At 36.3% G+C, this 141,588-nt stretch overlaps 2 protein-coding genes across 2 annotated transcripts in view; both read right to left on the reverse strand.

Moving 5' to 3' along the window:
• Positions 1-1,266, reverse strand: part of LOC149794230 (uncharacterized) — a 7,233-nt gene extending 5,967 nt beyond the window's left edge. The window contains exon 1 of the mRNA XM_089966548.1: positions 1,174-1,266. The gene's annotated coding sequence lies outside the window, so the exon portion shown is untranslated. The remainder of the gene's footprint in view (positions 1-1,173) is intronic.
• A 9,525-nt stretch (positions 1,267-10,791) lies between these two features.
• On the reverse strand, positions 10,792-94,809 carry LOC149794231 (transmembrane protein 145-like). The gene is made up of 13 exons (XM_089968350.1): positions 94,671-94,809; positions 92,932-93,006; positions 63,485-63,559; positions 58,707-58,910; positions 48,507-48,597; positions 44,687-44,758; positions 42,209-42,364; positions 41,264-41,436; positions 37,725-37,897; positions 29,359-29,479; positions 24,173-24,232; positions 19,018-19,272; positions 10,792-15,650 (listed from the first exon to the last, which is right to left on the reverse strand). Exons 1-13 carry the CDS (start codon positions 94,767-94,769, stop codon positions 15,594-15,596), a joined length of 1,611 nt encoding a protein of 536 aa, XP_089824476.1. The 5' UTR covers positions 94,770-94,809; the 3' UTR covers positions 10,792-15,593.
• Positions 94,810-141,588: the final 46,779 nt, after the last annotated feature.

A 141,588-nucleotide genomic window follows, 5' to 3' on the forward strand; every position in this document is an offset into this window, starting at 1 on the left:
TAAGAATGTAGGATATGAGAAATTGTTAAATAATACAAAAAGGAATGATATTAAAACCATGCGCTGTCATTAACATAAACAAAATTTGTTATTTGTTTCTATAAAATGTTTTATCCAAATACAGAATTTTACATTTTGTAATAAGGGTATCCTGTTGGAAGAATATTTAATCGAATTCCGTGAAAAAAGTGTACTTACCCGTCTTAAATTTTAGGATGTCAAACAATAAATTTACTGTTGAAACTTTTCAGAGTAATAAAATTCCATATGAAGAAAGAAAATGGATAAAATGTGAAAATGATGTTTTTGGAGATGAACTTTCTGTCTCGGCGTTTTCCCGTTTCTCACTTTGGTTTATAACAAGACGGCCTCTCATAAATATACCCAAGATTGTACTTGACTCGTATACCTTACCAGTACGAGTATTTTTTCTCAATAATGTCCTGTTCTGTTCTCTGCCGTTCTTCAGCTTTAAAAATTTTAAACTAGTTTAATCAGATTAGTGCTTAGCTATTAGTGAACCGAAGAAATATAACAAACCTGCAAAATCCACCTAAATTCAATTAAACTGTATTGCTTTCTCTGATTTCAGTCCTTTCAGCAACTTTTGAAAATGAGCTGTTTACTGTCACATTATCTGAACAGCGTATACACGATGATGTCAATATAACTTATTCACTTGTATTGCTTTGGTCTTTGCAAAATGGCTGATTATCATAATAAAGGATGCTGACCAAGAATTATTTAAAGGGGTTTCGATATCAAAGGAAATTTGTGGGGACAATATGTTTTTTTATTATGCAATCTCTTTTGTAAACATGAAAGAAAATAAATCTAAGACCAGCCATGCCTTTTTACATATTAATAACAAATGATATCCACTGATATACAGAACTAAAACAGTAAATGTCCAAAGTTCAACGTGTTGGGCTAATTTTAATTTAGGTTTTTCAGGTTATACATCAAGTTACTATAACAATGCGACTGGTTGCGAATAATTGTTGGTGGATGTAAGCTTGTAGAATAAAGAGTTCAAATTCAAGGGGAGTAACCTCGTTTCGGAAAAGGCAAGCAGCTTTTCACTCGTCATCGACTTTAAAAATGGCCGGCTTTACGGGTATTCAGAAAGGAAGAAAATATAATCATTTCAGTCATCAATTCATAATTTCTAACCTGACTGAGGCCATTTGGGCCTCTAACATTGTCTCCTCCACCATGTTTCAATCCAAACGAGAGATTCATCACTAAGATGGCCGCCATATTGGTATGGGCTTACAACTTGTGTCATGTACATATAGAATATATATGATTGGTAAATTGTAAGCAACGATACCAGCCCATGTGGTTGGCCAGGATTGGTTAATAATGAAAATAAGATTTTAGTAAAGAGAATATTTTAAGAGCTTAAACTAGTTGTAACTGAAGAAGAAAAAAAAACGTGGTTTTATTGATGGAATTTGAATTTCGGTCCCATTACAGACTTGACTCGAGTTCAATAGACTCGTTACTGAAGTCAGCAACTATTTGGTACAGCAATGAAAGCACATTTTAAAAACACGCAGAGCCAGAAAATGCTGTATCTAATATGGTTTTCACTACAGAGAAGCTAGCTGTCATCGAGGATGTGTCTTAGTCCGAGTTTCATCAGACCCTCCCAACCCCATGATGTTTGATATTTGTACACCCCAACATAAATGTCCAAATATCAAAAATGGGGTGGCAAGAGTCAGAGTAAGCTCGGACTAGGATGTGTCTATACTGATAACTATATATTGATCATGAGCATTCAGAAATTTAAAATTATTTATAAGGTTTACTATAGCAACCGAATTACTACCCTACTAATGCTTGCTCCCACCTCCACGATAGGCCAACATGCTAAGCAAACTTGCTGAAGTATTCACTAACAACGGGTGAGAGCATTCAAAATAAACCATTGCATAACAGATTCCAGCTGAACAATTCAGTCACAAGCTGTTAACCATTACGTCATTGGGGGAATAGATCAGAGCTTATCCAGCCAAGTTTGAAACTTGTGTCAGGCCTTCTGGTTTTTGTTACTTTTTTTTCAAAATATAATAGCAATTTCATACTTATTTCTTTTTATAATAAGGACAATTGCACAGCATTTATAGACTGCTGCCACTAAGCAAACTTGTAGTAAGTATATATTTTAGAGAAAGACAGCCTTTTATTAGCATTTCCTGAACAGAAGATCAGCAGATGCATAGAACTATCCCATGGATTTTGACCATGAAACTGCATGGAACTGCCCTCAGGATTCTGATCATAAAAATACATCAAAAACTACCCCCCCCCCCCCGATTTTGAAATCAGAATAACATCTAACTGCCCCCATGAATTTTGATCATAAAAATACATCATACTGCCCCCATCGATCTTGATCGTAAAAATACATCAAACTGCCCCATGGATTTTGATCATAAAATTGCATCAAACTTCCCCATGGACTTTGATCATAAAAATACATCAAACTGCCCCCTTGCATTTTGATCATAAAATTGCATCAATCCGCCCCATGGATTTTGATCATAAAAATACATCAAACTGCCCCATGGACTTTGATCATAAAAATACATCAAACTGCCCCCTTGCATTTTGATCATAAAAATACATCAAATTGCCCCCATGAATTTTGATCATAAAAATAAATCAAAGTGCTCCCATGGATTTTGATCATAAAATACATCAAACTGACCCATGGATTTTGATAATAAAATTGCAGCAACCCCACCCCCCTGGATTTTGCCTATTGCATTGCATGGAAACACCCCCATGGATTTTGATCATAAAATTGCATCAAACTGCCGCATGGACTTTGATCATAAAATTCCATCAAACTGCCCCATGGACTTTGATCATAAAAATACATCAAACTGCCCCCTTGCATTTTGATCATAAAATTGCGTCAATCTGCCCCCTGGATTTTGATCATAAAAATACATCAAACTGCCCCATGGATTTTGATCATAAAATTGCATCAAACTGCCGCATGGACTTTGATCATAAAAATACATCAAACTGCCCACTTGCATTTTGATCATAAAAATACGTCAAATTGCTCCCTTGCATTTTGATCATAAAAATACATCAAATTGCCCCCATGAATTTTGATCATAAAAATAAATCAAACTGCCCCATGGATTTTGATCATAAAAATACATCAAACTGCCCCATGGATTTTGATCATAAAATTGCAGCACCACCACCCCTGGATTTAGCCTATAACATTGCATGGAACTGCCCCCATGGATTTTGACCATAAAATTTCATCAAACTGCCCAATGGATTTTGACCATAAAATTATATCAAACTGCCCCATGGATTTTGACCATAAAGATACATCAAAGTGCCCTATGGATTTTGACAATAAAAATACATCAAACTACCCCATGGATTTTGATAATAAAAATACATCAAACTGCCCCTTTGGATTTTGACCATAAAAATACATCAAACCCACCCCCTCCCCATTTTGATCATAAAAATGCATCAAACTGCCCCCATGGATTTTGATCATAATCTTGCATGGAACTGCCCCCATGAATTTTGATAATAAAAATGCATGGAACTGCCCCATGGACTTTGACCATAAACATACATCAGACTGCCCCATGGATTTTGATCATAAAAATGCATTGAACTGGCCCCATGGATTTTGATCATAAAAATGCATGGAAGTGCCCCTATGGATTTTGATCACAAAAATGCATGGAACTGCCCCATGGATTGTGACCATTAACATGCATGGAACTGCCCCATGGATTTTGATCATAAAAATGCATGGAGCTGCCACATGGATTTTGACCATAAAAATGCATGGAACTGACCCAAGGATTTTGATCATAAAAATGCATGGAACTGCCCCATGGATTTTGACCATAAAAATACATCAACAGAAGAAAGTATCTCTAAGATACTTTTGAACCACTGAACCAAAGACACAGCTGTAGGCGCAAACTACTGTGACAATGAATTACAATGCATGTGTGTGAATGTGTCAGTGTGCTGGTTAAAATATAGAAAAATTTGCAGATTTAATACAATTTCAGTAATATTATCAACCATTATTCCTTCAAGTGCTTTTGCATCATCATCATGGATGCTCTTCTGCTCTTCGTGTGGATACCATCTGGAACATCAGCATCTCTTTCCAATGTGAATCAAATAACCTTGACTTTCTGAAAGAAACTGAGTTGTAATGATGCTTCCCAAATTGGTGTATTTTTGGTGGATGAACATCTTAATATTCTTAAAACAGGATAAGTCTTGAAAAAAACACTCGATGATGTTCCAATAGTCAATGAAATACCTGTACATTTAATTTTTAATGTTATTCCTGCAACTTTATGATGACAAAATTAAGAAAGTTCTTCAGTTTCTATTGTCTACAACTACTGCTTGTGCTGCTGTTGGTGATGACACATCATATATTCACTGAGTCATTATGAAGTTATTATGATGCACTAACAACCAAGGGCTTGAGTGCAGTTCAAAATGGTCATTATTTACATCCCTGGTTGTTTTTAGCTTATGATGGGAAAAGCTGAGGAGGTTCTGATTATGGTAGCTAAATTTAAAAGTAGTTTCGTAAATAAACAATCTGACATCATTGTTATGTCAATTACATAATTGTTTATAGAGTGAGATATAAACATGTTTACATCTATAAAAAGCACTTGTAAACCAAAAAATAATTATAAGAGTATTAAACTCCCTTGAATTTCACAGTCCATGGATAGGTAAACAAAGATATATATAGAGAGAAGGACACAGACAAACAGACAGACAAATGCATTTGATATAGACCCTGTACAAGAAGTTATCAAATGGCATGAAGGTATTGATACAATACATAAAGTAATCCATACAAATTAAAAATAACCAGTGTAGGTTTTCTATGGTTGTGTTCTGAAAATGAATCAGTGCATTGATACAATGCACAAAAACATCTGTTCTAATTTTTCATGAATCTCAAATAGAACTATTACAGTCTGCTTAAAGACTGCATACGATTTATGTAAGTTGTATGTATGATCTATGATCTATGTAAACTGTATGTATGATCTATGATCTATGTAAGCTGTATGCAGGGGTGGATTAAGGCTCACTGGTGCCCTAAGCACTGACAAATCTTGGTGCCCCCCTCCTTTCCACGTACACCTGGGAAGATAACCCTAGGGTGCCCCATGATCAAGAAACAGAACATTATCATCAATTTGCACTAGTTTTATCAAATTTTTTACAAATCTTCATTCGTTTTTTTCTTTTCACCCTTTTCTCAACTTTGTGGTGCCCCCTTTGGCCCTGGTGCCCTAAGCACATGATTAGTCTGCTTAATGGTTAATACGCCCCTGGCTGTATGTATGATATATGATTTATATAAACTGTATGGATGATATATGATTTATGTAAACTATATGTATGATCTATGATCTTTGTAAACTATATGTATCATCTATGATCTGTGTAAACTGGATGATCTATGATCTATGTAATCTGTATGGATGATCTATGATCTACATAAACTGTATGAATGATCTGTGATCTGTGTAAACTGTATGGATGATCTATGATCTATGTTAACTGTATGGGTGATCAATGATCTATGTAACCTGTATGGATGATCTATGATCTATGTAACCTGTATGGATGATCTATGATGTATGTAAACTGTATGGATGATATATGATCTATGTAAACTGTATGGATGATATATGATTTATGTAAACTGTATGTATGATCTATGACCTATGTAAACTGTATGTATATCTATGATCTATGTAAACTGTATGTATGATCTATGTGAACTGTATGTATGATCTATGTAAACTATATGGATGATCTATGACCTATGTAATCTGTATGGATGGTCTATGACCTGTGTAATCTGTATGGATGATCTACATGAACTGTATGGATGATCTATGTAAACTGTATGGATAATATATCATCTATGTAAACTATATGGATGATCTATGATCTATGTAACCTGTATGGATGATCTATGATCTATGTAATCTGTATGGATGATCTATGATCTACATGAACTGTATGGATGATCTACGATCTACCTAAACTGTATGGATGATCTGTGTAACCTGTATGTATGATCTATGATTTGTGTAACCTGTATGGATGATCTATGATCTAGGTAACCTGTATGGATGATCTATGATCTACATGAACTGTATGGATGATCTATGATCTATGTAAACTGTATGTATGATCAATGATCTATGTAAACTGTATGGATGATATATGATTTATGTAAACTATATGTATGATCTATGATCTATGTAAACTGTATGTATGATCTATGTAAACTGTATGTATGATCTATGATCTATGTAAACTGTATGGATAATCTATGTAAACTGTATGGATAATCTAAGATCTATGTAAACTGTATGTATGATCTATGATCTATGTAAACTGTATGGATGATCTATGATCTATGTAAAGTGTATGGATGAACTATGATCTATGTAAACTGTATGGATGATCTATGATCTATGTAAACTGTATGTATGATCTATGATCTATGTAAGCTGTATGGATCATCTATGTAAACTGTATGGATAATCTAAGATCTGTGTAAACTGTATGTATGATCTATGATCTATGTAACCTGTATGGATGATCTATGATCTATGTAAAGTGTATGGATGAACTATGATCTATGTAAACTGTATGGATGATCTATGATCTATGTAAACTGTATGTATGATCTATCATCTATATAAGCTGTATGGATGATCTATGATCTATGTAAACTGTATGGATAATCTATGTAAATTGTATGGATAATCTAAGATCTATGTAAACTGTATGTGTGATCTATGATCTATGTAAACTGTATGTATAATCTATGATCTATGTAAACTGTATGGATTATCTATGATCTATGTAATCTGTATGGATGATCTATGATCTACATGAACTGTATGGATGATCTATAGTCTACCTAAACTGTATGTATGATCTATGATCTATGTAACCTGTATGGATGATCTATGATTTATGTAACCTGTATGGATGATCTATGATCTAAATGAACTGTTTGGATGATCTATGATCTATGTAAATTGTATGGATGATATATGATTTATGTAAACTATATGTATGATCTATGATCTATGTAAACTGTATGTATGATCTATGATCTATGTAAACTGTAGGGATTATCTATGTAAACTGTATGGATAATCTAAGATCTATGTAAACTGTATGTATGATCTATGATCTGTGTAAACTGTATGGATGATCTATGATCTATGTAAAGTGTATGGATGAACTATGATCTATGATCTATGTAAACAGTATGTATGATCTATGTAAACTATGTATGATCTATGATCTACGTAAGCTGTATGCATGATCTATGATCTATGTAAACTGTATGGATAATCTGTGTAAACTGTATGGATAATCTAAGATCTATGTAAACTGTACGTGTGATCTATGATCTATGTAAACTGTATGGATGATATATGATCTATGTAAACTGTATGTATAATCTATGATCTATGTAAACTGTATGGATGATCTATGATCTGTGTAAACTGTATGGATAATCTATGTAAACTGTATGTATGATCTATGTAAACTGTATGTATGATCTATGATCTATGTAAACTGTATGGATGATCTATAATCTATGTAAACTGTATGGATGATCTATGATCTACATGAACTGTATGGATAATCTATGTAAACTGTATGGATAATCTAAGATCTATGTAAACTGTATGTATGATCTATGATCTGTGTAAACTGTATGGATGATCAATGATCTATGTAAACTGTATGGATGATCTATGCAAACTGTATGTATGATCTATGATCTATGTAAACTGTATGGATGATCTGTATCTATGTAAACTGTATAGATGATCTATGATCTATGTAAACTGTATGGATGATCTATGATCTATGCAACCTGTATGGATGATCTATGATCAATGTCAACTATGGATGATCTATGATCTATGTAAACTGTATGGATGATCTATGATCTATATAAACTGTAGGGATGATCTATGATCTATGTAAACTGTATGGATAATCTATGTAAACTGTATGTATGATCTGTGATCTGTGTAAACTGTATGTATGATCTATGATCTACGTAAACTGTATGGATGATCTATGATCTATGTAAACTGTATAGATGATCTATGATCTATGTAAACTGTATGGATGATCTATGATCTATGCAACCTGTATGGATGATCTATGATCAATGTAAACTGTATGGATGATCTATGATCTATGTAAACTGTATGGATGATCTATGATCTATGTAAACTATGGATGATCTATGATCTATGTAAAATGTATGTATGATCTATGATCTACATAAACTGTATGGATGATCTATACAAACTGTATAGATGATCTATGATCTATGTAAATTGTATCAATGATCTATGTAAACTGTATGGATGATCTATGATCTATGTAAACTGCATGGATGATCTATGATCTATGTGATCTTCACATTTAATTCAGATCAATAAATTATTCACAATTTTTGAACTGCAATCCATATCCTGTTTAAATTTAAATATCTTATCAAGAAACTAAGATGTTAGTGAATATCACAGCTGTACACCACAGTGGTATACCACTGTTGAATACCACAGTTGTATACCATAGAGGTATACCAGCTGAATATCACAGTTGTACATCTCAGTTGTATACCACAGTGGTATACCATTGATGAATATCAATGTTGTATACACAGTCAAATACCACAGTTTTATACCAGTGGCATTATACCACTGTTGAATACCATGGTTGTATACAGTGTTGAATACCACAGTTGTATACAATGTTGAATACTTGTTTTATACTAAAGATGTACATCTAGTATTCTACTCAGTATTCAGAATCAACATTATGAATGTTGAGTTTCTTTTAATTCAACAACAGAAAGTAAATGCAATACACATGTAAAAATATTTTAAAATTTTATAAATGAAACAAACAGGTTATGTCTAGCATAAGTGAAAATATTCAAATTAAAATGAAAACTAATATATCTGATTGGCTTTCTTGTTTTTTTAAATAACTAATGGCAGTGTACAAGCAAGTTCATTAAATTGTTGTTTGTAAAATACTTGTATTTGCCATGAAAATTAAACTTTTGAAAGTTTCCTTTTAATAATGTATTTCCAATTTTGTCTCACCTGTGCAAGCATAGTGATAATAGTCTTGTTTCTGTTGGCGCTGGAATCATCAACAATATTCAAGTTTTATGTAACAGGCTTTGAGAGTCATAACCTGCTACACCAAATTAAAACTTGGGATAGTATCACAACAGGTTTAAACTTTATGACATGATAGTCTAATAGTAACTGTCTTGTTACTCTTTCCTGCTTTAACAGAAAACTTGCAGCATCATGGTGAACAATTTTAAATGTTCGGCGTTAAAGATTTTTAAAGCCATCAGTGACTGTAAATAACTTTAACTTAGGATAACATTAATATGCAAAGACCTTTTGCCTGTCTTGCCTACTTAAGCATCACTGTCATCAGTGTTATGTTTTGTGTGAAAGGTCATCTTGGTCTGATAGCAGGGTAAAATTGACAACTATACAGACACAGGTGAGAGTCAGAATTCCATGTGACACTGGTTTGAATCTTTACTTATCAAGCAATAAATATCTATTGTACTTTCTGCTTTGGTGCAAACCTCAGCCTAGATGATGACAGATTATTATCAACCATACATACTTTCTTATGTGTCCAACTGCACTGGCAGATATGGGTATGTGCAGATTGTTGGGTCAGTAATCAATAGAACAAACAAGATTGATTCTGATCTGCCATCACATTATGTGACAGTAGATCAGGGTCTGTGCTGTTTGCAGTTTGAATTGACTTATAAGCATGCATATACAGTCGTTATGTGATCATAGAATTGTGTGTGCATCTGTGTGATTTGGATTTTTAACGTAGCTTTAACAATTTTTCAGTCATATCGCTACAACGTCTTAAGTGTGGCAGTTTATAGTGATGTCTAGTACTGGGACATCATGCCGCAGACATGTAGCATGATGTCCCACCCAGTCACATTATCCTGACACCAGGTCAACCAGTCTTAACACTAACCTCTTAATGCTGAGTACCAAGCAAGGCAGCTGTTAGTACCATTTTTATTAGTCTTTGGTATAACTCAGCTGGGGATTGAACCCATGACCTCCAGCATCCGAGGTGGATGCTCTAACCACTAAGCCACCAGAGTGGTCATAGAAATGAATTTCTTTGATAACTAGTGAAACGGGGGAAATTATGTAAAATATGCATAAGTTACCAATGGCACATTATTTATTGTGTTTACAGTTGTTGGAGATGCTTTACAACCAAGCAACATTTCTTTTGTCATATATTCATTTATTTATTATCTAAAATGGAAACAAATTCAATGGCTATATACTGTATACAAGAAACGTTTTTTTCATGGACAAAGTCGTGCAAAGTTAAATTAATTTGATACAGTGTAAAGTAATAATACGCTATTTAATGAAAAACTCGCATAAGAAAGTTAAAATTGAAACTTACTTGATTTTTAGTGTTTTTGATTACAACTTAAACACAGAATATCAACGAGCCTTTTACAAGATTTACATTATTATATCAATAATAACCTTGAAATAGTATAGGTGGTACACCAGTAGCCACACACAACCAGTTTCCACACAATCATTACTTATCGTTGACTTTGTGTCATATTTTTTGATAAATAAAGTACAAATTTAATACTAAAGATGAGGAACATTTTATTTTTATATGTGCAACATAAAAAGAAAACAATTGTGCAGAGAACAAAGAGTAAGTAATAACTGTGCATTATGCAGATCCATGCAGCCAATGGTGCACATTCTTTCAATGTTAGAATAACCATAGAAACTGCTACAATAAAACTTTGAACAATAAGTAGATGGCACTATTAAGAAGTCTTGCTCCGAGCAATTTTTTACAAAGCATATTAACAGATGTATAAATGTACAGGTCAAAAAATAATAAATACATGATTGTAAGTGTAAAGATGTATTGGACAGATTAACTAATAAACATGGTACATGCACAATATTCACAGGCAAGAAATAAAAAATTACCAAAACCCAAGTGAAGAGTACATTTAATGGTACATTATACACCTGCAACATGTTCAACAGTTCTCTATGGAGGATGACTCTTCAAACTATTAACCAACATATCTTAATGACCTTGACCTTTGACTCCAAGTCAACATATCGTGGCTTGACTATATCTTATAAAAAGATTGCCATCTCTCAATATATGGATGGGTTATAAATTACATTGATATAAACTGAGAATTGAAGACTTCTAATGTCATTTTTATTTCTATCTGAAATACGTATAATTTTACTAGAAATATGAATAATTCTGTTAGACAAGTATTTAACCTTACAATAATGATGTAACAATAAAAGGTAAGATCCCTACTTTTTTGGCACCAGACCAATTCACTTTTGTCACTTTTTGCATTATTACACTGTAATTGTTGTGAATCATAATTAAACAATAATTACAATGTTTTCAGCCTCAAAAATGTAAATACCTAACTCATTAAAATGTGTTAGTGATAGAGCAATTAAAATAACTTTGGGACCTTTGTGTACATCATGGCATTGTCATATTTACATAAAAATGATGAAGTCATGCTGAATGAAGTAAACCTCATATGCAACACTACAGTGAGCTGAAGATAAGTAAAAACTGCACATTGAAGAAAAAGAAGTTATTACTCTATGATGTCTTGAATGATAATGTTTAAACCATATTTATTAAAGATTACTGGTTAATTCATGATCAACAGCGACATTTCTTTGAAGTCAGACTTCATGGTACTGTAGCTGGAATAGTGTGGAAGTGTGATTCATTTTTCAAGGCAAAATGTTGAAATAGAACTGCAATTAAGATAAGGAAAAGTAATCAGTGAAGCAAACAAAGCCCAACAAAAGTATATTTTAGAGCTCGTGGTTGATAGAGTTTGACTTGATGAAAGGCACCACCAATGGGGAGCATAGTATTCTTTGCACATACTGCAAACACCATACTGAGATCAGTCATTCTGGAGCGTGTGACATCCATCAATATAGTAACACCACATCAGGACAATTCTCAGTCCCAAAAGTAACGAACATATTTAAACCATTACACGTTTGACACTTCCTCATAGCAATGCAGCTGCAAAAAAGATCATTTTCTATGTCAAGAAATATTTAACAAGATCTTTGCACATGCTTGAACAACATATTGTCTTTTATTTAAATTGAACTTCAAGTCATGTTCTAAAGATTCATAAAGTAGATAACTTGTTTTCAATTATATGATGCAGATTTTGTAGGCTGCATGCATTGACCCTCCCCTCTCCAGACCTCAAAATACACTTTCTGAATCTCAAAACCCCCAACATTGTCTTGAAGATTTTCAAGTAAGTCTTTAATGGTTTATGCACCTATTTATTTCTAGGTGCACAATTATAGATCATTCATAACTTTTGTTATTTGAAAGTACATATAATCTCACAAGCTCTCTGCATTAAAGATGTAAAGAAAAACCATTAACTGACCATATAGAAAATATTCTAGAGTGTATGGAAAGTTATAAAGAATGGGTAAAACTAATACTAAAAAAGTAACACACACACACACACACATACATTTTTCCACTTTTGTGGAATCAAGATTTTAATAAACCTAAGCAAAAAAGTGGAATATTTTCTTCTTATTGTACCAAAATGATGGGCAAATATGAGGAAAATTTACCTCACCTGCAAAATTGTTAACTTTTCCATGGTTGCTGCGCAGCATATTTTCCTATCACTGTTAACTTTAAAAGCTATTTAAATGTCCAACAAATTGTACAATGTGATGAACTGTGTGGCCAATGTAATGAGGGCAGGGTCCAGCAAATTCCTGCATACAGTTCACAATACTGGTTCAGGGCTTTCATATTCTGATTTCATGCAGCCTTAGGGCTACCAAAATGCTAGGTCATAGTTGCCATATATACTGAATTCAGGCAGCACATGGACAACCAAAATGCTTAGATGGGGTTACCATAGTTTGAATTCAGGTAGCCCAGTGTACTACTACATGATAACATGACATGTTTGATATATATAAAAACTGTACAAACATAATAAATAGATGAATATTTATTTAATGACTCATAACAAGGAAAGAGAAATGCCAAAAAGCCAAATTTTAAAATAGCAGTACCTTCCAAGGACTACTCAGATTCAAAATGGATCACCTGGATGATTAGCTACCAAGGTATTTTTAAAATGTGTTGAACCATGCTAGGAATGCAAGACCTTTAATGACTCAGATTAGCAAGTATATATATATATATATATATATATATATATATATATATATATATATATATATATATATATATATATATATATATATTACTTTAATTTAAAGACAAATATGAATAATATGTATGCTTCTGAGTCCAACTACAAACAGCACAGACACAGATCTGCTGGCAGATAATGCACTAGCAGATCTGGCTCTGTGCACTTTGTTAGGAGTAATCAGTAGAATAAATAAAATGCAAGTATATATGGTATGCACAGAGTCATTATAATACTGCTATTTTGAAGATTAAATTCACCTAATTAAACACTGTACTAGCATGCCATACATATGCATTGGATCCAACTTAAAACAACATAGACCCAGATTTGCCAGCATATTGTATGTCTGTTATTTGTTCTACTGATCAGTCTTAAGAAATTGCATAGTGCTAGATCTACCAGCTCATAATGTGATGGCAGATCTAAGTCTATGCTGTTTGTAGATTGACATGACTTGTATGCAAGTATATATGGTATCTGGGCCTATGCTGTTGACAGCTAGTTAAATATTATAAAAGCAAATATGGCTTTATATATTTAAAAAAATCTTCCATATTGCAAATACAAATTACAGCAACAAAATTGGATAAACAAGAAAAGTACCACTGATTCGTATAATTGTGTAAAATATATTATGTAAAATTTTATCACAGATTACAATGAGATGAAAAGATTATCAGAAATTCAAGGACTGTGACAAATAGCAATAATACAGAAGCATGACAATGGTGGGTCAAGTTAATGAGTCTACCTTTATAAATGATGCAATCTCTTAATAAGCAATATCATAATAGTAAAGCATACAAATAAAAAAGGTAAAAACAAATATATACAAAAAGTCAATTTCTTTATAAAGCTATGTGAAGTTTTATAAAATGAGCAGCATTCCTCTTCCCAATATGTAAGCTGAAACCTCAAGTACAGAAAGCACAAATATAACAAACATGAACAGCAGGAATCATTGAGTATGGAAACCCATGAGTACAAATTTCAACTTCACTCAAAGCAGGAAATCCTGAGTACAGAAACCACTAGTACAGACTGCAAGACTGGAAACCATTGGTATGGAAATACTGAGTACATATTGCATGGCAGGAAACCATTAGTACAGAAATCCTGAGTACACATTGCAAAGCAGGAAATGCAGAGTACTGCAATCCTGAGTATAAACTGCAAGGCAGGAAATGTAGAGTACTAAAATCCTAAGTACACATAACTAGGCAGCTTAGATATGCGATGAAAAAATGGATAGAGAGGTTATCAGTAACAATTATTGGCTTACTATTTTAATTATTTACCATTTTGATATTGGATCTGTTTTAGACCCATCTTGTTTTTTTGTTTTTGCAGACACTTCATTCATAATTACATATGAATAAAAACTCATTGGATGTGTATTTCTGTCTGTCTGTAGTGAAATGACATGTGTCTTATAATATAACTATACTGTTATTTTCTTTAAAAGTAAACTTCTATTTCTTACATTTTCTTAAATTGTTACATTATGTCCTTGCAGAATGTTATAAAAGTGGCAAAGTTACCTGCAGTAGATAATATTTAGTGTATAATCCTGCACATGCTGTCTTGCTTTGAAATGCAACCAGATTCCACACTTGTGGTATCCTGCCTTGTGATGTATAGTTGGGGTTTCTGTACTCCTTGATTTTATACTCAAGAATTCATGCCTTGCCTTGTGTGCTCAGTATTTATGTACTTGTATATTCCTTACTTGCCATAAGTTTCAATTTGTACTGGGGCATGGGTGGGGGGTACTTGTGGTTTCAATCAACCCTTTATTTTTCATGCCAGCTAGCTTAAAATTGACCTCTTGGCTGGACATGGCACATGTCAATCAACTATTAAAAACACAAGATTTCACTTGCCAACCGACCAATCCAATCACCATGGTAGGAATAAAACATTTAACCTTTTTTAAGGATTCAAAATTCACTTGCCTAATTCAAAACTGAATTGTGCTTTGTCAACTAATCTGATTTATTGTGGGATGAGAAATGCTGAGTTTAAATAAAAAGCTATGCTAACTGGTGGGTGGAGTATTCTCCTCAGATCCAAGAAGTCGATGTCAACAAACTTGTTTATGTAGGAATGGGAAGCATCACAACCTGAAAGAAACTTATTGCAGCAGTAGTTATGTCCATTTTTTTAATTACTCATCAGCAACTGTAAACAGGGCTTCATATCTAGGTGGTGCTGATGGCATAATCTGCAATAAAAACAAAGAAAATCTAATGGAAAAAAACTGAACAAATTAACACTAAATGAGCAATAAATTTTGACAATACAATACATCTGCTCTTCCCAATCATAAAACATTCATAATCAAGAATTTCACAGTTCTGATATTTCATCTATTAGCCCAACCCATGCTCAACAGCTCAAGAAAATATTTACCAATGAGTCAGACTTTAAAAAAATTATAGTTTTATAGCTTAAACTGACAGAAAGAAAATTAAAGTAAAGCCTATCAGGACATTTTTTAGTTATCACAACCTAAAATCACTACTAAACTTAATTATTTTATTTTATATTTTATTTTAGACCAGTCTGTCTCACAAGCTGACTTACATTTTGTCCCACATACTGACCTATAACATTTTGTCCCACAAACTGACCTACATTTTGTCCAAGACAGTGACCTATAAATCCCAGACATCCACATACAGCTCTGTCACTGATGACTATATTCAGGGAGATGGGATATGCAAGGGAGATGGGATATGCTAGGGAGATGGGATATGCTAGGGAGATGGGATATGCTAGGGAGATGGGATATGCAAGGGAGATGGGATATGCAAGGGAGATGGGATATGCAAGGGAGATGGGATATGCTAGGGAGACAGGATCAGATCAACTGATGTGTTGAAACTACAGTCAAACTCAAAATCAACTACTTTTTTTCTAGGATGTACAATAAAATCACACCAATATCTCTTTAAGAAATACAACAAAAAAAATCAACCAATTGCATACAAAAATCATTCAAAAGGCCAATCTCACAATACCTGAATATAATGCTCTCAGGTTATCTTGCAAGATCTCAAAATTTCAAAATGAGGCAGTAACTGCTGGAAGATTTAAAAACACACAGAATGTCAGAAGATGGGAAGTATATTGATTTCAGCCTAGAGGATTTACAGTGTTTAACTGTCAAACAGTTGAAAAAATCTTAAATCTGAGCAATGATAGTGTCAGGGACAAATGACCATGCTAGCATCATGTACCTACAACCTAATTTCCAGAAAAAAGGATGCCTAACATTTAAAATAATAGGTGTGATGTTGGCATCTAAACATTTTACAATCTGTTATAGCTCTCTGAAAGTCGTGAATGGACTGGAGATTTTAAAAATATTATCAGAAATTAATTCCATCTGATTTATGACTATTTAGTAGAGAAAACAAAAATGGTGATGAAAGGAAAATTTTTGAAACCAAGAAATCACATTTGCATTTTTCAATGAAAAGCATGTCATAGAGATTAAAGTTTCAAGGAACAGAGACCTCAATTGTGTAGAGAATGTTATTTTAATTAAAATATCTAACTAAAGAATCATCTTTTTTTAATTCAAATACCAAAACTATTAAATAATGTTATTTTAACTGAACTACAGAATCATGTTACTTTTTAATTAAAATACTGAAACAAAAGAGTAATATTAATTTTAATTAAAATTGTGTGGATAATTGTGAGATTTAGATCCAGGATTCTGAAAATGAGTTTATGTAGACATTTTCAGGGTTTGAAACTAAAATTAGTCCATTAGTCGGAGATTATTAGATTTCACTACAGACTGAAATCTGTACATTGGTATTAGACTAATGATACTAAGTGAATTTTATTTTAAATTTATGTTCAACAGCATATGTGGGAATGGGTTGCTGCCTTCTGAATCTGCAAGGATAGTGATTGTTTTTCCAATGATTGTAGTTACTGTTCATTTAAATTACATACCCCTAAATATGTTTGGATATACAAACTGTATGTACCTCTAAATATAATTTGACAAATATTATTAAAACTTAAAAAGTACTCACTTAAATTGGTCTAATGCAAAATAAGATAAAATACATTCTAAAACAAACTTTTAGTATAAACCAATTTCTAGGAGATAGTTTTTATTTGCTTGGCTGTGTGTATGCTATTTAATTTTGTATAAACATACTGGGGAATAGGTTTATTATTATTATTCTAAATCCTGATATTTGTTTACAAAACTATAAGTACAAGCAAATGATGTCAGGATATTATTCAGACTCTGCAATGCTGAAGTTCACTTTCAAGTCAATATAAAGAATATTCACCCAGCCGTGATAGCCTCATTTTGATTATTAGCAATCAATATCAGGAACTGCAACTCATTCAAAACACATATTGTGAAAGTGATCCATTGCTGTGAGTCTCTGTCCCACCATAAAGTCTCTTCTTGCCAAAAACTTTAACAATGTAAATGTCAAACAAGAAATGTTCAGTTTGCAGCATTTAAAAATCAGTAAGCTTTATAAAGTAGACTTTATTGTGATAAATGAAATGTAGAAAGAAGGTCTGTGCATATTATCACATATACTCACTTATAAGTCAAATCCGATTGCATATTATCACATATACTCACTTGTAAGTCAAATCCAATTGCATATTATCACATATACTCACTTGTAAGTCAAATCCGATTGCATATTATCACATATACTCACTTGTAAGTCAAATCCGATTGCATATTATCACATATACTCACTTATAAGTCAAATCCAATTGCATATTATCACATATACTCACTTATAAGTCAAATCCGATTGCATATTATCAAATATACTCACTTATAAGTCAAATACGATTGCATATTACACAGACCCAGGGCTGTCATCCCATAATGCACTACTACATCCGCGTCAATGCAACATGCTAAGAGCAATCAATAGAACAAATAACACTGACCCTGATTTTCCAGTGAATTATGCAATTGCAGATCAGGGTCTATGTTGTTTGAAGTTGAATTCGACTTATAAGTGAGCACAGTCAAAACCTATCCATATGGTTTCCTTGACTCAGCAGTCACCTGTGTGTGTGTGTGTGTGTGTAAGTTTTGGATTTTTAACCGAGCTTTAAATAAATTTCAGTCATATCACTATGATGTCTGCAGTGTGGCAGTTATGGTGGTGTCTAGCACTGGGGCATCATGCCGCAACTGAATTCTTCAACAGAAATGTTTAATGGCATTGATCATGATCTGCTGGCACATTATGTTACTTTAAAGTTTGGTGCATGGACACACATATGAATGCATACACACACACACATACACACACACCCAGTGCAAAGGTAGCCAAGTAGAATGTGTACCTACCAACAAAATGGTGTATACACAAAGCTACTATTGCATAATCTACTAGCATATCATTGTCAATGCTTTCTTTTTTTACGTTTGATTTCAATCAAATAGCATTGTCCACAGGATTTGTCACAGCATTTTTCAAGGGCAGCTGTGGGTATACATCCCCCCTCCACATTAGGATGAGCACTACACACAGCTATACACAGATAGATTAAACAGCAACATCTTAATAATAAAATACCTGGGCTGAAGAGTAGCTGGGAAGTTGACTCGTCTCATCCTCAGGCCTGCTCTTGTTGTTATTTAGTGACATTTCATGCTCATTTTGTGGGAATTTTGATCTTTCTTTGGAAGTCACAAAAAGTCCTGTAAAATCTGGGCCACGTTCATCTGGACTTGTACTTACAGAATAGATATGGTTTTCAAAACTGTTCAGTTCAGCACTGGTTCCAAGCAGTGTTCCCATCTGATGTGGGGCATTCACCATAATACCAATCTGAAGAAAAAAAACAAAAAACAAGAAGAACAAGAAGAAACCAGTCATGTTATACAGCATTCAATTGAGTTTTGAAAAACAAGAAGAAACCAGTCAAGGCCAAGTTGTACAGTATTCATATGAATTTTGAACTGCTTGCATTAGCCAATGGTGAGACTGCATCTGATTCAACTCTTTTTTGGTGACTACCATGACGACAATGGTGGAATCAGCATTTTTAAAATGTGTTAAGGTAGAGGGAGGTTACCATTATATCATTCAGAATATTCAAAGTTTAAGGACAAGACATAACATTTTGAATTTTGATTTATATTTAAATGGACTTTTTTACAATTTGCATTTCCAATTACATCTATGAAGTCTTATATTAAGGCCAAGCTGCTGACCTGCTGTAGCCTTGACATTTGATGTAAGCAAACTAATATAGCAAATATAATCAAAATCTCTTAATACTTACACATGTGTAGCACATCTCCAAAAGGTGTATTTAGAGAAAAACAAGAGTCCCTTGATGGGAAAGAATTTACAGGAATTCAACATAAAAACATATCTTCTTTTTTACTATTGCTTACTGAAACCAACAAACCTGAACTAAAGGATGGACAGATGATGGACAACAGATCTATGACCAGAAGAGCTGACAAGTTACAAAATGGAAATGATGATGGCTACAACAGATACATTTTGGCAAAGACCTTGAATGGAGTGTAGTACCTTGACCTGGCATGTGGCCTTTTTCCTAAAAACACTTTTTAGATGAATAATGATGGATAAAAAATCTTTCGACATTAAAAAACTTGTAAAGCTGAACATCAAAAAATTGTTTTATTATAGATTTCAAGCTCCAGACTTTGGAAAATACTAAGGTGTGGAATGCAGATATTAACTCAATCTCTATCTCCTAATCCTGAGTCTATATTAACTCAATCTCTATCTGTTAATCCGGAGTCTAGCCATCAAAATATCTCTGAATAAGAATAAAATCATTGCATATATTATTACGACTCTATGGTCTTAAACCAAGTAACAGAAAAGAGCAAAAAGCAACAAGGTTTGAAAAATTCAACAAATAACTTCTTTCCCTAGAACACAAAGTGATTTTTTTAATTTTATTGACGGTATAGTGAATTAAATCCCAAATAATCCTACAAATTTCTAACACAAGTCCTAACGATTAAAATAGTGGTATTTCAAATTAACCCATTGAAGTGTTGATGTACTTGTGATGGTCTGCATCATAGTGATGTGCCAACCCAAGAGATTTTTGTTGAATCACAATAATACAATATATCCTTATTTGAATTTCACTCTAATTCCAAGTCTCTATTTTCAAGAACGTTGTTTTTGAGCACTTTGTATTTCCAGAGAAGATAATGTTGAATTACAAAATTTTAATAAATAAATTCCAGCCCAAATGAAATAATGGACACAAAAATAATACAACTGATCCTACTCAGATCTTAAAGCATGAATGAATAATTTATAGATAAGCACGATCATATAGTCCTCTACTTAACCTCATGTCAAAACTAGCATTTTCTGGAGAGAAAAAACTATGACCTATTGGAAAATTTCATTCTCAAAGGTTCCCAATGTTTACAAGATAAACTCTTAGTCATAATTAGGTCTGTTACTAAAATTATAATATAAATTTGGTAAACATGTAGACCTGGCATTTAATGGGGAATTTCCAATGTTCTAGACTCAGACTGAGATAAACATGTTGTTAACAAAATCAAAATCAGTGATTCAGGTCTTGTAGAAAATGAACTTGATTCAGAACAAGGTCAAGTCCAAAATACAATTATCCATAGCATATCACGAATAAACAAATCTAACAAATAATGCAAATATACATAACAACATGTTATATCTCCAGAATTGTACACATTGTAACAAATGATATTACAAGATACAATATTTTGGACAGAAATGATAATTTGCTAAATCTTGGACTTATTAGACTTGTTATCAGAAACATTTCCTCTTATGTCCTGTCACACAGTGAGTAGCGGTGGTTGAGTACTGGTTTAATATAAGGGTTGTGGGTCCAATACCCATCCAGGCTATGGATAGCTGCTCCTGTTTGTTTCACTAAGCTCCCATTTCCTTGACATGATACAGCCAATAATATGTATTGGATAAGCCTATCTGATAAATTGCTGCATTTCAATTGGCCAATTAAAAGATCATCTTCATAAAGTACCATCAGAAAGTGAGGTAAGAATATGTAGCCCTGTCACACCTACTGAATATTGAAAGATATCACTTAATCCACTTAAAGTTGTCACACAAGTTCTGACATCTGCACATATTGCTTGTAATATTTTCAGCATCTTTTTTACTCAAGTTACACATATACAGCTTATACCATAAAGCTTTCTTCTCAATTCTATCAAAGGCCTTCTCAAATTCTAAATGCACAATAAAATCAGCTTTTTTCTTCCACATATCTTCACAAATAAGTGTGTTCAAAATATATATGTTATTTACAGTACTCTAACCTCTTCTAAATCCCCCTTGTTCTTCACATTAGTATATGGTTTTCTCCTATTGAACCATATATATATATATATATATATATATATATATATATATATATATATATATATATATATATATATATATATATATATATATATATATAGTAACTCTGAAATTCCATTATTTGTCAAATTTCACTGGTGAAATCACCAAAAGTTTTGTAAAATCTCACCAAAATTTTATTTCAATTTTCGAGAGATCTTGCCTAAATTTCAGCGAAAGTTTTGGTCAAAATTTTTAGTGAACTTCATTAATATTTTGACCAAAACTTTCAGTTAAATTTCAAGAAAGTTTTCACTGAAATTTCAGTCACATTTTCTCTAAGGTTGATATATTTTTCTGAAGTAGAAAAAGTTTTGGTTCACACAGCTTTAAAACTCTTAGTGAAAGGTGCTGTTTTTCCAGCTGTAAATGAAAGACATCATTTCATTTCAAAATATAATGGTAAGTTTTGTCCATCATTAACTTAAAGCATGTGAACATCAAGTTTGTCAAATATGAACAGATTAAGCAAGAGACTTTCTCTTTTGTTTTGGAGCTGATTCAAAAGATTTCTTCACCTCTGTGGACTTGAACGATGCTTATTTTAGTTTTCCCATTTATGAAACAAGTAAAAAATATTTAGTTTGTTTGGAATGTCACACTGCAGTATAAGTTCAACTGCTTTCCATTTGGTCTGTCTAATACACCATGGGTTTTCACATAGATTATGAAACCAATTATTGCCTTTTTCAGAGAGCTGGGTATCAGATGTTCATCTTATTTTTATTAGTCATTAAATAGGAATTCAGACAGACTGGTGTGTTAATAGAATGTGTACTTAGTGTTGCAGAGGTTGGAGACAGTGAGCTTTACTATCGATGATGACAAATCATGTCTGATCCCTGCTCAGTGGGCAACCTTTATAGGTCACCTGACCGATTCTGTTCTCTTTAATCTGTTTCTTCCAAGTGAGAAAGTAGAAAATAAGACATACCTATCTTTTACATCAGAGAGTTCAAATCAGGGAATTAGCCTCTTTCATTGGTCTTCTAGTCAAGGCATTCCAGCTGTGTTAGAAGCACCTTTACACCACAGAAGTTTAGAAACGGATAAAGTGGAAGGTTTCCATCTTGAAGTTCATGGTATTTGTGATGAATCAGTTTGCTTATCAGAGACCAGTAATGCTGATTTAAATTGGTGGTACAATAATCTTGATACAAACAATGGTAAGATAATCAGACAAGATCCCATTGCTATTTGGGAGTTAACTGATGTATCTAATATTGGATAGGGAGCATTTGTCATTACCTGGAGTAAGTCTACTGGGGACGATGGTGAGGAGACAGGATACCACATTAATATTTAGAGCTTCTGTCAATTTTCTTTTCTTTGAAGTCCTAGTTCTCATCAAACAGGGATTTACATATCGACATACAATCGGATGATGCCACTGCACTAGCACATGTTAATAATATGGAGTGGTGTGACTTCCTTTGTGTTGGATAAAAGTGCAAAGTAAATGTGGGAATGGTGTTTAAATAGAAATACCTATATTACCGCCTTTCATAATTTGGCAGCAGATTATCGGTCTAGACTTTTCAGATTATACAGAGTGGATGTGAAAAATCTCAAAATTTATCGCTTATCCAGACAATGGGACTACAACATAATATTGATCCCTTTGCCTCCATAATGAAAGCTCACACTGACTTATGTTTCTTGGATAACAGATCCAGGGGATTGTCAAACAAATGCTTTTTCAATGCACTGGTATTAAAGATCATTTCCATACATGTTTCCACCATTTAAGATTATTGGGAATGTGTTACACAAGGTTATTCAAGAGCAGGGAAGGCATTAATAGTGGTCCCCCACTAGACCAGTCAAACATGGTTCCTCTTATTACTACTATATTTGATTTCTTTCATACCGAATTAAATATACTCTTTATTATTATTATTATTATTATTAGTCACCATTTATGACATGCAAGAGTATACATCTGATTCAATTTACCCGAAACTGCAGAGAAGACCTATTTATAGTAGTGTGACCATAAAGCTTGACACAATTGGCAACATCAAAAACCGCAGCACAAGCTACTATCCAAAAATATTTAAAGATATTTACTGGCCATTTCAAAAATTAATTTCATAACCTTCGATATCTTAAGTATCTAATGTGTCTAGCTTTTTTTAAAAATGCACATTAAAACTTTTAAGATCAATTATGCAAGGTATAAAGGTGAAAATAAACAAGAAATGAACACATTTTTGTCCTAACATCTCTTAAACACCCCCCCCCCACTTCTAATGCAATTCTGCAAAAGAATTTACTTGACTTCACACTACAGGAAACCATCTGGCTAACAAACCTGTGATGTCCGAACATGGTATGGAAAGTTCTTGTTGGCAGCAGATGGTCTTGTTAATATCTGCAAGAGAAATACCGTATATATTCACTTATAAGTCATGTCCAACCTTTATCTGGTATTGCATAATGTGTCAGCAGATCAGGGTCTATATCGTTTGTTCTACTGATTGCTCACTAACACAATGCAAACAGCATGTGTGTGGTAAATAACTTTAAATGAACTCATTTATCTTCATTACTGGCATGGCAGCAGGGATCACATTTTATGACAATGGCACTATGTAATATAGCAGCAAAGATCACATTTTATGACAACATCTTTGTGATATGGCAGCAGGGATCACATTTTATGACAACATCACTGTCATATGGCAGCAAGGATCACATCTGATGACAATGGCACTATGTAATATAGCAGCAGAGATCACATTGTATGACAACAGCACAGTCATGTGGCAGCAGGGGTCACATTTTATAACAATTGCACTATGTAATATGGCAGCAGGGATTGCAGTGATCACATTTTAAGATAACAGCAACATGTATAATGACAATGGTGATTGCAGTGATAATAATTTATAACAATGGCACCATGTCCTATGATGGCAGTGATAACATTTTATGACAATGGCACTGTCATATGATGGCAGTGATTGCAGTGATCACATCTCATGACAATGACACTTCCTATGATGGCAGTGATAACATTTTATGACAGTGGCACTGTCATATGATGGCAGTGATTGCAGTGATCACATCTCATGACAATGACACTATGTTCATATGGCAGCAGTGAATGAAGTGATCAAATTTTATGACACTGGCACTATATCATATGATGGCAGTGATTGTAGTGATTACATTTTATGACAATGACACTATGTCATATGATGGCAGTGATTGTAATTTCATTTTATGACAATGGCACTATGTCATATGATGGCAGTAATTGTAGTGATTACATTTTATGACAATGACACTATGTCATAATGCAGCAGTGATTGAAGTGATCACATTTTATGACAATGGCACTATGTTGTATGATGGCAGTGATTGAAGTGACTACATTTGATGACAATGGCACCATGTCACATGCATCAGAACTGCATGTACCTTGAGAGATATTACCAATATAAATTGCATGTCTGCCATTGCACAACCTCACCAACTGCAGCTGATAAAACACATTTAACACCTTGATAATCCATGAAAGTGTCTTGATGCCAAATTACAAAAAGCAGTGTGGCAAGTGCTTGATTATAGCAGTTGATCTAGAAGTCAAGTATGTTACATAATCAGATCAGGTTTTGTTAATATTAATGAATGCTACAGGTTTTGTTATGTTCACTGCAAAATGAATGTGTGTGACTTATGTACATGTATGCACATTCATTGTTAAGGTGAGAGGAATTAAATAATTTGAGGGAGGGGGGATTTGTACAACTAAATTGCAATATATAACATTTAGCATTATATTATTATTATTATTATGGGATCCATGGCTGTAATTGCCTTATAAAAATGGGTTGTGTTATACAGAGTTACCTTATACTATATGAAGGACCACTGTGTTCACCCTTTGTATAATGCACATCTAAATGTGAACAGCACAGATCCATTTCTCTATGTATGATTGATGTTCTGCCAGATCAAAGTTTACAGTGAACAACTGAAATCATAAGAATAACATACAGCACTGACCCTAATGGTACCTCAGCACCTACAACAATTCATAGGTAGATTGTAATGTCCAATCATAGGCAGTAAATTCAGCACAGTTCAAAATGGTGCATCTAGGTCTATTCAACTGAAACCACCAGTAAACATACAGCACAGACCAGATTATGGTTTGTCTAACTGAAATCTAGGTTCATAAGTACAACAAAACATCTGTGGCATATGAACTAATCCTCTATACATGCACCAGATGGTACTGTAGGTCTCAATGACCTTTGGTAAAGTTATGCCATCTTATCCTGAACTTCATGTACTGACACCATTATTTCCTTAAACCTTTACCTCATAGAGCATAGTTACCCAGTGCAGTGTGCTATAAATAGAACACCTGTTACCTATTCGACTCCATACGCATAAGCCTGCCTGTTAACTGTCAAGCAATGTAGTGTATGTTACGTTTAACAGCAATTTTAACTATTTTACATTTTTGGTACACATCCATTATGTGTGGAAAAATTTAAGAGTAAAGTCTGATTGTTATAGCTGTTTCATTATTTTTCACAGAAGAATTTTTTATGTGCTTTAAAGTCTTGAGAGAACTCATTCACCGTCAAGTCAGTGAGACCACGTGACCAACTGTAGTTATTTGTCATGCTCAAAATTTACAATTTTTTTGTCTGCGTCTGCATCACTAAGTCATCTGAATTTGATAATTTATAAAAACTAATTGCTGCCTACATCAATATCACAGCCTTTACCTAAGTTATTGAATCTTTCATAATTCTAATCGTGAAAACATCATAAGTACTGATTGAAATCCATGACCTCTATTTTGGGGAGTGGAGATTACGAACCAGTTACTTTAAATAGCTGATATCGACCAGAGCATAAACAGTGACCACGTGATCTGACGTAATTGTCATTCGCAGAAATGAATGTAGTATTTAATAGGGGGTTTTCCCCAAAGGTGGCACTACAAAAACCGGCTTAAAATGGCTGATGTTTACAGCAAACATCAAAAGGCACTTACATGCGAATAGAGTAGAGACATCAAAAGGCGCTTCCATGCAAATGGAGTAGAGGTGTCCAAAGGTGCTTGTATGAGGTAAAGGGTTAACATTGGTTTCAGGGTCTTCTCCTGCCCTCTTGAGACTAGCCCCTGGTTTGTAACTTTGAACTGTTCTTAGCCCCACTCATAAAGTATATACACAATTACTTATCACTACAAGGGGAATTAATTAATGTAGTCACTATGAAATCCTGTTTCTATTCTTATCCATTACTCTCAAGCTACTAAGATCTCCACTCAGTCGTAGCCATGTTGGCCCAGTGGTTAAGGCATCTGGTACATGACCAGATGGGTATGGCTTCATCTCCCACCACTGGATCAACCCAGGTTGGCTAGCAAATATCTCATGATTTTTTGAAGAATATGGGTTTCTCCAATTTTTCTACTTAAATCTTGAAGTGTTTCAGGAAAAAGCATAGCAGTTAAATATTCTATGTAAAGCAAAGAATACAAAATTTAAATTTTAAATCATGTACTACGTATTGCATTGAAAACAGGAAACATAAAATCAACAAATATTTCTGGCATTTTAAAATGGCAATACCATTTTATTAGGGCTTTAGGAACTTGGATTAATTTATGTTTGGCAAATGAGAGTAAATAATTATTATCAATGTGTATCAGAACTATTCAACATTTTCAATTGCTTTGGTAAGCCTGATTTAAAGTATTTATCCAAGTGTCTATGGAATCGGGTCAAAATGAGTACTTCCAGTTCACGAATTTAGTTCTAGCCTTTTTTTAGAACATATTTTTCTCTCATTTTGGTGGTGGTAGAAGAGTTATATTTATACAAGTTTGGAAGGGATTTAAAGGTAATTGTTTATTCTTGATACATGTAATATGAGCTCAGGGTATGGTGTTCTGTGTGTATTTTGGCAACAGTGCACAGTGAGTAATAAGGCCTTGGTGGTGATCTGGAAGTGAAATCTGTGTTCTGTTTACATGCTGCAGGAACTTCGCCATGAAGTCATCTTTGAAGGTATTTTAAATTAACATATGATTTGTATTGATTTTCACACAGTGGAAAGGTCAGTATTGAGAAACAAACGTAGAGAACATATAGTAAAATTGTGTTCTATGTCCTTAGTCTTTGAATTTTGTCTAGTGTCTATAGTTAGTTTCTCTGTTTTGCCTAATGGCTATAATTAGTTTCCACATTCTACCTAGTGGCTATAAATAGTTTTGTGTTTGCCTTTTGGTTATAGTTAGTTTCTGCATTTTGCCTCATGTATATATTTATTTTCTGTGTTTTGCCAAGTGCCTTTAGTTAATTTCTCTGTTTGCCTTGGGGCTACAGGTAGTTTACGTGTTTTGCCTAGTGGCTATAGTATATTTCTGCATTTGCTTAGTGGTTTAATTGTTTTGTCTAGTGTCTCTAGTTAGTTTCTGCATTTGCCAAGTGTCTGTAGTTAGTTTCTGGGGATTTTTGTCCACTGGCTAAGAGAAGTTTCTGCATTTTGCTTAGTGGCAACAATTTCTGTATAGTTGCTATAATTAGTTTCTGTGTTTTGCTTAGTGGCAACAATTTCTGTATAGTTGCTATAATTAGTTTCTGTGTTTTGCCTAGTGGATTAGCTTCTGGGTTTTGCCTATTGACTTTGTTCTGTTTATGTGTTTTGCCTATTGACTTTGTTCTGTTTATGTGTTTTGCCTAGTGACTTTGTTCTGTTTATGTGTTTTGCCTACTGGCTGTAGTTAATTTTTGTTGGGCAAAGAGAGTAAACTGTCCATTTTATTAGGAACATCATGAATTTAGTTGTGTCCAGATTGTATGAGGAAGTCAGAAGGTTCGTATGATGACAAGAAAGAGTAAATGTTTTTAGTTTTGATCAAAGACACAAAGACACCACCTTGTTTGATTAAGCATAGCCTGATTTAAGTTCTGGTTTTCTTTTTAAAAAAACATTAAATGTGTAACAGGAAAGGATAAGGCACTGATTTCATCAAGGATTAGACCCAGCAGATTCCAGTTTCTAGAAAATTCTCCCCAAAATGAGATTTCAAAATATCTTGCTTATAATTATTTCAGAAAATATCAATATTGTTCTACAAAGAGGAGATTGTGGAAATGATGCAACATGACTTTTATGGTTTAAAATTCAACATATGGAAACATTTTTATACTTGATAAAAGAGTTGAGGAATTCCTCAAACCTGAGACATACTCAAAATTTCCTCTGAGATGAAGAAAAGTTCATGAGTTTATGACTGTATTTTATTCCTGGTGCCTGCTGAATTATCTGTGAAAAATAAAATAACATTACCAACTAAAGAACAAAAGAGATATTCAAAATCTCAATTTGAGGATAAAATTTTAAGATCTTTAATAAAACTTGGGTCAAGTCTGCAACAAAACACAAGTCCAAACTGAATTCATATCCAATGCATGTTTTAAACAAAACATGCAGCTTAAATTCCTGTAAATACACAAAACTCACCAAAAAGAACATATGTCCACAGAGGGCCACAAAATTTTCCACCCCTACAACAGTTTTTTCTCTTGTCCACTGTGCCATGGCCAGCATTGCTACAAGAATTACAACAGGACCTGCCCAAAACCTGCAGAAAAAATGGTTAAAACAGGAATCATTTATGAAACATTCTTCTGTTGATATCTGTAATGAAAACCTACATAATCAAGGGTTGTTGTAGTTGTTGTTGGATTTAATGCCATTTTTCAGCACACGATAGACCATGCATGGCGGCCAGTATTCATGGTGGAGGTTGAACCTAGGAAAACCCCAGGAAGAACCACCAACCCACGAGAGCTACTGGCAAGCTTTCTCACATAACCACATTGGCCAAGTCCTAGACTCGAACCCTTGCAGACAGAGGTGAGATGGCAGTGATCCATAACGGAGAGCGCTTTAGACCACTCGGCCACTCAGGGCCCCAACATAATCAGGTAAGTAATAAAAAATCTACATTAAATTAAAGACTATTACATGAGTGATATTTTGTGTTATAAAATAATAATATAATAATAATAACAGTAATAATATTATAATAATAATTAAAGAGGGCAACTCAGTTAAATACAACTAATCTCCCTTGAGGCCCTAAGGGAAAAAAATATGCATATTTTTCTCTCTCATGAAATTAACTATTTACAGGTAAGCAAATGAGATCATTTGTGAATATCTTCATGCAAATGATTACAATTATCCATTGGTTATAACATATTCGTACACGAACATAACATGAATGTCAGATTAATTTTCATGAGACAATCCAGATTAATGTTTGTAAGACAATCCAGATTAATGTTTGGAAGACAATCCAGATTAATTTTCATAAGACAATCCAGATTAATGTTTGTAAGACAATCCAGATTAATGTTTGGAAGACAATCCAGATTAATTTTCATAAGACAATCCAGATTAATGTTTGTAAGACAATCCAGATTAATTTTCATAAGACAATCCAGATTAATGTTTGTAAGACAATCCAGATTAATGTTTGGAAGACAATCCAGATTAACGTTTGTAAGACAATCCAGATTAATGTTTGTAAGACAATCCAGATTAATGTTTGTAAGACAATCCAGATTAATGTTTGTAAGACAATCCAGATTAATGTTTGTATGACAATCCAGATTAATGTTTGTAAGACAATCCAGATTAATGTTTCTAAAAACACATATGACCATGCTGATGAGCAAAAAGTTAAAAAGTTGAAACATGTAGACTAATTTTGAAAAACTGCTATAATGACATGAAAGTCTGTCATTTACATATGTATATAAACATGCATATATCAACATTTATCAACAAATATCCAATTACATTTATCTGCCTTATCTGTCTTTTGCCCATTCATACTCAGGTTTATGTAAACAAACAAAAAAGTCCAAATCCCAAAATGTTTTTTAAAGTGTGAAATTTGTTTTTAAACATTGCTGCAATGGCCTATCAATCTAAAAACTGATCATGAATGCAAATGTGTCCACTTAATTTCATCTCTTTATTAATTCATGGATTTCGCTTAATTATGAAAATAGGAATTTGTCAAAAACATCCAAGTCCACAGAGCAATTCAAGTACTAAGAATATACACATAACTTGCATGCTTCTAGAAATACTACAACAAACTGGATCAATATCAAACTGGATCAAAGAGATAAACATGAATACTGACAACCATTTTTATTTTTCTGTAAATAAGCAATTACTAGTATTCCTCTGTAATCTATTATTATAAATTTTTAAAAAGTCTTTTCTTCTCTCCATCTGTAAGAAGAAAATGATTTTAAAAAATCAATACTTGAAGAAACTATTCAGCATTTACTTTTCATAAGTATTTTTTTAAATTAAATGCTTCTGTATTATTTGTTTAAAGTGCTACAAGGAAACTGTCATTGATATCAAGGGAGGCAACTACTCTGACAAATCATTTCCTCTCAAGAAAAGAATTTGAGTTACGTATATATCTTGACGCAATCAAAATGTGAATAAAACTAAATATAGAAAGTGAATTGTTATAAAAACACAAACTATTCTTAGTTACAGGGAGTAAATAGCATCTGTAATGGCCCAAGAATCTAATCAGGCCAAATAAAGTGTGTAAAATTTAATGGCTACAAGCTAAATAGTTTTGTAATTCTGTAGTGCTACAACAAATTTGGGACAGAGCTGTAGATATACAGTAGCACAACAATATCTCCATCCCTTGTGATTTCAAAATGGGGGCTTAAAAGCTAGTTTTTATATCATTAATTAGTCAATAAAATGGGTTCATAAGTTTCTGTTGGATTCGGAACCCTATGGCACTGTCTTTGCTTTATGCAACTGTTACAGTATTAAATCAATTCTGCTGTTATAATGTGATTTTATCAAATGGGTTTTATGGTAAATTAAATGGGATGAACCAGTATCTGATTTCTTTAAACTTTTGCAATTTAATGAGCAAAAGGTTTAATGAACTCTTTTTTGCAAAATATATTTGCCATATATATACAACCATTATTAAATATTTTGTAAATGTTATATCCATGTAATTAGAGGGCCTGCATCTAGACAATAATGAGGGGTTTTAATTTTCATACGGGGGTGATGATGTTCAGAAGGAGTAGCTAACTGCATGAAGTTTGGGTCAATGAAAATTTACACTAAAAATAAAATTTCAGTTAATTAAGTTAATTGGTCCTCCAGTAATAGACTAGTAATTATTTTACAGCATTTTAAATTGTAAGGAAAAATTAATAATTTTACAACAAACAAGTATCTCACTCTATCAATGCCACCATACTTTCTATTTCTATTTTATTTAATCTAATTCAATTTATTTTATTTCATGTTTCAAGATGATCCCCAAATGAACAATAATTTATTTCAAAAGATAACCTTTCCTGATACTTTCTGTGATTTTCACTCTCTGGGTCAGTGTTCCAAAGTGCTCTTTGCCATAATCAATGAGTTCCGTTGTGAGTACTCTTGTTTTCCTGGTTTGCCATGAGATTGTTATTTAAATGGTGGCCATAAGTTGCAATATAAATCCTCTTTATCATTAATTTAAACCTGAATGCATTAATAATGTCTTAAAACTTACCCAAATCAGGATATTCCTTTTTGAATGCAAGAACTACAGACGTGTCTAAAAATACACCCCATATATTATTGATGCAGTTTTTGGGAACTCCTGTTTATCTCAAACATAAATTGTATAAGAAGATTTGATAGATCAAAGTCATGTTTTCCACATGAACTAACTTGACTTGGCAGGTGTGGGATTCTTTAGACTAGACTAGACTTCAACGATTTAATTATAAGTACTAAAACAATATATGACCGGTGTATTTTCTTAAGTGGATAAAAAACTTGGTATTTTGACAAGTGGCAAAGCTGAGTGAAAATGCCTGTAAGATCTTCATTCCTTATTCTGTTTATTTGTACATTCAAATGGGAATTTTTTGTGGGGTCTTGGCAAGCCTGCAGTCTAGTTTGGAAGCAGGTGGCGAGTCCAAGTTTTGATTGTCACTTAATTTCAGTTTGCAATCAACACTAATCAATGCCCAATTTATCCATCATTTTCAAGCATGATTGTGATGCAAATTCAAATTTCTACTGTATTACTATATTTAATCATGATTTTTTTCTTCTTAAAAATTAGTACTGCTTGTTCTGGAGTATTACAGGTGTACAATACTGTATGGGAAACACAGCAATAAGTCACTTAAGTCTACTTACTAAAGTCTCCATGATTCATGTAGAAAACTAATTATAAAAAGACAATTTGTAGTTTGGAGTTTGTTTTTAGGCATTTCATGATGGTACGTCATTGACTGCATAAATGTACTTCATCTTAATATGAATGGAGAAAGAGGAAGGAAGGAAGAGAGAAAGGTAAAGATGGAAATACAAGTTTGAATAGCATACATAAGGATACATATACATTTCCTAAGCAGAAGATGAAAGTAATAAAAGTGATATTGCCGAAGTGGCAATATTATTTTTCTCAAACTGATATATTTCAATATCTCAAAATATATAATAAATATCCATTATTCACTTTGAACAAACAAATTTCCTGTTGATTTTATGCTGAAAGCTACTGGCTAACAATATGTATAACAAACACAATTATTTATAGTATCCAGCACAATAATGTCACCTGTTTACCATTTATGTTGTGTTTTATGTGTAATTCACCAGGAAAATATCAGTAGTAAACCAGTCAGATGACATTTACCATTCATGTTGTGTTTTGTGTGTATTCACCAGGAAAATATCAGTAGTAAACCAGTCAGATGACATTTACCATTCATGTTGTTTTATGTGTATTCACCAGGAAAATATCAGTAGTAAACCAGTCAGATGACATTTACCATTCATGTTGTGTTTTGTGTGTATTCACCAGGAAAATATCAGTAGTAAACCAGTCAGATGATATTTACCATTCATGTTGTTTTATGTGTATTCACCAGGAAAATATCAGTAGTAAACCAGTCAGATGACATTTGCCATTCATGCTGTCTTTTATGTGTATTCAATGGGAAAATATCAGTCACACTGCATGCCTATCGTAATAGGAATACCATAGCAAGATCCGGTAGTGGGAAACACATTACAGATAAATCAGAAAGGACATTTTTATGGCTAATTATGTTTTGTTTAGATATACTTATCACATTAATGTTAGAAAGTAACTACTGACTCCTAAATCCTGACCTGCTAGAATGATGAAAAAAATTGAGCTTTCTACCTATAAAAATAGTAACTATAGGAAGAAACTCTTCAAAGAATGCCGTTGTTGTTGTTTCGGGTTTAATGCCATTTATCAGCACATGATACGTGGCAGCTATTATATTTGGTGGAGGAAGAACCTGGGAAGAACCACTAACCCACAGGAAGCTAATGGCAATCTTTCTCACATACCCATGCTGGCCAAGTTGAGACTCACATGGACAGAGGTGAGATGTCAGTGATCTGTAAAGGTGAAAGCCTTAAATCACTCAGCCACCCAGGGCCCCGTCTTCCTGGACCAAATATTTTTTTCACATGTTTGGTATTATTCCATAAATTCCCAATTTAAGGCTCATTTCAGCAAGACTTACAGATAATTCACAAGGATTGGCAGATCTGCAATGATACCAGCATCAGGCTTTCTGTGAAGAAAATAAAGTTTGGGAGTTACTGGGAAATTATATCATCTTGGACAGTTGGTAGATAATCTCTGTAATCTTAAAGGATTATGGGAGCAGACCAAAGTATGGATGCTTGTTCTAGATAACCCCATCCACTGATTTCTTGATCCAGCATGCCCCCCTCTCAGGAGGCTTTGTTGTTGTTGTGGTGTGGTTTAACGCCATTTTTCAGCATACGATAGGCTATGCATGGCAGCCAGTATCAAGAGGAAGAACCCGGGAAAACCCCTGGAAGAACCACCAACCCACAAGAAGCTACTGGCAAGCTTTCTTACATACCCACATTGGCCGAATCCTAGACTTGAACCCACGCAGACAGAGCTGAGATGGCAGTGATCCATAATGGAGAGCGCTTTATACCTCTCGGCCAGTCGGGGCCCCCTTCTCAGGAGGCAGTAGCAGACCAGAATATACAGATTTCTTCTATCATAGCCTTAAAGGTGAACTCTGTCATCTGCGCTGTAGGAGTTGGATTAATGAGAACATCAAAGTTGTCTCCACACTGACTGGTAGTGTCATACTCATCTGGGAATCCTTCCACATCAGCACAAATCATACCAAGTGAAAGGGAAGATGTAGAGTCATACTAAAATGTGTACTGCTTAATTTGTTCACAGATAAGTGGGAAATTGCAAACCCATCACCTGAACTTGTAAGTGACCAACCAGCATTGCTTGGGTTGTCAAAGGATATCAAAGGGATGACAACTATACAGACAGACTGACCAGGCAGGTCCTTGTCAAGGACTATAGATGATGAATGGACCAGCTAATTCTTATCAAAAGTAGCAATGGAAGGTCAGCCAGCTAAATAGACTGGTTGGGAGCCAGGAGAGCAGCAAACCACATCCACAGCTGACGTGGCTGACAGGTGAGGTCAGCAGAAAACCCTTTGCTATGAGACTCACAGGCACTATAGCCCTTTTTCAGTATGTCAATGAACTTATGCCCACTGGGCTACCAAAAGGAGGGATCAAATTATCCTGTCATGTCAATGTCAGTAGTTTACAGGCAGGGAGATATCTGAAAAAAAATAAAGTCCCCTGAAAGCTACATCTGTAACATGGTCTCTTGTATAAATCTTAAAATCAGAGATTCAAGTACCAAATGATTAGATGGCAAGATGTTTAAATTGATGGTTTCCCATTCTTCCTGTTCTAGTTGTCAGGAAGTGATTGTAACCAACAGCAACAGAATCGAGGGATGGGTAAATACTGCTGGAGCATCTCCCATTATACTAGCTACTGACCATAAATCTGGAAATCCAGTGACTTTCAGGATGTACTGATACCAAGCAATAATGTACACTGAAGAAGATTCAGTACATAGGTAGCCACCAAGCATTGACAAGACAATTATACCAACAGGTTGGAAGAAGAGTTTCTTCCCATAGATACTTTTCCTATAGCCTACATGGTATAGAGTTGGTAAAGATAAATTTATTCATATTTTCATGTGAGCTGGATTCATGAGATTAAGTGGAAGTTAATTCCTAACATTATAGTGGTTCACTAAAAAAATAAATGTGAATAACTGTATTCAACAGAAAAATGTAATTTTATATGATGAGTGTCATGGTGTGTGAAAATAGATGCATAGTACCACTAAATAGGGTTATGGTGCAAATGAATAGTGTTATGGTGTAACTGAATAGTGTTATGGTGCCACTGGAAAGGGTCATGGTGATGCTGATGAGAGTTATGGAGTCACTAATTATAATCATGGGGCCACTGGAAAGGGACAGGGTGCCACTGATTAGAGTCATAGTGTCACTGATTAAAGTTATAGTGTCACTGGTTAGAGTCATAGTGTCACTGGTTAGAGTCATAGTGTCACTGGATAGAGTCATAGTGTCACTGATTATAATCATGGGGCCACTGTAAAGGGATATGGTGCCACTGATTAGAGTCATAGTGTCACTGATTAGAGTCATGCTGACTGAATGGGTTCAATATACTGCTGATAAGAGCAGGCAAAATATTGCCAGTGACCTGGTTTTATCTGTTAACTTACATCATACAGTGTGGTTTTACAAATCACTTATCCAGCATGTGCCCTGGAGGAAGTTGGCCATGCCTGGATAAGTGTCAAGGTGCCATTGCAGATCTGCCAATCCTTATGAATTGCAGTGATGGCCTGAGGCTAAAATGGTCTGTAGACAACACTAATGTTTTCTGCATGGTAGATTAGGTAATATGTTCTTCAGAGGTAATACATATTGTCAAATTTTTTATGTGATTTTCATAAACAACGAAATAATAACAAGAAAAGTTACTGTCAGAAGACATAAATTCTTGCCTGCACATGTACAGCATCCTCTCTATAATGAGTTTCTTTATTACAGGGTCCCTGTTATAAGCCACACAATGTCATGGATCCTATTGTATTATTCCATAGTAAAATTATATATGTACTTCGTTATAATGTGGTCTCTCTATAAGGTAGTATATTCCATGGCTTCCAAGCACAGCATTATAATGAGGAAGTGCTGTATAATGTACTTCATTATAAGGTGGTCTGACTATAAGGTGGTATATTCTGTGACTCCCATGCAGAGAATTATGATGACAGTATTGTACTGATTCAAACATAAAAATGTGTGCATTTGCTATCCCCAACACCACCACTGACAAATATAACACTACTAACATAGCACAAACTCTCCTGCATTTAGTGCAGGTGAGATAAAAACAAATGCTCCAAAAAATGTGGTATTACAGTATTTTCCTTGCAATAATAACACAGAAAATGGAATTCAGACTGGTACTTTGAATAGTACACTCTTCATCCGATATGGAAATTCATTTTATTTTGCTCCAGGAACAAATTTTCATTGGTTTTACAACAAACCCTGAATCTGAAAACACAATCAATGCACATTATGGCCCTTTCCCCAAGCCACATATTTAAATATCAAATTAAAAACCATGAAAACTGATAACAATGAAATAAATACCCAGTATAAAAAAACATTTCAATCAGTTATTATAACCCTTCATTGCATCATCTCTGTTACAATTATTTATGTCGCAAAGGAGCTTTCTTGGACAATGCGTAAGTCTCAAAATTAGAGTCTGCAAATAAAACAGCTAGTATTATTTTAATTAACAAGAAAAACAAATGGCTATGTATCTAAATACAAGGAAATGCACAAATTCCTTACCAAAAGGTGTAGAATATGAAGAATGGAATGTAAAACATTTTCTTCTCTGGGTAATGCTTTAATGTGAAGAACACCGAATAGCAAAGCCAGATCCAGCCAATAAGACGCATGCAGATCAACCCATATCCTGGTGGACTTTCATAAATATATAACACTAGACCAGGGTCAAAAAACTGGAAAAAAGCAAATACATACCATAATTTTTAAACAATGGAATACACATATTGGGATAAGATACGATATAAATTATACTCAGTAATGGTCCAGTCAATGCTGACAGCCAAGTTTAAGTTTCTCTTGAAAATGTATCAATGTTTTGGAAAATACTGCTTGCACTTTTCTGAAGAAAAACATGTATAGCTAACACCTATCCATTCTAACTCCTAATTTTTATACATTTAAAAATATGGATATGAAAAATGAAATTGAGGAGGCAAAACAGAACAAAAAGCAAGCTTGAAAACACAAATGTCTTGGTAACCACTAATCTAACAGTTGCTTTGGGACACTAGTGTCAATGAGATAATGGGTTAAGTAAAAGTTACCAGCTTATGGGGTTAAGTATCTGTTACCAACTTAGGGACACTAGTGTTGACAAGACATGGAGGTAAGTATATATTACCAATTTAGGGACACAAGTGTTGACAATATAAGGGTTAAGTATATGTTACCATTTTTGTGACACAAGTGATGACAAGATAATGGGTTAGGTATATGTTACCAACTTAGGGACAGAAGTGTTGACAATATAATGGTTAAGTACGTTACCAACTTAGGGACACTAATGTTGACAAGACATGGAGGTAAGTATATATTACCAATTTAGGGACACAAGTGTTGACAATATAAGGGTTAAGTATATGTTACCATTTTTGTGACACAAGTGATGACAAGATAATGGGTTAGGTATATGTTACCAACTTAGGGACAGAAGTGTTGACAATATAATGGTTAAGTACGTTACCAACTTAGGGACGGAAGTGTTGACTATATAAGGTTTAAGTATGTTACCAACTTACGGACAGAAGTGTTGACAATATAATGGTTAAGTATATATTACCAAGTTAGGGACACAAGTGTGGACAATATAAGGGTTTAGTATTTGTTACCAGCTTAGGAACACACATGATGATAAGGGGTCAAGTATTTGTTACCAACTTAGGGACACAAGTGTTGACATGATAAGGGGTTAAATATATATTACCAACTTAGGGACACTAATGTTGAAAAGATAAGGAGTTAAGTATCTGTTACCAATTTAGGAACACAAGTGTTGACATGATAAGAGGTTAGGAATATGTTACCAACTTAGGAACAGAAGTGTTGGCAATATAAGGGTTAAGTATATCTTACCAACTTAGGGAAACTAGTTGTGACAAGATATGGAGTTAAGTATAAATTACCAATGTATGGACACAAGTGTTGACAAGATGTCACAGAATAAGGCAAGAAATAACTTGGTTTTGCCTTAGAATGATTTGACCATCTTTCGTTGTACATGCATACAACGTTATCTAGGGTGAATAACTGTTTTTCCAGGTAAGCAACTGTACTAGTATGTATCTCGATTAAAATTACTTGCGACGAGAAATATTAAAACCATGATATGCATGGTTATTTTACCCTGACTATTACTCACTCTCCTATGGATTTAAGGTAGATTCCATTTCTAACCGACACTGGTCGTTTTGGATCTTGTCAAGGAGTGAACATTCTCCATTGTGTTCTCTGGCCATAGGGGTAAGTGTTAAATTCATATTTCATTTGATATGTGAAGCTTATCCAGGTTTTAATGTCATATCATGTAATGATGCATTTACTATTAGATCTGAAGCGTTGTGAACTTTGAATTACAAGCTGCTATTAGAGTTTAATTTATTAGCATATATCTATAGATTTTTCAGTACTCATTATGACCAGTTTGGTTTTATTGTAGCTGTTCAGGCCTGTGTAGAGCTGTCTGAAGTTGTTCAGGGCTGCTTAGGAATGTCTGAAGCTGTTCTGAGCTGTTTAGGGCTGAATGTAGTTGTTTAGTGCTTCGTGCTGTCTATACGTGTGTCTGTACATGTGGTGGAGCCATGAATGTAGATATAACCAATACAATGGTGCTGTATGCTGTCTGTATGTATGTGTATACATATGTTTGTACATGTGGTGGATCTGTGAAGGATGTGAGTGGCCAATAAAAGTGTGGGCCAGCCCAATGACTCAGTGAAAATGTGTGGTTCACCAGTTTATGAATCATATGACTGTACAAGTGTCAAGAGGCATATGTTTGTTCCAATTGATGGTTCAATTGAGTACATTTTCAATTACATGAGATTATTTTGAATCTTATTTGTATTCCAGGAGATTATGTGAATCTCACTTACACTGCATATTATAGGAGATTATGTGACTCTACTTACAGTGCATAATATTATTTGAAACATATTTGAATTCCTGGAGATTATTTGAATCTTAATCATATTCCATATGTGAGATCATGTGAATCTCTCTTACACTACATGATATTATTTGAAACATATTTGCAGTCCATGAGGTTATTTGAATCTCACTTTCCATACATAAGATTACATGAATCATATTTTCGTTTTTCAACTTGTGAATGTTTGTGTAAAGTGATTGGATCAATCGTACCTTGAGAGCATGAGAGAATCATTGTATTTATAATATATATACATTTTTATTAATTCATTTTACAAATTTCCATCATCCATCACATTGTTTTTGCGTTATTCATTTAATCCAAAACCCACTCAGTTACAATTCTGTTACACGAGATAATGGGTTAGGCATATGTTATCAACTTAGGGACATAAGTGTTGATAAGATCAGGGGTTAAGTATATATGTTACCAACTAACTTTTGAACCTATTTGTCCTCTATTAATAAAACAAAAGTACATACTGTCCATCTGAATTTGGTGCAAGACTAATCTGGGCTTTCTTGTCAGATGAAAATAAACCAACCAAAATAAAATGTCCAAATCTCACAATAATTCCAAACTGCCAACAGTTTTCTTGTCATTCTAAAATCTTTCAAGTTAAAAAGTACATAGAACCCAATGATAGATCATTAAATCTGTCAAAATATTTCTGTGACTAAAAATCCTAGTGAGAGATCACTGTGCATGATAAACCTAATGAGAGATCACTGTGCATGATAAACCTAATGAGAGATCACTGTGCATGATAAACATGAGAGATCACTGTGCATGATAAACCTAATGAGAGATCACTGTGCCTAATAAACCTAATTAGATGATTCAATAGGTCAAAATGTGTCTCTGTCAGATTAAACCAAATGACTGTGCCAAAAACAAATAACGACAGATGATTAAATTGTCATAATGTTTCTGTGCCAAGTAAACCTACTGACAGAAGATTAAATCATCATAATGCTTCTGTGCCAAATAGATCTACTGACAGTTGATTAAATGTTACAGCCTTCTTGTGCTAAATAAACACAATACTGTACAGCATACAAAAATTCTCATAAATGCTAATTCCAAAATGAATAATTTATATCTGACTTACGGTGGGTTCCCAGATGATAAGAACTGCATATGCAACAATATAGAAGCAGAAAAAGACACTCAATTTAATGGTGCCACTTGTACTCAAGCGCCCCCTGGTGATCGTGTAACCTTTTCCCATTAAAATCAATAACAGGAGAAAAGATACAACACCAAGAGCTTCAAAGACACGACCTAGAAAACAAAGATATGGCAATTATTTTTGTGTCTGAAAATGCTTTTAACGCTGTCATCTAAGTCATCTGAATTCAAGAAAAAAATGATACATGTATATTGAGACATAACTGTACTAGAGAATGTGTGATATGTGATAGGAAACTAGGCCTGATCCTGTATTCACATAACTCCTTAATTTAAAAACCAAAATTAAACTATAAAAATAAATTTGTATGTAATTTTAAGAATTTTATATAAGGTACTAGCATTTCCTTATAAATAATTCCTTCTATTTACAGCTACAGTTTTAAACAAAATAAATTCCAACTTCAAAACCTCTGGCATATAGATCAATTTCTAATTAGATGAGTTTGAGTGTGTAGCCTGGTCTGGGAATTTGAAGAAATATAATTTTGTCACGTCAAACAGATATTGCTTTGAGTAGTGTTTCTGTGATAAAATGTCCCCCAAAATGGACAGTATCTAAAACAAAACTTGTAAATATACTCCAAGTCATTTATATGAATTAAAAGAAAAGCAAACAGTTCAAGCATTTAACTTACGTATTTAATAAAGATTTTTAACCACTGATTCTTGGCTGTGTGTGTCAGCTGTCAGTCATGCAAAAATGCCAGTGACCAATAACCAATCAAATTACAGAAGAAGTGTGAGTTATAATGCTTATGTCCCTTTGCTGGAAGTATATGAAGGTTTGAAAAAGGCAAATAGAGATCAAAAGGCAAGTGATATAGAGAGAAAGGTAAGTAAACTATTAATGAATATTTGTTACCTGTTGTCTTTAGTCGTTTTAGTTTATCATAATTCCCATCATTTCCATAAATACCATAACCAACTGTCATAAAGAACAAGTCTATAATCCAAAATGCTACAGAAGCCATGAACAGTTTATATGTACCGTGCCAGAGTTGTCGTGCACGCAGAAGGACTGAAAAAAATTTAAAGTTAAGTTTCTTTAACAAAATGCATCTTAAATGAAATTAAAGAAGTTAACATTCTGTTCAGTTGTAATTCCAGTTTACAATATTTGTTAAGGATGTGTAGGTTAAAAATGATTGCTTTCTAGCCGAGTCCCACTTTAAAACAGCAGACTATTTTTTGATAGTTGTTGGAATGTTGGGTGCCACAAAATCAGATAAAACTAAAGCCTGCATTAGGAATTATAGTGATATGGATTTTCAGTTTGGGTGAAATGACTCGATAATCCAATAAAAGCTGTATGACTGTACGAGGACTTTTGGCTCAATTTATGCCAAACTGCCAGACAAATGGTCACCATTTCCTGATAATCCAATAAAAGCTGTATGACTGTATGATGACTTTTGGCTCAATTTATGCCAAACTGCCAGACAAATGGTCACCATTTCCTGATCCACATGGATCACAATTTTGTTCTACTTCATGCATGTTCAAACAAAAATGTTAAAATGGTTACTGTTTATACATTCTGTGAAAAAATGTTTTGACTTTGTTATGAAAATTTAAATATCAGGACTGACCAGTTTATTTTAAGTTTAATGAAGTATGAATTGAAACAACAACAACAAAAAACCACTGAGATAACTTGAGCATAATCCACTCTGTGGGTCATAGATTCTGTAGTGTCTTTTGTAATCCACTATTGGATCAATGAGTTTGCACAATGTATTTTGTAATCCACCATGTGGATCATAGGGTCATTGAGTTTGTGCAGTCTTTTGTAACCCATTACATGGATCATAGAGTTTGCAGTGTCTCTCATAATCCACTATGGATCATAGTTTCCACAGTACCTTTTGTAATCCACTATGCGGATCATGCACTTTCCACAGTGCCTTTTGTAATCCACTGTGGATCAGTTTCCACAGTGCCTTTTGTAACCCATTACATGGATCATAGAGTTTGCAGTGTCTTTCATAATCCACTGTGGATCGTAGTTTCCACTGTACCTTTTGTAATCCACTATGTGGATCATGCACTTTCCACAGTGTCTTTAGTAATCCACTATGTGGATCATGCACTTTCCACAGTGCCTTTTGTAACCCATTACATGGATCAAAGAGTTTGCAGTGTCTTTCATAATCCACTGTGGAGCATAGTTTCCAGTGCCTTTTGTAATCCACTATGTGGATCATGCATTTTCCACAGTGCCTTTTGTAATCCATTGTGGATCATACAGTTTCCACAGTGCCTTTTGTTATCCACTGTGGATCATACAGTTTCCACAGTGCCTTGTATAATACTTTCTTGTGAAATCATGTGATAATGTATCCTCTTGTATAATACTTTCTTGTGAAATCATGTGATAATGTATCCTCTTGTATAATACTTTCATAAATTTCAACAAAAGATTTAAAAGAACATTCAATGTCCACGCTGCCACCACGGTAGAAAACTGACACTTATGTCTCACCATCTTCTAAATGCAGGCCAAACAAGCCTCTTATAATGGATGATTTGTATGGACTATAAGATATTCACTCTGTCAAGGAATCACTGTGTATGGATTCAAAATCATCACTCTGTCAAGAAATAAATGTGTACGGACTTGGTGTCATTCATTCTGTCAATGAATCATTGTGTATGGACCCAAAGTTATTGACTCTGTCAAGGAATCATTGTGTATGGTCCCAAAGTCATTCACTCTGTCAAGGAATCACTGTGTATGTACCCAAAGTCATTCACTATGTCAAGGAATCACTGTGTATGGAATCAATGTCATCCACTCTGTCAATGAATCACTGTGTATGTACCAAAATCAGACACTCTGTCAAAACATCACTGTGTTTGGTTGTGCAATAATTTACTTGAATGATTTTTGCAACTCACAAGTTTTGTGATCATGACATATTTACAAAACCAAGCAATTAATATGATAATTTTAATGGTGAAATTTTCATTTACTTTAATGACATGTAAACAATATGCATATTATAATTATTTCAATTTGCACAAATTTAATAATATGAAAATATATCGATTTACAGTAACTTTCTTTACAGTTAAAAAAAAGGTGGGCTCTGGTGAAATTCATAAAACACTAGAGTTTCGTGGGCAGTTTTTACCTCAATATTGACTGTCAACGGCACCTGGGTCAGCTATCATGGTGAGTCCTTGGGCAATGCACTTTACCCCAATTGCTTTGGTGCTAAATAACCCAATTGTGTTGCTGTGCTGTAAAGCGCCAAAACAAACCAAAACTTTCCTTCACATTTTACTTAAATTGGAACAAGAGAAGACAACAAAGTTAACTTAAATCTGTAAAACTCACCTGCACATATGACACTCAGGACCATCACAATTACATAGGTCAGCAAAAATGTGATGAGAATAGGTGTTATGTCTGAAAATTGAGTATACAATTATTTTTGTGACAGAAAATTCAAACAATCATAATAGAAATAATTAGCAGCAATTTGTTTCAAGTAAATATACCTATAGAAAAATCTTAGGAATCATTCTGTGATTGTGTAGATGGATACAGTGACCAAATTGCAATCATTACCATGAAAGAAATATCAAAAGAAACTAAAATGAGGACAATGGCATAATGTTGCATATCCTTGAACTTTAAGCTATACTAAGGGCATGGCCTGACACAGAGGTCAGTGTTGCAACACTGCAAATGTTTACCCGTCTCTTCATGTCCAGTTATTGGCCTAGTGGTTAGAGCCACTGCCTCAGATGCAGGAGGTCATAGGTTCAAACCCTGACCAAGTCAAACCAAAGACTTTAAAAAATGGTACTAACAGCTGCCTTACTAGGTGCTTAACATTAAGAGGTTAGTGTTAGGATAGGTCAGCCTGGTGTCAGGATAATGTGACTGGGTGGGACATCATGCTACATGTCTGCAGCATGATGCCCCAGTGCTAGACAACACTATAAACTGCCACACTGCAGACATCGTAGTGATATGACTGATTTTTTTTTAAAGCTACATTAAAAGTCTAAATCTCACACACATACACACATATAATCGTGACCCTGATCCAATGGTCAATGGCAAAAGGATGCATGTCACCAAATAAACAATCTTAACTTCATATTAATTTGTTTGTTCCAAGTATACCTTGACATCAAGGTCAATGGGGCATATAGACATATTCCTGAATGAACTGTCTTACCTTCATAACTAAATCCATTAAAGGGTTTAAGAAATTAAGCAAGTAAAAAAATTATTTCAAAACATTGATGCAAAATTTCATGACTGTGACCTTGACTTAAAGTCATTGGGTAACATGCATACCACTGGATAAATTTTCTTAGCATCATAATGATTACTGTGATGTATGATGAAAATCTATCAATGGGTTTAGGTAATATACCTATTTACTGTATATGTTGGGACATCATACTTGTTGGGACACCATAAATTAATTTTAAAAGTAATTTTTTTGTGCATTGTTCGTTCTGGGATACATCGTTTTCCTCATGTTGTAAGTTGTGGGACACCTTTTAAATCACTCGAAAATTACATGTTGGAAAATGCACTCCAACTTAAATTTTATTTTTAAAAAATATAAAACTGTGTACTTGAGATAAAACTCTTTAATTAGCTTTCTTGTACTGTGAAAAATTCTTAGACAAAACACATCACCTGAAGCAGAAACTGCAAGGACTAAAGTCGGATTTTTTTCAAATCTGGACCAGTCTATTTCTCACACTTTTGACCCCCATCTTATCATCAGTCCATCCAGGAATGCGACCAAAGTACACTAGAATTTCATCCATGTTAATGATCGTATTGTTGGTAAAATCATCTGCTTCTCTTCTGGCCTTCATTAATTCATCACATGATTTTTTTTCCTCCAAATCTTCTGGGTGATGCTGGGTCATTAATGTCTGTGCACAAAGCACTATATTGTGTCACTTTGAAAATTGTTCCATTGTTTCAATTTATTTTCAAAATTACTGTCAGCACCAGTCAAAAGGAACCAAAGTTAGTTTCCATATCTAGGCCATATTTGTATATTCCACAACAAAAAAATTGGCACACTTGCCAGCTTCTGAGGCCAGCTTGCTTTGCAATAAAATAACCTTTGTATTGATATCCTTTAAAAAAAAAAATACAGCTTCAGAGTATCCAAAGTTGGCTTCCGAGCTCAGCATGCTTAGTAATAAAAATAACGTTTTCTTTGATGTCCTGTTGGTAAGTTCAAAGAAGGAGTTTACTGCTCGCTGCCAGTTGTGTTTATTCACCACCCAGGTTTGACATGTGCCTGGCATCTGTAGTTATAATTAATATAAAGGTGTATTGACATCTGTGGGTAAATAGTAATGATACTTTTGTAACCCGTGCTGGTTAAAAGATTGTTGCTTGCACTCAGGTGAATGTGTTTTCAAATAATGATTTTTATTTGTGAGATACTGTTATACAGTAGACATGGATACAATTCAGTCTTGGTTATTTTGCACCTAACATATCATGCAAGAATGGAAGTTGTCTTCAATATATCAGCTGATTATTTGCCTCTCGTTTGTGAAATCATCTTCTTCTCTTCTGGCCTGCATGAATTCATCACATGATTTATTTTCTCCAAATATTCTGGGTGACGCTGGATCATGGATGTCCATGCATGAAGCACTATAATGTGTCACTTTAAAAATTGTTCCATCATTTCAATTTATTTTTGCAGTTACCGTGAAAACTGGTGAAAAGGAACCACCAAAGTGTTTCCATATCTTGGTTGTCTTTGTATATTAAAAAAAAAATTAGCACACTTAAAAGAATCCATAGTTGGTTTCTGATATCTGCTTAATTTGCAATAAATTAAACTCTGTATTGATATCCTTTAAAAAATGAAAAAGTAACCAAAGTCGGCTTCTGAAGTCGGCTAGCTTTGTAATAAAAACAACCTTTGTCTTTGATGTCCTGTTGGTAGGTTCAAAGAATGAGTTTACTACTTGCTGCCAGTTGTGTTTATTCACCACCTGGGCTTCTATTGGCTTGGCATCTGTACAACGGAGTATTAATGTCTGAGGGTAAATGGTAGTGATACTTTTGTAACCTGTGCTGGTGAAAAGATTGTCACTTACACTCAAGTGAATGTGTTTTTAAATAATGATTTATATTTGTGAGATACTGTCATACAGTAGACCTGGATATAATTCAATCTTGGTTACTTTTCACATAACACCGTGTCATGCGTGAATGACAGTTGTCTTTAAGATATTGGCTGATTATTTCCCTCTTGTTTGCAATTTTACTGGATCCAGTTTTCAGTCGAATAACATACTCAAACCTTTGAGCATAACCAAACACAACTTGTTTCTCAGTGTTCATGTTAATGAACAATGTGGCGTGTGTTATCGGACACAAGGGATACATGCCACAGTATGGAAGCCTACGCTACATTTATGGATTTTGTGGATAAATTTTATTCTTTAATGCTCATGTTGAAAAAAAGAAATAAATGATAACAACACAAGGTTAGTTTCTTTCTTTTTATTATCAAATAAGCATTTTGTTTACCTATTTTATTGCAACGTGCATTGGGATGGTGCACAAATGCAATACAAATTGATTTTGTTTCTTAAGTCTTGGGACATATGACATAGGTAAAAAAAATTAGTTTCACCATAAGTTCTGGGACAGAAAAAAAATTATTTTATCGTGTCCCAACATATACGGTAAATATGGTAAGTAAATGAAATAACTTGAATAACAAAATCTAGTACACAATTTTCTCTGCTTGTGACTTTGACCCCAAAATAATTATGTGAAGTAAGCATGCAATAGAATAAACTGTCTTAGCTCTACAACGATTCATACAAAGTATGACAAGAATCTAAGTAAATCTTTTTGAACATACACATTATTACAAACTTTAACTAAAACTTAAACAGACTGCTGACATTAACATGATCAAAACAGTTATTACAATGTTTCTCATTAAATTAGACTACATTTATTTTATGTGAGCATTCACAGTACTATTAGAACATGTCAGTAGAGTAGTCTATGCAGATTGTCTTCCCTAGAACCACTTGTTATGTTCACTTAATACTTTAGGCACATATTAGAGGTCTCACATTGTTGATAATGTAAAGAAGAAAGAGAGTTTTTCATTATGAGTACTCCAAACACTTACAGAACTCATCAGCAGAGTACTCTCTATGTAGATAATCTCCTTCTGGCCCATTTGTCATGCTCACTTCATATTTTAGATACAAACCAGCTGTCTGAAATATGTACCAATATAATGATCAAATGATGCACAGCTTTTTCTAAATCATTCTACAATATGTATGTGCAACATACTTCTAAATGTTGTGCAGATTTTAAAATAAGACACAAAAAATGATTAGAAAACTAGGATGGGAATAAAAAAGTAGGGAAAAAAATATAAACGTGGAATGAGTGCAATTAAAACAAAGTTTGAATATAAAAATACAAAAAATATTTAAAATCTTGGGATGCCCACCATGAGTTTTGATCTCTCCACCTCTTGCTGACAGGACAAACTGAAAGACAAATAATTGCCCATCCTAGGATCAAAGTGATAAAAGAACCTTTGAACATAAAAAGAAAAACAAAAAAATAAAAGTTGAACATAAGAAGAAAAAAAAACTGTAAATAAAAGTTGGGATGAGCGAGTTTAAAAGAAAGTTTAAACCTAAAAATAAAAAAATAATAATGACAAAATTGGGATGCTGCCGCAAGTTTTGAATTTGTGACCTCTTGTTTGTCAGCCAGGTTGCGTATCCAAGGACAGGAGTGATAAAAGAAAGTTTCAAAATAGCAAAACAAAAAAATAAACAAATTGGGATTAGCGAGTTTAAGAGAAAGTTTGAACCTAAAAATATTTAAAAAAAGGAAAGAAAGAAAAAGCTCATTTGGGATGCCATTACCTCTTGTTTGGCAAGTAGGACACACAAAAAGACAGAAAGACAAATATGTGTTCATAGCTGATTTCCAAGGTATAATAGATGACATTAATATATCAAAATATGTTGTTGTTGTTGTAAGGTTTAATGCCATTTTTCAGCACAAGATAGGCTTTACATGGCAGCCAGTATCAGTGATGGAGGAAGAACCTGGGAAAACCCTGGAAAGAACCACTGACCCACAAGAAGCTACTGGCAAGCTTTTTCAAATACTCAAATTGGCCAAACCTGAGACTCGAACCCACGCTGACAGAGATGAGATGGCAATGATCTGTAATGGTGAGCACTTTAGACCACTCAGCCACTCAGGGCTATCAAAATATGAGATGTGTATAATGTTTTTACCAATTATTACTAATAACAAGACCCATTGGGTCTGATAGTCATTATACTATTGACCGTAACTAACATAATACCATCACTGCACATAAAAACATTATTTGGATACATTTTGTGACAATGATGATCATCATAATTAGTGTACACCAACTGTTTCATAAGCAATGTCCCCATCATGTGTATGCATGTACTAGAAGAGTTAGCTCCCTTCGTACATTGTACGGTAGAGCTGAATAAAGCTTGCATTAAGTTCATTTCTGAGATTGATTTAATACATAAAGCTGTAAGGAGTCATCAGAATGCCTCGTGGTAAGTTCTAAGTTGTAAGGAGATAACAGAATGCATTGTGGGAAGGTATTAGAAAATCTGTAGTTCTAGGTACTTAGACTTTCCAACACATGTATTAGATCTACCCATGTTGAACTGCAAACAGATCTTTCACAACATCTGCTGATGAAGATCTACCCTGTTTCACTGGACATCATGTGTAGAACCAACACTGTAGACCCTGATGTAACTGTGCACTATGCTATAACAGATCTGGGTCAATGCTGTTGACTAGACATCATATGCCGCACTAAATGTATAGACTTAGATATAACTATGCATTATCCCACAGTAGATCCGGATCTATGAAGTTGATTAGACACCATACATTAAACTAACACTGTAGACCCAGATGTAACTGTTGAACATGCCATATCAAATCTGGCTCTATGCTATTCACTAGAAACCATATATTAAACTAACAATGTAGACCCAGATGTGACTGTTCAACATGCCATATAAAATCTGGCTCTATGATATTCACTAGACACTGTACAAAAAACTAACACTGTAAACCTGGATGTGATTGTTCAACATGCCATATCAAATATGGCTCCATGCTATTCACTAGAAACCATACATTAAACTAACACTGTAGACCTGGATGTGACTGTTCAATATGCCATATAAAATCTGGCTCTATGCTATTCACTAGACACTGTACAAAAAAGAAACACTGTAGACCCAGATGTAAATGTGAAAAAGTGATGACTGAAAGGATGTTGAGGCATGGTTCCCTATTTATATAAAGACTCCAACTGAAAGTACCCCAATAGTCAAGTACTATCAATAACTTATACATATGGTCTAGTACCCCAGTGTCAAGTGCTATCAATAACTTATACATATGGTCTAGTACCCCAGTGTCAAGTACTATCAATAACTTATACATATGGTCTAGTACCCCAGTGTCAAGTACTATCAATAACTTATACATATGGTCTAGTACCCCAGTGTCAAGTACTATCAATAACTTATACATATGGTCTAGTACCCCAGTGTCAAGTACTATCAATAACTTATACATATGGTCTAGTACCCCAGTGTCAAGTACTATCAGTAACTTATACATATGGTCTAGTACCCCAGTGTCAAGTACTATCAATAACTTATACATATGGTCTAGTACCCCTGTGTCAAGTGCTATCAGTAACTTATACATATGGTCTAGTACCTCAGTGTCAAGTACTATCAATAACTTATACATATGGTCTAGTACCCCAGTGTCAAGTACTATCAATAACTTATACATATGGTCTAGTACCCCAGTGTCAAGTACTATCAATAACTTATACATATGGTCTAGTACCCCAGTGTCAAGTACTATCAATAACTTATACATATGGTCTAGTACCTCAGTGTCAAGTACTATCAATAACTTATACATATGGTCTAGTACCCCTGTGTCAAGTGCTATCAATAACTTATACATATGGTCTAGTACCTCAGTGTCAAGTACTATCAGTAACTTATACATATGGTCTAGTACCCCAGTGTCAAGTACTATCAGTAACTTATACATATGGTCTAGTACCTCAGTGTCAAGTACTATCAATAACTTATACATATGGTCTAGTACCTCAGTGTCAAGTACTATCAATAACTTAAACATATGGTCTAGTACCCCAGTGTCAAGTGCTATCAATAACTTATACATATGGTCTAGTACCCCAGTGTCAAGTACTATCAATAACTTAAACATATGGTCTAGTACCCCAGTGTCAAGTACTATCAATAACTTAAACATATGGTCTAGTACCCCAGTGTCAAGTACTATCAATAACTTATACATATGGTCTAGTACCCCAGTGTCAAGTACTATCAATAACTTAAACATATGGTCTAGTACCCCAGTGTCAAGTACTATCAATAACTTATACATATGGTCTAGTACCCCAGTGTCAAGTACTATCAATAACTTATACATATGGTCTAGTACCCCAGTGTCAAGTACTATCAATAACTTATACATATGGTCTAGTACCCCAGTGTCAAGTACTATCAATAACTTATACATATGGTCTAGTACCTCAGTGTCAAGTACTATCAATAACTTATACATATGGTCTAGTACCCCAGTGTCAAGTACTATCAATAACTTATACATATGGTCTAGTACCCCAGTGTCAAGTACTATCAATAACTTATACATATGGTCTAGTACCTCAGTGTCAAGTACTATCAGTAACTTATACATATGGTCTAGTACCCCAGTGTCAAGTACTATCATTAACTTATGCATATGGTCTAGTACCCCAGTGTCAAGTACTATCAATAACTTATGCATATGGTCTAGTAAACCAGTGTCAAGTACTATCAATAACTTATGCATATGGTCTAGCACCTCAGTGTCAAGTACTATCAATAACTTATACATATGGTCTAGTACCTCAGTGTCAAGTACTATCAATAACTTATACATATGGTCTAGTACCCCAGTGTCAAGTACTATCAATAACTTATACATATGGTCTAGTACCTCAGTGTCAAGTACTATCAATAACTTATACATATGGTCTAGTACCCCTGTGTCAAGTACTATCAATAACTTATACATATGGTCTAGTACCCCTGTGTCAAGTACTATCAATAACTTATACATATGGTCTAGTACCCCAGTGTCAAGTACTATCAGTAACTTATACATATGGTCTAGTACCTCAGTGTCAAGTACTATCATTAACTTATACATATGGTCTAGTACCCCAGTGTCAAGTACTATCAATAACTTATACATATGGTCTAGTAAACCAGTGTCAAGTACTATCAATAACTTATACATATGGTCTAGTACCCCAGTGTCAAGTACTATCAATAACTTATACATATGGTCTAGTACCTCAGTGTCAAGTACTATCAGTAACTTATACATATGGTCTAGTACCCCAGTGTCAAGTACTATCAATAACTTATACATATGGTCTAGTACCCAGTGTCAAGTACTATCAATAACTTATACATATGGTCTAGTACCCCAGTGTCAAGTACTATCAGTAACTTATACATATGGTCTAGTACCCCAGTGTCAAGTACTATCAGTAACTTATACATATGGTCTAGTACCCCAGTGTCAAGTACTATCAATAACTTATACATATGGTCTAGTACCCCAGTGTCAAGTACTATCAATAACTTATACATATGGTCTAGTACCTCAGTGTCAAGTACTATCAATAACTTATACATCTGGTCCAGCCACTATCAATAATTTATAAATGATATGTTAGTACTCTTATGGTCTAGTACCCTATGGTCCAGCACTATCACTAATTTATAGATGACATGTTAGTACCCTTATGTTCTAGTACCCTATGGTCAAGCACTATCAATAATTTATAGATGACATGTTAGTACCCTTATAGTCTAGTACTCTATGGTCAAGCACTATCAATAATTTCTAAATGATATGTTAGTACCCTTATGGTCTAGTACCCCATGGTCAAGCACTATCAATAATTTATATATGATATGTTAGTACCCTTATGGTCTAGTACCCCATGGTCAAGCACTATCAATAATTTATATATGATATGTTAGTACCCTTATGGTCTAGTACCCCATGGTCAAGCACTATCAATAATTTATATATGATATGTTAGTACCCTCATGGACAAGTACTCTATGATCCAGCCACTATCAATACTTTATACATGATATGTTAGTACCCTTATGGTCTAGTACCCTATGGTCCAGCCACTATCAATAATTTATATATGATATGTTAGTACCCTCATGGACTAGTACCCTATGGTCAAGTACTATCAATAATTTATATATGTTATATTAGTACCCTTAGGGTATAGTGTTGTACAAAGTTGACATGTGATCCAAGGTTGACATTGCCGGGGTGGGAGTGGGAGACAAGCACCCCACTTTTCCAGAAACGCCCCATATTGCTTGTGTCTCTGATAGCCTCTGTCAACTAAAATCCAGCTCCTGGCCCTCGCGAGTAGCTTAGCTTTGAAGTCCAGCGTAACATGTTTTCAACTAACAGGAGAAGGGGTGAAGGCGGGCCACTGGTGCCTTAAAACCAGTCGCTTCGGGTAGATGGGACTTGTAAACCTTGGATGGTAGCTCATCTAGGAGAAGGAAAACTCCAATTCCAAACCTCTGCTGCATTGTGGCTGTACCCACTCATGGGAAAGGCTAAGGGAGTAAACCCCAACAGAAAATCTGGAGAAAGAGTCCCTAAGGCAGTCTGACATTGACTTCAACGTCATTCTGGTAACTCCTGTGACGCCACTGGCGCCAAGCTGTATCGACATTCATCGTTGCCTTGGGTCCACCAGCTGCGTGGAGAGGGGGATCTGCTGCATGGGCAACAGCTGATTCTCCATACCACTCTTCCCAGGCTTGTAGCTCCACTGGAGAGGACACTCCAGCATCATCATATGGCATTGACAGAGCCTGAAAATTAGCAATTTACCAGTTCTAAGTCAAAGCTTGATTGGTATAGAGCTTGGGGCCAGGGGTTACTTCTGACAGTGGAAGAGATCACCATGTCTCACTGGACAGCTACCATCCACCTCAAGCTGGGCAGCCCCCAGTCAGTAAGATGCTGCCTGCCATGGCCTGCCTGCTTCACTGGGTGTGTGGAGTTTAGAGAACCATCTCAACAAGTGGGCAACAAAATCCGCACCATGAAAGACCCAAAGAAGAAATAAGAAGACTCCTGCTCTTCATTTTGCAACCTGAAACATCAGGACCATGTGTCCTGGATTGACCGCTGACCTACAGCAGATCGACGATGCATGGAAGACTGCCGTCATTGACAGATAACTCTCCCAACTGAACATCAACATTGCCTGCCTCCAGGAGACCTGACTAGCTGACAGAGGCACCATCAGGGAAGCCAATTACACCTTCCTTTGGAAAGGGAAGCCCTTGGATGAAACTAGGTAGCACAGAGTAGACTTTGCCATAAAGAACACGCTAGTCGCCTTCATTGAACCTCCATCATCAAGTAATGAGAGAATCCTTGCCCTCTTCCTGTCAACATCCTTAGGCCTGGTCAACATCTTCAGCATGTATGCTACAACCCTCTGCTCTACCCATGAGAAAGACAAGTTCTATAAAGCTCTGGATCAGGCATTATTCAGTATCCCAAACAATGAAGGCCTCTATTTACTAGGAGATTTCAATGCTAGAATGGAAGCTGACCATGAGGCCTGGTCCACCTGTCTTGGCTTTTACGGAAGGGGCAAGATCAGTGAGAATGGTCAGCGACTGCTGGAGATATGCTGCTCCCACAGCCTATGTGTGATCAACACTTTCTTCAAATGCAAGGAGATCCATCAGGTGTCATGGAAGCATCCATGTTCACACCAATGGCACCAGCTAGACCTCATCATCACTAGGCATGCAGAACTGGCCAGTGTCCTCCTCACCTGCAGCTACCACAGTGCCGACTGTTACATGGACCATTCCCTCGTGGCCAGCAAGGTGCGAATAATACCCAAGAAGCTGCATCACGCCAAGAAGAAGGGTCACCCATGCATCAACACCTGCTGTGCAAGCAACCCAGAGAAAACACAGCAGTTCAGCAGCAAACTGCAGGAAGCTCTCACCAAAGTGACACCTGATGACACCACTGACTCCAAGTGGTCCCACCTCCATGACTCTGTGTACAATTCAGCCATCACTGCTTAAGGGAAGAGGGAGCGAAAAAATGTTGACTGGTATGAGGCCAACTGGGAGGAGATGGAACCCATGACTGAGGCAAAGAGGAAAGCCCTCCTGGCATACAAGGCTGCACCTAGCCCCAAAATACTACAAGCCCTCAGAACTGCCAGGAACAATGCCCAGAAGACCGCCTGCCGCTGTGCCAACACCTACTGGCTGAACCTTTGCACCAGTATACAGACAGCTGCTGACGCTGGGGATGCAAGTGGAATGTATGAGTGTATCAAGAAGGCGATAGGCCACCCTACCTCCAAGACCGCCCCCCTCAAGTCCAAGATGGGTAAAGTCATCACAGACCAGGGGAAACAACTGCAGCCATGGGTAGAGCACTATCTTGAGCTGTATGCAACCTAGAACATCGTCAATGATCCCAAACCTGCCTGTTATGAAGGAACTAGACACACCGCCCACCCTGGAAGAACTCGGAAAAGCTATTGATTGCCTTGCCTGTGGGAAGGCTCCTGGAAGTGACGGCATTCCACATGAAAACCTCAAGAGCAGGAAACCAGCACTGCTGCAGCCCCTACACATTCTCCTCTGCCTCTGCTGGGAACAGGGACACATCCCACAGGACAGGCATGATGCCAACATTGTCAATTTGTACAGGAACAAAGGAGAATGTAGCGACTGCAACAACTACTGGGGCATCTCCCTCCTTAGCATTGTCGAAAAGGTTTTCGCCCGTGTAGCCTTGGCGCACTTGCAGATCCTAGCCTCCTGTGTCTACCCAGAGTCCCAGTATAGCTTTCGAGCTGGCAGGTCAACTGTAGACATGATCTTCTCACTACGCCAGCTGCAGAAGCCCCTCTACATTGCCTTCATAGACCTGATGAAGGCATCTGACCTTGTCAGCTGGAGTGGACTCTTCAGACTCCTGTAGAAGAATGGCTGCCTCCCACGACTGCTTGCTGTCATCAGGTCATTCCACGAGAACATGCACAGCACAGTGTGCTTCAGTGGTGTAATATCAGAGGCCTTCCAAGTCATCAGTGGAGTCAAACAAGGCTGTGTGTTTGTGCCGACGCTCTTCACCATCTTCTTCTCCATGCTTCTCCAGTACGCCATCAAGGACTGCAGCGAGGGAGTGTACATATATACCAGGGCTGACGGCAAGCTGTTCAACATCGCCCGTCTCCGTGCTAAGACTAAAGTCACAGAGTAATCATTCGGTGAACTGCACTTCGCCGATGGTACAGCCTTGACATCACACATGGAAGATGAACTTCAACAGCTGGTATGCCGTCTCTCTCATGCATGTAAGGAATTTGGACTGACCATCAGTTTGAAGAAAACGAATGTCATGGTGCAGGAGAAAGAATCCCCTCCCTCCATCACCATCAATGGGTACAATTTGGAAGTTGTTGAGAACTTCACATACCTCAGGTCCAACATCTCCAGCTCACTCTCCATTGATTCTGAGGTGAATGGCAGGATTGCCAAGGCAGCAGCAGTGATGGCCAGACTTAACCAGTGGGTCTGGAACAACCCCAGCCTCACCGAGAAGACCAAACTGCATGTCTACCAGGCCTGCCTGCTCAGCTCATTCCTCTACAGCAGTGAAACATGGACCACCTATGCGAGACATGAGAGGAAACTCAACAGCTTCCACCTGATATGCCTGCAGTGCATTCTGCACATCCAGTGGCAGGAGAAAGTACCCAACACAGAGGTTCTAGAACACACCAACATAAACAGCATTTTCTCCATTCTCAGCAAGAGCCGCCTTCGCTGGCTCAGCCATGTCAAGAGAATTGACACAGGCTGCATTCCCAAGGACCTGTTATACGGTGAGCTAGCAGAAGGTGCACGACCAACTGGATGACCATGTCTGTGTTACAAAGATGTTTGCAAGAAGGACATGAAGACGGCCAATATCAATGTAAACAACTGAGAGAGCTGTGCTAACAACCGTTCTGCCTGGCGCCTAGCTGTCAGACAGGGCGTTCAAATAGCAAAGGAAGACAGAAACATATAGCAAGCTGAAAAGAGAGCTAGAAAGATGGAGAAACAAAAGCTTTCTCTAGAGCTACACTATTGTCTCCTGTAGACGGATGGATGCCAAGAAGAAGACCCTTATGGTCTAGTATCTTGTGGTCAAGCACTATCAATAACATATATATGTTTTGTTATGCTAATACCCTTATGGTCTGTTATCCTCAATTTATATACTGTTCATTCTACACTGAATGGTAACATAAAAAATACTGAATACAGATAAATCTAAATGTCAATAAATGTCCAAAGGTACTTCTAGGGATCTTGCTTGACATGTATACTAAGTCTGCTTGACATGTATACCAAGTCTGCTTGACATGTATACCAAGTCTGCTTGACATGTATACCACGTCTGATTGATATGTATACCAAGTCTGCTTGACATGTATACCAAGTCTGCTTGACATGTATACCAAGTCTGCTTGACATGTATACCAAGTCTGATTAATATGTATACCAAGTCTGCTTGAAATACCTAAAACTATTAGAGAGTTATGCTCCAGAAATAAAAATAGTTTATGGACAGACAGGTGGAAATATTAATAGATATTTCCTCTAGCATTACATACGTGTGGGATAATAAGTAGGATATAAAAATACTTGTCCATAAAGAATGAGTAGGATATAAAAATACTTGTCCATAAAGAAGAAGTAGGATATAAAAATACTTGTCCATAAAAAACAAGTATATGAATTGTAAGGTAGATTCTTTATAAAATCAATAACATTGTGCGAATTAGAGAACATTTTCATACCAATGTCCAATCTTCATTCGTTTAAAGTATATATTTACTGGTCACAGAATAATGAGTTGGCCCTTTATTCTACAACCTAATATATAGATATCATTAGCATGTTCTAACAGAGGACATCATTATGATCAAAATCTTGATTGAAAGCATATTCTCTTGTTTTACAATGCACATTATACATACATGTAATTATGGCAATCTTCCAAAATATTTATCTATATAAAGAACACATGTCTACAATGGACATATGCATTTACTGTCCTTTATAGTTCTAGCTTCAATGTAGGAATAAATAAGCCTATCACTTACATTGTTGACTGGTGTGACACATTTACTAACTGCCACAAACCACCATCTCTCCCTTGATGAACGAAATGTACGACCCCCAGTGCATGAATAATGATTCACTCCATTGATAGCCTTTATTGCACACCCTGACAGACCATATGCGTCTGTGAGGTAGATGATTTGGTTGTTTTGTGGGTTCAAAACAGCCTCCTTTTCTTTGCATGACTGAAATAAAATGATATATACTTTGGTTAATGATTTTTAATTGATCTATTAATTAATTAAGAACAGCAACTGGACATGAATACTCAAAGCTTAAATTTGAGAAATCCCATAAACTTCTACGGCAAATGTTTTTCAAATAGATTCCACTTAAAATATTATAAGTGATCCATTTTATTACATTTAGTCCTATTTTGTTTTAGTTGAAAATTGATTTTTAACCATAAATAATTTTTAGACATTTAATAAGCATAAAGATAAATTCAAATATGCAAAATGTTACATTATTGAAATAACTAAATGAACATTACAATTTCAATCTAAGAAAGACATGAAGGGACAACTGATCTCTGGATTCAATATCTGGTCATCACTATGCATTTGGAATCTTAATGGAGATTTTAAGGGTAAACTAATTGAAAAATGTAACATTCAGATATATGATACACTTAAATTCTACAAATTTATAATTTTCTACAGCCTTTTCAGATTAATTTACTTCTTAAACTCATTTAATATTTGGAACTGGAAGCTTGCTGATGGCCATATGTAGATACCTCTGAAGTGCTATACTGTGGGTCAGATGCCAATAAGTCAAATAATGGTCAACCAAAAAACTCTGACTTGAAAAACTTCCTTTTTATATATAAAACCTTGATTTATTCAACCTGTTGACTTACCTTTACAAGTTCAAGTTCACAGAAAATTATATAAAGTATGATAAATTATGAATCTACAAATGGTTTTGCAGTAATTACCAATATAATCCCCACGACCAAGAAACATAAAAATTACTTATAAAATGTTTATTACTTAATTTACATCGGAGACTGATTAAAATATTTTACTAGGTAAAATGTTACATATTACATGGTCATATTTTTCACTACTTATATACAGTACTCACACAATATAGAATGATGTCCTTTGAAGCCAGGGAGTGTATCACCTTATAGTAAGGTTGCCTTATAATGTAGTGCATGACACATACAGTTTTACCACCATAAATGGGATCATTGACCATACTCACCTTGTGTGAGGAAGTCCTGTATTACCAACAAGAGTTCCGTGGCAAACAGATTTTTTCACACATTGTATAGTTTGCCCAAAATCTCAACCTTAGCAAACAGATTATGGGAACATACATACTTGTATCGTTCACCCAAAATCTCAACCTTGACAAACATATTTTGGGTACATACTTGTATCATTTGCCTAAAATCTCAACCTTGGCAAACAGATTTTGGATACATACTTTGTGTAGTTTGCCCAAAATCTCAACCTCAGTGCTATGATTACTGTAATCTAAACGATTCTGGAAGAAACTTTGTAGTTATTCTTATCTTGAACTTAATGGTTTGCTTGATGTACAACCAAACTCTTCCCAAAGGAAAACACAAATCAATGGAGCAAGAAAGTTAGGTAACTAATACCTCCTTTAGTGTGTGTGAGTATCAGTCAGAAAAAAATGAGTTTTATGACTGTTGAGGTATCAACATGGAGTTAAATACAGAAATGTAACATATTTAAAAAAAATTGGTCATTAGCATAAGGTGTACTCAAGATAAATGCACACAATTCATAAACTTAACATACCATATAAGCTTGCTTAAAAAATGAGTCCAACTGCAAACTGCACAGACCCAAATCTGCCATCACATAATACGCTGACTGATCTGGGTCTGTTGAGTTTGTCTGGAGTAATCAGTAGAATAAACAATACATACCCTGATCTGAAGGTGCATTATGCTACTGCAGATCATGATCTATGTTGTGAGAAGTTTGACTCTACTAATATGCAAGTAAATATGGTAATAATAAAGCATGAAATATATGACACTGTGAAGTGCATTCACTGGACTTGGTAATAATAAAGCATGAAATATATGGCACTGTGAAGTGCATTCACTGGACTTGGTAATAATAAAACATGAAATATATGGCGCTGTGAAGTGCATTCACTGGACTTGGTAATAATAAAACATGAAATATATGGCGCTGTGAAGTGCATTCACTGGACTAAATGTCTTGCAGTTTTAGCTCTACTTTGTATCTTATCCTTGATATACAAACAATAACAAAAATATAAACTTATCTATTAACAATATGTTTGTTATGAAAATAAACAACTTATATTCAATCATATTGGTGAATATTGTTAAACTTCAATTCAATCTAACAGATCATTTAATGATTAATTATAAATTAGATACATAATTACAGATTCATTTTTTCTCCAAAGGGACTGAGACTGCTGACTGAAAAGAATTTCCAAGAATTCAAGACAAGTCTTTTCTTCTTTGAACAGTTCGGTCTTGAAACTATTGTTGATATTCCTCAGAAACTACAGAATACCAAATTTGGTAACAGCACTTCTCTGTTTTTTTAGGTAACATCTTCTGAAGAGATCTGTAAGTGTAATACTAAATTTTTTTATTATGACTTTTCACCATGAATCTGATATCATGGATTGAAGATCACAGAAATGATTGCAGTCTTTGCAAGATGTAACATTCCAACCAAAAATCTATGCCATGACCTTTGACCTTAAAATCAATGTCAGAGTGCTGACCATCAACTTGTTTAAAAGAATGCAACCAAATACAATGTCTGGTAAAAATCACTTGTATATGTACAAGTTACTGTGTTCATAATATTAATCAATTACAAAAATGCAGACAATGCCTTTTGTCTAGACAACAACATCAATAAGATCTGTGTTTCAAAACTTTTTTCACAGAAGGTGGCCATATCAGAGCCATTTTCATCCAGAATCAACTGATAATAACAACATGAGATGGCTATAGACTACCATGTCGGATGTTAAGTGAGTACTATTTTCATCGGGGACCCTGAGTGGCCAAGTGGTCTAAAGTGCTCTCCGTTCCGAATCACTGCCATCTCACCTCTGTCTGTGTGGGTTCGAGTCCAAGGCTCGGCTAGCGTGGGTATGTGGGAAAGCCTGCCAGTAGCTTCTCATGGGTCGGTGGTTCTTCCCTGGGTTTTCCAAGGTTCTTCCTCCACCAGTTATACTGGTCACCATGTATAGCCTATCTTGTGCTGAAAAATGGCATTAAACCCTAGAACAACAACAACTATTTTCATCAGAACTATAGCTACCAACCAGACATATAAATAAAGTCTTTCAGTTAAACAGTGTGTCAATACAACCATCCATTCTAGCAAAAACAACATTTTCAAGATAACCATATAGAAGATCTCCAAGGTACTGTTTCATTTAGGACCAATTAAGACCAACCAGAAATGTGAAATATTTGTGGAATTAGAAGATACACTGGTAGCATACTGAAGAGCCAGTTTTGTTCATTTGATATATGTAGAGTTATTTATTTGCCTCAATATGGAGGCCATCCAGGAGGAAAGTTCTAAATACATCCAGAGAGTCTAAGTCCCTGAATGTGTATCAGATTAAGGTTCTGCTGAAATGATTCATAAGCTGATCTGTACACAATCAGGTCATAGTCAAGTTTAGATCTTAATAATGAACTGTATGGACCATCCAATCCACTCCCCTAATCTGTGCAAGCCATAATTTGCGTTATATTTATGGATTATTCACATTTATATTTGAAGTGAAGTTAGTTTATGGTCAAAAATAAGCTTCAAAAAAAAGGGTCCCCTAATCAACAAGAAGAAATTCATCAAGGCAGAGCTTGAGTCATCGTGAATTTTGATCTAACTGGTAGATGCGCATACAAAGAATTTTACTTGTCAAAAATAAGAACACATTTTCTCCTGACCAATTCTGAGCTCTTTTTAAGCTTATTTGTAATTGGTTGTCATTTGTATACTCTTGAATCATCAAAAAGTCATCAGCATATAACAGACAGTTCCTGGATTAAGGCATTTCACAGTGTTGTTAATTCTGATGTTGAACAGGCTGACTGACAATATGCTGCCTTGAGGTACACCCCTCTTTTTACAGATAGACTTCAGAAAGGGTACTGCCTACCTCAAGTCCCTAAAATTTCTATCTTTCCAAAGCTTGAGACAAAATTAGGTAGGTAGCCCCTCAGACAGTGGTTGAACAGGTCTTTCACTAAGCCACACTTCCATGTGGTGTCAAAAGCTTTCTCCGAGTCAACAAAGATGGCAGTGATATGCCTTTGCTTTTTTGAACTTGTCTAATGAATGTATGAAGTCTGACAAGATGGTCTGGCAAGATGGTCTGTTGTGCTTCTCTGGCATCTGAGCATTTAATAGTAGTTTGTTGGATTTAATATTATGCATAAAAATGGCACAACTTTTATTCAGGATTAACTTGACCTTGGGGTGAATGCATTTGTGAATTGTCACGGTAATACCCCCAGTAGTTAGGAGTTTAGAAGGAATAGTAAGGGAAAAAATGGGCTACTGGCTGACACTGGAAAATACATGAAAACCCACAGCAAAAGCTCTTCTGGTCTCTGGCATTAGTTAGCTAATAATGAGAGTCAATGAAAACGTAATGTTTCTGAATAAGGTCCAAGAATGTTTTTTTATGTGTTTCCTGTAATTTGACCAAAAATCCCACCAACTTTATTTTCTTCTGACAAAATATCTGTCTCTGCACTGACCTTGCTGGAACGGTACACAGATTGCCACTGCCCTGGCCCATCAAAATATAGTAAGACATTCTGCGGACCATAGTGCTGAAATACAGAAAAATAAAAGTCAGCTTTTCCTGACATAACATTTCTTTATTACCAAATCATTTAAACCTTGTTTTGAGTTCAACTAAATGTTCATTATTCCATAAACAGCAGGATCTAAGCTAGAAATCCGTAACATACACTATATAATTATCACTGCTTTTCACCATTATATATATACACCATATAAGTGGGCATTTCAACACTGTTACATTTTTTTATATTTACAATTTAGTAAATTCAGTAAGCTTAATTTATTTAATTTGGAACCTGTTTGCATGAATTGATTTATTCCCTAAATGAGGCTAAATTTTAATGCTATTGCATTCAACCATAAAAATAAAACCTCGACCAAAGTTCTTCATATAAATTAGCTACCTGCTGTTCTCATTTACAGTGTATTGATTATTGATGGAAAGGTGTTAGGTACGCTTGCATCAAAAACCTATCTGGTCCCTTTGTATGCAGCCTCCAGTATCAAAGAAGAGAGTTCAGACACACTATCATAACTTAGGAACTGTGTATGAATGCATACATGTGTGTGCTATGCAGATATACATATGTATTATCATGAACTTAAGAACTATGCATGAAAGTATGTAGGTTCACAAACACTGTTTTTCTTCCTTTTATTTAGTTTTACAATTTTTTTAAAGATTATGGACAGTTAAACAAATAACAATGGCAAGAACTACCAGTGGTAAATTTTGCCCCTGAAAAATATAACTATATGCATCTTGTCACATCCTATTTACACACAGCTGCATAAGGTGATAACACTTATAATGCAGTACACTTTTGTGATATGCCTGAACAGCTGCATAAGGTGATAACACTCATAATGCAGTACACTTTTTGTGATCCCTCTGAACAGCTGTATATGGTGATAACACTTATAATGTAGTAAACTTCTGTGATACCCCTGAACAGCTGCATAAGGTGATAACACTTATAATGCAGTACACTTTTGTGATACACCTGAACAGCTGCATAAGGTGATAACACTCATAATGCAGTACACTTTATGTGATCCCTCTGAACAGCTGTATATGGTGATAACACTTATAAGGTAGTAAACTTCTGTGATACTCCTGAACAGCTGCATAAGGTGATAACACTTACAATGCAGTACAGTTATGTGATACACATGAACAGCTGTATATGGTGATAACACTTATAATGCAGTACACTTTTGTGATATGCCTGAACAGCTGCATAAGGTGATAACACTCATAATGCAGTACACTTTTTGTGATCCCTCTGAACAGCTGTATATGGTGATAACACTTATAATGCAGTACACTTTTGTGATACGCCTGAACAGCTGCATAAGGTGATAACACTTATAATGCAGTACACTTGTGTGATACGCCTGAACAGCTGTATATGGTGATAACACTTATAATGCAGTATACTTGCTTGTAAAGCTTGTAAAACAAAGTAGGTCAAATTTATAACGCAAACAACATATTTTCAGTTTACTATATATGGGGAAATATTTGGATTTAATATTAATAACAAAGATAAGCAATTTTAAAGGCAAAAATTAAAGCTCCACAGTACATAAAAAAATCAGTTGGTTTTAATTAAAAAATAGAAATTCATAATTCTAACCTGTTTTTTTCTCAACTTGTTTAATAATAAATAAACATACACATATCAGCACTAATTTGTTATTCTGTCTGCTGAAGCTCCTTGTTACAGAATTATGTAATAATAAAAGTACTGTAGCCATTTAAAAAAAAAGCCATAAAGTGCACCGCTTTTTACAGTCACACAACAGAAAAGATCATATAAGGTGTGTAAGAGAGGTAGTTGTTTCATAGAGGCAGCTGTATAAGAGAAGTGACTTATAAGAGATGTGGTTGTTTGAGGGAAATGGCTGCATTAGAGAGGTTGCTGTATAAAAAAAAATATGGTTAAGGGAAGTGGTGGTATAACAGGTGGTCATTTCAGGGAGATGGTTATACAGGAAAAGTGGCTGTTAAAGGGAGTACACTTTATAGGATGTCCTCTAAAGATACACTTTATTGTATAATCTGATTTAAGAGGTGGCTGCATACAAAGGTAGTTGTTTAATGGAGATAGCTGTATATGAGATGGTTGTTTAAGGGAGGTGACTTTATAAGACAGGTTGCTGTTTAAAAAAGGTTCCCCCTTAAAAGTAGATCTCCAAAGCTGTACTGAACAGCGTAATCTAACTTATCCATCTTCCATTTACAAGGCAATTGAGGGGCCCTAGGTAGCAAAGTGGTCTAAATTCCTCACTGTTATGGATCACTGCTGTCTCACCTCTGTCAGCATGGGTCCAAGTCTCATGCTCAGCCAATATAAGTATGTGAGAAATGTTGCCAGCAGCTTCCATGGGTCAGTGGTTCTTTCCAGGGTTTTCATGGGTACTTCCTCCATTCTGGATGCCATGTATAGCCTGTCATGTTCGGAAAAATAGTGTTAAACCCCACAACAATAACAACCAGACAATCAAAGCTGCTGTGGCTCAGTGGTTGGCATGCTGGACTCATGAATGAAAGGACATTGGTTCAAATCCTACCATAAAACTATCCTGAGTCAGCTACCATGGTGTGTCCTTGGTGAAGGCAATTTACTCCAATTGCCTTGGCACTAAATAATCCATTTACATTGCTGCACAAACCAGACAATCAATGCAATGTATCATAGCAGATATAATGCAAACAGTCACCATGATTTGATAATATAAAAACCAATAATGATTTAATAATGCAAAAATGCACACTCATTTGCATACAAATTACAGAATAATTCATCCATTCAAGGATACCTATTAGTATTGATTTTACAAGTCAACCTAACACACAAATTCAATCAGTACATAAATTTATCAATAATTTACTGGTCTGAAGACTGAATCAGTTATAAGTCTAAATAAAAAAAATAACAGGAGCAAATTATACTAATTCCTCCATGTGAACAATTTGTGTAAGCGAATGTACATCAAAGGGATACAAAATGAGACTAATGGAATAGGGACAGAGTACTATCATCCCTGGGTATAGTGGTCACCCTTAGGACAAACCAAAATGAATCTTTATTGACAAGTGATTTTTTTTATAAACATGGTCACTGACAAATGATGAAATAAAGTCATGATTCAGGCAAGAAAAACCTTTAACAGTATTTAGAATTCTTATTTAAATTATCAAAATATACCATACATATGATTTTGTTTATTATTTTACCTAAATTACTTAACTATGATGAATGAACATTTAACACATAAAAGATATGGCTGTTCAAGCAGATTACAAAACTGTACTACATTATAAGTGTTATCACCTTATACAATTGTTCAGAGGTATCACAAAAGTGTACTGCATTATAAGTGTTATCACCATATACAGCTGTTCAGAGCGATCACAAAAGTGTACTGCATTGTGAGTGTTATCACCATATACAGCTGTTCAGAGCGATCACAAAAGTGTACTACATTATGAGTGTATCACCTTATGCAGCTGTTCAGGCAGATTACAAAACTAGCTGAATTACAATTTAAGTGTTATCACCTTATACAATTGTTCAGGCATATCACAAAAGTGTACTTCATTATAAGTGTTATCACCATATACAGCTGTTCAGGGGAATCACAGTGTACACATTATAAGAATTATCACCTTATACTGAGACAGGTTCAAAGTCAAGTCTAGATTTATCCAAATAGGACAACAGATCCATGACTAGGCTGGTGCTTTATTTCAAATCTTTATTTAACCCCAAAAGGGGTCACATGACTAGACCCGTGTTTTACTTCAAATCTAAAGCAAAAAGGGGACACATGACTAGACAGGTTTTATTTCAAGCCAAGATTTAACCCAAAAAGGGATACATGACTTAGTCTGCATTTTATTTTTAATCTAAATTTAACCCCTAAAAAGACACAACTGACTGGGTTTAATTGCTTTATTTCAAATCTAGATTTAACCCCAAAAGGGGACACAAGACTAAGTTGGTGTTTTATGACAGACTGCACTATAATGAACAACATTAAGGCGATGGACCACTGTCAGTGCAAATGGAATTATGTATTATATTTAGATGGGCCACTGTTAATGCAAATGGAATTATGTATCATGTTTAGATGGGCCACTGTTAATGCAAATGGAATTAGGTATTCTATTTAGATGGACCACTGTTAATGCAAATGGAATTAGGTATTATATTTAGACAGGCCACTGTTAATGCAAATCAAATTATGTATCATATTTAGATGGGCCACTGTTAATGCAAATGGAATTAGGTATTCTATTTAGATGGGCCACTGTTAATGCAAATGGAATTAGGTATTATATTTAGATGGGCCACTGTTAACGCAAATCAAATTATGTATCATATTTAGATGGGCCACTGTTAATGGAAATGGAATTAGGTATTCTATTTAGATGGGCCACTGTTAATGCAAATCAAATTATGCATTCTATTTAGATGGGCCACTGTTAATGCAAATCAAATTATGTATCATGTTTAGATGGGCCACTGTTAATGCAAATGGAATTAGGTATTCTATTTAGATGGACCACTGTTAATGCAAATGGAATTAGGTATTATATTTAGATGGGCCACTGTTAATGCAAATCAAATTATGTATCATATTTAGATGGGCCACTGTTAATGCAAATGGAATTAGGTATTCTATTTAGATGGGCCACTGTTAATGCAAATGGAATTATGTATTATATTTAGATGGGCCACTGTTAATGCAAATGGAATGATTTATTCTATTTAGATGGGCCACTGTTAATGCAAATGGAATTAGGTATTCTATTTAGATGGGCCACTGTTAATGCAAATCAAATTATGCATTCTATTTAGATGGGCCACTGTTAATGCAAATCAAATTATGTATCATATTTAGATGGGCCACTGTTAATGCAAATGGAATTAGGTATTCTATTTAGATGGGCCACTGTTAATGCAAATGGAATTATGTATTATATTTAGATGGGCCACTGTTAATGCAAATGGAATTAGGTATTCTATTTAGATGGGCCACTGTTAATGCAAATGGAATTAGGTATTCTATTTAGATGGGCCACTATTAATGCAAATCAAATTATGCATTCTATTTAGATGGGCCACTGTTAATGCAAATCAAATTATGTATCATATTTAGATGGACCACTGTTAATGCAAATGGAATTAGGTATTCTATTTAGATGGGCCACTGTTAATGCAAATGGAATTAGGTATTCTATTTAGATGGGCCACTGTTAATGCAAATCAAATTATGTATCATATTTAGATGGGCCACTGTTAATGCAAATGGAATTAGGTATTCTATTTAGATGGGCCACTGTTAATGCAAATGTAATTATGTATTATATTTAGATGGGCCACTGTTAATGCAAATGGAATTAGGTATTCTATTTAGATGGGCCACTGTTAATGCAAATGGAATTAGGTATTCTATTTAGATGGGCCACTGTTAATGCAAATCAAATTATGCATTCTATTTAGATGGGCCACTGTTAATGCAAATGGAATTAGGCATTATATTTAGATGGGCCACTGTTAATGCAAATGGAATTAGGTATTCTATTTAGATGGGCCACTGGTAAAGCAAATCAAATTATGCATTCTATTTAGATGGGCCACTGTTAATGCAAATCAAATTATGCATTCTATTTAGATGGGCCACTGTTAAAGCAAATCAAATTATGCATTCTATTTAGATGGGCCACTGTTAATGCAAATCAAATTATGCATTCTATTTAGATGGGCCACTGTTAATGCAAATCAGATTATGTATCATATTTAGATGAATGTCTATTAATGCAAAACTGCATAGGGGATAGTTTTCCTTTACTGCAAAGTACAGAAAACAAAAGTCCATTATGTAGTTCTATTGATGGTGACCACTCAGACCTCATTGAGTAGCTGACCTTAATTAACTAAAGATAAGCATAGAAAAAAAATGACTGGACCAAGTAAAACTGACCCTTAGGTGACCTTTATATATAGGTGACTGCTTTTTCAATTTGACTATATCTAAGACAGAGGAGAGGCTTTGCAAGCATGGACAGCTTGTTTATATTATGTCAGAGTTGATTATTTTTATTATATTTTATTAAGGTAGAACTTAAAATAAAACAACTAAGATAATACAATTTACATATGTTCATGAAGATACAATAAACCATATATTTTTTCAAAGAGAAAAACAATGATTTCATAGCAACAGTCAATCTTATTAGTTTGGTGCAGCATTACTAGGGAATTTGTTTGTGAAAGAAAACTCAATTATAGCAGAAATTAATAGCAACATAACAAGCATTGAAATTCCATTGTTACTTGTGGCAAAATTATGTGCTGTCCCATGCGTAGTTTTTCGAATATCGATGAGGAACAATAACTATATCAACGGTACAAACATAATTGATATTAATGTATCAGATTACCAATCAAATATAAACACTTTATAAGTTATAAAATGTTTACAACAGTCACCCTTTTATACATCTGTTATAAGATGATTGTAAATCAATCCAAACCTACACCTGATAATTTAAATACATACATTATATACTGAGTTAGGCTAACTGTAATATTAGATACATTATATACTGAGTTAGGCTCATTGTACCATTAGATATATTATATACTGAGTTAGGCTTACTGTACCATTAGATACATTATATACTGAGTTAGGCTCATTGTACCATTAGATATATTATATACTGAGTTAGGCTTACTGTACCATTAGATACATTATATACTGAGTTAGACTCATTGTACCATTAGATATATTATATACTGAGTTAGGCTTACTGTACCATTATATACATTATATACTGAGTTAGGCTTACTGTACCAAGAGATACATTATATACTGAGTCAGGATCACTGTACCATTAAAGTGAGCGAGTGAAAAACAAGGAGATCCTATTTCTTAAGGTTGAACTCTTGCTCCTCTGTGAAATATTTCATGGTACATCATACGGAAGATCACCGGTGAAAATAATAGCAGCTGTATCAAAGATTTAAAGAAAACTGATGAAATGATCACAACCATACTTGAAATCTCGAATACAGTGGCTAAAAACTTTTCAAAAACTACTCTATTCTGAAAACTTCTGCTGTGTCCAAAACTTGAAAGTTCCTTTAAATATGTTAATATTCTTATACTGAACATTATCATAAACCTTTCACTCTCAGAGAATTACAAAACTCTCCAATGATCAAGCCCACCTCACCTGGCCAAGATGATAACCATTATCAACTTTTAAAACACTTACCTGACATAGCTCTCAATACACTACTAAATATTTTCAATAAAGTTTGAGAAACTGGTGACTTCCCATTTTCTTGGTGCACAATGACAGTTATACCAGTACCAATACCTGGAAAGACCATGCCAATATTGACACAGTACCATTACCTGGAAAGGACCAAGCCAATATTGACACAGTATGAATACCTGGAAAGGACCATGCTAATATTGACACAGTACCAATACCTGGAAAAGACTATGCCAATATTGGTATGGTACCATTACCTGAAAAGGACCATGCTAATATTGACACAGTACCATTACCTGGAAAAGACCATACTGATATTGATACAGTACCAATCCCTGAAAAGAATCATGCCAATATTGACACAGTATCAATACTTGGAAAGGAGCATGTCAATATTAACATGGTACCATTACCTGAAAAGACCATGCCAATATTGACACAGTACCATTACCTGGAAAGACCATGCCAATATTGACACAGTACCATTACCTGGAAAGACCATACCAATATTGACACAGTACCATTACCTGGAAAGACCATACCAATATTGACACAGTACCATTACCTGGAAAGACCATACCAATATTGACACAGTACCATTACCTGGAAAGACCATACCAATATTGACACAGTACCATTACCTGGAAAGACCATACCAATATTGACACAGTACCATTACCTGGAAAAGACCATACCAATATTGACACAGTACCATTACCTGGAAAGACCATACCAATATTGACACAGTACCATTACCTGGAAAGACCATACCAATATTGACACAGTACCATTACCTGGAAAGACCATACCAATATTGACACAGTACCATTACCTGGAAAGACCATGCCAATATTGACACAGTACCATTACCTGGAAAGACCATACCAATATTGACACAGTATCAATACTTGGAAAGGAGCATGTCAATATTAACATGGTACCATTACCTGAAAAGACCATGCCAATATTGACACAGTACCATTACCTGGAAAGACCATGCCAATATTGACACAGTACCATTACCTGGAAAGACCATACCAATATTGACACAGTACCATTACCTGGAAAGACCATACCAATATTGACACAGTACCATTACCTGGAAAGACCATACCAATATTGACACAGTACCATTACCTGGAAAGACCATACCAATATTGACACAGTACCATTACCTGGAAAGACCATACCAATATTGACACAGTACCATTACCTGGAAAAGACCATACCAATATTGACACAGTACCATTACCTGGAAAGACCATACCAATATTGACACAGTACCATTACCTGGAAAGACCATACCAATATTGACACAGTACCATTACCTGGAAAGACCATACCAATATTGACACAGTACCATTACCTGGAAAGACCATGCCAATATTGACACAGTACCATTACCTGGAAAGACCATACCAATATTGACACAGTATCAATACTTGGAAAGGAGCATGTCAATATTAACATGGTACCATTACCTGAAAAGACCATGCCAATATTGACACAGTACCATTACCTGGAAAGACCATGCCAATATTGACACAGTACCATTACCTGGAAAGACCATACCAATATTGACACAGTACCATTACCTGGAAAGACCATACCAATATTGACACAGTACCATTACCTGGAAAGACCATACCAATATTGACACAGTACCATTACCTGGAAAGACCATACCAATATTGACACAGTACCATTACCTGGAAAGACCATACCAATATTGACACAGTACCATTACCTGGAAAGACCATACCAATATTGACACAGTACCATTACCTGGAAAAGACCATACCAATACAGGCACAATACCAATAACTGGAAAAGACCATACAAACCTACCAACTATGACTAACATGCTGTATTTGCAAAACCATGGACAGAATGATAAAAAGCTAACCCAGGTATCTCGAGTCCAAGAAACTACTATCAGGTATTCAATATAGAAATACTAGAGAAATTCAACAGACCATCAAGTCACATCTGACACATTTGTTGGAAAAGACTTCATAAAGAAAAAACCTACTTTTATGACTTGGACAACGCTTAATGGTAAGTCCACCTCCCTCCCCATACTGTGTGATAACAATCAAAGCTGGGTTAAAACTGTGAATTTCCTGAATTATAAACAGCAAGTTCATGTACAAACTAGAGTAACAGAGGTATCTGAAATACTAATTGATCACATCTATACTAACAATGCCAACAATGTTAAGGAAGTTTCAGTTCTCCAATATATAAAATGTATATGAAAATTAAGTAAAAAAATAAAAAATTATAATGACAAATTATATCAACTATGAAATAAAGAAAAGATTCAATGCACATCTATTCCTAATAAGACTGAAAAATAACCTTGGTCAATAAGTGAATTTTTTTATAACCATTCAAAATACTCTTGAGACCTTGATAATTTGACACCTGAATAGGTACATGTATGTATACTGACATTCAGACCAGTCATGCTCCTATTCATTTCAAGAAAGTTAAATTATATTAGCATGTTTCCTCAAAGCTTAGCAAACAAAAGACCTTTCATGAACGACAATGAAGGACATTCATGCTACATGATACACTAACTATAATGGTGGATAATTGGTTAACAGTAATAAATCAAGGTACAGTACCTGGTAGGTAAAGTGTTTCTTGATGTTACAAAAGCCTTTTAAACTTGTTAATCACAAACTCTTGCTGGAAAATTTCAGCATAAATCAAGTTAACCACACAGTTTTAGTTTTGTTTTAAACCTCAAGTTAACCACACAATTTTAGCTTTGTTTTAAACCTATTTTATTCTAAAAGCAGACAACAAGAATTAGTTTCTATTTGAAACAAATTTACAGACTAAGAAACTCATCAACTCAGTTGTTCCACAAAGACCAGTTGTCTGACCACCACACATTCTGCTGTACATCAATGAGTTACCAAATCACAGTCATATATGCTGTACATCAATGAGTTACCATATCACAGTCATATATGCTGTACATCAATGAGTTAACATATCAGTCATATATGCTGCATATCAAAGATTTACCATATTACAGTCATATCCTATACATCAATGATTTACCATATCAGTCATATATGTTGTACATCAATGATTTACCATATCAGTCATATATGCTGTATATCAATGATTTACCATATCAGTCATATATGCTGTACATCAATGATTTACCATATCAGTCATATATGCTGTACATCAATGATTTACTATATCAGTCATATATGCTGCACATCAATGATTTACCATATCACAGTCATATATGCTGTACATCAATGATTTACCATATCACAGTCATATATGCTGTACATCAATGATTTACCATATCACAGTCATATGTGCTGTACATCAATAATTTACCATATCAGTCATATATGCTGTATATCAATGATTTACCATATCAGTCATATATGCTGTACATCAATGATTTACCATATCAGTCATATATGCTGTATATCAATGATTTACCATATCAGTCATATATGCTGTACATCAATGATTTACCATATCAGTCATATATGCTGTACATCAATGATTTACTATATCAGTCAAATATGCTGTACATTAATGATTTACCATATCAGTCATATATGCTGCACATCAATGATTTACCATATCAGTCATATATGCTGTACATCAATGATTTACTATATCAGTCATATATGCTGTACATCAATGATTTACCATATCACAGTCATATATGCTATACATCAATGATTTACCATATCAGTCATATATGCTGTACATCAATGATTTACCATATCACAGTCATATATGCTGTACATCAATGATTTACCATATCACAGTCATATATGCTGTACATCAATGATTTACCATATCACAGTCATATATGCTGTACATCAATGATTTACCATATCACAGTCATATGTGCTGTACATCAATGATTTACCATATCAGTCATATATGCTGTATATCAATGATTTACCATATCAGTCATATATGCTGTACATCAATGATTTACCATATCAGTCATATATGCTGTATATCAATGATTTACCATATAACAGTCATATATGCTGTACATCAATGATTTACCATATCAGTCATATATGCTGTACATCAATGATTTACTATATCAGTCAAATATGCTGTACATTAATGATTTACCATATCAGTCATATATGCTGCACATCAATGATTTACCATATCAGTCATATATGCTGTACATCAATGATTTACTATATCAGTCATATATGCTGTACATCAATGATTTACTATATCAGTCATATATGCTGTACATCAATGATTTACCATATCACAGTCATATATGCTATACATCAATGATTTACCATATCAGTCATATATGCTCCACATCAATGATTTACCATATCAGTCATATATGCTGTACATCAACAATTTACCATATCAGTCATATATGCTGTATATCAATGATTTACCATATTACAGTCATATATGCTGCACATCAATGATTTACCATATCAGTCAAACATGCTGTACATCAATGATTTACCATATCAGTCATACATGCTGTACATCAACAATTTACCATATCAGTCATATATGCTGTATATCAATGATTTACCATATTACAGTCATATATGCTGTATATCAATGATTTACCATATTACAGTCATATATGCTGTATATCAATGATTTACCATATCACAGTCATATATGCTGTATATCAATGATTTACCATATCACAGTCATATGCTATACATCAATGATTTACCATATCAGTCATATATGCTGCACATCAATGATTTACTATATCAGTCATATATGCTGTACATCAATGATTTACCATATCACAGTCATATATGCTGTACATCAATGATTTCCCATATCACAGTCATATATGCTTTACATCAATGATTTACCATATCAGTTATATACATGTATGATATACATCAATGATTTACCATATCAGTCATATATGCTATACATCAATGATTTACCATATCAGTCATATATGCTATACATCAATGATTTACCATATCACAGTTATATATGCTGTATACCAATGATTTACTATATCATAGTCATATATGCTGTATATCAATGATTTACCAAATCACAGTCATATATGCTGTATGTCAATGGTTTACCATATCACAGTTATATATACTGTACATCAATGACTTACCATATTACAGTTATATATGCTGTACATCAATTATTTACCATATTACAGTCATAAATGATATTGTGAAGTGGCAAATTTTATGTCGATCTAACAAGAATACATTAGTTGAAACCAGACAACATTAATTAGATTTATGGAGACAGGCGCGTATCATATCGCCATACTACCGTGTATGGTAATGTCCTTTAGAGGGAGAATTTTGTTCTTAATTAAACATTTGTTTATACAGCAGCCAGGCGGACTATTAGGGACATGGAAAACTTCATTTTCATGGCAAAGTTGTCACAATTGAGAGATCGCAGAAACTCTTGTTACTCAAATTGCCAGGGTCACGGTGACCCTGACTTTGGCGCCTCTGAAAAAGGCAGCAGAGATATTTGATTCTGATTGGTTACGTTAAATAAGGGGCGTGTTCCCCACACAAAATTTTCTAGGCTTAAAAAATTGCCACGTCAGAAATTCTAATCAGTCTAAGCTTTTCCTATAAGAGGAAACCCAAAAAGTAGGACTCCTTGGGATTTGCAAGAAATTCCTCGTAAAAGAACTGTTGTCCAAAGGGGACTATTGTTGAAAGGAACCGACGAAATAATTTGCCAATTAGAAGGAGGAACGTTGAAAGCAAAGGTAGTGTGACAATTCCATGTAATTTGTTGATGCCATATATAATGCTTTGCTGAAATTATTTACTTGTATCTGCATGAATCTTTTTTCTACATTCGTGTAATAATTTGCTTGATGTAGTATAACTGTGTTGAGTTTATGCAAAGGAAGTTGTACATTAATCTTCTTTAGATAAGTTTGACGAATTGTTTGAATTTGTCGTCTTGTTTGCATAAGAATTATGTTCTAAGAATTTAATACATTACATTAGTTAATTTGATCACAAGAATCCGTGTGAATTCGCCGAATTTAGAAGATTTCACGTATGATTAAGAAGAAGTGTGTATTGACTGAAATGATCTAGTAATTGATTGATGTGATGTATCCTATTTATTCGCTGTGTAAATTGAGGCTGGCTCAGAACCCCAGGCCTCATGTATGTGTTAATGTGTAAGGTCAAGGCGTAACGAATTAGCCATTCAGCTAACTAGGGTCATTATAGGACATGTGGAGTCGATTGATAGCCTTAGCATCTGTTTAGCACTGATAGTGAAATCTGATAACGAGGGAGAATAATGAAAAATTAACTGTTTCAGAAATAACGGGAAATTTAGGTTGTCTCTATTTATATTTATTTAAAAGGGAGAAAATAGCTCCTGAGACGTATTATCCCGAGATGCAATATGCTGGGACGTATGATGTGATATTACCCTGAGACGTATACTGAGAAGCAGAGAGAGAAGTGCAGTGGGACGTACAATCCTGAAACGTATTCTGAGAGTATCCTGAGACGGATGGTGGAAAGTATCATCCTGAGATCCAAGCATCTGAACAGCTACAGTGGAAGCTGAACAACTGAGGACGAGCAGGTTATGCAATCGTACAAGACGTTGACTTCCATTGTTCACTCGATCCTATGAACTAAATCTATCAGTAAACAGATCAGCTATTTTATTTAAATCTATTTGCGTTTTCTTTGTATTTCGGTGAAAGTTAAATTTCTAAAAGCAGAGTATATTCCTGATGTAATGAATTTTCACAGTCGTTTTATGTAATTGATTAAATCGTTGTTTACATGTATGGGGGCTCGTGTTGGTTTGTTCAATATACCTGCTCAGATATCTTATCTATTTCACCTCTAAGTTTCACCACTTATATTTATATTTACTTGAACCGGGCAATAACATCGAGGGTGGTCAACCCCTAGATAACGAAAACCAAATTTGGCGGGACACCCACCTGGGACAATACTCCCCCCATTACATATGTACATCAATGATTTACCACATTACAGTCATATATACAATACATCAATGATTTACCATATCACAGTCATATATGCTGTATGTCAATGATTTACCATATTACAGTCATATATGCTGTATATCAATGATTTACCGTATCACAGTCATATATGCTGTATATCAATGATTTACCATATCACAGTCATATGCTATACATCAATGATTTACCATATCAGTCATATATGCTGCACATCAATGATTTACCATATCAGTCATACATGCTGTACATCAATGATTTACTATATCAGTCATATATGCTGTACATCAACAATTTACCATATCAGTCATATATGCTGTACATCAATGATTTACTATATCAGTCATATATGATGAACATCAATGATTTACCATATCAGTCATATATGCTGCACATCAATGATTTACCATATCAGTCATACATGCTGTACATCAATGATTTACTATATCAGTCATATATGCTGTACATCAACAATTTACCATATCAGTCATATATGCTGTACATCAATGATTTACCATATCAGTCATATATGCTGTACATCAACAATTTACCATATCAGTCATATATGCTGTATATCAATGATTTACCATATTACAGTCATATATGCTGTATATCAATGATTTACCATATTACAGTCATATATGCTGTATATCAATGATTACCATATCACAGTCATATATGCTGTATATCAATGATTTACCATATCACAGTCATATATGCTGTATGTCAGTGATTTACTATATCATAGTCATATATGCTGTATATCAATGATTTACCATATAACAGTCATATATGCTGTATATCAATGATTTACCATATCACAGTCATATATGCTGTATATCAATGATTTACCATATCACAGTCATATATGCTGTATGTCAATGATTTACTATATCATAGTCATATATGCTGTACATAAATGATTTACCATATTACAGTCATATATGCTGTACATCAATTATTTACCATATTACAGTCGTATATGCTGTATGTCAATGATTTACAATATCACAGTTATATATGCTGTACAGCAACGATTTACCATATTACAGTCATATATGCTGTATGTCAATGATCACAGTTATATATGCTGTACATCAATGATTTACCACATTACAGTCATATATGCTGTATGTCAATGATCACAGTTATATATGCTGTACATCAATGATTTACCATATCAGTCGTATATGCTGTACATCAATGATTTACCATATCACAGTTATATATGATGTACATCAATCATTTACCATATCACAATCATATATGATGTACATCAATTATTTACCATATTAGTCATATATGCAATACATCAATGATTTACCATATCAGTCATATATGATGTACATCAATGATTTACCATATCACAGTCATATATGCTGTATGTCAATGATTTACCATATCACAGTTATATATGCTGTACATCAATGATTTACCATACTACAGTCATATATGCTGTACATCAATGATTTACCATATTACAGTCATATGTGACAAAACAGCTTAAGGAAAATTAGATTTTCAAACTTTGGTCAGGAGTTGTGTTCTAATCAGGAGTATTTTCATTTACCCAACTTTTAGCATGCAATGTAAAAAATGACAACTACTGAATAAACTTCTGCTACGTACATTAAAATGTGCACAACATCTCAAAACACTTATCCTTTCACAGAAAGATAACTTATGAATATAACAAACTGAATAACAAACTGAATATTAATGCCAAATCAGGCAGTTTTCTGCCACAAGAGCTCTATAGTAATGACTAATCCAGTCAAAATCCATTAATGTATTTAACCCTTTCCCAATTACTTCTGATCACATATAGTAAAATCAATCTCAGTAAACTTTAAAAACTCACGGTACTATTAATAATTCAATTTTCAACGGAAACCTATGGAAACATCATGATACCAAATATTCAATAACTTTAAATTCCTATATTTTCATGACTCATGACATACCACATATATATATATATATATATATATATATATATATATATATATATATATATATATATATATATATATATATATATATATATATATTGGTCATTCTTGATGCAAGGTTTTATGTAGAGAAAACGATATGAACTCTGTCATTTTATTTATGGGCATGTACTTGAAATATGTGTTTTCAATAAAGAATCAGGTGCTAATTTCCGTATTGAGTGTAGCAATATCAAGTCTGTAAAGGACTAAAATTCCATCAAGAAAACATCTTTTCTTCTCATTCAAAATAGGATAGCTTGCAAATGATTATTTAGACTAAAATTTACGTTGTCATTATCAACCATTCATGGCCCTCTAAACCCATATAATCTATTTTGTATTCACCCATTTCTAGACCAGGTTCCCATTTTTCCATATAATTAACACCACAAGTCCAATATCCACCTTGATTTATTTTGACAGACCTTTGTATAGTAGTAGCAAGAATTAGTAAATGGTGCATATAATTCTACTTCTCAAAGTTTACACTAGAGAATATTAAATTGTATTGGAAAGACATGCATCCCAACATCAGTGATGCTATGTTTCAGGCAAAATTTAAGTATCTGAGCTTCATTTCTGAAAATCAGCAAACATATTAAAATAAATCTGTCTACTCATGAGCTTCCTTGTTTGCTATTACCGTTTATCCTTCTTCGATTTAAAATGAAAATATAATATCGGCCTTGTCATAATATGCATTAATTGAGTAAAAGGTTAATGTGATCTACATGTGTATGTATTGCCTCAAAAAAGGATTTAACTGAAAGAAATTACTAAAAATGCCACCAGAACACATATACTTTAAAAACAAAACAACATAGGCACAACCCAAATACAAAATATGAAGTGCCAAAACATTCAATTAATTGAAATATATATAGATGGGACACAAAGTCATGAGGGGTGATCAGCATCATGCTTGGTGGTAGAGACCTCTAAAGTGATAACATATGAAGCACAGAGGTTTAAAACACAACTGGGAAATATCAAACTGGTGACTATAATTACTCTGTAAATGGTAAACTGTCTAAAATTAATATATTTTGTTGCACTGATATTAACCAATGTGCAAAACACCAAAACCCAATATAGTCAAAGCTACACACACACTTTCAAGACAACATTTTTCCAGATCTGAAAGAGTGTTTAATTTCCCACTGAAAGTCTTTCTTAGGTGGTCAAAATGTATTCATTTTGCTTGTTATCCAAAAATATAACCATAACTTTGCATTTATAATAAAGTTCATTGTACATGCAAATGTGGAACCAATGCAAGGCTGTTGTTCTCTATAGAACTCACGGTACTAATTCGCCTCCCATAGTAAACCTATGGATACACCATGATTTTACAAAGCAATAAATCTAAATTTCAAAGTCTGCATGATCGACCTATATTTCTCAGCATAGACCCATACCTGAACACAAGCTTCTGTCTATAGAGAAGCTAAAGTGCAGCAAAACCTGGAGACAATAACTGAAATCCAGACTGTGGTGCTAACCACTAAAGAAAGTAGAGCCTTTGTTTCCACTGCACCCACCCCAAGAAGGAATCACCAAGGACAGAAAAGCCTCAGCCACAGCACTCTTTGGATTTAAATATGTTTTCAGTTGTACACCAAAAGAATCAGGTGCTAATTTCAGTAATGTATGTTCCAAATTGAAACTGGTAAAAGGACTAAATTCCATCAATACAATATTGTCTCTTTTTTCTCAGTGATAAATAGAATAAGTTCTCCAAAGATTCTCATTACTAAAATTTTACTTTTTATTATCATCCAGTCATGGCCCACCAAGTGTATATAGAACTTTATGCTCACACATTTTCAAAACTGGTTCCAATTTTTCCATATAATTAGTACCATGAGTCCTTAAAGGCTCAAGCCAAACAGTACGAAAAGAATTCAATTACTGTTGATTGTTTATGGTGTTTGAGCTCATTAGTAATGTACGTTAAAATCTTTAATCCTAAGATTCTACTCAGGTCAAACATTGTATAATCCAATCATTACTTTTAGGTTATTGTAGATCAAATTAGCAATGAAAGTATCGTGCTCACTCTGCATAACAATTTCAAGGTCACATGATACAACTACAATGGAAACAAGCTATAGAAAAAATGGACAAATTTCTGTTCTGGAATTTCTTAATAATTCTGCACCCACGTGAGATTTCAATGAGTGATGAGAGACACCCTTCATCTGTGAGGAAACCTTGCCCAGCTGCAGTAGCATACTAATGGGGGGTGGGGGTGGACAGGGCAGTTGCCTGAGGAGCCAGAGTTCTTGGGTGTGCCAAAACAGCTGATAATATTTTTATATAGAAAATGACCTAAATTGTGTGTTTGTAGATTTGCTACTCTTGAATCCTGACCTTTCAGCAAATTACCTAACACACCCATATAACAAGAATTTGCAAACTCATTTCTGTTGCAAGCATGTGCTTCATGAACAAACTGCTACTCCAACTGTTGGTGCCCTGCCCCCTTCTCCAACACAACACTAATCCTCTTTCACATCATAGCACACAAAAAAATGAGAGGGATCCAGATATCAATCAATACTATCGTCTGGTCACAAATCAGTTAAAACAGATGTCTGTCTTCAAAACCATCAGACAACCACTTATCAATGAGCAGTTCATAGTGTTAAAAGCTTTGAAAACTTATTGTCCTTAAGGTGCTGTGTAGGCATATCTATGTTATTGTAAACAAACATACAGTCCATAAATAAACTGATTTTGTTAAAATTTATGGTTTCTGCAAATGCTCAACAGTAAAATGTTTGAGGTGAAATTAATGGGTCTAATATGGAAATGTCAGACATGCATAAAATGGTGCTTGATTGTCTTACGTAAATGAAAGAATTTAGATACCTGGAAAAGACATCAAAAGGCATTAAAATGCAGGAAAATCATTGAGTGACAGGGCACTGCTGGGGGAGTTTACAGTGCTCCCCCAAACCCCTTAGCTGGTGGAAGGGGGCACTATAATCCCACTCCCAAGAACCCTCCTCCAAGCTTTGACCCTTGTATTCGGGACCTTAGGGCCATCATTGTCACCCTTGGGTGCCCTTTAGGCCACTGGCCCTGGGAGTCATTTACACTTAGTATGCCACTGCCAAGCTGGGAGGTTCACATGTACAGTATGTACCATGAGCTATCCATCACAAACATGTTTTCCGCTGACAACATTGTCAAACAGGATCAACTGTGAAAGTAAACAACTGTTGTGAGCACAATGATATGAAGATAAACATATTCAAGTCAAAAGCCTTGATCATAATAGTCGAGCAAATGTAAAAGCTGAGAAAGATGACCAAGTTAAATGCTAAAAGGGATAGATACAGAACAGTCTGAAAATGGCAAAATACTTGGCATCAAGATTGACAACATCCTGAGCTGGAAAATGCAAATTCACAAGGTCATTAAAAAAGTAAACTCACTACATCTCTTGGAAAGAATAAAATCATATCTCCCTCAAGAACAAAAGAAAAATATTTCACAGTGCCCATGTCATGTACAACATCCAAAATATTGCTATTATATCTGAAGTAACAGTTATACAGAAAATCAACATAGACGACTGAAATTTTTAAATCTTTTTAAAACCTTAAGTGGCTTTTATTTCAAATGAGAACTCAGCTCAAAGGATTTACTAGTCTACAAATCCTAGGGTTGGCTCCTGATTAACTTAAATGTAATTTTACATTAATGGAAAGTGTACATCTGTATAAACTAAAATCCTGTCAAACAATTTCATTCTACACTTAGATACAAGGTCAGCAGACTTATCCCATGGTTTCGAGACACTTCTAAGTCAACATCTACAGCAACAATTGTTTATTAGATTTGTGAAATTCAGTACAAGTCTACTTCAAAAGAATTTTGTTTCACCTTCTCACCTGTCTTAACCAGATGAATACTAATCCTTGTGGGAATCCTGTATGTAGTCCTCTTCAATACATTGTACATATTTTATAATAACAGTAGATCAGTTATCCAGTTTGTAATAACATTGTTGTCCAAAGACACCACAGGTGGCAAAAACTGTACATCATTTGTAACTGTAAATTATTTTCTATAAAAAAAGCTATTCGTATTCATATTAATATTATTGTTATTATTATTATTATTATTATTATTAATGCTGTTGTTCTTGTTACAAAGATGTGGAACATATTCACAAATTTTTTTTTGTCTGATAATAAGTCCACTGCCTTTATTTTGACAAATTTATTAGGCTGGTCCTCCAGCTTTATCATGGGGAAAATGCTATACATAATACAATTACTGTAACTCTTTGGAGCGACTATCTGTCTGAAAAAGAATTATAATTTTGACAAAAGGGTGGTTTCTCAAGGAAAGTGTGCTATTTTACAACAGGTTTAGAATTTTTAAAATAAAGTTCTATTCAAATATCATCTTGCATAGGGTTCTGTACAAAAAACAACCAGATTTCAAATAGTCTAATTAGTGTAAAATGAAAATAAAAATATTTCATGTTATATCCTCCAATTTTTGCTAATAACAATTAATCACATGAATGCCTGATTTATTTTTGCTTTTTTAATAATAATAATAATAATAATAATAATAATAATAATAATTTCATTTTTAAAGTGAAAAAAAGTCACCAGAAAACAGCTATAACAATTTGTTGATCAAAATGTCGCTTTATAAGACCACAGTAACCATACACCCTTAAGGATAATGTATAGCATTGCTTATTACCCTTTTGCCATAAGTAAACACTCCAAAGGATACAAAATGTCTGAAAAAGTGTAGGTTTTATCACCTGCCATAAAGGTGATTGTAAATCAAATCATGACCTGCTGATTTGTATGAAATCTATCACTATCTAATTCAGTGGTTCCCAGTACTGGTTAGGGTGGGTCACTCAGCCTTCTTTGGCATTTATTATTCATACAAAGGAAAGTGAAACAAATGCCTGAGTAAAAAGAAAAAGTCTAATCCGATTAGAGTCTGGGTATAAAAATATCTAGTTCAACTAGGGTCTGGGTATAAAAAACTAGTTCAACTAGGACCTGGGTATTTACAAAAACTTGTTCAACTAGGGCCTGGGTAAAAAAAAAACTAGTTCAACTAGGGTCTGGGTAAAAAGAAAAACTACTCCACCTAGGTCCTGGGTTAAAAAAAAAATACTGCAACTAGAGCCTGGGTTAAAAAAAACTACTCCAACTAAGGCCTGGGTAAAAACAATAGTTCAACTAGGTCCTGGGTAAGTGAAAGTTCAACTAGGGACTGGGTAAAAAAGAAACTAGTTCAACTAGGGCCTGTTAAAAAACAAATTACTCCAACTAGGGCCTGGGTAAGAAAAGAAATTACTCCAACTAGGGCCTGGGTAAAAATACAAACTACTCCAACTAGGGCCTGGGTAAGAAAGCAAGCTAGTTCAAATAGGGTCTGGGTAAAAAAAAAGTTAAACAAGGGCCTGGGTAAAAAAAGAAACTAGTTCAACTAGGGCCTGGGTAAAATACAAACTACTCCATCTAGGGCCTGGGTAAAAAAACAAACTACTCCAACTATGGCCTGGGTAAGAAAACAAACTATTCCAACTAGGGCCTGGGTAAAAATACAAACTGCTCCAACTAGGGCCTGGGTAAGAAAACAAACTAGTTCAAAAAGGGTATGGGTTATAAAAAAAAAGTTCAACTAGGGCCTGGGTAAAAAAGAAACTAGTTCAACTAGGGCCTGGGTAAAATACAAACTACTCCATCTAGGGCTTGGGTAAAAAAAAAACACTATTCCAACTTGGGCCTGGGTAAGAAAACAAACTAGTTCAAATAGGGTCTGGGTAAAAAACTAGTTCAACTAGGGCCTGGGTAAATAAAAAACTAGTTCAACTAAGGCCTGGGTAAAAAAGAAACTAGTTCAACTAGGGCCTGTTAAAAAGAGTACTCCAACTAGGGCCTGGGTAAGAAAACAAACTACTCCAACTAGGGCCTGGGTAAAAGAACAAACTACTCCAACAAGGGCCTGGGTAAAAGAAACAAACTAGTTCAACTAGGGTCTGGGTAAAAAAGAAACTACTCCAACTAGGGCCTGGGAAAAAAAATAGTTCAACTAGGTCCTGGGTACCAACAAATAGTTCAACTAGGGCCTGGGTAAAAAAGAAACTAGTTCAACTAAGGCCTGTTAAAAAACAAATGTCTCCAGCTAGGGCCTGGGTAAAAAAGAAACTAGTTCAACTAGGGCCTGTGTAAAAAACAAACTACTCCAACTAGGGCTTGGGTAATTAAAAAACTAGTTCAAATAGGGTCTGGGTAAAAAAAAATCAACTAGGGCCTGGGTAAAAAAACTAACTAGTTCAACTAGGGCCTGGGTAAAAAACAAACTAGTTCAACTAGGGCGTGTTAAAAAAAATTACTCCAACTAGGGCCTGGGTAAGAAAACAAACTGTTCCAACTAGGGCTTGGGTAGGAAAACAAACTCGTTCAACTAGGGCCTGGGTTTAAAAAAACATGGTTCAACTAGGGCCTGGGTAAAAAAAATAGTTTAACTAGGGCCTGGTTAAAAAAAAAACTAATTCAACTAGGGCCTGGGTGAAAAAACAAACTACTCCAACTAGGGCCTGGGTAATTAAAAAAAACAACTGCAACTAGGGCCTGGGTAAAAAAAAATTGTTCAACTAGGGCCTGGGTTAAAAAAAACTACTCCAACTAGGTGCTGGGTAAAAAATGTTACTCCAAAAAAAACTAGTCTTGCTGGGGCCTGGTAAAAAAGCAAAGTCAAATCAATATGAGAAAAAAACAAATTTTGAGGAAATAGATGGCATTATAAGGATTGACAAAGGTAAATGAAATTAATGGGGGAAAAAGAGTGTGAATTTGCATTCTTAGGTAAATAAATGCAGAATCTATATCAGTTAATAAGAATGCTAGATCATTACAGTTGTATGAATTATTCTCATATCACTTATAGTGGAGTGAGCAGATTGTGTCGACACAATGATCCAACCAAGACAGTTTCACGTGGATATACAATGATCCAACCAAGAGACAGTATTGTGTAGACATACAATGGTCCAGCCAAAAGACAGTATTGTGAAGACATACAATTACTGGTCCAACCAAGAAACATTATTGCATAGACATAAAAATGATCCAACCAAGAGACAGTACTGTATAGACATACAATGGTCCAACCAAGAGACAGCATTGTGTAGACATACAATAGTCTAACCAAGATACAATATTGTGTAGACAGTCTACATACAATGGTCCAATCAAGAGACAATATTGTGTAGGCATACAATGATCCAACCAAGAGACAGCATTGTCTAGACATACCATGGTCCAACCAAGAGACGATATTGTGTAGACATACAATGGTCTAACCAAGATACAATATTGTGTAGACAGTCTACATACAATGGTCCAATCAAGAGACAATATTGTGTAGGCATACAATGATCCAACCAAGAGACAGTATTGTCTAGACATACCATGGTCCAACCAAGAGACGATATTGTGTAGACATACAATGGTCCAACCAAGAGACAGTATTGTGCAAGTCACTGAGGAAAATGATATTCAAAGGGCTAATTCTACCTTCTCCTCCTTTGAGTGACATAAATGAATGACAATTTCAGCATTACCTTTGTCTGACATTTAATACATTTTACAGCACTGTGAATTTTTGTGTTAAATTATAATTTTGGTGATACTTTCATTCATGGATTGAGAGATTTTTTAACCACATGAAAATTTATATACCACTGTAACACCATGAAAACTGTACTAGTGTAATGCCATAAAAATGTGTTCACAGTATAACACCATAAAAAATAGGTACACAACTGTAACATGATGAAAATTGGAACACCCTTGTAATACCATGAAATTTTGGTATGCCAGTGTAATTACTGAATTCACAACATACCAACTTTATGACATTCCAATAGTTAAATGCAAGTGACAATTTCCCATCTGATAATAGCATGCAATCTGTTCAGTCCAAGAGCCACCTGATTACCACTATATCATTGATAAGAAGAGGAAATCAAGAATGCAAATACACATCAAAATGACATTGACTTTGATCTATTAATTGCAGGCTAAATGGTAGCTTTTGTCTCTTAAGTGTAATGCAACTATGAAGTTGATAAAAATGGGTGCAAAAAACTTGAAGAATGTGGACTTAACATGTAGAATCCAAAATTACAAGTGACACTGACCTTGACCTCTGGTCATGAGAATCAATATGGATGTGTGTCTGACCAAGTGTATACTACCTATGAAGCTTGATGAAGATTGGATCCAAGATACATAACTTAATGAGCAAAAACAAAAAACAAAATTATTATGTGAGCTTAAGAACCTGTTGTCATCATAATCAACAGGAAGATCCCCAAATATCATAATCAATGGGAAGATTCCTACATACAGATGCAGTCTACCTATGAAGTCTGGCGAAAATTTGGCTCAGAAAACTTTACTTATCATGCAAAATGGAAAGTCAGATTTTCAGCTCCAGTGACCATGACCTTGCACACTGTAGACCCAAAATCAATAGAGAAAATACCATATCAAACTAAAACTATTATGTGGAAATTACCTTGCCTAGGGATGGATAAACGTTACTATTGGGGGAAATAACCATTTACAAACCAAGTATAAACAGTAATACATGGCAAAATTTCAATATCTGGGCATTACCTTAATAATCATCCCCTGTTGAAGAAAGAATAATTATAAGTATTCTGTTTGCTATTATGTTCATCTAGCCATCCGTAGAAATTGTGTTAAGATGGACCAAGAAAATCATATCATGATGGACCAAGGAAATCATGTTAAGATGGACCATAGAAATCATGACCAAGGAAATAATTTTAAGATAGACCAAAGAAATAATGTTAAGATGGACCATGGAAATCATGACCAAGGAAATCATGTTAAGATGGACCAAGGAAATCATGACCAAGGAAATCATATTAATATGGACCATGGAAACCATGTTAAGATGGATCATGGAAATCATGACCAAGGAAATCATGTTAAGATGGAACGTGGAAATCATTACCAAAGAAATCATGTTAAGATGGACCATGGAAATTATGTTAAGATGGACCAACGAAATCATGTTAAGATGGACCGTGGAAATCATGACCAAGGAAATCATGTTAAGATAGACCAAGGAAATCATGTTAAGATATACTGATGAAAAAGGTTTTGAATATTAACTTTCTCAAAAGCAGATGCAATTTTCTGACACAATAAAAACTATCGAACAACTATAATTTGGCATCTAGAACACTATATCCTGTAGTAGGAATAATGATGTATTTTTACTTTCAAACTTGATATGTGTAAATAAAATGAAGTGTTTACTTTGATTTTGAAATCGTTCTGCACTGAACCCTATAACTTTCCAGAAATATATATTGATTCTTTGGACAAAACATAATTTATTTAACTTCCGTCTAAGCTCCGTGTGTTCCAATGATATCTAGCTTTTTTGCACTAGGTTTTCAAGTATTAAAACTATGATTATTTGGAAAAATAGAGCCCTAATATCAATTTTCAAAACCCACCATCATTACACCTGCTTTTAATTGCAGATAGATAAGCTGATTTACACAATCCATGCATTTTCTTACAACCTTACAGAGAATACATTGAAACTGATGATTATAAGTTTTGTTCCATTTCAAAAAGTTGATGAAATTCTAAGAATACAGGAGTATATTTTTTTATGTAATTGCTACAACAAAACATTGACATGTGCACTGTCTTAAAAGTAAATAATTCAGCTTAAATTGAATGTTACCTCTCTTTTGTCTGAAAGCAAAAATGTACCAGTATATATCTTACCAGTATATATACATTACAGTATATACCAGTATATATCCATCTGTTATTTACCAGTATATATACATTACATTATATATCAGTATATATCCATTATGCTATTTACCAGTATATATACATTACATTATATATCAGTATATATCCATTATGCTATTTACCAGTATATATACATTACAGTATATACCAGTATATATCCATTATGCTATTTACCAGTATATATACATTACAGTATATACCAGTATATATCCATCTGCTATTTACCAGTATATATACATTACAGTATATACCAGTATATATCCATCTGCTATTTACCAGTACATATACATTACAGTATATACCAGTATATATCCATCTGCTATTTACCAGTATATATACATTACAGTATATACCAGTATATATCCATTATGCTATTTACCAGTATATATACATTACATTATATATCAGTATATATCCATTATGCTTTTTACCAGTATACATATATCACAGTATATACCAGTATATATCCATCTGCTATTTACCAGTACATATACATTACAGTATATACCAGTATATATCCATCTGCTATTTACCAGTATATATACATTACAGTATATACCAGTATATATCCATTATGCTATTTACCAGTATATATACATTACATTATATATCAGTATATATCCATTATGCTATTTACCAGTATACATACATTACAGTATATACCAGTATATATCCATCTGCTATTTACCAGTATATATACATTACAGTATATACCAGTATATATCCATTATGCTATTTACCAGTATATATACATTACAGTATATACCAGTATATATCCATTATGCTATTTACCAGTATATATACATTACAGTATATACCAGTATATATCCATTATGCTATTTACCAGTATATATACATTACAGTATATATCAGTATATATCCATTATGCTATTTACCAGTATATATACATTACATTATATATCAGTATATATCCATTATGCTATTTACCAGTATACATACATTACAGTATATACCAGTATATATCCATCTGCTATTTACCAGTATATATACATTACAGTATATACCAGTATATATCCATCTGCTATTTACCAGTATATATACATTACAGTATATACCAGTATATATCCATCTGCTATTTACCAGTACATATACATTACAATATATACCAGTATATATTCATCATGGTATGTACCAGAATATATACATTACATTATATGCCAGTATATATCCATTATGGTATTTCCTAGTATATATACATTACAGTATATACCAGCATATTTTCATTATGGCATTTCCCAGTATATATACATTACAATATAAACCAGAATATATATTCATCATGTTTTTCCCAGTATATATACATATTACAGTATATACCAGAATATATCCATAAAGATAACTAGTTTCATGCCTATTGTGGGTTTAATCATTGTTATCAAGTTTCTTGTAACAAAATGTTGGTACTTGGGCGGGGGGGGGATTAAGCATGTGAAAACTGGAAGACCATAACAGGAAACATGCTCTATTTGATGACTTACCTTTCTGTGGGAGCTGCTTCTCCATTATATATATGATTTGGAGTTATTCATTAGAAGACCTTTATTACTTTATAGACAATTTAAACAAATTACATCCAATAATAAAATTTACATTCAATGTCTCTAAAACTAAAGTGTCATTTTTGGACGTAGATGTCGTGAAAAATGAAAATAATGACATTACTACCATGGTTCATGTTAAAAACACGAATATTCATCAATATGTTGAATATTCTTCATGCCATCCTAAATCATGTAAAAATGGGATACCATATAGTCAAGCAAAAAAGATACAGAAGAATTATTTCGGATGACACTGTTTTTAAATCATCTTTGACAGAGTTAGGTCAGCATTTTTTAAATAGAAATTACCCGATTGACATCATTAATACTGCTTTCCAAAAAGTATCTTCTCTTACACAGCTTGAATCTTTACAATATAAAATCAAAAGTAGAAATGAAGATATCATTCCTTTTGTTATTGAATATAATCCAAGTTTGCCTAATATAGGTAAGATTATCAATAAATATTGGAATTTATTAAACTTATCATGTAAAGCAAGTGTTAAATCGCTACACGAAAGCAAACCCACACTTGCTTATAAAAGGACTAAAACTCTTACAGATTTCCTAACTAATTCTAAATTAGAAAAAACATCATATAATATAGGATCATCAACTAAATGTAATAGACCTAGATGTTCACACTGTTCATTTATTAATGAAAATACTTCTTTCAATAGTAAAAATATGAAAGAAACTTTTAATACGCGTTGTGATATTAATTGTGCAACATCAAATGTTATTTATTTGATAACATGCAAAAAATGTGGCATCCAATATGTTGGACAAACCAGTCAACAAATATCTAAACATATGAACCAGCATAGATCAGATATAAAAAATTATATCGATCAATCATTTTCATCTCATGTTGCCGCACATTTTAACAAAACTTCCCATACATTGCAAGATTTCTCCTTCCAACCTATTGTTAAAGCTGATTCTGAAATGGAATGTCTGCTAAAGGAAACCTACTGGATTCACCGTCTTAATACGGTATATCCAAAAGGTCTAAATTCAAAAACACTATATGACATTCATTAATTCTGTTTGTTTTTTGGGGTTTTTTCTTCTGAATTATGTCCCCTGTTTACAATTAGATAAGAATATTTTCATATTGTTTTAGTTTGCAGAAAAACTTAATTGGTAAAAGTATAATCTAATATCATAAAAATAAGTTTACTAATTCTTTAAAAATGAAAGTAAATTTATAAATTAATTCTCAATATAATATGATTAATTATTTATAAAATACTTGATAGTAAGCATTACGAACACCATATTTTTTTATTATATAAATTGAGTTCTAATTACCTATTTAACATTGGTCAAGATTATATCAAGATATATTTTTTATATACATTTTTTATTTTATTTTATCTTTATGTTTTTCAATTTGTTTTTTAATTTATTTATTTTCTGTATCTCTAATAAGTGTGCATTATACATAATACAAATATTGATAAAACTGTTTATCTCTATTCAGTAATAAATTTTATATATATATATATATATAAAATCTCTACCTAAAGTCCTATTCACTGGAACAATGTCTTAGATATGTTAAATTTTACCTTATTTACCAATAGACTAATTCCATTATAAATTTATCACAAACTTAATGTGACAGAAGGGATTATTGTATTCAAAGAACTTACTGTGGGGTACTCAAAGGAAAACTGCATAGCTCCTTTTTCGGATAGAAAACAAAATCTTGTCAAAAATTCCCAGTCCTGAAAATAAAGAAAAGAACTAAATTAAGACATTTTACTTAAACTAGAAATGTGTTACTAAAACTTGTCATACAAAGTCTTTTAGTGAAAATGTCAACTTAGTGAAAATGTCAACATGCCCTATTCCATTCAGAAGGAATAGCCTTTCAAGATATTCAAGATGACCACCATGATAGAATTACTGCAGAATCATAATAAATATGTTGGATATAAAATCTATATGTGAATGAAACCCCACACTGATATCACCATATTACTAAGAGATGCAGCAACAACAAGATTTTCAAGATGGATGTCCTAGAGGCACCATTTTCATTTAGGACTATAAAAAAAACTCAAGATGAAAATGTGTGCCAAGTTTCATGACTTTCCTCAAAGCAGCTTAGAGCTAAGGAGTAATGGCAATGACAAAACAAATGGATGACCAATATACAACTGATGCATAAGTTCTGGTCTTCCACCAGTAGACAACCACTCCGGTGGCCTAGTGGTTAGAGAGTCCACTTTGAACATGGGAGGTTACATGTTTGAACCCTGGCCAAGTTGTACCAAGACTTTATAAAAATGTTATTAACAGCTGCCTCACTAGGTACTCAGCATTAAGAGGTTAGTGTTAGGACTGGTCAGCCTGGTGTCAGGACAATGTGACTGGGTGGGACATGATGCTACATGTCTGTAGCATGATGCCCCAATGCTAGACATTACTATAAACTGCTATACTGCAGTCATCGTATCAATATGACTGAAAAATTCTTAAAGCTATGTTAAATATCCAAACCACACACACACATACACACACACACATACACATCAACCAGCAGACTAGAAAAAAAAAAACACCTACTTTATAGCAAGACTGTTTAGCTGTTAAGAACACTAGCTATCTGTCGATTTAATGGTCTCAGAGTAAGATGATGTAAAACTAAATCCTGTCAAAATATAATGCCTTAAATATTATGATCTCTCTTGATCCACAATGACTCTAATATAGCTATCAAAACTTAAAATCTACTGCTTTGTGTAGTTTTTTTCTCTATTTTTTTTATAACAAAAACATCCATGAAAATACCTGCAAAACTGTTTGCATAGTTACACATTTTGGTTAAATCAAAAACATCTACAGTGTGTGCTATTGATGGCTATGTATAAATGCAGATAAGGAAAAACTGAAAACTGCTAGGGGTTGGTGTTACAAAATACGGTACTTAAATCTCATATTTTGCCAGACCTAACAGTGAGGTCCAAATGAATTAAATTAAAATTAGATGGTCAAAAAAAACCCCAGACAATTAAGATATAGATCAAACATAAATGAATGAAATTACAGTTACAAAATGCAATATTTTATTGCTTATAGTTTAACTATCAATCATATATTAGTGTAAAAGTATTATTTTAAACTAATATATGACTAACAGTTAAACTATAAGCAATGATATGAGACCATGTGCACGAACCTTCTTTTCGTTTCATTTTTTATACTTGAGGTAAAAATGAACACACTAACACAGTCAAGTCACTGATCTTTAACGCAGACGACATCGACCTATTCCTTGAGTTTTCAACTAAAGCTCGAAGAAGAAGAACTGATCAATGGTAATCTACGTAACAATCAGTGACTTGACTGTCTTTCGCCTTAAGTTCAGTATATTAGATATGCTTACATTTGAGGACTTCAGTGTACCGGTGACATATTTCCCATTTCCAACATAAAGAAAAGAAATCAGCGAAAGACACAAGAAAATCAACCTTAACGAATCCATTCTGTGTGAGTATGCCTATCGATTTCTACTCTTGTTTCACATGAAACCGTTAAACGTGTAGGTCTATAGTGTATCACGTGACGACGCAACAGACCATGCACCTATCAACAGCCGGATCACTATATTAACCGAAATCAATACCGGCATAAGGAACAAATACCGGAATAAAACTCTGTGTGTGTGTGTGTGTGTGTGTGTGTGTGTGATATTAGGATTTTTAACGTAGCTTTAATAATTTTTCAGTCATTTCACTACGACGTCTGCATTGTGGCAGTTTATAGTGATGTCTAGCAGACATGTAGCATGATGTCCCACTCAGTCATATTATCCTGACGCCAGACCGACCAGTTCTAACACTAACCTCTTAATGCTAAGAGCCAAGGGAGGCAGCTGTTAGTACCATTTTTGTAAGTCTTTGGTATGACTCGGCCGGGTTCGAACCCACGACCTCCCGCTTCCGAGGCGGACGCTCTAAGCACTTGGCCACCGGAGCGGTCGGGAATAAAAGTAATTACAGGAATAATTTAATTATTAAAAATAAAATGGAGATTTAATAGTTAAATTATATGCATTTGCAAGCAAAATTGGGGTTTTGTTTACAACTCAAACATTTGCAGCAAATAGTGATCGACATAAATATTTAACATAAATTACATATTGATTGCAGTTGGTACAGTGTTAAGACTTCCTTTATAAAAGTATGACATGTAGTGAATTTCAATAAAAAAAGATTTGAAAATTAAAACTTAACCAGAATTGTTCACAAAGCGTGGTCATATTATATTTATGTCTTGTGTTTTAATTTAATTGGCATCCGTCCTGTTTTAGCATGTGCTTGACAGACTCACAACTGTTGTTGGTTCAAGACTTGTCTTTGTACCTTGAGCTTTATTGGATCTTTAACTGTTGATCACAGTATTTGAAACAATTTGGCGAAATTTGATTTCACATCAATTCAGACACTCTCGTCAGCAGTCTGGAGTTCGTTTTCACCAAATATTTTTTCAAGCATGAGATACATGTCGACTTTGTTGATAGGGTCGTCCGTCTCTTTCAGTTCTGCGTTTTATCTGAGATAATGAGTGCAAAAAACATGGTTTGAACCTGGAAATGCAAATGTAATGGCTTTCACCATATCTTTTCATCGTCACTTCCATTACCAGGTCACTTGTGTCCACGTCGTATAACTAAGTTTTAAGTGCATAATGAAATGAGAGTAGATTTCAACATCTCTGTTGTCAGATATAAATAATGAACCTTTGAAAAGTAGCGGTTCTCCTATTTCTGTCCTGATCACTGTTAACTGTTTAAAGCATGTTACACTTGCGTGTGTTACATACAAGTTGAACGTCTTGTCAATTTCAAGAAACGTCTGTTTAGTACAGCACAACGTTTTCATGTCCAGTAGTTGTTCATCATTTTGCCAAATTACACAAAGTCGATTACCAGTTCTTAAAGCAAACTGAACAAATTAATTATTTTGAGTCGCTGACCATTCTAAATAAGAAATGTGATCCGCTAAATTTTAATCTCTGTGTGCGTAACCATCTGTTTTCTCTTTATTTCTGTAATTCTTGTCATATATTAGTTGTAATAAGGGGCGATAGGGGGACAATAGGAAAATACATGACAGAACACGCTGGGCCTGTATAAGGACAAGATTTATAGGGAGAAGGGAAAATCCAGTCAAAAAGGTATTGGGCCTGATTAGTGTATGGGGACGATATAGCGTCATGGGGACTTTAATGTTAAAATAGTGAGTTTGCCCTTTGGCGTCAAGGGAAATTTAACATGGGGAAATTTTTATGGCTTTTGGCGTCAAGGGGAATTTAACATGGGAAATTATCGTGGGCCTGTATAGCGTCAAGGGAAATTGAACATGGTAGGACTGTATAGCGTCAAGGGAAATTTAGCATGGTAGGACTGTATAGCGTCAAGGGAAATTGAACATGGGCGATGGATATAACACAGACAATAGACAACAGACATTTTTTTTTAAAAAGAAAGTAGGCATGAAAGTTAATTTCTTTTTGAGGCAAATGAATGGCCCTGAAAAGGGCCTTTGGGTTCTTTTTCTGCTTCTTCTTCTATTTTCTCCATTTCTTCATCCATCCCCAGACCTTTCCAAAAATTCCTTTCTTCTTCCTCTTTTCATTTTCTGGTAGCCAGTCAGGATGACCCATAGACCTAAACTTCTCCTGTATCCTGATCCAATTGTTATTCAGTTTTTCAAAGTCCTCTTTTTTCTTTAAGTTTTCCTTATCCTTTCTTTCTTTACTCCACTTGTCTTTAATCTTCTTTACTTCTTCCTCCATTACCTTTCTCATAAGTTCTTCAGCTTTCTTCAGCTTGTCCAGGCCTCTTTTGACAAATGGCCAATCTGACCATTTCACCATGCCTTCCAAAAAGCACCTTACTTCTATAATGTTATCCAGAGCCTCTTTTAAAGTTCCAACTCTGACATAGGGTGGATTAATGAACCCTCTCAACTTCTTCACTTCTTCGTCTATGATCTCCTCTAAATTCTCCCTGGCTAATTTTAGTTTGTAAGCAAAGTCCAGGCTGTTTCTTATCCTCCATTCTCTTTCAATTCTTTCCAATACATATTCACTATCTATCATCCAATAGTATGTTTCCCTTAAATTGTGGAACAGGTTTGAAGCTGCTGCCATCTTCTTCTTTCAGTTATTCCGTAGAATGGCGCGAACGACGAACGCTATGCGTTCTTATATGAAAGGCACGGATGTGAAGGAAAACATCCCCTACTTTTCTCTTATCATATTATCTACTATTCACACAGTAATGACTAGACAAATAACATAACCATATTATACTATCCACACACACAAAGCAGCAAAATCAAGCCCAAAATATACTATCCAAATACCCCGAAGAGCAAAAAACAAAGCCATAATCTGATATCCACACACGCAAAGCAGCAAAATCAAACCCAAATCTACTATCCACACACGGGAAACAGCAAAACAAACTCTTACTTTACTATCCACAAACCCAATTATATACTATCCACACACGCGAAGGAGCCAAAACTAAACATTCATCCACTATCCACACACGCGAAGAAGCCAAAACATAACCATCAATATACTATCCACGCACACGAAGAAGCAAAACAAACTCTTACTTTACTATCCACAAACCCAGTTATATACTATCCACACACGCGAAGGAGCCAAAACTAAACACTCATCCACTATCCACACACGCGAAGAAGCCAAAACATAACCACCAATATACTATCCACGCACACAAAGATGCAAAACAAACTCTTACTCTACTATCCACAAACCCAATTAACACACACTCTACTATCCACACAAACGTACTTGAGCGCTTACAAAACCCAATAATCTACTATCACACACGTGAGGCAGCAAAAACATAACCATAATCTACTATCCACACGCACGAAGAAGCCAAATCGAACCCAAAATCTACCATCCACACAGAAGCGAAGGTTAAATAACCACACACTCTACTATCCACACAAACGTACTTGAACGCTTACAAAACCCAATAATCTACTATCCACACGCGCGAAGAAGCCAAATCGAACCCAAAATCTACCATCCACACAGAAGGGAAGGTTAAATAACCACACACTCTACTATCCACACAAACGTACTTGAGCGCTTACAAAACCCAATAATCTACTATCCACACAAACGTACGTGAGCGCTTACAAAGCCCAATAATCTACTATCAACACGCGCGAAGAAGCCAAATCAAACCCAAAATCTACCATCCACACACGCGGAGAAGCAAACAACTAAACACACATTTACTATCCGTTTAACATTTGATGTGGCAAGAAGAAAAGGTACAATACGCAACAAAGAGATTGTAAGTTTACACTCCAATCTGTCTGCACTGAAATGGTTGTTGTTGTTTTGTATGGGTTTAACGCCATTTTTCAGCACACGATAGGCTATACATGGCGGCCAGTATTAATGTTGGAGGAAGAACCCAGGAAAACCCCGGAAAGAACCACCGACACGAGAAGCTACTGGCATACCCACATTGGCTGAATCTTAGACTCGAACCGCCGCAGACAGAAATGAAATGGCAGTGATCCGTAACGAAGAGCGCTTTAGACCACTCGGCCACTCGGGGCCCCCACTGAAATTGTAACAACGCTCTTGCGTTGGCATTAGTTTGCCACACTACTATAGAAAAAAACAATGCATCACTCAATGAGGTAGAGAGATTGAGAGAACAACAGTGGTAAATCCAATAGGTTTACAGAACCAACACAACCAGTGAAGAAATAAATTTGTTTGATACCTCATGAAGATTATTTTTTACAATCTAGTCGACCCAAAAGTGACTTGTAGAAAAAATTTAGAACGATGACCTACACCTACACGGTTACATTAAATGGTTTACGTCAATGGTTGCTATTTCTTTGTTATTAAATGTTCGTACAAACGATTTGCGTGTAAGCGAAAGCTAACATACACGCACGCACACGCATACAAGTGTTACTGCCTTGGGTGACAGAAGAACGGGACAGTACTTTAGTCTGGAGTGTTTTGAGAGATGGACAGATAGACTTAACATTACAGTGGAGAGAAAGAAACAAAGAATGGAAAAGAAAAAACAAACGTAGGACACCATTTTTGGTTCCGTTATTCTTGCGGTATTATAGGACAAATAATTATTGAGACAACCATACATTCTATGTGAAATATGTTCCTTGTTTTCATTCATTCATCAATTTCATAAAAAGGTAATGTGATATTTATTGTCGACTGACTGCTTAACATATCTCAGATTTAAGAAATGTCCTGTGTTTCGCAACACTCGTTACCAACAATGTTGCAAAGTTTTCACAAATCTAAGGGCGGAATGAAAAAAAAACAAAAAAAAAAAAACAAAACAAAAACAGCACCATAACGCTCCTTGTTCTATCCACAGTCTAAACTGAGAGGAAATAGGTCGAATATTGTTACATATTTTCTGAACGTGTGTTTTGCTTTTAAACTTCAGAGTTAACCATGGGTAGGGTTATACAGTGTAATGCCACTCGCGTCATTCTTGAACATTGTTACATTTTTTCCGAACATGTGATTTGGTTTTAGATTTCAGAGCTAACCATAGGCATGATTATACAGTGCAATGTCACTCGCGTCATTCTTTAAAAAGCCTTCTGTTTGTTTTCTTTCTTGAAAAACGGTAGATGTAATGTTAGAATTTTTTTTCCGTGACACACTGCAGTGCCAAAATAAAGAGAAAAACTCAAAATTTTATTTCATCCAATGATTTACTGATTTACAATTTGTAATGATGTAAGTGTTTGAAAAAAAATTACATGACAAACGGAACAGTTCACAGAAATAGGGTGACTACCGATCACAATTTTGGAGAGGTATCTTCAAACAGGCAAAAATACCATTAGGATTTCAATCAAAACGACTATGACGGGGAGAGAGTGTTATTCCTACTGTAGAACATATCACGACACTTACGTTTGTTTTTACAGTATATTCTCCTTAAGAAAGATTCAAAGAAACACATATTCCACTTAGATAATCACAGCCATAGAAAAAAATACACCATTATTAAATATCACCAGAGTGAACTGAAGATTATGGAAACTAAAAATTCCTCCTTGTTTGATAATGTGAATGTAAAGTTCTCACAGAATAGTTCATCCAAATATGCTGTGATGTATTTGACTATAAAACTGACACAATTTCTGTGGGATCGCCCAGGGTACGATTGTTCTTGCGTTAGTTTTACTTTTTTAATTATTTTGTAAATCGCCTAGCAGTGAGACACGACCTATATCGACACTGTGTGAAAAGGTATTGAAGTCAATTCGTAGTGAACGCGGTCAGAAAATAAGTCTAGCCAATGAAATCATTTATGATGAGTGACGCATTGTTTTGTTCCAAGTTAGTGTGGCAAAATAATGCCTTCGCTCTTGCGTTGTTACCGTTGCAGTGCAGACTGACTGGAGTGTGAACTTGCAATCCTGTGTTGTGCATTGTACCATTTCTTCTTACCACATCAACTACTGAAAGGTCACAGTACTGGTTCACGTTCTGAAACTGTCAATTTCTTTTTTACCTTTTACATTTTTACATACACACTCACATCGGTAGAGTCAGAAGTGTTACAGCATTGAGTGGCATGGTTTTTTGTTTGTTTTTGTTTTTAAAAATTGTGACTCTGGGATTTGTATGAAGTAAATAAACTAAAGTACAGTGAACCTCAAGGATGATAACCCAAACTGTTTGTCCATTGATGCATGTATTTACATCAGAAGTAATACGATCTCTAAAACACAAAGATATAAGACAAGCATGATTAGAACCAACACAAAGACAGCAAAATGTAGTAACAAAGATGTTTTCCTTCACATCCGCGTAACTTAAAGTTTCAATCCCCTTGCAAGACAAACTTGGTACCTTTTGTAGAGCTTGAAATAAAAAACTTTGCTACAGATATTGCCTTTTGCAGCAACAGACTAAATAGCATAAATACTGTTACAACAATAGAAAGCTTTAAATCTTCTAGCAAAAAGAAATACATTAAAAAGAATAGAATTAAAGATTAACGCTGACTAACCAAAAAAACTGAATTTAACAAAGGCAATGACATGTGAAGAAATGCCTCTCACTTTGGAAAGGTAGGCGAATGTAATCTGCCATGCACCATCAACTTGAAAAAAATTATAAACAGAGAGAAACCTGAATTCAAAATTCATTTTTTTTCCCTCAAAATTGTTTCGTTTCTTTTTTCTTTTCTTTTTTGGAACAGATCTAAACACTAATAAAGAGTGGCAAAAGGGAAAATACACATAAAAGCTTTGATATTCCTGGGGAAAAAAATGAGCAGATATTCCCAACGATCTTAACCGCCTATATATGCTTGGACATGTCTGGGGGATATCCACAAAACAAGAAGTACAGATTTCTGGTCACGCTGCAAGTGTGTGCGTGTTTTGGAAAATGGTAAAAATTGGATATACAATTTTCTCGTGACACTTATAAAGTGAAGAGTCTGTGCAAGTGTGAAAAGCCAAAGTCATATAACTTTCGTATTTTGTACGGCTTGTAAAGATTTCCACTTTAGAAAATGTGAAGTATCACAAGTTATTATCACAAACATAAGTGGAACATAGGGGCCTGCAAGAAAGTAAAAAAAAAACAGACAGTTGGTGTCATCAAGAGTGCTAGAGACGGTACCCGAACTTGCTTGCTTGCTTACTTGAATTAAAGTGATTTTCGCTCCAATGGAGCATGCATCACTGGTTTAATCACGCACCGCGTGATTTTTAATTACTCCTGGGGAAGGAAAGAGAGCCTCATCCCCCAGGCTTTTTATGTACTCACAGAGTACTTTTAAATTTAGCCACTCAGGTGTGGGACTAACTAGTCCTCAACAACCTGACAGAAAGGCTTTAAACATGAGTGGGAATAGTCTCACCACACACTCATGTTTCTTAGTTAGATTGAAATGTCCCAGGTGTCAACCCAAGCAGTATGTAACGCCCGCTACGATTGGTCGGCAGCGATGACGTCACATTAGGACACATGGGCGTGTGACAGATGGAAATCGTTCCACATTCTGCCACGTGTACGATGTCCAAGCGTGGTAAAGGAGAAAAAAGGTGCTCAGCAAGTCATCCATGGATGTTAAGTACTACCCAAAACGCCAGCCCGTACTTATTTCAAATCAAGTCCAGTTTTTGCTAATGGACAATAAAAAGTACCAATAATGTGTTAGCCACCTGTGCAATTAGTTCAAATCTTACGAGTCTGTTAAAGTTCCTACTTCCGAACGTATCTATCTAATATTAGTACTTAGTGTACATAAAAATAGCCATACTGGTCCTATTTAAATTAATATGTCTAAGCGACATAAAAGTTTTGTCACTGTTAGGTTTAACAAGTTAAGTTTGTTGCAGTGTTCCAACGGGTCAAGTTTGTTTCGAGAATAGTTTAGTCAAGGAAGGGATGCCAAGCCAAATAAAAGGCAATCTTTTGGATGTTTTTCTGCTAGAAGGTACCACGTCTCTCTTCCACCCTCACGATATTTTCCGCACTTCTAGTCTCATGATTCTTGATATCAGGAAATGCGTAGCCATGATGGGCGGCAATGTAAGCAGTGGCTTCTACCAGTTGACTGAGGGGGTATCCAGTGTAGGCTCGTCTGTATAATTGGGGGAGAACTCTGACCCCAAATCCCCATTGAGAAGGTCTTGGTTTAAAGGTGTCTAGAGATTTGTAGGCAACGTATTATATGGCTCTTATAAACTGCCCTGCAATGCTTGATCCTGCCCCATTTCGGTGTACTTCTCAACGAGGGAGTCAGTGTCCCCCTCCTCCTCCTCAGCCGCCTCTATTTCCTCTTCTGGTTCTGATACTAATTCTTCAGTTGAGGTAGATAGTTCCAAATCCACTGCTATGGTGTCAGTCGCTGTTATTGTTGTTGTGGTTTGTTCTTTCAGCTGGGATTGCCTGTAGTATCGGAGTGAGAGAAGAACGTAGCGCCTCCGATAATTGAGTTTGAGTTTGCCATATCGCTTGTCTAACATAATTGGTCCTTTGTTCTGCCACCACTCTTTCCGGGGTGGGTTGTTTGTTAGGTATAGTCGGCTGTTGGTTAGATGTTATTTGTGGTCTCGAGGTGGGTGGGGTGCTAGCTGGCTGGGTCTGCATTTCTTGCTCCCGCTGCTGTTGCGTATATTTCGCTGTACCCGAACTTACATTATCCATATTATCACAAAAAACGCGCGGGCCTAAAAGAAACACTCACTTTTTTACTGACCATCACTATTTTAAAATTTTTGATAAGCGACGGAAAAGAAGGGCTTAGTGTCACACTTTCTAACCAAGATAAAGAAATCATGTGTTTATAGACTCACTTCTGTTTTTTTTTTTTTTCTAACTGACTAACATATCATAGGCAATGGAATGTTATTTCTTTTCGAGAGTATGGGGTAGCCCTGAAAAGGGCTGTTTTTTGTGTGAACGAGGAGCTATGGCAATCTTTTAGGATCTAAGATTACGACCTCCTCTGGCGACAGGCTTTCTCACAGGATAAGGTCTGCTTCTTCGAAAAGAGAAGGAGAACTCTATGGTGTCGACACGACAGTCGACAAAGCCTCTGTCAGGTTCATACTGCTGCTGCTGTTGCTGCTGTTCTCTCTGCTGTTTCTGAAGTCTGTACTTCTCCATCCATTCTTCTTTTTCCCTGTTTATTTCCTCTCTGAAGACCTCTTCTATCAGGTCTTCAGTGACTTTTAACATTCTGACATTCTCTATCTCTTCAGGTTTTGGTATCAGACTTTGCCTGACACGATGCAAAGTCACGTAGGCTTCGTTCAACTTGGCTAATCTTGAGCACATCTTCGTAGGAGGATGAGTCGACATTGGATGGTTAGATTTCCCCGCTTTTATGGTAAAAGCGCGGACGCGAAGGAAAACATCCCTACACGGTTTCGAGTCTGAACGCTCAAATAGAATGATGTGAGGGATAGAGAGAAGTCAAAGAGCATGGTTCATGATACCCATGGCAAAAAAATGACAAAAGCATTTTTTTGAAAACACATTTTATTTTAATAACTCACAAGTAACAATTAACACTTTTTTTTAACATTAACCATTCAATCAACTAACAAACAATTTTTCAACTAACTATTTTGTACAAGGTTGACAACGTTGTGAATGAAATTGTGATTTCCACTGTTGGAAGTCATTGGGCCATTGATGTACACTGCATTTCCTAGCTAAAGACAAAAGATAACCATAATGGTCACAAAACCATCGATCTACTTTCTCATCGTTTCTAGAAGAATGACAATCAAACTAAGTCACTAAATGTTCTAAAGAATATCCCTGATTGCGATGATGCAGAAAATACACACAATATTGTCCACACACCAATGAATCTGTGCCTTATAATTTCACATTATTGAATCGTGTTGTCTGTGCATTTCTTCTCATAAAGTCAATGATATCGTCTTACAAGCGGGGCAATCCATACCAATCAAAATACTCTACACATCCTTCTTGAGGAAAGTAGACGGCTACCCAGTGGGTTCCTGGGAGATGGCTGTCGTCCGTGTTGATCACATAAGCTTCATGGTCTTGAGGTTTGCGATGAGGTAGTTCATCGTTTGCACATACGACATGATTCCAAGAAGCAGTGTACGAGCTGTGGTTCAAATGGTAATAAAGTTCCCAGGTATCCATGTTCGTATTGTTTTTTCTTCACAGGTAATGATAAGTGATCATTTCGATCCTGACTTTTTGCTTGAAAATGTCTGACAAATAACCGTTTCTTCGTTTCGTCTCCCAACTCTGAGCTAAGAGAGCTTCGATGCGATAGATCTCTTAAGTTGTTAATGGAGGACAAGAATGTTCACGCAAGCCTTTATACCACTGTTGCAACACGTCTTCTTCCGAGATGAGACTCCAAGCTTCGTCCAGATATTCGTCCAATTTTTCTTCTTGACTCAATATCAGACATTTATCGTGTTGAATTTGACTGGGATGATCGTTTTCACATCCATAGCAATCTTTCTTGATCATTTCCTTAATTTTTTTTCTGACAGGTATGAAGCAAAACAGGAGACTAAAGGTACTTCTTGTTCTGGCCATCGGGACTTTATCACGATATCCTTTTCGTCTTTATCTTGGGATTCTTCTTCTATGGTCTCCTCACATTCCATGTCCAAAGATTCTCCACTATGTAAAGAGGGATAACAGTCTTCCATGGCTTCTAATAGTCTAGAATGACTTCTCTCAAACTGTTGATTTCTATGGTATTATCGAATTCTGCATACAGGATGAATTTTCTGTCTCTATCAGCTGTTCTGCAAACTGAATTTCTACACGAATTTGGCCGGATTTTATAGGGTGGAAATGTCCCTCGTCACTGCCTTGGTCAGTAGTGAAATCAAAAGCCCACAAAGCATAGCCTCCTGCATTACTTTCGTACGTAATGCCGTGACTGGTGTTGGTTCCTAAAGTACGATCTCAAGTAATCCTTCTTGTCAAAGTTAGGTTCGAAAGGTCTGGTACACAAGGTATTGCCATCACGACTGACTTCGCTTTTCTTCACGTCGAAGTGTTGAAAGTTGAAAGGATTTTCAGTGAAGGCTCTGTTGAAGGCTGAATTGTCGGCCATACCAAGGATTAAGATTGGGTAACTGGCCTTGGAACAGATGATCTTCGATCATGGAATGATGGTTAGCAGGAATGGTGAACGTTTTAACTTCCATGTGTCGTATCGGATACTTGGCGGTCGTTCTGCTCAAAGTGTGATTCATGTCGTTTCCCACTTTAGGTAACACTTCTACGCGTCGCACGTAGAGTTTGACGTCCTCGATTTTACGTTTGATATTGCCACCAGTAGTAGCATCAATATCAGCCAACAAATGGAAAGCGGCACTGCTGCGATTCAGTCTCAAGCGAACATTTACGCCGTTCAGCAAATATTTCTCTTGTAACCACATGTCCAAATGCAAACGATCCATCAGTTCTAAACTCTGTCCATTTAATATTTTGACTCTTAGTTCTACAAATCCCTCATTAGTGTCTGTTTTTTTTGGGGTTCGTCACTAAGTCCTGTTTTCTCAAAATCGCCCGCTTCGCCAGGTTCCCATACCATGCAATCATTGAGATGGATGTTCTTGGCATGTATTCCGTACGTCAAGAGATTTTCCAGGTAGGCACTGTAAGGGTAAGTGTCCATGCTGCTGCTGGCCAGTTTATTATTCAAGTACAAATCCACTTCACTGAACAAGGAATGCATGAAATTGTTTATTGGGAGCTACTTTCTCGTCGATTATAGGATCTCCTGCCTTATCTAGAACTTTGACTTTCAAGTACAAGTAACTGCTATTCAGATCAATGTAATCTTCGGGCTGTCCTTTGATTTGAAACTCGATGGGAGCGGAATCCGTCAAAGAGGAGACAGGGTGAAATTCGACCCATTGGGATTCTTGCATTGTCATCATGGTGGGTGTCATGGCAAACAGATCTAGTTCCTACCTGGAACAGGCGCAAGACTCTCGGTGCATCATTTTTTCTGTTATTTTAATAATCAAAAACGTCTAAGTCTCGGACGGTTCTTCTTTTCTTTGTCTTTCTAGCTCTAGGTGTATGAAGTCTTCTGAAGGGGTGTTTTCTTCATCGTTTCTTTCTGCCGTGTCCTTGCTGTGTCGTCAGGGAAGCAGGAATTCCTGACTCAGCAGCGTTCAGAGCATTTATAGGCGTTTCTCGTCGGCCCAAAATGTCTTTGCCCGTTTGCAGCAAGACATTTTTGCCTGCCCTCAAGAATGCTTCTTTAGGGTTTTGTTTGTCGATGATGACATTTTGGTGAAATTCTTTACCGTGTGTCAATGCCGCATCTTTCAAGGCGTGCAATCCTCGTGTCACCATCGGTTTCAACGCCGGAGCCACCGAACGAAAGGCTGATTTCAACAGATCTCCTAAACCATGTCCTCGCTGTCGAGCGACACCTCGGTACACTGGATACATGACTTACGAATCGTTAGAGAACCGTTTTCGAAAATGGAGTTGCACCGTGACTTTCCCTTTGGTGAATGGAATATTTTGTCACAGATCTCCTTTTATAGCAATGTTGACAGTGTCCAAATACGACTTACTGACGGGTAAATAGTGAGGATGTACAAATTTGCGGTGAATGTGAGAAGTGTTTCCACCTTCCTGGTCATTGGTCATGGCAGAATCCACTTTGAAAGGAATGACACGCAGTAACGGCACAGAGGTGTGTCCCACCACGTTGTACTCCACCACATCGGAGTACACAAACATCAAATTCAGTCCTTGGTTCAATTCTACCGGGAAACGAAAATGCCTCGCAAAATGCCCGTTGTTGTCAATGTCTGCTATTTTAATCTTTTTTGGACTGCTTATCCGTGACCATATTGAGGTCTCCACCTAAAATGTCATACAATTCAGGGCAAAATTTAATACGTATACTTTTTTTCTCACTTTCAAATTTGATCAGTAGACGATGAGACACTTTATGGTACTCAGTGGTGACACGTGTTTTTAGGGTGGTCAGAACTTTGTTAAATGCTGCATGGAATTTGTCAGCAATTGCCTCCACCAGATGTTGACCACTAAAATAATGGCCTGAGTTAATTTTAAAGTAATCAATGTACAAAGGAGGAGAAGTGTCACTGCTGCTGCGGGGTATTGGTGTTCTTCGGAAGTAATTTATGTTGATTAGTGGTAATCATGGTTTGTTGTACTGTATGGTCCAGAATTTCGACGTCAAAAGTGTTTTGAGTTTCATTGATGTTTTTGATTTGTGTCGGGTAAATGATTTCTACCAAAGCCATTTCCCAATGGGCTTCGTGATCTAATTGGATGGCCAGAGGTAATTTGGCCGTGTAACAGCACAAAGTGTTGTGGGGAAACACCTCCATGGAACTGTCACTGGGTAAGGTTAAGTAAAATTGGTCATGGTGGCTCATAATTCCAGAGGTCTGTGGCTGTCCGAGGGGTTACTGGAAGTCAGAGGCGTGTCTCCGCCCAAAATAGGGTTGTTGTTGTTGTTGGAGTGGTGACTGACACTGTACGCAAGATTACCGTTGTTGCCGTTCGAGAATTTTAGGGAAGGATTGGGAAGAATGTAACCGATGCAGCTCCTCAGTAAAATGGTCCACAATTGTTTGTCTCCTTGTTGCAAACTTAAATTGGCAATGGCTGCACCGACGACACAATACACTACAAAGATTTGGCAGAAAAAGACGATTTGCATTTTAGGCACACGTTCTCCACACCACACCCACAAGGGTTGTTTCTGTAGATCTGGCAGAGAAGAAATGGGTGAAGGAGTGGTCGCTGCAGTGGTAGCGGTAGCAGAAGCTGTGTGAAAGGGCATGATGGTCACTTCTTTTTATTGTCGATGACTTGCGAAGCGTCGATCCAAGAATCAAAACTGGGTGGATGTCCTTTCCAACGTACTTTGACTTCTTTGACACGTCGTTTGCCCACTTTACGGGTTCTGCATTCAAGAATGCTTTCGATGTCGTACACGTCGTAATCTTTTTTGGTGACACGTTGTAACTTAGGCAAGTAAAATGTTCCGTTTAACACTTCTCCGTTCATGTCTTCCAATTTACAGACAGCAGGATGACGGCCATGCACTCGTCCAGTGACACGAAACAATTCGGTGGTCCAGTTGGGTAAGTAACCTTTGTCAAAAGTACGTTTGCTTTTGCCACTGCGCACCCAATCTCCTACGGTCAACACTCCACTTTTCTTGGGGACAGCCACCGTCGAGGACGTACCAAACAGGCGATCAGAAACCAGCACTTGGTTGTCGGGAGTCACCTCTTGCAGGGCACGTCCAATGCTTCGATGGTAAGATTGGTTGTACGCTTGCACCAGGTGCGGTAAGATGTCGATGTACTTGAGAGTGTGGTGAATTTGGAAAAGACATCGATGACACATAACAAATATTTGTAACCGCGATCATAGGTGGCGAAATGAGAGACATCGGCTAAATCGGCTTGCCATTGATGATCGATGCCTTCCACTTGGGTGCTACTTCTGGAAAACTTGCGTCGAATGGGTTTGTGTAAAATGTAGGTAGCTTGTTCTTGTAACCATCGTTGCACTTGAGGTAAACGGAGACTTTTCAGTCGAGTTTTGGCAGCACGATACAACTTTTGAACTCCTCTGTAACCTGCAGGATGGGATGGATCGTAGTAAATGCTGGCTAATACCTTCTCCATTTTTTTTTGTTTGTTTGTTAATAAGTCATCCACTCTTCGCTGATGCTACTTTAGACGGAGCGAAAGGGTGGTTTGGAAACGTATTTACATTGTCCGATGGGCCACGGGAGTAGAAGTGATGGAGGTGGTAATGGAATGGCTTTGGTCTTCTTTTCTATTTTCACTTCTGGTTTCCCTTCTTTCTTTTTCACTTCTGTCGAATGAGGAGTGGACATCATCTTTTTAACCCAAGCTTTCATTTTTCTCGTTAGGGTGTGGGGGAAGGGTTCAACAAGGACGTTGCAATCTTGCTAGAAATGGGAGCTGCTGACAGTGTTTGAAAAACTTCTCGTATCTCTTCTTCCTCAGGTTTTCGGGGGATCTCTCGTGACCACTGGGGATGGTAGTGGTGGTGGTGTGAGGGATGGACTTTTCATCAAGGTCTTAAAATCTTTCAGAATGGGTAGAGCTGTTTCGTCTAAAGCTTTCTGGTGAAAGAGTTACAGTTGTTGCAAGAGCTGACCGTACTTTTGCGATTTTTCTGTTTCGGACAAATCGTGGCGATCCATCAACGACTGCAGTTCGTGTTGTAAATGGGACATTTCGCTCAAATTGGGATTGGGAGGTAAATGCGGGGTCCGCTGTTCTTGCCAACGATGGTATTCCATCCATCGTTTGTAAGGCACTAAAGCTAGTTTTCGTCCTTCCATTCGATGTCAAGGGTTACGTCTGAGATCTTGGGACTCCAGATGGCCTTTTTATCTTGCTCCCACGAGTCCTCCCAACATGGTTCCCAAGACTCCTTTGAGCAAAGGTCCTAACAAGAGTGGAACAATTCCTCCACGTTGGACCAACATCTTCTTTTGACGAATGGGGATTTTCTTTTGAACCATTTGGCGAAGAACGTGACGATGTTTGCCTAAGCATTGTTTCTGGTGTTTGGACAAAGCTATTGTGCCTTTCAAGACGTTCAAACAACATTCGCACACGGTATCGATGACCTCTTTGGAGTCTGTTTGAATGAGTTTTTTTCGCGTGGGTGGAGAAGCTTTGGACAGGATAGACAACATGTCCCCATGTTTGACTAAACGAGGAGGCAGTCCTTTCCTTTTCTTTCCTTTGGATTTAGAAGAGGGATGTTTTCTGGGGGGTGACATCTTTGAGTCTTCAGGAGCACAAAAACACCGATACCCATGCTTTGTCTCAGGTCCTTTTTATACTGGAACGCGTCGCCACTGATTGTCTTTGCGTCGTATCAACTTGATGACAGGCATCACGCGTCCGGAAGGGGTTCGCAAAGGACTACATCGGGCCAGTTCTTGCTTGGACAAATCCAGTAAACTCTGTAACATGCCCGATCTCTCTTGGACTTTGATTTTGGGAGCAGGTACTTTGTGAGATGCTGCCACTGCAGCTAAAGAGGAGGACGGTGTCACCACTGGAGAAGAGGTTCTTGGAGACACGGGTTTCCATGTTGTCGTCAACGGAGGACGAACGGGAGTCAAATCGTGTGGATGAACCTGATGCTACCTGATACGCGGTCACCGTCGTTGCAGGTTGTGGTTTGCGAATGTAAGGTTGCGTCCTGGCTGAAGTGCCTCTCTTGCGAGTAGAAGCTGTTTTCTGTGGGCTTTTCTTTCTCTGGGGATTTTCTTTTTCTGGGGTTGTGACCTGGTCTTGACACCGTTGTTCTTTTCCTTCTTTGGGGTTCGCTTGGGATTGGCTTTTCTTGGGGGAAACTTTGGGGACATTAGGATCCCATCTTAAGAGAGAGCGAATGATGACACCTCCTAGAGAACCGCTACCTCCAGGTTTCAAAATGATTTGCTTTTTGGTTTGAGTGTCGATGCGGAGATCGGCAAGTTGAGTCAAGGCTACTTTGTTTCTCTCAAAAAAGCGTTTAGTTTGATGAGGAATGTGAATGATACCTTGCAGTAATTGACGTGCAGTCACTGTAAACCATCGTAATACTTCTTTGAGACTGGCTTCTAAGACACAAGCACGTATTTGTGGATTCTTTTCGCGACTGTTGCCGTATAGGGCACGAATCAATTTGACGGGAAGATGAGACTAAAGGGTCTTCATGTTGACGCTGTGTGAGACAGATCCAAAGTGGCCGCGGTTTTTATAGATTTTTATTGTTAAGTCGACGACGAGGACGTGTACAGGACAGGCCCTCCGTCTTGGCATCAGTGGTGAAACAGATTGGTTCGAAATCGCAAATAATCGAGGGTGGTGGGTTTTAAATCCACGAGTAAATAGGCGTGTAGAGCCAAGGCGTTCCTAACTGTTTGGCTAAGACTTGCACTTGCGATTAATCTCTAGGGCTTTTAATCAATATCACGAAATGAGCATTGAGACTGATGGTGCGATGGGTTTTACTTTGTTGAAACAAAATATGAGACATGTAAATGACACTGGCATTACGATGATGCCCTTTGCGCGTAAACCACAGTTTAATGTCTTCTTCGTCTTCTCATAACATGTCGAAAATGACCAGATGGGTTTGACGGGGGTCAGACACGATTCCGTTGTCTTTGCCAGGAATGCCTTCCACAAACACGATTGAATCCCCTTGACTTTCTCGCAAGAGGCTGTGCGCCGATTGTCACTCTTTGTAACACCACACGATTCGTTGAGGTGGACGATCGATCAAATGATGTTAATGTTCGATCAAACGTTTGACAAATTCAGTTTTGCCTGAACCGCTAGGTTCTGCAGTTAACATGTTAAAGGAAAGGGGAAGATACAAGGCGGTGATACGATCTAAATGTTCGTCGATGACTTTGGAAGTGGAGGAAGAGAGAGCAGTGACAGTAGAGGAAGCCATAGTGCAAGGGATGTCACTTTTGATATGAAGACAGACAAGACAAGAGTTTTTATACTTTTTCAGGACACGTTTATTGCAAGTTAAAATGGAACAACACGAAAGAGAAGAATAATGAAAACCAAATGGTTAAGTACAACGATAAAATACACATCAAAACGGTCAAAGTGGAATATGAACAAGTCACTGTACAACATGTTTTTGGTAACCAAGGTGTCCTAGGGACAGTGTGTAAAGTTGTTACAGTCTCTACATTGGGTACAGTCACACTGGCGTCCTCCCGGAAAGGTCTTTCGGGAATATCCATGACAGTCCTGTCCTGAAGGGAATGGTTGTCCTCGGTGACGGGTTTTCTAGCACTGTCAATAACATTGGCTTAAAAGTTACTTTTTTCCTTGGAACTTTGAATCGAGGATCACAACTCTTGAGCAGAATTGGCCATTTCTTTAGTCCAAGCCTCACAACCCCAATTTTTTCAGTTACGTGCATCTGTCCAATGAGGGTGTAAGTCACAGGCTACACACACATCGTCATACACATCATCGGTAAGTAAAAGTTGTAACAAGATAACCGGGTGGGATTTCCGGATTAACAGCAGAACACTTTTGACGATGATATAAATACAATGTTTAAAATAATTAATGACTTGAATGAGCAGTTAATTATGAATAAATCTGTGCGTATATATAATCCAAATATTGGATTAATAAACATAAGAACGCACAAACTTAATAATGAAAAATACAAATAAATTACTTTACAAAATACAAAGACAAGGGGTGAATGGTTCACGGTGATTTCACAATGAAGAGATGGATATGGTTTACTCAGCTGGTAAACAATGTAGAGTTTTACTCATTTAGTAAAATGAATTCACCCAGATAGTCAAATTATGCAAACAAAAAGGGACAAATATACAAATCCTCTTTACAGTCCCGAAAGATACAATGATTTTTACGAACCCCAAATTAGTCAACGGCTAAAAGATTATATGTAAGGGGATACACTCCGTCATCAGCACACTTTATTTCAGCTCCACAGGTGCTACAGTTCAGCTTCACAGCTGCTACGGTTAATTCATGTGGTTGGCTTTACAGCATGCACCACGTCGACCCCGATCTCTCCGATAACTTTGAACGCTCGGGTCACTCTAGACACTCTAGACAATCTGGACACTCTAGACACTCTAGACACTCTGGACACTCTGGACAGCTCTTCACAACTCTACAGCTGAAGATGTGCAAGTCCTTTAAGTAGACTGATGACTGACAAGACTATCCGTAATGTCAAGAGTTTTACCTACGGTGAGGTATTTATACACAGATATAGTCTGTGCACTGAAGGCATTCGGTTCTTCCCATCGAGAGCACTTCGCACGTGCGACAGAGGATGAACCAAACTCGCTATTTCGAAAAACAGCACTATATACATATATCACCCTCGGGTATCGTTGTACACAAAAAACGAAACCCGAGTACATGTATTTAATAAATAAAAGAATTTATATAATTCCGTGACAATACCTCCCCCTAACAAAAAGTGGTAACACATTTAGAAAAATCACGGAATGTGAACATAAACAATTATTAAAACTTCCAATTTGAAATGATCTGCTAATTACATCCTACCTAAAAAATCAGCACACACATTTTCCGATCCTAGAATCGCCTAGATTCGGAAACTATACGGTTGTTCAAGTATAAAAGCGACTGATGGTCCGTTTGTAAGGTAATCTCCCTCCCAAAAAGGTACGTATGGAATTTTCCTATCCTCCATACTAAGGCTCGGCACTCCTTCTCAATCACGGAGTAGTTTTGCTCCCTAGAGTGCAATTTTCTACTTGCATAAGCAATGGCCAATTTCATCCCCTCTTGCTCTTGTAGCAAAATAGCCCCAAGACCCCTATCGGACGCATCAGTCCTCAGCACAAAAGCTTTGTTCAATTTTGGCAACTTTAAGATTGGTGCACTTACCAGTTTCTGTTTTAAAGCGTTAAATGCTTTTTCCTGGCACACACCCTAGGGAACTGTATTCGGTTGCCCTTTCCTAGACAAGTCTGTTAATGGGCTGGCAATAGCCACAAAATTGGGGACAAATTTCCTGTAAAACCCATCAAACCTAGGAAAGATCTTACTTGTTTTTTAGATTCTGATCTAGGTGCATCTCTGATTGCACCTATTTTATCCGGGTGAGGTTTCAACTGGCCTAGTCCACTTACAAGATGTCCCAAACATTCTAGGCTAAAATACCCTATGCTACAATTGGTAGGTTTAGCTGTAAGATTTTCAGCGTGAAGTCTATCGAACTGATCCCGTAATACCTTAACATGTTCATCCCATGTATGTGTATAAACAAAGATATAAGCTACGAAACTGTCGACGTTTTCCATACCGTTTAACAGTTTGCGCATGAGACGAACGCACGACGCACCGGCGTTGACTAAACCAAAAGGCATAACTTTAAACTGATAAAGACCTTTGGGAGTCGCGAATGCCGTTAACTCGCGAACATTATCAGCGATTGGTATCTGCCAATATCCCATGGTAAGGTCTAATTTTAAAATGTATTTATGACCTGACAACTTTGAAAATAAACTTTCCATGTCTGGCATTGGTTCCGAGTCGAACACGGTGATTTTGTTCAATTGTCGAAAGTCAGTGCAAAAACGGTTCGTCCCGTTATTCTTTCTGACTAACACAACGGGGGGACGAGTACGGGGAACTGGAAGGTTCGATCACTTCCTGGTCTAACATTTTCCCCCACTTCTTCGTTGATTGTCTCCCGCGCATTAAAGGGTATTGGATATCCTTAAATATTGATCGGCTCAGATGTATTCAACTTGATCTCGTGTTGAATCAATCCAGTACGGCCCGGTTTGTTTGTAAACACGTCAGGGTATTGGGACAAAACCGCCAAGATCTGTGTACGCTGACCCACTGATAAATCCGGGAATACATTGATCTGGTCAATACTTTCTTTCCCTACGTCAATGGGGTATTCAAGGGGCATTTCTGTACTGAAGACGAATTCCGATTCGTCACACGAACTATCCTCTATCACCGCTACACATACTACATTCAAGACCCCTTTATCAATGGTTTGACTAAGTCTTTCTACGTGAGTTTCAGCATATTGGATCTACCTTCCATGTCAGTGACAGAGTCCAATTCCTTTGAGACCGCCTTCTAAAAAGCCTTGCATGAAACGACACGATCGTGCTATGTCATTGTTAACATTGGGCCAATAACATTCCCGTAATACTTTAACCGTTGTTTTAGTTTCATACTGAAAGAACTCCCTACCATCAGGCGTAGTATACTCTCTATACATGAAACCATTGTGATGTAGAAATCTAGAGAACTCCGTTCTTATAGTTCTTCACGGTACTGGATAAAACTTTCTCCACGGTTACACGTAAAGACGCGTCACATTCTTGCTCATTCTGAAATTCTTCGCGGGAGATATCAGTAATGGCTTCCGGTACTTTTAATATACGTAAAGGTTTGTTATCTTCCCTTACCTGAGCCCTAGTTTGCACTGCTTGGATGATCGGGAATGAGAAGTCGGACATGGTCGGGAGTCTAGATCCCTGTACATTGCCAATCGTAAGTTCATAGATCGGGTTGGCTATGCATAAAGCCTCCACGGTTCCATCAAGAAAGGTGTTTCGATAACTATCCTTGCGACAGGAACGTGGTCGATTGTTTGGTCTAATAGCATACACGGCGATTTAAACCGAAGCAGTTGATCATCGCGGACTAGGCTCCGTTTCACGACTACAGTAGTGCACCCTGTGTCTCGTAAAACAGTCACTTCTTGTCCGTTGACAGTGCTATTTGCCGTCGGTACCCGTGCCTCGGGGAAAATACATGTGCCGATCGATTGGATCGCATCGCGACAGATCTCTGCACGCACCACTGGCTCCTACACCGCTTCCCGCTTAGCTTTCTGGGAAACATCGAGTTTTCTATCTACCGACCGTCTGCCTTCAGTGGCTACCGCGACTCTCTGGACTGGTCCCTTCCGCTTAGGACAATAGGGGAGATATGACCCCACTCCTTGCAAGTGAAACATTGTTTGTCCTTATGCCTTCCCTGGTTATCTCTACCAGGTTTTCCATGTTCCCTGGGTTCCTTGTCCTTGACCTGATTCCCACCTTTGTTGTCTCGCGAGATGACGTTCTGTGAACCTCCCCGAGCTTCAGCGAATAAATCCGCCTGTGTGGCCATGTCATATATATTCGCGAAGGACTTTTCCCTCAAGAACAAATATAACTTCTTGCCACAAGTTGTCAATAGGTGGTCCCGAAGCAAGAAATCGATAAGACCCTCAAATGTCTTAACGACTTTACCACATTCCACCCATCGCTGCAAGTAATTGCACGTCCTCCTGACGAACTGGGTGAATGTCTCGCCTCTCTCAGGTTTGCTATACTTAAACTTCTTGCGAAACCCTTGCTCGGTTAACTCGTATTTCTTCAAAAGTGCATCTTTCAACGCAAGGTAATTCATCGAATCGGCCGTGGATAAACGCGAATAAACGTCCAACGCTTTACCCTTCAATAACGTGCTAAGATGAAGCGACCAGTCTTCTTTATTCCATTTTTGTACCGTGGCGTACCTTTCGAACCTGTTTAGATAACTATCTATGTTATCTTTATCGTCTTCAAATGGGGGCAATTTTGGACCTCTCAGTTTAACATCATGTTCCTCCTCCGTTTTAGTTTGCAATAGGTCAGAATTTCTTTGATACTCACTCTGCCTATTTCTATCTTCTATCTCCAAAGCTTCTAACTTACTTGTTTTTCCCTTTCTAACTTCCGATCTTCTACTTCTTTAAGCAATTCTCTCTCTCCCCCCTCTAATTCTATCTTCTCCCTCTCTGCTTCCCTTTCCCATTCTATCCTTTCCTTTTCGGCCTGTTTTTCTAATTCTATCAAATGCTTCTCGGTTTCCCTTTCTAACTCTAGTTTCTCCCTTTCTATTTCCCTCTCCTTTAACTCTTGATCCATTTCCTTTGCCTGATCTTCACAAACACAATTTCTTAGGGACTGCCCCTCATAGCCGAACTGTTTCCCCAGTTCTACAAGTTCTTTCAATGATGACATTTCAAACGTTTGGTGTGACCAACATAAAGTGCAGTATTATGCAAAATGCGTAATTACTATAATTTCAACAAACCGTATTTTCTTTCTCGAATGGCAACAAACACATGAAATGTATACAAAAAATAAAGTAATGTTATGTGTCTACTCGACCACACTGTCTTGTCAAGAGCATCTAAAACAACAAAAGATCATACAAATATAATGAAACAATATTAGTGTTCCGTTAAATCCGAAATGATCCCATTTCTGACACCATTTGTAACAAGATAACCGGGTGGGTTTTCCGGATTCACAACAGAACACTTTTGACGATGATATAAATACAATGTTTAATAATGAATGACTTGAATGAGCAATTAATTATGAATAATGTGTGCGTATACATAATCCAAATATTGGATTAATTAACATAAGAACGCACAAACTTAATAATGAAAAATATAAATAAATTACTTTACAAAATATAAAGACATGAGGTGAATGGTTCACGGTGATTTCACAATGAAGAGATGGATATGGTTTACTCAACTAGTAAACAATGTTGAGTTTTACTCATTTAGTAAAATGAATTCACTCAGATAGTGAAATTATGCAAACAAAAAGGGACAGATATACAAATCTTCTTTACAGTCCCGAAAGATACAATGAGTTTTACGAACCCCAAAATTAGCCAACGGCTAAAAGATTATATGTAAGGAGATACACTCCGTCATCAGCACACTTTATTTCAGCTCCATGGCTGCTACAGTTCAGCATCACAGCTGCTACGGTTAATTCCTGTGGTTGGCTTTACAGCTTGCACCACGTCGACCCTGATCACTCCGATAACTTTGAACGCTTGGATCACTCTGGTCACTCTAGACACTCTGGACACTCTAGACACTCCAGACACTCTGGACACTCCATACACTTTGGACAGCTCTTCACAGCTCTACAGCTGAAGATGTGCAAGTCCTTTAAGTAGACTGATGACTGACAAGACTATCCGTAATGTCAAGAGTTTTACCTACGGTGGTGGTATTTATACACAGATATAGTCTGTGCACTGAAGGCATTCGGTTCTTCCCATCGAGAGCACTCGGCACGTGTGGCATAGTATGAACCGAACTCACTATTTCGAAATATAACACCATATACATAAATCTTCCTCGGATGTCGTTGTACACAAAAAACGAAACCCAAGTACACGTATTTAATAAATTAAAAAAAATTATACAATTTCGTGACAATATATACGCACATATTATTCATAAACTGGGGACTTTAAATTGTCGTGATGAATGGAAAGTCTCAGGCAATCATCTTCTTTGGCTTGACATTGTCGTTTCAGTGTGGTTAACAAAGAATCCCACACCTCGGTGATGAACTCATCTGCTTTCTCTGACTTGAAATCTTTAAACTTCACCGTGTACCTGTAAGCCTTCGTTCTAAATTTTCTAGAGGAGCGCTTTTCCGTCTCTCGAATGTGGTATAGTTTAATAATACAAACCCGTTTGTTTGTATCCCCCTATGTATTTGAATAATGGAAATCTTTAATGTGATAAAAAGTGCAAGGAACTTAGTCAATTCATTCATTGATTTATAGTTTCTAACTGGCTCTGAGTAGAGTGGCCCTAACACCGTCATCTTATGTGAGTTTCATGCTTAACGGAAGTTTTCAGTGCAATAGACGGACATACTCGGATCCATTTCCAGTTTCAGGACAAGTCCATTTTCAGCAAAGGGGTATATCACGACTACAGATGTACATACATAAGTCGTCTGCTTCCGATGTTTACAATGTCGAATCAAGCAAAGGAAAATGACAACTACGCTTTTCATGTGGATTTAGCAAGCGGTTTAATTTCTATGTTCATGTATGCAGAGGGATATAATTCCAAACTCTCAACGTTATGTAATTTACGCAATTATTCAGCATTTGCCGAACAGGCTGAACTAGGTCATTATGTTGTCTGATGGAAATAAACTAGCCTATAGTGTACGCAATATGGCGCCGTGTTAGTATGGAAAGTCCGTTAAGCCTGAAATGGTGCAGGGGATCCTGCATTATTGCCATTCTGGTGACAGTCAGTTGGAAATGATAAATCAATGACTTAATTGACTTAGTTTTGTGCACTTTTATCACATTAAATATACTCATTTTTGAAATCGGTAGGGGGGTACAAACAAACGGGTTTGTGTTATCAGACCATTGTACTTTCAGGGTTTACTAATGGCGGTGAACTTTGGTTGGGTGTAGACTCTCTGGGTCTGAATTCTGACTCATTTCTGTCATTTTCAAAATCACTGGCATGAAATTTTAGTTCAGGTATGTTAAATACTTTTTAAACTGTTTGCTTTTTTGTCTCTCTTGTTTTTGTGTGTGTGAGTATTCGCTATTTCATTTATCATTTCAGTCTGCGGCCTAATGTATCCCACTGGATTATGCATCTGTTCCGATTTAACCGCCTTTATGAGCAGAGCAGGCTTGCCTGTGTCATGCCCAGTCTTGAGTCTGAAATAAAGAACACTTATTAAAGGGACAGGAACTCCGAAAGACGACGAAAGTATTTACTTCTTTCCTCAAATTGTAATTAACTACTCTGAAGAATAATAATGAAATATGCTAAATACCTTTAGTAATTATGTGAACAACCATAATTCTGAATTATGATCTCGCTTTCACATGCCTACATTCAAATGACCAGACGTTGAACTCTTGTGAAAATTGGGGATTTTGGACATTTGAAGTTATACTGAATATCAAAAACTACAAGAAAAATGCAACTGAGCATACGAAATTCAACACACACACACACACACACACGCGCGCTAACCTGTCAAGTGGGCAACAAAATATTAAACGTATCTCCAAAATATCATATCATTCTGATATAACATCCTACATAAAATAAGGATGTTATTTTGCAAAGGACCTTGATAAGTAAACATATTTCAATTTATGACATATGTGATTTCTTGTAATAAATTAGTACTAATTAACTGATATATTTTCAATAAAAAAAGACTTTATATACTCTTAGTATGTAAGTGTCCCTTATTCGATGTTGTTGATCTAATTGTTGTTGGTTGCCAAGTTTACCAGAATCATAACTAAAGTAATTTCTTTAAAGTCTGAGGTGAGATTTTTTGTAATATTAACAAAGCTCCAGTCCAAGCAATCGTCGGTTGAGCGGTGTGAAATGACAATACATAATATAATCATCTTTGCTAGCCAGGGTTCCTATATGTTAAGATGAAACATAGTGAGAGTAAATGTGTTTTAATGAAGCAGATAAGGACATAAACACTTCTTCGACAATGTATGCTTATGATAAAGACAATATTTATACGTTTATCACCATAAATTATCTAAACTAATTAAATGTCCATTTCGTGATTTATTATGTTGTCAGTTATCACCACCTGTGTGTACAGAAAATAAAAAAAAAATCAGAGAAAATTAAGACATATTGGAATTGTATTACTAACACCCTCACATCATTTGTAAATTTCTTAGATAAACAACTTTGATTACGATGAGTCAAGAGCATATTTAATCCTGGTCTATTCTGAGCTTTCCCAAAGAACTCACGTGCCGAATGTAGCAATAGAACAACGCATTTGAAAGAACAAAAATTCTGAAACCAGTAAGCATTCTTGGCGCGAATATTTCAATATATAGATATTAGAGAATAGGGATAGGAAAACCTAGAATATGGTAGTGAATTGTTTAAATTTCCATTTAGCAAACGCATATAGGCCAATACCTAATATACCATTACACTTTGCATATGGCTGTAATAAATTAAGGTTATGCGCCATTTGACACCGCTCCGGTGGCCTAGTGGTTAGAGCGTCCGCCTCGGATGCGGGATGCGGGAGGTCGTGGATTCGATCCCCAGCCGAGTCATACCAAAGACTTACAAAAATGATAATAACAGCTGCCTCGCTTGGCACTCAGCATTAAGAGGTTAGTGTTAGGACTGGTCGACATGGTGTCAGGATGATGTGACTGGGTGGGACATCGTGCTACATCTGCGGCATGATGCCCCAGTGCTAAACATCACTATAAACTGTCACACTGCAGACATCATAGCAATATGACTGACAAATTGTTAAAGCTACGTTAAAAATCCAAATCACGCACACACACACATGCGCCACTTGTATTTACGTTTCCATTTATAGCTTATAGAGTTTAATGATTATATAGTTGTTTTATTAAGGGAAGTCTGTGTTGGGGAAGTATCTCCCAGCCGGAGTAATTAAGCCAATTTCTGGGAACAGACGTTATTATGTACAGAATTCATGAGATTTTATTATGGCATCGGTTAGTTTCGTAGTTTGAGATCGGTCAGAGCCGGATAAATGGACACGAGTCAAGTAGCCCCTGTCTTAATCTAAAGGTGTTAATTGATTGTGCCTTTCAATGTGAAATATTCGAGACAGGAACTAATATTTTGTGCCATGGAATAATTGAGTTGGGTTTATTCCTTATCTGAGATGCCCGTTATTGTTGCTGTGAAGGCAGTTTGGTGGAGGGACACATGCGAAATGTAGTTCAGAACTGTGTTTCGGCTGACTAGGGGATGGAATCGGAAAGTAATTTCCTGCATTGGGTGTTCGAGTTGTCTTTTCTACTTTATAGTGTGAAGTACTGATATCGTGCTACGGAATCCTGACAAGGAGAAGCCTTGCAGTTGTGAAATTGTGATATTTGTGGTCATTGATTGGAGACAAATTATTTGTAGTCTCGGCGGGTTACCAGATCTTCCAGTTGACAACGACTGTTGTCTAGAAGCCCTTGGAAATAGGGGAAAACAAGGGACTTCCAGCCAAGCGAGTGTTTAGAGAGACACTTTGCTTGTAACACAGATAATATAATTTGCATTCTTTTTGTATGAAGCGAATTCTGAATGTACCTTTTAGAGGTTAAAACATGATAGAAATAGAAGTCATACTATAACTTTTAACTAACTGATCTATAATAAAAAAAGGAGTACAAGTCTTTTATGTACATGAAACAAAATCGAAATTATCATTGATCAAAACAAAGAATGATTCTATATATTCAAACCTTGAAAAGTTTCTTATAAAGGGCACAGAACAAATACAACCACAGTAAAACTTATCTTATAAGGATATGTCTGGCATCGAACAGATCCCCATCAAACTCACAACATTTGCATTCAGATCGGAAACCATTTGTAGACCATTTCCGTCATGGATCATGCGGTAAGGTATGTTGATTTTCGGTTAACACATTTCTTGTGTGTACAAGTATAAAACTGTATTGCATTGATAATGCACTATTTAGACAGACGGAGCTAGGAATATCGTCCATTTCGACCAGGATAGAGACTACACTGACCAAACACGACCAGGATAGAGACTACACTGACCAAACACGACCAGGATAGAGACTACACTGACCAAACACGACCAGGATAGACTAAACTGACCATACACGACCAGGATAGAGACTACACTGACCAAACACGACCAGGATAGAGACTTCACTGACCATACACGACCAGGATAGAGACTACACTGACCATACACGACCAGGATAGAGACTACACTGACCAAACACGACCAGGATAGAGACTTCACTGACCATACACGACCAGGATAGAGACTACACTGACCAAACACGGCCAGGATAGAGACTACACTGACCAAACACGACCAGGATAGAGACTACACTGACCATACACGACCAGGATAGAGACTACACTGACCATACACGACCAGGATAGAGACTACACTGACCAAACACGACCAGGATAGAGACTTCACTGACCATACACGACCAGGATAGAGACTACACTGACCATACACGACCAGGATAGAGACTACACTGACCAAACACGGCCAGGATAGAGACTACACTGACCAAACACGACCAGGATAGAGACTTCACTGACCATACACGACCAGGATAGAGACTACACTGACCAAACACGGCCAGGATAGAGACTACACTGACCAAACACGACCAGGATAGAGACTACACTGACCAAACACGGCCAGGATAGAGACTACACTGACCAAACACGACCAGGATAGAGACTACACTGACCATACACGACCAGGATAGAGACTACACTGACCATACACGACCAGGATAGAGACTACACTGACCAAACACGACCAGGATAGAGACTTCACTGACCATACACGACCAGGATAGAGACTACACTGACCATACACGACCAGGATAGAGACTACACTGACCAAACACGGCCAGGATAGAGACTACACTGACCAAACACGACCAGGATAGAGACTTCACTGACCATACACGACCAGGATAGAGACTACACTGACCAAACACGGCCAGGATAGAGACTACACTGACCAAACACGACCAGGATAGAGACTACACTGACCATACACGACCAGGATAGAGACTACACTGACCATACACGACCAGGATAGAGACTACACTGACCATACACGACCAGGATAGAGACTACACTGACCATACACGACCAGGATAGAGACTACACTGACCAAACACGGCTTTTTATACTATCCTAATAAAGGTGCATTCTGAAGTGAGGAAAAGAAAAATACTAAAGCGTAAGTGTCTCGGAATGAGTGTCTCGGAATGTTTCTTGAGCAATGATGTACTTATTTCAGACATCACTTCTGTGGGCTCCCTTATCGGCACTACTGAACACAAAGGTAGAATAATCACGGGATGCTAACCGCATGTAAATCACACAAAAAATTTTAAAAAATTATAAATACTTATCACGCACTGGGATGTTCAGTAGTAGTGACAGTCCCCCTCGAAAGGTCATTGTACGTGAAGAAACAGTCGCTACACGTGCGAATATATTCGAGTATCGACTGAATATTTGAATCCGTTATTTGGTAATATTTATATAATTTAACATAATATAACAGAATTAAACTGCGGATAAATTACATTCCCATATCTGTCTTAATGTAATTTAAGTTGAATATTGATGTCACCCTTTTCTGCAAATGTTTGAGTTGCAAACAAAACCACAATTTCGCTTACAAATGCAAAACGTTTAAATCGTTTGTACGCTTTTATTGCAGCAATAAAACTAAGATAAAATCTGTTTGAAAAGAGATCATATCTTCATTTTACATTGGTATTACACAATTATTTCGGTAATTACTTTTATTTCAGTATTTATTCCAGTAAGTATTTTTATCCCGGTTAATATATGTTCAAGGGAAGTAATTCAGTAGAATACCTCTATATTTAGCAGTCGTCTGATCATTGAATCGTGACAAATCTATGGTGAGATGCAGTCCGAGTTTCCTCTGACCCTTATCACCCCATATTTGATATTTGGACATTTATGTTGGGGTGTACATAAATGTCCATCTATGAAAAATGTGTAGTAAGGGTCAGAGGAAACTCAGACTACGTAAGGCAGCGAAGGTCTTACATGGCAAAATGGATTTTTATTTGCCAAATGGAACAGGTTTAAGCGAAATAGAATCATGACTATGTTCTGCTGATTGCATACATTTGAAATTCATAACATAAATATAAATGTTGTGTTTGGAATAATTATAATACAATATACTGTAATTAATTTACATGTTTTGATATACTCCCCGAAGTGTGATAGTTGATGAACATTGTATAAATTCGTCCATACAGGAATATGTTATTCGTTTTGCCATTTCCTTGCACTTATATAATAATAATAATAATAATAATAATAATAATCTGAATAATAATAATAATAATAATAATAATAATAATGATAATAATCTGAATAATAATAATAATAATAATAATAATAATCTGAATAATAATAATAATAATGATCTGAATAATAATAATAATAATAATCTGAATAATAATAATAATAATAATAATCTGAATAATAATAATAATAATAATAATAATAATCTGAATAATAAGCATAATAATTATAATACATTTATAGCTCATCATTCACGTCCATGCGTTTATCGTTGCATGAATAATGTCAATACTTGTTGTAACTGCTAAAGACAAAGGCATCTATATTAGAATGTGTGTGGGACGAAATGCATAACTGTGTTTAGCATTCAGTTTATTGCAGTCAAATAGTAAGGTTTAGACCAACAAGTAGTTCTCTGCTTTTTTTCTGACATTACTGGTGACAGCACAATTAATGTCAAAAAAAGGCGGCGGAGAACTACTTGCTGGGGTGTGTATGTGTGTAGGAGATGATAAAAACAAAATTGCTATGGCAAGTAACTGTTTCGAAGTAGATCTTTCAGATAAAGTATTTGTCCTTTTAGAAACGTTTGCTACAATAAAAAGTATGTTCATTGAGTCCAACCGAAATTTCAACCCTTGAATGTAAATGTAATTTCCAGAAAAATTAATATGTGATACAAATATTACATCATACTGGCTATGTAATGTTCTCATTTTCTCAATGTCTGAATTAAAGAAGAGGATGATAATGACGATGCTGTTGATGGCAGTGATTATTAAAACAGAAGATCACCATGATGACTGAAAATAAGGTTGTGCTCTTTGCTTTCTGCATGTATACTAGTCAATGTAACATACACCCTCATTACTCCAACACTGATATTCCGAATTCTCGCTATTCGACATGCTTCCAAAGTAACAGAAATTCTTTGTTATGATACTTTAACGATCATTTGAAGAAAAGGCCCAGTATTTCTCTATGCTTTTTTTCAGGACAAAACTAGTTTGAAGAATTTGAAATTCAAAGTGTTTTACCTAAAGCAGAATAGCAGAACTTTCACATTTTCCTAACTTTGGTTCTTTTTCCATCATGCTAAATTTAAATAAGCACAATTATGATCCAACAATCATAACTTTGTTGTTGTTGTATTTATTTATTTATTTATTTATTTATTTATTTATTTTGTGTGTTGTGGGAATAAGTTCGGGATTTTTTTTTAAATATAAAATACATAAGGGACCCACTATTTAATTTTCCAGGTATGGGGCGAGCAAGGAAGGGTGGGATTTTATTTAAAAATTTTCTTTCGTCCAAAATACTTGAGAGAAAAAAAAGGTCCTCTGATTTGTAGAAAAAAGAACTAATTAAACTCATTATATTATTTTAATAAATAAAAATAAATTATCTTCAGGTAAAGAATTTTTTATACTGATTCGTCTGCGCCCCCCCCCCCCTCCACAATTCGGTGATCTCTGCCTAGGGTCGAGTTTATTGAATGTATGTTTTTCACTGAATTCAGATATAAGACATTTATGAATGTTAAAAATAAACATTAATTGTCCACAAACTACTGAATGGCGACACAAAAAGTGCCTAAAACAGTTTTAAATGTTATTAAAATATCTGTTCAATGATTTTAAAATTAATATGAATTTTTTGCAACAATTAAAAGTCTAACATATGAAATGTATATCATCACAAATATTCCAGAATTTATGTATGCACTAAGGACCACCCATTTCCGAAGTAAAGAGGTTACCAGATTTGTCGCACATTTGTTTGTTGTCATGGAATAAGACCCAGCCATTGCACCCCATATACATGTTTTCTTTCGATGAAATCTTACATATTGACCTGTTTACTGTACTGTAGTTTTGACTTGTGATGTGTGTGTGTGATTTTGACTTTTTAACGTAGCTTTAACAATTTTTCAGTCATATCGCTACGGTGGCTGCAGTATGGCAGTTTTATAGTGATGTCTAGCACTGGGGCATCATGCCGCAGACATATAGCATGATGTCCCACCCAGTCACATAATCCTGACACCAGTCCGACCAGTCCTAACACTAACCTCTTAATGCTGAGCGCCAAGCGAGGTAGCTGTTAGTACCAATTTTGTAAGTCTTTGGTATGACTCGGCCGGGATCGAACCCACGACCTCCCGCATCCGAGGCGGACGCTCTAACCACTAGGCCACCGGAGCGGTTAGTTTTGACTTAACACATGCCTGTTTCACCTTTTTACCACTGTACTTATGTGACACATAAAGACGTTTGATTCAATACACACATATTTCACATTTTATTATTACAGGTGCAACACAATGAACATAAAATCAAGTGTTGATTAATATGGAAAGGTTTCTGAAAATCTAGTTTAATTTAACCCAATATTTCCATGTTGCCATTTGTGTAAAAAAAGTTTGAATCTTTCATGATTTCCATTCTCCTCAAATGTGTATGTATGCGTGCGTGAGAGAAAGAGAGAGTGTGTGTGTGTGTTTGTATTTGGTGTAAACCGAGGACATTAATGAGATTACACACCAACGTACCGAGGACACACCTCCAACCGAGGACGTCCTCGGTTGGAAAAATGGTAAAATCATTCTTCTCCCAACTATTTTAGCCTAGAATAACGTAAAATCATAATTTGTAGGAAGGTCCCCGTTTACACGCTTGGTACTTGTTCGAGATTTTGGAGTGTATCTTTCTTCCAAAGCTGGTGATACACACGCCCGAAACCATGCCCTCGATTGCCCGGTGGAAAACTTGTAGAGAGATCTCCACTATCAGATTACACCATTTTGAAGTCTTTGGTATGACTTGGCCGAGGTTTGAGCCCGCGACTTCACCCATTCCTAAACTGCACAGTCAATGTCAGTTTGGTATCAATAAGTACAAGTGATATTTGAATTGTAAATAATCTTTCAATCCTGAAAAGCAGGTAACAGTGAATCAGTTTTGGTGAGTGACACATTTCCATAACAATTTCAACCCACAGTCCAAGATTGATGTCAATTGGTGATAGTTCAGACAAGGAGGATGGACTATCAAATGCACAGATGTATAGACTGAGGATGGATGGATAGACTGAGGATGTATGGACTGAGGATGGATGGGATGGATTGAGGATCGATGGACAACGTAAATTCTGTAAAATGTTGGCTTCTTGAAGTGAAAGTAAATATTATATGTTGCCACCTGCTTGAAGCAGAAGTACAGTATTCCCTCATGACTGGTCTGTTTCCAGTTGGATCTCACATGACTGGTCTGTTTCCAGTTGAATCTCACATGATTGGTCTGTTTCCAGCTGGATCTCACATGACTGGTCTGTTTTCCACTGATTTGGCATCATGCACTTTAGTGATGTCAGCTATATTCCAACAATGGAATTGAGTAAAGAGCTTTATGTGTTTAAAATCTACTTCTTCATCATGCATGAATATTGATAATACCTACATGGCTATCTGTGTTCAAACATTTGCTGCAACAAAATGGTCATGAGCTAAATAAAAGACTCAGCCAAGATACACACACACACAAACCCCTCTACAAAGTTTGCCCTGTTGATCTCTCCAAAGGAGTTTTGTAACCATGAACCATGAAACCCTGGACTCCAAACTGTTGCAATGTAGGACCCAGGAATAAAGAATTGTTGAGAGGTTGACGTGTACTCAGGCTGTCCATACACTATGCTCTTACATTTATGTATAATGACACTGTCACTTCTGCCATTACATATGCCATGTGTAGAGCAATACCTCTTTGTAACTGTCATCGAGGTGTGCTAAAGAGTGACTTAAGATATGCTACTAAGCTAATCAGTAAAGTGGTACCTTAGATCTGTTGACTTGTCAATATAACACCAAGAGTACATAGCTGTAATCTCTATAAGTGCATATTCCATGTTGACTTGTCAATACAACACCAAGAGTACATAGCTGTAATCTCCACCAGTGTATATATTCCATGTTGACTCGTCAATATAACACCAAGAGTACATAGCTGTAATCTCCACAAGTATATATTCCATGTTGACTTGTCAATACAACACCAAGAGTAGCAGCAGAGGGGGCGAATCCGACATTTTGTCCAATCGTTATTTTGCTTAATTATTACTTTCTGCACTCAGCGGATCCGGTGTAGTCAGCGCTGGTAAAAAAAAAAACGACGTCGTCGTTGGGGGATCGTCCAATCGTCATTTGGTTTAATTAACACCTTCTGCGCGCCGATCCCCAGCGTCGTCAGCGTCCGGTAAGCACATCGACGACCGCGTCGATGTCATTGCCCCCTCTGCTGCTATGATCTTACAAACAGAGTGATCACTAACTCCTCCTCTTGTAGGTCAATTAGGTTATTTGACTGATCGGTAAGTCTGAAATTAATTCTCGTTAAAAACCGATTATGGCATCGCATATAGACCGGATTAATCGGACTCTCAATGATCAAAAATCCCGGAGGGGCTGTTGGTGAAAATGAATAAAGGATATATCCCTGTTGAGCTTGATTTGATTGCTTGGTATCCACCTGGTAACTCCCTTCGATAACATCACACACTAGATTGATCGCTATCACTGATGCGATATTTACGTTGTACGGGGCAATATGCCTACCACCATCTCCGTTATCGTGTTTGAGGATATAAGTTGATGGACCGAGAAAATCATTAAGAGACTTTCTTAGTTCTGGCGCGTTGTATCCTGGAAACTTGAAATCGGGTAAATCGGCTTCTGTGATATTATACTCGGTTAGGAATTTTTGTTTACTACCATCGCTGTTATCGGATATCATTTTAACGACTCGTTCATTCATATATTCCATGTCTGATATAAGTTGATTTAACACCTCAACGTGTTTTCGTTCTTTTGTTTCCCGTAGCTGTTCTAGTTGTAATTGGTAATAATAATTAATCTCGGCAAACATATCAGTGATATCACTTAAAATAAATGTTAATATGGCGACCGATTCAGTAGTTTTCTTATGCTGAAAATACCACTGCATGATATTCCTGTCTTGAAATAAAAACCAACTGGGTGATAACGTGCTTTTTATAGTAGATAAATTATATAGATACCGGGGGGTAATTTCATGATACGATTTCACATTCGTGTGCAAGTCCTCGGGTGGATTCTTAGGCCAACCTAGTATGGTTCTTATTGAACTGTTATAAATATCAACCATATACCCCGGTGTGCTTATTTCAATCGTCGATGATAACGTCGGTTCATGAACCGTAATATCGATTTTTGATTCTTTTCCTGTGATCGATTTTATCCTGCGTTGAAATTCTTTATTGATTTGTTCTACTTGGTATGACCCAGTTGGTATTGTAACCTCATTCCAGTCTGGGGTCCCATCGGGTTTATTTGTCCATGCAAAAACCAGCGAGTTATTAGGTTGTTGTCCGTTAAATGCTTCCGCTCGGATATTAGGCCAACTGTGATATACTCGCAATTTTGCCAGCGCTATTTCCTTTACTGGAACCGGCGATGGGAAGTTCACACTGAATTCGGGTTTCGTTGACGTTATCGATATCATATTTGTTTGTACCGGAGTGGTGTTCTCCGCGATCCGTTGAAGCAATTGAAACCCTTCGGGGTCCAGCGACATTATTATTATTTGTCGTTTCTAGTGTTTAATATTAACAACCTGCTTGTTTTAAGCCCATTGAAGTTGTTTCAGGAGAATGTTTTAAGCCCATTGAAGTTGTTTCAGCCACGTGGTTTCCAGCTTCCAGTTGAAAATCCTCGATTTTTGACATCGCGGAGTCATACAACTGGACCATCGTGGAGAATTCAGCATCGGATATAAACGAATTATCTATCGCCAACGAGATCAACCCGGATAATTTCGAGTACGCGTCGGATACTATTTAATGTTTTACTGTATACTCGTCGAGTTTTTTCTGAAAACACTATGATATCTTCCTAGTGATTGCGTTGGCGACTCCAGCAACTGTTGTCATCGCGGAGACGGCGATTGGAACAGCGATCGGGGCTATCGTGGTCACCGTGGATAAAATAACACCGGTACCGGCTACTATACCCGACACCGAGTACACGACCGCGTCGATGGTGGTTATTTTTCTGCGGTATTTTTTTATTTTTGCGCGGTATTGCTCGGAAAGCGTTTTCAAATTCGCGGAGAATTCTTTTGCGGTATCGAATCGATATTGATGTGACGTCGGTGATACCTCTGATTCAATTTCCTTGGTGGTCATTTTTATTCTAAAAGAGCTAGTGTTTTTAATTAATTAGACTCGCTACAAATTCCACATACCATGTGATGTTTGTCCTAAATAGACTGCTATCAACGGCCTTAATCACAAACCGTTCAATTGTATCCTTGTCAATGATTGTTGACACTGTATTGTTAAACCCGGATGAACTCGGATGGTTCCTGTTGTCCGTTTATTCTCAGCGAAACCTCCATGATTCCTAATCGATCAAATATCATATGGCTGCGTTCTTGACTGCCCAATCGTTCCCTATTCTGTAGCGCTATGAATATATGACGCGGGGCTGAAACACCCTGTTTTGATGCCAAGTGCCATGTAAACGTATCGGCGACGTTATCCTCTTTAGCATCAGTTGTTACCGCTAGCCAACTCAACAACGATTTCCCCCCCGTTCCATAAATGCTAACAATCGTGCTTCCGTGGTAACTGATGGAGTCAACACCGGCATCCACAATGCCATTTTAGTTAAAACGACTTTACCGGCAGCGACGGCAGCAGCATGCCATATTGCATTGTTATCATCACCCCTTCGCGTCAGGGCAATTGTATGCTTAGCCCCATAGATGACTTTTCTAACATTTCTGCAGAATCCAAATATGTGATGGAGTGGAATCGCGCATGAAAACTTTCGGCGTGGTCCTTGCAACATCCCTACTCGTGTTGCGAATCCCATATTGTAATTATCGTTAAGACTTTTTATAATATTGAAATTAGCGCCTGGTCTTGCTCTGCGGTCTGGGTTATTTGCTTCAGCCTGTGGGTCAGTTGCGGTATCTCTTTCCACCAGCACGTTAACGTACTGAAGATGGTCAGCGTTATCGGTGGAGTCCTTTGCGAACATTATAGATGGGCCCGCCGATCTTGTATAATCATCCGAGTATCTTGCTAGCCCAATTATCGTCGTTGCAACATCAACCTCGCGTTCTATTGATTCAATTTCTCGCCCGTCAATAAGATATCTGGCGCTCTCAAATAACGCCATGATACCGTTGTTAACGAAGCCAACTCGAACACGATCGTCATCTGCGTATGGTGCATTATCGGCGGCATTTGTCACGAGTTCTCCCTCAATTTCGATAAACGCTTCACATGGCAGAAAATATCTACTGGTATCTTGGACTTGAAGTTCAATTCGCGATCGTAGGTCGGGTTGCGCTGCATAATAAGAATAATATTGATAATCACGGACAGAATCATCCCTGCGCACTGGGGCGTCCATATCAAACGCGGGATCAGCGGTTCGCGCAAACATTTTATTATTATTCATGTCGGTGTTTTCAATTGAAATCCATCAACGTCGTTTTCGTCGTAAATTCTTTGAATTTAAACCACTCCCCGCTATCGCGTCCATGAGCGCGTTGGTTGCCGCATCGGCTGATGGCGAAGTCGCCAACGACTCTAGTTTTTCTTCCACGGCGTTATTTATTACTTTACTGACATTCGCAGGCATCACTGTCGTTGATGGCATCTGTTTTTTTCTTGAAAATCTCTTAGATTTCACCAATGACATTAGTTTGTTCCGCGCGGCTGAAAGCGCCTTTCCGGCGACTTCTCCAATAGCACTAATACCCTTATCACGAATAACATCAATAGCCTTCATTCCTAATTGTTTGGCTAACGGCGCTACTTTTGGAGCCATTCTTGTAAATAACCCCGCAATGGTGCTACCGAGACCATCTCCATAGTACGCGCGGTAAACAGGCAATCGCGAGTTTACCACGTAGACGAGTACTGGTTTATCGTGGTTGTAGTGTATGATCATCCTTATTAAAAACACCAGTTTTCCAATTAGTGATTGTGATCACCAGTGATTGTGATCACCAGTGATTGATTACCCCCCCCCCACCGCCGTGTGGAAAACCGGAATAAATTTTATCAAAATTTCCTTGGGTTTTTGCCCTCGATAAAAATCTGGTTTTTTTCTGGTTTTTTCTTGATTTTTAGTCATTTTTGGTCGTTTTTTGTTGCCTATAGTCGTTTTTTTCTCGATTTTTCAGAAAAACATCGATTTTCTCTAAATGATTTCCTTGGGTTTCTGCCCTCAAAAAATGGCCAAAAACAGTCAAAAAATGGCCAAAAACGGTCAAAAACAGTCAAAAAACGGTTAAAAATTAACAAAAACGATAATTTTATAATTTTATAATTTTATAATTTTATAATTTTTTTAATCATCCACGAGTTCGTCTATGAGCGTTCGATATGCATTAATGTCCATAATACCGCCTGCAAATAACCGCTTGCAAATATCAGCGGCCTCATTGATTATTTCCGGAGAGTTATTTCCGGCTCGTTTTCCTCCAATTAGTACCTCTAGCCGTGATATATCACTGAGAACACTACCAGGACAGGTAACGCCGTAGGATTCTTTACCAACAGAGTATCCTTTTCCTTTTTTTGGTTTTATACTTTTTACTTTATTGTGGAATATTATATATTTATTATCACGCGGTGGTAATGCATCTTTATGTTTACTCGCTAAATACACCATTCTTGTCCAATCCTTTAACGACTTTATATTTTTCTCGTAACCGCTATTGATATGCTTCTTATCTCGTATGCTCTTAGCAAAATTGTTGGCAGCAAAATTAATTAATTCTTCATGGCTGAAGCCTCTAATTTCATCTATTGTGCTCTTCTTGAGTACATTACGGGGTATATCCCCCTCTTTTTCTTCCGGTATTTCTTCTTCTGGTATTTCTTCCGGTATTTCTTCTTCTGGTTCTCTTGCGGTGGCGCCTAGTTCTTCTTCATCGGCCATTGTAACATAGGGTTCTTGTGGTTCCGTTATAGCGAGTGGTGGTGGCCTCCGTGTTGTAGCAGCCGCTAGTGTTTCTAAAGACCTTTTTGTTTGTTCGGTCTGAGCCGCTATCTTTTCAAGCGCATCGAGGACGGGCACAGTTGCCGCCGTAACATCTTTGGTCGCTTTAGTTACCGGGGCAAAGAGTTGTTCGCTTCCAACAGTAAAATCGGTTTGTAGTTGCTGCCGCGTTTGAAGTTGTTCTCGGATCCTGTCTCGTAACGGTATAAACTTTTTAAGCGCTGCTAGCCGCTCTCTGGCTAGCCGAGTAGTAAGTGATTCGCCTACCATTATTGCAATTGCGAAGCAATTTCTAATTTCTCGCCGGAGTTTTCGTCTATAATCCTTCTAATGTTTTTGATCTTGCTAGAAATCTCCCGGCGTCGTTCATAAACACGTCCGAGTTTTTTTCGTATTATTTCAACGGCAGTGAATAGTCCAATGAATGCATTTGCGTCATTGTGGTACAAGTTTTCATTGATCGTATGTTGTAATCGTTTTATAAAAAAGTACTCGCGGGCCAGGGTAAAACGCCCCCGTTTTGATTGTTCGTTAATAATCTCATAATCGGATAATATTTTTTCACTGTCGAGACCATCAGATAATTCAATTCCTTGATTTTTTAATTTTGAAATCTCGGCTAATATATTATTGATGTCTTCGATATTCATTATTCTTATAAAACATCTTGTTTTTAAATAATAAAAAAATGAAACCCCCGTGTATCAATTCCGAGGTGTTCATACTTTGTTTTCTTCCGGAACAGACAATAACGTTTCACACTGTCATGGTGGCCTTGTCACGGTGACTTCGTCACTCGCTAATTTCTGTTATATATGAAAATCGAATTTTATGCCCGGTCTTTTTTGAGATCGCTGTTTGATATACTCGTTCTGCTACTTTTCGTATTGAGGCTCTACAAATGTCAAAGTATTTTCCTGCCGCATGCATGGAGTGAAATATTTTTTCCTCGTGAGTTGTTGTATCAAATGACTTTACGGGTTTTGCTTTCTTTGGGTATTTACCGGTTTGGCCTTTTTTATTGTTTTCACTCTGAGAGATGGCTTGCAAGTTTATAAGAGAATTATCAGTCTTATTATTATTAATATGATCAATCACAAGCCCATTCTCGATTAATCCGTTAAATGCTTCAAATACCACCCTGTGAACAAGATAAATTTTTCCCCCGGCACCAAACATCAAATACCCGTGATTATTTACGGTACCAACCGGCTTCTTCAGTTTGCGGTTTCTAACAATGCCGTCGCGAGATGCCTCGTAATTGACGAGCACAGGATGCGGCTGAAATTCTTGGTCCATTTGTATAATAATACTATTTGTCTAATTTATTATTTGGTTTAATTATGAATCTTTCAACGTAGTCTTGGGGGGTTTTGATGACGAAGTCGGCGGTGGGGTCAATGACGGCGTTTTTAATTCGCTTGTCATAATAGCGTTTTAGTTCCCTGTATCGCTTTCCGCCACAATTAATACACAACTGCGATTTTCCTCTTACACCGACGTGGCAAACCAAGCACGGGAGGGGGCCAAGAGAACCATTACGAACGCTTTGTAAATGATATCCGCAGAATTCACCTCTACATGATTTATTGCACGGGGTTGTCGACCCAATCATCAACCATTTGCATTTATTCATTATACTATATTCTTTCATTTAAATACTTGTTTTAATTATATGGATGAGTTTGAGAGATTAGCAGCAATTAAGCCCCGGAAAAATATTAAGTTCAATCTCGATAGAGTCCTCAAGGACACACCAAAAGCGTTAATAAACGATAGAACCCTGTTGAGTAAAATACGCGATTGTATCGATGAATTCAAGCGTGATGGCGCATCTCATAGTTGGTCAACATTTCGAATTGATGGCGTGGTTGATGCTACCATGAACGACAACCGCGCAGCAACGATAATATCACAACTTGACGGTAAAAGGTATTTCTTCAGAGTAAAATTCATTGTCCGGGTGGAATCAGGCGATTGGATCATACGTGATAAATTTGAACCAGTTCTCAGCGACAAGAAAACAGTCATTGTCAGCCGCGACTCCAAGCCGGGACTGTTAACCGGAATTGACAGACCATACTATGAACGAGCGTATCCTGAAACAGCAGTTGTTTATGGAATATACCCGTTAAATAAGAAACCTGATATCGGAAAACTGAAACCAATGAAACAGTCAACGGGGATAAATTGTGTAGCAGAACGAGTAATAGAGCATTTTACAAATGCGTGTCGAGGAAACAAATTGACTGATTTACGACGTAGCAAAATCAACCAGTGGGAACTAACCGTAAAAGAGCGTGGAGCAACCATCAGCGACATAGCGAGATTAGAAACATCGCTGAGATTTCCAATAACCGTTACAACGATAACCGGTGAAGTATTATACGAATCAAAGTACAAATCAAATGGGGCCCCAATCAAATATATTGATCATAACGAACACGCATGGACGCCCGCGAGCACAATATTTCCACGGGATAGAACAGTAAAGTATATACCCGAAGAATTCCTGGGAGAACAATTCTCCAAGGACGGTTTTCTCGCGGAGAGGAAACTATTTGATGCTATTGCCTACTTGTGTAAAAACGACCCTGTATCAGTGTGGTTACTTCGCAGCGCTGAAAACGACATGGATACCTTTGATCAGTTTGTAAGACCAAACGGCGAATTATATCGCACTGAAGCATTTCACAACAGGATGAAAAAAACCGCCATGGAATTTGAAGAGCATGATGAACAACTGCTAACAAATTGTTTTACGATTCCATCGGTTGTAGCTCATGTTGCAGCAAGGAAAAATGCGTGGAGACCAACGCGCAAGGAATTTCTACCGGATGTACAATCCAGTTGTTTGGAATATTATCACGGTGGACTATGGAACACTGAATACAACCGCGACGCTATGATCTCGGTTGATATGGTTGCCTGTTATCCAGCGAGTTTTCTCGGGTATGGATCCGCCGCTGAGTATTTCAAACGATTTGGACACCCCAGACATGAAATGACTCGTGTTGCTATTAATGGACCACTGCCTGATTTTGATTTAACCGGATTCGCTCGCATAGTATCATTTGAATTCGCGGCAGGACTCCATCGCTGTTGCTATATTTGGATCGGTAGACACATGGCTGAAAAGAAGTGGCTGCCAATAGCGCTGCTACGGTATATGATTGATTGTAGCATGCTAGTTTCGTTGATTGTCAGTGACGCGATTATATCATACCGAGCGCAGACTGAAGTCTGGTTACCAGAACCGGAGCGTCTAAATAGCATAATTGACGAATCCAGAAAACACATCGATGCCGACGAGGAATATATCATCGAATGGTCCAGGAGGATATTCAACCAACGAAACCGCGAGGCAAAAGATCTCGGTAGAAGAATAATCGGTAAGTTTACACAAGGTGGAAAAAACTGCGATTACAAACGATATTGCTCACGGCTGATTATAGATGACGCGGAATATGATTTCGTAATCAAGGACGCAGTGGCGAAAAATAGATACGTGAACTGCGAAACAGCTTTCTTGTCCAATGGAACAAAGTTGGGTACAGTTGTTACCTACAGCGATGGAGACAGCCCAGCATACCCGCATTTGAGGGCGTCTATGCTGGGTTACGCCGCTATCAATTTATTCTCGATGATAAATAGATTCCCCGACACCGCGGTTAGAGTAGCCGTTGATTCGTTTTATGTTGACGTAGCGTATAAGGAAAACGTAGCCGGGTTTACTAGTCCGGACGAGAGTTGGGGTACATGGAGAATTAAAAATGAAATACGACGCGATTATTCCCCGTCAGCAGATGTCACCGTTGAGAACGACTACTTACGCGGTGATAAATTATCGGAATGGTCTGATGCACCACCGTGTTCTGATCCAATTTGTAGACACAAAACAGTTTATTTAAGCGGCTGTGGCGGGTCAGGAAAAACGACTCGGGCAATTGAATTATTTCGAACGCGGGCAAGTATAATCGTGCTTACACCGACCCATAGACTAGCGCGAGAGATAAAACAACGAAATGTTGACGCCGTTACTTATCACAGCTTTTTTCGATACAGCGGCGGTGAGTGGAATCCTGATCGAATGGGGGAAAAATTTATTCCTGAGGTTATCATCTGGGATGAGATATGTACTGTTTCATTAGATGTTTTACAAATGTTTCTTGAGTGGTTGCTGCGCGCGAATACAGCGGTAATCATGTGTGGCGACCATGGCCAACCACCACCATTTGTCGGCGAGGGTCCACATGATTGGTTAAAGGGTTTTGTGGACTATTATGAAGAAACCGATACTGATTACCGAGCACTTGATGAACAACTGCGCGAGGTTAAAAAATTAATCAGATTACAGCCGGATAGAATTCAGTGTGAAATAATTCGCGAGGTGATTCCGGAAACGCCGTTAAATGAATTCTGGGAAACATGGAGACCAAACGATTTGATTGTAGCGAGTAGAAAGATAGTCAGAGACACACTTCAGCGGAAGTTGTTTACGTTGCATAAGGAAAGGTTTCCAACGCGTCCAGTGCCGTTATGCTATAGACCCGCGGACACACGGCGGCAGAACATTGAAGTTGAAATCCCGGGCCCGACGGCGTCAGGGACAAAAAAACAAGTTCTCGTGCTGAATGATATCGTGCTCGTTGATATCAGCGTCGTCGAGGACGCGCTACGTGCTGATAAATCCCCGTGGACGCTAGGATACGCAACAACAATACATTCCTCGCAGGGACTAACCATCACGGACACAATTGTTTGGATAGTTGATAATCGCATCGAATGGTCAAATCTAGTCTATCTTGCAGTGTCCCGAGTACGGAGAATAAATCAGCTTCGAAGAATTGTTATTGACGAAGCCGGTGACGAAGCCGGCGACAAAGTCACCATCGATGCAAGCGTCATTGATAGAAAACTCTCGGGTTACCGCCAACAGGATGAAAAAAAAACAGCGGCGTTTTGATATTGATGCCGAATTAATAATTGCGTTACGACAACAACAGAATAATCACTGTGCGAGTTGCAATTGTATAATGAGTTGGCGCTATTCGGATAAAGACGCTCGCCAATTTACCGTGGACAGGATCGATAACAGTCTCGGTCATGTCAAAAACAATGTGAGGTTGACATGTCTTGAGTGTAATAGACGCAACGGCGCTAGTTAAGACCACGCGGGGGTAATTGAGTATCGTCAGGTATCACTTGTAGTTGCTCGCGAGTAAATCCGCGCTGAGGAGCAGTTGAATCCAGTCTATAGATCGGTGGTCTACCAGTTGATCGTGTTATCGTTGATATGTTATGTGTGGTAACACTCCAAATAGGATCAGTAGCCCTTTTTTTACCGCCTTCAAGCTCTCCTGGTTCATACAGATATCTAACAGTGACATCGCCGAGAATCGGCTTGGAAACGCTATCTATTTTTGATCTTCCGGGTATATACTCGTATTTAATCGCGTCGCTGGGCTTCATGTTGATTGCTCGGGTAATCTCGTTATTTAACGCTGCAATTACGCCTGGTAACCTTTTGACCCATTCACGAGATCGTTTTTCTTGGATGAATTCCTTCGCGTATTGATATCCAAATAACCGTTCAGCGACAGTCCGATTGAATCGTTCAACAATTGCCTGATCACGATGTAGCGCAGTATGACCTCGTCGTATCGCGACGCTATGATGTTTTAGCGTTGATAGAACAGCGCCGCGAAATTCACTACCAGGATCAACTTGTAATAGATTTGGCCAGCGCAGAGGACCCCTTCGATAAATCCGCTCAAACGCATCGGCTACTTCAGTTGCTGACTTTGTTTTTAACGGCTCCGCTTGTTTGTATCGACTCGCAACATCAACTACGGTTAGCGCGTATTTGTAACCGTTGTCATGCGGCAGAAATAGTATATCAGCCTGATGAACTTCATTGGGTACGCTGACATCAAAGCGCGAAAAGTTGATTTGTTTAGGTGGCGGTAGATAGATTTGCCATATAGCCTGTTTGGATAACCAATTAGCCGCAGTGGCCTTTGTTACCTTTGCAGCGCTTGCAAGCTTACCAATTGCGGCCTTCCCCTTCCAGTATCCTCTCGGAGAATAATAGATGGATTCCATGTTGTTATTAATTACCAGCGCCCATCATTAATTTACCTTTCATAGCCGATTTTACCAACCATGAGGCTAATTTTTCTTTGACGGATTTATCAGGAATAGCATTTAACGCGTGAATTAATTTTACGTCCGCGATATGACGCTGTTGCAGATCGCTACTTTTGTAAGCAACATCATGAGCATGACACGCCTTATCGATAGCGTTTATTGGGTACTCACCGGGTCGCGGCTGATTTTGATCATCGAGTCTAATATCTAATCGCGTTCCGGGGCCACAGTAGCTATATCCTGGGAGGTGTTTTTCTCCTGGATACTTTGCCCACGGTGTTCCGGGGAGTCTTGATAACTTGGCTGCAATATCACCTCCTCGCTTTTTTTTAAAACATCTCCGGGTCTAATAGAAATAAATCGAAATTTCTTTGTACCGCATTGTACACACTTGCCAGTAAGCGCCGATCTGTTATTTCTTGTTGTAGCGGTTGTCATATCATTTGTGCCAGTACGTACTCTACACTTCACACAATATAGATCCATAATTTATGTATAGAGATATGAATATAATTGATTTTTCGGCGACTAAAACAAGAGAACCAGTTAAGCATGTTGCAGCGTTACCAAACTCGATCCGGATGATTATCATCGGACCATCTGGATCCGGCAAGACGCAATTGTTACTCAATTTAATAATGAGATGGATGAAGTGGGATAAGTTGTATTTGGTTGCTCCTAGCGTGGATGATCAACAATGCTACGAGGTGTTGAAAGATTTCAACGAGAATGCATCAGCGATCGCTAAAAAAAATGTTATTGAGTTTATTACAGATATCAATGATGCACCAGGTATTGATGATATTGATGGCGACGTTAACAATCTAGTCGTGTATGATGATGTTATGTTAGACAATCAAAAAAACCCAGCTAGGATATTTTCCAGAGGCAGGCATAAAAACACCGACGTGATATATGTCACTCAACGATACACTCAGATTCCAAAAGTAATCAGAGACAACTGTAATATTCTTGCTGTGTTCAACGGCGTTGATACACACACGCTACGAAATATTTGGCAGACATGGTGCGGCGGTGACATGGACTTTAATGGTTTTCGAAACTTTTTTAGTCATGCTCAGTCGACCCCACATGGATTTGTAACGATAAATTTACATGATCCTCGGACACGATATCGTATCGGACTTGACCAAATATTCGGTTAGTTGTAAATAACTTCTTAGCAGCAGAGGGGGTAATGACATCGACGTGGTCGTCGCTGTGTTTACCGGACGCTGACGACGCTGGGGATCGCTGAGTGCAGAAC

Source organism: Sinohyriopsis cumingii, chromosome 8 (genome assembly GCF_028554795.1).
Source record: "Sinohyriopsis cumingii isolate HCF-2022 chromosome 8, ASM2855479v2, whole genome shotgun sequence".
In the NCBI taxonomy this organism is placed as follows: domain Eukaryota; kingdom Metazoa; phylum Mollusca; class Bivalvia; order Unionida; family Unionidae; genus Sinohyriopsis; species Sinohyriopsis cumingii.

Excerpts from the sequence above, each read along its gene's own strand:
- LOC149794231 (XM_089968350.1), bottom strand. The coding sequence starts at position 94,769 with ATGGATTCGTTAAGGTTGATTTTCTTGTGTCTTTCGCTGATTTCTTTT. Across the intron at positions 93,007-94,670 it reads GTACACTGAAGTCCTCAAAT|GACTGGGAATTTTTGACAAG; the intron begins GTAAGCATATCT and ends CTTTATTTTCAG. Across the intron at positions 37,898-41,263 it reads TTATCATCTGGGAACCCACC|TTTTTTGACCCTGGTCTAGT; the intron begins GTAAGTCAGATA and ends GCTTTTTTCCAG.